The sequence below is a fragment of the Populus nigra genome, chromosome 11 (genome assembly GCF_951802175.1).
Source record: "Populus nigra chromosome 11, ddPopNigr1.1, whole genome shotgun sequence".
Lineage (NCBI taxonomy): Eukaryota > Viridiplantae > Streptophyta > Magnoliopsida > Malpighiales > Salicaceae > Populus > Populus nigra.
In genome coordinates this window covers 3,037,882-3,151,365 of record NC_084862.1, presented here as the reverse complement: position 1 = coordinate 3,151,365, position 113,484 = coordinate 3,037,882, and the positions used below count along the sequence as shown (strand labels likewise).

The 113,484-nt window shown below is 32.8% G+C and overlaps 11 protein-coding genes, 3 long non-coding RNA genes and 1 pseudogene across 16 annotated transcripts; 7 read left to right on the top strand and 8 right to left on the bottom strand.

The window, feature by feature from the left end:
• Window positions 1-3,191: 3,191 nt before the first annotated feature.
• LOC133668423 (protein PSK SIMULATOR 1-like) lies at window positions 3,192-13,426 on the bottom strand. Its single transcript, XM_062088263.1, has 13 exons — window positions 13,131-13,426; window positions 12,182-12,790; window positions 7,935-8,263; window positions 7,712-7,804; window positions 7,540-7,630; window positions 6,647-6,740; window positions 5,723-5,820; window positions 5,381-5,450; window positions 5,112-5,212; window positions 4,876-4,992; window positions 4,635-4,711; window positions 4,086-4,130; window positions 3,192-4,013 (listed from the first exon to the last, which is right to left on the bottom strand). Exons 2-13 carry the CDS (start codon window positions 12,503-12,505, stop codon window positions 3,497-3,499), a joined length of 1,956 nt encoding a protein of 651 aa, XP_061944247.1. The 5' UTR covers window positions 12,506-12,790; window positions 13,131-13,426; the 3' UTR covers window positions 3,192-3,496.
• Window positions 13,427-23,745: 10,319 nt separating this feature from the next.
• LOC133667930 (uncharacterized) lies at window positions 23,746-25,109 on the top strand. Of its 2 annotated transcripts, none has more exons than XR_009833594.1 (3): window positions 23,746-24,378; window positions 24,671-24,750; window positions 24,981-25,109. It is a non-coding gene; the product is annotated as an uncharacterized LOC133667930 (long non-coding RNA). The 2 variants fall into 2 exon arrangements; XR_009833593.1 differs by having other exon boundaries at window positions 24,629-24,750.
• On the bottom strand, window positions 25,038-28,401 carry LOC133667929 (protein DETOXIFICATION 54-like). Its single transcript, XM_062087639.1, has 3 exons — window positions 27,660-28,401; window positions 26,696-27,571; window positions 25,038-25,869 (listed from the first exon to the last, which is right to left on the bottom strand). The coding sequence occupies exons 1-3, from the start codon at window positions 27,711-27,713 to the stop codon at window positions 25,294-25,296; spliced, it is 1,506 nt and encodes a 501-aa protein (XP_061943623.1). The 5' UTR covers window positions 27,714-28,401; the 3' UTR covers window positions 25,038-25,293.
• A 6,952-nt stretch (window positions 28,402-35,353) lies between these two features.
• Window positions 35,354-38,239, bottom strand: LOC133668327 (G-type lectin S-receptor-like serine/threonine-protein kinase At1g34300; annotated as a pseudogene).
• Window positions 38,240-45,607: 7,368 nt separating this feature from the next.
• On the top strand, window positions 45,608-48,674 carry LOC133667966 (G-type lectin S-receptor-like serine/threonine-protein kinase At1g34300). The gene has a single exon (XM_062087685.1). It carries the CDS (start codon window positions 45,861-45,863, stop codon window positions 48,381-48,383), a length of 2,523 nt encoding a protein of 840 aa, XP_061943669.1. The 5' UTR covers window positions 45,608-45,860; the 3' UTR covers window positions 48,384-48,674.
• Window positions 48,675-55,366: 6,692 nt separating this feature from the next.
• Window positions 55,367-58,201, bottom strand: LOC133706373 (G-type lectin S-receptor-like serine/threonine-protein kinase At1g34300). Its single transcript, XM_062131897.1, has one exon. The coding sequence runs from the start codon at window positions 58,159-58,161 to the stop codon at window positions 55,675-55,677; it is 2,487 nt and encodes an 828-aa protein (XP_061987881.1). The 5' UTR covers window positions 58,162-58,201; the 3' UTR covers window positions 55,367-55,674.
• A 2,454-nt stretch (window positions 58,202-60,655) lies between these two features.
• On the bottom strand, window positions 60,656-61,324 carry LOC133668656 (uncharacterized). The gene has a single exon (XM_062088609.1). It carries the CDS (start codon window positions 61,322-61,324, stop codon window positions 60,656-60,658), a length of 669 nt encoding a protein of 222 aa, XP_061944593.1.
• Window positions 61,325-62,014: 690 nt separating this feature from the next.
• Window positions 62,015-62,683, top strand: LOC133668655 (uncharacterized). The gene has a single exon (XM_062088608.1). The coding sequence runs from the start codon at window positions 62,015-62,017 to the stop codon at window positions 62,681-62,683; it is 669 nt and encodes a 222-aa protein (XP_061944592.1).
• Window positions 62,684-66,078: 3,395 nt separating this feature from the next.
• On the top strand, window positions 66,079-68,791 carry LOC133668074 (uncharacterized). The gene is made up of 2 exons (XM_062087820.1): window positions 66,079-66,282; window positions 68,266-68,791. The coding sequence occupies exon 2, from the start codon at window positions 68,303-68,305 to the stop codon at window positions 68,609-68,611; it is 309 nt and encodes a 102-aa protein (XP_061943804.1). The 5' UTR covers window positions 66,079-66,282; window positions 68,266-68,302; the 3' UTR covers window positions 68,612-68,791.
• A 1,135-nt stretch (window positions 68,792-69,926) lies between these two features.
• Window positions 69,927-70,840, top strand: LOC133706312 (uncharacterized). The gene is made up of 2 exons (XR_009844489.1): window positions 69,927-70,513; window positions 70,603-70,840. It is a non-coding gene; the product is annotated as an uncharacterized LOC133706312 (long non-coding RNA).
• Window positions 70,841-76,556: 5,716 nt separating this feature from the next.
• Window positions 76,557-79,645, top strand: LOC133706274 (probable arabinosyltransferase ARAD1). The gene is made up of 3 exons (XM_062131771.1): window positions 76,557-77,384; window positions 77,842-78,095; window positions 78,923-79,645. Exons 1-3 carry the CDS (start codon window positions 76,760-76,762, stop codon window positions 79,472-79,474), a joined length of 1,431 nt encoding a protein of 476 aa, XP_061987755.1. The 5' UTR covers window positions 76,557-76,759; the 3' UTR covers window positions 79,475-79,645.
• Window positions 79,646-80,142: 497 nt separating this feature from the next.
• Window positions 80,143-83,823, top strand: LOC133668341 (uncharacterized). Its single transcript, XR_009833681.1, has 3 exons — window positions 80,143-80,519; window positions 82,046-82,166; window positions 82,329-83,823. It is a non-coding gene; the product is annotated as an uncharacterized LOC133668341 (long non-coding RNA).
• On the bottom strand, window positions 81,283-90,595 carry LOC133668340 (putative 1-phosphatidylinositol-3-phosphate 5-kinase FAB1D). Of its 2 annotated transcripts, XM_062088119.1 has the most exons (13): window positions 90,369-90,595; window positions 88,982-89,214; window positions 88,841-88,874; window positions 88,043-88,753; window positions 87,717-87,861; window positions 87,292-87,633; window positions 85,762-86,577; window positions 85,154-85,482; window positions 84,681-84,807; window positions 84,372-84,527; window positions 82,648-84,144; window positions 82,300-82,566; window positions 81,283-81,908 (listed from the first exon to the last, which is right to left on the bottom strand). In XM_062088119.1, the coding sequence occupies exons 2-13, from the start codon at window positions 89,211-89,213 to the stop codon at window positions 81,564-81,566; spliced, it is 5,001 nt and encodes a 1,666-aa protein (XP_061944103.1). In that variant the 5' UTR covers window position 89,214; window positions 90,369-90,595; the 3' UTR covers window positions 81,283-81,563. The 2 variants fall into 2 exon arrangements, with proteins under 2 accessions (XP_061944103.1, XP_061944102.1); XM_062088118.1 differs by lacking the exon at window positions 90,369-90,595 and having other exon boundaries at window positions 88,982-90,316.
• Window positions 90,596-103,811: 13,216 nt separating this feature from the next.
• On the bottom strand, window positions 103,812-105,945 carry LOC133667938 (uncharacterized). The gene is made up of 5 exons (XM_062087654.1): window positions 105,799-105,945; window positions 105,586-105,706; window positions 105,397-105,500; window positions 104,153-104,284; window positions 103,812-104,060 (listed from the first exon to the last, which is right to left on the bottom strand). Exons 1-5 carry the CDS (start codon window positions 105,799-105,801, stop codon window positions 104,034-104,036), a joined length of 387 nt encoding a protein of 128 aa, XP_061943638.1. The 5' UTR covers window positions 105,802-105,945; the 3' UTR covers window positions 103,812-104,033.
• A 1,802-nt stretch (window positions 105,946-107,747) lies between these two features.
• On the bottom strand, window positions 107,748-113,072 carry LOC133706211 (uncharacterized). The gene is made up of 10 exons (XM_062131691.1): window positions 112,774-113,072; window positions 112,608-112,682; window positions 112,265-112,384; window positions 111,813-111,958; window positions 111,581-111,728; window positions 111,377-111,460; window positions 110,920-111,035; window positions 109,538-109,596; window positions 108,423-108,513; window positions 107,748-108,136 (listed from the first exon to the last, which is right to left on the bottom strand). The coding sequence occupies exons 1-10, from the start codon at window positions 112,877-112,879 to the stop codon at window positions 107,909-107,911; spliced, it is 1,173 nt and encodes a 390-aa protein (XP_061987675.1). The 5' UTR covers window positions 112,880-113,072; the 3' UTR covers window positions 107,748-107,908.
• Window positions 113,073-113,484: the final 412 nt, after the last annotated feature.

Sequence of the window (113,484 nt, the reverse complement as noted above, 5' to 3'; positions counted from 1 at the left end):
TGCCTCTCTTTTTTCTTTTCTTTTTTCCTTTTCTTCGTGTACATATAGGAGGGGAACATATTTGTGCTGCTTTTGACAGCAATTAATTATTATAATATATGATTAGAATTCCCAATTAAACTAACGATTAATTTCTTGAACTATGTCATGTATTGATTAGAGCCTAAGAAACTTGAATTTCAACACTATTAATGTATTGCTGATTGTGCAATGAGATGGAGTTTGATTTGATGCAGCATAGTGTGGAATCTGAATCTAAGTCTATATGTCAATGCACTCATCAACTGACGGGGATAGGGACCCTGCTGTCTCCTATCCTTTGCTTCTTGCAATGAATAAAAAAAAAATCCAGAAAATGAAGTATAATTAACTATGCATGTAGCGTATGTTTTGTGCATGTTTTTGGATTAAAATAAGTTGAAAAATAAAGTTTTGAAATTTAAACTCTAATCTTCCATTCCACTTGTAAAAAAAAATAAAAAAAAACTAAATGGATTGATCTAATTCGTCACGCCCAGCAACACCTGGTCTTTGCTTCTCTCTTAAAAAGTAATGAAGAAAATGGGTATTGCAAGTATTTAATATGTATTTTTATTATTTTTTATTTTTTTAAAAAAATAATCATTTGATATATCTAATCCATGCGAATATATATTTAAATGTCCTATATCTAATCCGCTCAATGCACACCCCTACTTTTAAATAGGATAAGAATAGCATTGAAAGGTCTTAAATTACTATTTATGGGTGCCGAATATATAGATGTGAAAGTGCAATTCACCAAAGCCCTACTTCCCCTCATCATGTAATCCAAAACTTAGAAAAGCAAGACCAATATAACAATCAAATTAAAAGCCACAACTTCAGCAAATCAACTTCTAAATTACAGTTATTAAACCTAATCTAAGTAAGAATTCAGATTTCACGTCACGTGAATTAGTTCAAGTCAACTCGAAAAAATAAAAAAGAAATTCTACTACAAATTACTATAATATTCCCTCATGTATAAGTCCAAAAAAGAAAAAGATAATGCAAATCCCTTTTACTCACCCACTTTGATAAAAAGTTTATAACAAAAATAAAAATAGAAGAATAATATACTAACAAAAGCAATTAATTGACAAATACTTTAGCACAATTTGATAAAAAAAAAAACAACTAGACAAGCTACAGTTTCAAATTCTATATTTTAATAGATATATTCCATTAATCATAAATAACATTCTTATTACTAAAAAGTCTAAGATTTCATAATATTATAATTTAAATTTGATGAAAAAACATATTAAAAATCAATACAACATAAATAGATGTATTATTATTGTCAACACCTTCACTTTAATACAAGGAACGTATTGAGCTATTTTGTGTCCAAAGTATGGAAAACTACAATATTAAGATTTTATGATCCCCTCCCCCATCCTCTTTTCGAAATTAGAAAATGATGCAGGAGGAAATTTGAGCTCACAAGGTAAGTGAATTTGTCAAAATAAAATCTACGTGGTGATTCATCATAGAAATTCAGATTCTAGTAGAAGTTATATATATATATTCCTCACTAAGACCACTAGGTCAAACCCTCAAGTGCTGAGGTTGATGTATCTAGTGCTAGTGTGATGTAGAAGTTTGATGTATCTGGTGCTCGTGTGGGGAGAGGGGGGCGTATAAAACTAGGAAAATGATGTAAAATTTGTCACCACATAATCTTAAGCATCCTTCTTTTCTTTTTTTGTTTTTTTTATTAATGTTGGTATTTAGGTTAATTTACGTATATCTCAACTAATCTCACGGACTCTAAAATTAACGATCATATAAGTTTTCAATAACCATCATATTAATAATAATAGGATTCAAACTTAAAACTATTAAACCTCTAAGCATCTTTTAAATAGGAAGTTAGATTGATACAACTAAAATGAAGAAGAAGAAATAACATGTAATGAAGAACAGAGGGAGCAAAATTGGACTAGTTTTTCAAAAAAAACTTCTCACAAATATTAATGGCTTAAGAACTAAGGAAAGAACAAAGGAAGAATAGGAGAGGAAAAGGAAAGGTCGGGATTTCTATTCCTAAAAGAAAACAGCAGCACTTTATTAATTACGTCATGTCATTGAGTTCCAGATTGATTTGACGAATATAACTTCGATTTTTACTTATATAAAAGTCGGTCAAGATCTTAAATCAACCTGCTGGATTTTATTACTATATTTTAAATCACTCTTAACAATATTTTATTCCTTTTTTGATCTCTCGAGATCTATTAAGATGTCACGAGTTCATTCCTAGCTATATATGAACATTGGTAAGAAAAAGTTTTGTAGATGGAAAATTTACAGCAGCAGTGTATAGCAGAAAGGTATCGTAGAGAGCAAGAGTGGGCGGACGGGGCCTGTCAAGGTCAGTGGTTATGGATATATTTGCGGGTTTTGGACCGCCCTAGTTGACTTGGCGAGAAATGATTGGGCCATGACGGTAGTTACCACAACCGAATTTGTTTGACTTTGACCTGCGCCTCCCACGTTGGATCATGTAGTAAGGAGTGATGATGATGAAATAGAAGGCCGACCTTTCTGATCATGAATACATCATCTCTTCAAGAACTGCCAGCTTCGTAGGAAATCAACGGATACTGTACTTTCAAAGTTTAAAAGAATGACCTCTCTAGCTTCCTGCTTTTGTTGCATGGCGATCATACAGTATGTCGGGGGAATAAAACCTGAACTCGATGCCAAAACCATGACAATAAAAGCAGTTCATCCAGCTCACGCCTTATGCCCTAATGCTTGTATTCCTCGTTCACAATCAAGACAAATTGTGGCACTCCATCAAAGGATACCAAACGTGAATTTGATGTTTTTTAAAATAAAAAAACAAACATTTGAAAAGCAACCACGCAGCCACTCTCAAATACACCACGCAGCCACTCACAAATACACTATTAATGGATTTTAGCATCTTTCACAGGTGCTTTAGCAAAGTTTCATGTCATAGTAGTCAGATGAATACCACAGAAGTGTTAATGACAGCCTATTCAGGTAGAGACCAAATAATCACACGTCTTGAAGATTGTGTTGCCGTGTTAGTATGTTAAAAGAAACCTTCTTTCCATGTCCTCTGATGGCTATGGCCAAAAGAAAGAATGGCTGGCTAATAGAAAAACAAGGTAAGAGAATCATGGGCAAGAGAATCATGGAAAGGAACATGAACTTCAATTATTATGAACTCAATTTGTACATGTACAACTAACAAAAACTATAGCCTGATATCCTCTAAAACAATTAAATCCTCCCCCTGAACAATTAACTTACCAACTTAAATTCTCACATGCAAAAACAGAAATGACTTTTCACTCTTCATCTGCCTACTGACATGAAATCTTCCCCGCCACAAACCAAGACACAATCCCCAACATGGTGAATTTGCATCTGATTGGACCTTTTCAATTTTCACAAGCACTGACCCTTGTCTCTGCATCCTGATCTTCATGATGATATACTACAAGCTTCGAATTGTGTCCACTCGATCAATAACATCCAAGGCCTTCATGCGGTCTATATCAAAGTCAATGACAGGAACTGACGATGGCCTTCTGATGGGAAACGGATCTTTTCTAGTTTCACCCATCGGCGAGTGGCTACTACTTTTACTCAGTCGATGATGCTTGCTTAACCTGTTTTTTGCAGTATCAAATTCCTGGCTCTTACTTATCCCAGGCGTCTTTTTCCTCTTACTCACATCCCGAAGCATCTCTTGGTCTTCAATTGTCAACATAGGGGATGGAGAGCTTGGCCTTTGTGTACACAACTGAATTGTCTTCTGATTTGGCGACCGAATCGGAGATTTAACTGGAGATCTGAGACCGCCATTGGCAGCTCTTACTTGGCTGACAAGATGTTGAAGCCAAACCACCAATTCAAGAATATAAATTTCAGTCTTCTCCTTGTCTGCATGGTGTAGTGTCTCTATTCTGAGCAAGTCAGTCTGTCCAGCAGGTTTACGATTCACCTCAGACCTGAAGAACCTTTCGTAAGAACTCAACACATACGAGATAAAAAGAAAGGGCACAAACAGATTTGGAACTCACCCTGTATTCGCCCATTCTCCAACCCAGCCAAATCCATGATGAGCTCTAGTTAAGTGCATGCAAAAAATGTTAACACAAAGATGAATAATTGCAAACAAGCCAACAAGAGAAGAAACATTGTGAATATTAAAATCTCTAAATAACTTTTAGCTCCTGCTTTAAAACTGTTCACAAGGACCAAGGACCATACAGTTAGGGTGCTTTGATGAGCAGATGGGATGAGAATGGATAAGAAAAGGTACAACACAGGAGGAGGTGGGACAGAAGTTTGGGTATGGTACAAGACAAAAGCTGCCCTTCATCCTGTCCCATGTGCACATCAAACTCCAATACAAGTGAAGTTATCCTGCAATGTCTTGTCCAGTCCCATGTACAAAAAACTATCTAACTTCACCTAAAGTAATAATTTGTTAGATTGTTATTACTATTAGTGCTTGTGGATAACATGATTTGTGAACTTGAATGAAATTGAGCAGATGATAAGATGAGGTATCATGGCGTACAGACTAGCCGAGGTCAAGAAATCTAGACTGGGGGCTGGAATCTTACTTGTTTGTGTTAGTAGCAATAGGAACAAGCCAATGCAAAGTTTTCTCCATTTCAGCTTTGATTTGTGAAACTGTAAGCTGCAAGAACAGCATTTGAAAAACTAATTATAAACAATGCATTAACAAGAAAATGACTAGAAGTGTAATTTTAAGAGAAGATTGTTGACCTAGCAGCCCATTGAAAACAAACAAAGATAACATATCAATGAACAAGTCAGTCCCATGACAAGATCAAATGATACCTCTTCCTTAACTTGAAATGACAGTAATTTTGAGCGCAAAGCAGATTTTATATTTGGTGGCAATCCCTGGTATAAAGCATCCCTTGTATTTGGAGGCACAGAGCTTGATCGGGACACCTGGTCACATTCAGGTATTAGATCAGAAAACCTCAGAAGCTGTGGTTTGAGATACAGAAACAAAATCCTTAATAGGAAAGATAAAAGGATATCAAGTCTGGGTGAAATCATAAACTCACAAGAGTATCAATTTGGGTGATAATATTTGCATAATGCAATGCAAGACCAGCAGGCCCCAACTTTTTATGGTTCAAAGAACTTTTTACTGGTCTATCGCCATCTGCAAGTGAAAACATCAGTTAATGAACCCAGCAAATAGTGAGATAAATTTCATACTATTTCATTGTTCCAAGCAAGGAAACATAGAGAAGTGGGGGTGTGGGGGTGTGTGTCATGCATTAAACATTTTCATTAACAAGAAATTTAAAACTCTGTTTGGATTGCTCACCAGCACTACCAAAGGCTTCATGAATCTCCAAATGCAAGAAATGGACAATATCTACCAATTTCTCCATCACCTACACAAACATGTTAGATTTATGTTGCAATATCACTATGAATAATTTCAAAAAAAAATAACAAAAGGATTTATTGTGTGGCTATCACTTGACAGATATGGAATATGCCTAGTCCATCCAACATTAGGAGTGCATCACTGCATCATTGTGGTAGGATCAGAAAACACAATGATCAATGACGGTTCATAAATATAAGAACCACCATAATAAGAACGTATTTCTCTCCAATGACCCCGTAGAACAAGGCACCTAAATGCCTTACTACCTCATACCTCTTCCAAAATCTTCGACCAGAGTGATTTCTTCTTCAAACTTTTCACATGCTTCCTTTGACTCTTTAACTCGGCCCTTAAAATTGAAAGGCTATCCCCTACAAGTGAATTAGACACAATGAAAAAAAATTACTTGCAGATGTTAATATTGATCACGATGAGGAAAACATGGAATAGAAATAAACATCTCTCAGATAGTCTAGCATATTTAGGACAGGATCTCAGATTCTCAGCAGTTAGTATTCAGTGGTATTGAAAATTATAAGTTCAAGTTTTTGAAGGCTAGGCTCGGGGCAGCCCAAGGAAAGGAATTAGAGATTACATGCAAACTAAACCCCAGCCATTAAAAATGAAAACTTGAGTTTGGAGGCTCCAGATCAAGTCAAAGTGCAAAGATCACATAAAAGTTAGGTGGGCACTGTTAACTGCTCATGAATCACATCACTTGATTGCAACATGATGCATATAAAACAGATGCAGTCTACCATATATTAATGTAATTCTGTGCACAAACAAGGCCAAAAAGGACCATGAATAATTTTTCGAAAAAAGGGTCCAGACATTCAAAACAGTCCCATGCTATGAATTTAAGGATAATCTTTCAAGATAATGGAATTTGTCACACCAATACTATGTAGCTTAAATATATTTCAGCATCAACCAAGGAAGTACTGCACAGCATAAAGATTAGCGGATTTCAACTAGAACACCAAACTATGTTACTATGGTTTTGGGTTTTATTAGGTTCTGAGTAAAATACTTCTCCTGTTCCCATGTTTTTTGGCTTAACCGGCCCAGGAGGAAAGAGGAGCAAGATCAAGCATAGAATACTTCAACTCCTTTCCCTAAAATATTTTCCAGATCAATAGTATGGACCAATCAAACAAGAAACACAAGCAAAATGAAACTTAAACTGCAATTCACCTCTTTGAGCAACATTTGCTTTGTCATCTTCCTGAAGCTTACGGCGGTAATCTTGTTCAAATCTGTCCAAGGCATGCATTTCATGATACAGTTCCTACAACCCAAAGGAAATATTTCTTCTTTGAGGAAATCCAAAGGATAACATTGAGAAAATACTAAGCATGAAATTGTCAGGATGGATGTGACAACAGGCTGATATTAAACTATGTGGCATAACATTTTCAACAATGCTGGATAAAGATGGATGGACCACAGCTCATGCAAAATTAAAAAAAAGGAAACATATTAATGAGAAAAAAAAATAATAGAATAAAACCAAATAAAGCATTAGCAGCACATAAAGCAGACTCTAGATGCCCATATATGATTTCAGTACAGTCATCAGTACAACATATCTGGATCATTGATACAATCAACGTAGTCATGTTCCAGTCATAGCATTGAAAAGAGATTGTATTTTGGTCTGAAATGTATGTCATTAGGTGAGCAAGGGGAAGAATTCTAAGATTAAGTTTATGACATTCTTCATTTTTCACGAGCATTTTGCTCAATGGCCATGTTAAGAGTGACACAAGTACATAAATTTTATTTGAAGTCCAACATCCTGGAATGTAGGAGTTTCCTTCTTGGTGTTTCTCTTCCTCCCACATATTAAAGTCAATGCCAAAAGGAAAGGGAAAAACGCAATTGAGCTGAAAAAACTGAAAAGTCACACTCCCTTTCAAATTAGAATTTATCCAGACTTTTTTTTTTTTTTTTTTGCAGATAAAAATTTCCACAGAACAAAGAAAAAAAGAACATTGTTAAATGCTTTTCAAATCACCACGCCTAGATATGCAATGCATGATGCAACTTGGGGGTAGTTATATACTACAGTATTGTTAAATACTCACTGCTGTATACTGAACCAAATTCATCAATTGATGCATAACTGTCTCAGCTTCGTCCTTCAATTGCATTTCAGGTGTCAATTCAGAACCCAACCTAAAAATCATATGGAATGATGTGAGAAAATTTGAGAAGCTTACTTCAGATATTCTGAAGGACAATCAACAACAAAATTACTTTTCAAGATATCGGTCCAAGTTGTGCCACTGAGGATCTTTACAACGATTTCCAAAACGCACCACTTCTCCGGAAAAAACTTTCAGTTCTTCTCTGTCACAATTGTATAGTGAATTGATTAATATTTTCTGTACATGTTTCCTAGACATTGCTATAAGATCACTGTAATAAAATGGATGAAAATTTGTTTTCGAATTAAAATCACAATTTATGCAATATTAACCTCTTATCAGTTGCTGCTAGCCTCAAGAGTTCATCCATGTCTCTTGATATTAAATTTTGCACCCCCTCTGAGGGAAGCACAACCTCTTTTAAATGTCTAATGTTCTCTTTTGAAAGAGATTGCATTAGATTGGCACCCTTAACAATTGTGTTTGCAACTTCAAAAGCCAAAATTGAGATCTTATTCCCTTTTGTTGTCACTCCAGAGGTAAAACCACCACTGCTAAGATTTAAATTGGTCATGCTACTACCGAGTGTGTCCAATACATCATATGCCTTTCCGAGCCCAACAGTACCAGCTCTTCCCAGCAGTGAGCTCACTTCTGAGACCTGCAACACCAAAATAACCAGCTTTCTCATTGAGGAAAATCCTTATTCACACTTCCTCAGAGCAACTTCAACATCTATATCTATTATCAATGTGTGTGCATGAAAGAAGATCCTATATCCATGCATTGCATTGTGGACACAAGAATTCACTCCATGTGCATTGCCAAGTATATAATCATTCCATGCATGGATCTGATAATTATATCATAAGATGCAATGTATTTGGGGATGGAGGATTATTAAGCATTTGATTATAAATGACAAAAAAAGTAATCTACTAGAACAAGAAAATTCAACCAACTCCACTTACAAATAGCACAAATAGACTCTTGCAATGAAATAAATTGGTTTTACATTAGATGCACATCAAAAGTTTTGTTTTTTAAGGAATGATTTTTCAATGTTAAGAATGTATAATATCATTCGTGAAAATTAAATATTTTAGTTGGCATACTCCATTTGGTTAATAGGACCATGATTTCTTTTCTTTTCTTTTGGTTTTTATTTTTATTTTTATTGCTCTGTACTCCAAAATGGCTTCAATGCATCCTGACTTTCACCTTCTTTTTTCACCTTTCAGAAGTATCAAACCACACACATGCTTTATTTTTATTTATTTTTTTAACCTTCATTTTTTTATCTCCTCTATGTTTATATAAGAGTGATATGTTGAAACCATAACGTTATGGAAACTTTTACTACATTATTATTTTATTTACTAGCGTGAAAATATGTGGAAGGTTGTTATGTTATTCAATTAATCAAAGAAGCAAAGATTTAATAATTGTTACTTACTATGTATAGATAGATGTTACCTGTCAAGGTAACAAATATTTTCAATTAAAATTTAAAATATTCACAGTTGTGCTTTACAGAATATTACACATCATAATATGGTAGAGATAATGTCTTCATTATTAACAGGAATGATCCACATCGAAGTTAAGAGGCATTTCGTGAAGTAGCATTTGTCTTGATTATTCAATCAAAACCAAGAAATATATGTAAAGAATCACTTTTGATAATTTTCACCACAATCCAAACTTGTACCGAGCAAATGCATGGGTAACTAAATAGAGCAAAACAAATTGCAAGCAACTACATGAAATGTGCACTTGTCTAACTTAAAAATCTAGTCTAGAGCACTAATAAGTCTTTTAGATGACATCAGCAAATCACTTTTTCTTTCTTCTCTTCCATTCTGTATCCTCCACCTCCTACTTGAGTTATTTAAACATGTCCAAGTTTAGTTGTGTGTACACAAAGTTCTCCAATCCAAGAAAACCTAAATGTCCAAATAATCATAATAATGTGATATAGAGGCAGTCAACTAATCAATTAAAAAACATGTCCTCTCCAACTTAAGAATGAATTGATGAAAACTTGAAATATTTAATAAAACTACAGATGATGAAGATGTCACTCTTTTTTTTCTTTAATTCTTGATCGAATAGACTTTAAGAACACAGCAAAGAAAACAGACTTTATGTGAGAATTGCATTTAAAAAAAAAAAAGCATCTAAGGGGAAAGAAAAGAACATTAGTGTTTAAGCAGACAGAATTGGATAACTAGAACTAGAGAAGTGAGATAAGAGACTCGATAATAAACTAGACATGATCCCAATAAGTATGTGTGCCACTAACAATTCATCTCCTCCTTCAAGCTCCAGATAGAAGCGATATTATAATCCTCTGAATACTACTACTTCAGTGCTTAAAATTCCTCTCCAACTGCTCCACGAATCTGGCAGCATATTAGGAAGTTTTGCCACTATAAGAGAACAAAAATACATGCAAGTCAATACATGGAAATCTTGCCTTCGAATCAATGAGGCAAAGGATAGTCCATTATTCCACCTCTCTTGCACAAATGAAACCAGCTAAGAATCAATTTCTTCCACTTCCACTTCCACTTTGTCACAATTCTCTCGAGAAATATGCACTATTCTGTAAGAATGCTCTATTCAGTCACCTCATACCTTGTAAACTTCTCATTATGATGCTTCTTCCTAGTAGATCTCTAACACACTATATCCACCCTCAACACATGCAGACAATTAAAAGCACCTTTGCCGACTCCAATTTCACATGTCAAGAAAAATTGAACTCTCATCGCAGTAAAGAAAAGGGTTTATAGGTTACAACAACTCGTTAAAATTTTGGCCCTAAATAGAACACATTAATATAGACAAAGGATCCAAATAGCCAAAACTACTAATTTGAGGCAAAACATTGGTATTCACCCATCCCTGACAAAATATAATTGTTTCTACCACGAGCTCCATTGTAATACACCAAAAAATGACCCTGCCTTTAAAGGCTCCACCAGCATGATGCACCAAGGTCAAATAGAAGCTTCTGTCCTTTTCCTTAAAAATGGCATGTTTAGCAAACTTATTTTACCCACTCCTGATGCTTCTACAGAAGTGAAACCCAACATTATTTCCAAAGCAGGGGACCCAACCCTGCCTGTCTCCTGGCTCAACACTGCATAGCTTTAAACGACTTTCAATTGCTTTCCCTGTGCAACAATTTTGATAAGGCTCTGTCAAAAATGTGCAACCTTCTCAAACCCTACCACTCAGCTTGAGTCAAGAGATGTACCCTTTTCCCCAAGTTACGATTGATCACCCATGACATTCCATTCTGCGCAAATCCACTCCACAATTTCTCAAGTCCTTTTCATAGACAAAGTTGGTAAACAGAGAGTACTCTTAATCAAATAGCAATGCCCTTCCACCCTTTAACCCCCCCCCCCCAACCACCCCCAATGAAATTTTGATTACTGCCCAGCCTTTCCTTTTCTTTGCATGAAGGAATCCCATGCGACCTCCTCAAGGGAGGACCACAGGTTCTCAGATAAAGATGCAAGATATGATCTTACTTGATATCCGAAGTAGAAGATAAGGGAGGACCACGGGTTCTCAAATAAAGATGCAAAATATGATCTTACTTGATATCCGAAGTAGAAGATAATATCTTCATTATGAAACTTAAAACTCATCCAGTGGAAGAACACACTCTTCCTTAAATTAACCCTATATCATACAAATGCCCCAAGGCTAGGAAACATCATCACATATATCAACTTAGTGCAATTGTTCACGAATAATAAATGTGAAATCAGCATAACTTCAGACTGAAGTCTTAACCCTGTGACAGGTTCCCCCTATATCTGAAACATTCTACTTGATTTTTTCATCAACAAAAAGAAAAATAAAAAGGAGGTAGCAGATCCCCTTGACTCAAGTCTCTCAGCTAATAAAGAAGCCATATATAAATCAACTAGAAATTTTACTCTTCGAAGGTAAAACAGAAGATGCAAAATAATACAGATAGATGAGACCTGTGTAAAATATATATGCTAGAGAAAAAGGCTTTAGACTTCAATCTTTGTCTCTCACAGCCAATAATCACACATTAATACTCTTTCTAAAAACATCAAAACAATGTCCAAAAGTCCAATGGGATTTAAATTTCTAAACTAATCACGATAAAGGAGATTGATGGCCACGGAAAAAAAGTGAAATGCTTGTTCAATTTGCTGCCAGACCATTGCGTTCAAAATTTTAGACCAGAAGTAGTTATGAGAATTTACAGACAATTTTCAGCATTTCATGAATACTAGTTTTACATATTATGTGATGTGGTTGTAGCTTTCATTTATCTTTATTCTAATGAATCCCATCTTCAGAGACATGGCAATGGCCTCATTTCAGCAGTATAATCTGCTCTCCAAATGTCATAGGTAACAAGTTTAACTTCCAGGAACGCATGTCAAGTATACACTTTATATTGCGTCTTTAATTACATGCTACAATCAAAGTTTCAGCTGAAAATATAACAGAGGAAACAGCAAGCTGAAGAGAAGGAATTGGCAATAATTAGACAAGTAAACAACATACAAATTAAGCTAACCTTTGCAACAGCTACTGGCGTGGACTTGGTTGATCTGGATTTATTGGACAGAGCCCTTGACAAGCGAGGAATCCCATCATCGATGTCATCTGGATTCATCCCATATTGAACCACATCCACCTCCGGAAATGAAAAGGGTTCTCTTAGCTGCTTATTATCCACGTTGTTCTCCCCAACTAGAGATGGATTTGTATTGCCATCTATTTTCAATTCACGAGTCTGAAAAACCAGACCAGACCCATGACTAAAATGACCATTCAACTGCAGAAAGCCTCCACTGGGAGCATTATCTACAGTCGAGCTCCTCGAGCAAAGCCCCCCCATTGTGATGATCGCCAAATTTATTCAATTATCGTTCCAAAGTTCCATACAAAGGGTAAACGCTTGTTGTTAACAAGAATTAGGAAAACCCTTTTATCAAATTACACTAAGGAGGTCAAAAATGAAGTGATTGGTAGCAAATCAAGAGCCCCCTTTATAAGTTCACCACAGTATTGATCTAAATGACTTTGAAGCTGAAAATGTAGTCCCTTGTTACATCAAAATCACCACAATACCAGTTACTATCACCGCTGAAGTTCCAATCCATCAACACCAACCCCACCAAAACTGTAAATCAAGAAAACAAAACGCTCATGAAGTCCAACTTACAAATTCGGAAGAAAAAAAAAGCAACCTGATCAACATCAAATCAAAAGGGCTAATACTATCAAAATAAAAAAGAACAAAACAACCCAGTTCAAAAAAACTTAAAAAAAGATCAGTAAAAACTCAAGAACACCAAAAAAAATGATAACACAGTCAAATTAACTTATGCACTGATGAAAACAAAAGCAACCCAAAACCACAATCAAGAAAAAGCATCAATCTTTACTCGAGAAACACACAGACCTAAAAAGATGCATTAAATTTGCATCTAATTCAAAGCAAAACAAGAAGACAAACTTACCAGTTAGATAGGTAGAGATCTGTGAGAGACAATATAGAAAAAAAGTTATGACTTGTGCTTTGTTTCTTCAAGTAAATACAGATACAACAAGAAAGAGCCAAGGAGAAAGAAATGATGGTGAAATAAAGAGATCAGTAAGTCAAAGTGCATAAACAAAGGGTCCAAAGCCTGCTGTCTGCGGCTATGGAACTGTTGATAACCAAATCATAACAAAACTAGTACAACAACTAGCAAATAGCTGGGTAGAGAGAGGGAGGGCATAGTCAAAACCCAAACTAGACTCCACTGGCTGCTAGCAAGCACACACTCATAAATAGTTTAACCATGGTTTTATTATTACCTTTTTTGGTTTTTTCCAACACTCATTGCCCACTCTCCTTCTAGGCATGTTCTATTCACACACTTCGGGGGTTTTTTTTATGTTTTGATCTGGGTTTAATAACAGCGGTTAGCAGGACTGAGGCAACAATATTAAAGAGCCTTAAGAAATATTTCTAGATTATTATAAAATCTTAAGAGAAATAAGAAAATATTTTTTTAAGGTGTTTTCACAAGTATAATTTTTAGAGGAATTATCACAGTTAAATTGTGTAATAATGTCTTTTTTTATTGGATTAATTATAGATATTTAGTTATTTGGTGTGGATGCTGAGTTTATAATATATTTCATTAAATTTCTTTGGAGGTATAATTTGGAATTTTTTTTGTTAAAATACTTTGTGGATTAACTAGAATCTTAACTTATTTTTAGATTTCATGCTGTGATATTTAGTATATTACTATTCATAGTTTTCATACCCGGCCCGGTTCAAGGCCTGGGTCTCGGGTTTTGATCGGGTCACTGGGTCAATTTTTTCCCGGCCCAAGGCCCGGGTCACCGATTTTTGATTGGGTCACCAGGACCATTTTTTCAAAACGATGTCATTTTAGTAAAAAAAAAAACAAAACTCAACTGGTCACAACTGGGTTTTTTACCAAGTCTTGCCAGGTTTTTCCTTCCCTTATTTTTTCTTCAACCTGATCTGGTTCCAGCCCCGGATCGACTGGGTCCCCGGTCGACACGCCGGGCGAGGCCAAATTTCAAAACTATGTTACTATTGGTAAATTATTAATAGCTTTTGGTAAATAAGGACTGAAATTAAAATATTAAAAACAAAAAGGATTTGTTAATACTTTTCAGGTAAGAGAGAGAAAATAAAAAAAGGTTGACCAACGAGACCAATGTCAGCCGACATGCGTCGCACCGAGAGGAAGAGGACACAATAGTGCATCCAACAACACAACGCAATGGCATTTTATGCCACCGGGAGATACTACACTTGTCACTCAAAGTACATGAATGCCTCCTACGTTCCAGTGCATACACAACAACCAAAATATCTAAATCTATTATCTATTCCCTGTCTCTAATCCGGGTGGATCAGATTAGTTTGATGATTATATTCACTTTACAAATAACTACTAACTCATCTATTTTCTTAATTAATTAAAAAAATAAAATCTAAACTTAAAAAAAATTGTTTAAAAAATTAAAATCAGATCTAGCGATAGATCAAGTGAGCCATTACTTGTATATTTACTTGATAAGTAATATTATTATCCCTAATTCTTAGAAATACTTATTGAATCAGATATTATTATTATTCGTAAGAAATATACATATGAATTAATATGTCTAGCAAAGCTAAAAGCTCCAAACCAGGAATATATTTAAGAAGAAAAGAATTATAACATGGAAGAAGAACGAAAAAGGTTCATTAAAGGGAGAAAAACAAAAACAAAAGTCGAGAGTGTATCCACGCGCCGTGGTGAGAAACTGGGCAATAACTTTCCCTTTAACAATGTAACCCCGTGAAACACCTTTAAACGTTTTCACACCTCCTGATCAATCCCGTAACCGGCTGTGATCGATTTAACTAATTGACAAATAATCACACAATAAAATACTTAAATTGACAAAAAAAAATATTTAATAATGAGTTTTAATATTTTTATAATTTCTTTTAACTCAGTTTTTGTTTTCATAACAATTTATTTTTTCCCCAAAATATCCTCCATTTCAAAAAAAAAAAAGGGTAATTTGAAAACTCAAAAAAAATAAAATTTGATAGTCAACTTTGTTCAAGGGATTAATATACAATTTTTAGAACTAGTGGGACTAGTTTACAAAATCATAAAAAAGGACTAAAGTTTTATAATTTACTCTTCTTTGACTACACATTTCAAATCACTCAATCTAGGTTTTTTTTAATGGATTTTTTGCAATAAAATTAAATTTATTTATCCAATTTACTTGAAGGTAGATCATGAAATTTAGCTCTAAGGAAGTTATAAATCTCAATTTGTTGATAGAGTTTAAGCTCCTTGTCATTGTCACTTTGCAGGAGCTTGGTCATTTAAAGTGTTTGATATTATTACAATTATTATTTTTTAAAATATTTTTTATTTTAAAATATATCAAAACAATATATTTTAAAAAAATTATTTTTTATATTAGTGTATTAAAATAATCTAAAAAAATTTTAAAAAAAAAATTAATAAAAAAAATTAAATTTTTAAAAAACACGCAATTTATAAAGGGAGTGATGCAATTTAATAAGGACACCTGTTAATAATATGTTTGGGAAATCATATAATAATTTAGAGGTTATTTGTTTACGCGGCAGCTTTAGCTTTTAAAACAAATCACATAAACAACATGTTTAGTAATGTTAAAACTTAATTCACTGATTGTGTGGGACCCATATAATTTATGTTAAAAAAATGTTTGTCAAAAGCAGTTGAGAGCTGCTTCTCCCCTTCTCCTGCGTCTTGGAAAAGTAAATTAATTCATTTTTTATTGTTCATTTAAGTTAACAGTAGAGAGTGATTTCATTATTCACGTGAATAGTAGAGAGTGTCTCCACTGTTTCGCTTGAAGACCCGATCCAAGGCTAAATGCATTGAACCGGGTCCGACCCAGAACTAGTTTTTTGAATAAAACACAATTAAAAATAAAAATAAAAATAAAAATTGATTTTTTAACCAGGTCCGACCCAGTTAAAAAATCAATTTTTATTTTTATTTTTATTTTTAATTGTGTTTTATTCAAAAAACTAGTGTTTAACATTATTCAATGACATTACATAAATTAAACACTAGAGAGTGACTTCACTGTTCACGTAAATAGTGGAGAGTATCTCCACTGTTCCGCCCGAAGACCTGGTTCAAAGCTAAATGCATTGAACCGGGTCCGACCCAGTTAAAAAAATCAAATTTTATTTTTGTTTTTAATTTTGTTTTATTTGAAAAACTAATGTTTAATATTATTCAATGACACTATATAAATTAGAAGGATATCGCTTGATGACGAAGCATTTGCAGAATTTGATCGCAATCTCAATCTTGTTCCTGGTGATATTTTACCTGATGTTGTTGCGCGCTTAAGAAACCAAGGAAACTGTAGTCCTTGTTGGATGGATTTCATATGTAATGGAATTATAGATAGTTTAATGGAACAATAAAAAATATTTTATATAAGTATTATTTATTTCATGATGTAATAACAATAGTTAAATCTACAATATTTAAATTAAAAACCATCGATATTAATATATATATTTTTTAATTATTTTATAACCTTAATTTAAAAAATATTCTTAACCAAACACATTAAATTACTTTTTATTCAACCTCAATTTCAACCACAGTTTTAACCATATATATATAAATACCAAATCAACCTCAACTAAAAATATTTTTTTAAAATCACAACCACAAAAACTACTAAAATACCAAACACACATCTCAACAACAAAAGCTGATCTAAGAATCCCAAATGCCTTGATAATTAAAGCATGGTAAAGTTGGGATTACTTTTTTTTCTTGTTCTTCTTTATGCACAACCTTTCAATGCCAATTTCAAAAACATACAGCAATAAAAAATTATCTTGAATTTTGGATCAAACTGAACTTGACCATGGATTTTAATTTTTTTTTATTTGAGTATTTCAAACTATTTTAAGTAAAAAAATAGGGTTTTTTTGAATTAATTTTAACTACAAATAATAATTTAGAAACAACAACAACAACAACAACATAATAATAATAATAATAATAATAATAATAATAATAGGAGGATAGAAACCTAAATGAAATGGCCTATTTTTTTTAAAAAAAAAATATTATAGTGCTCAAATAAAAAAAAAATAAAGTTCAAGAGTTAAAGATCAATTTAACCCAAAATTCAGGATAATTTCAAGTAATCAAGCCTCCTAGAGAGTGCTTTAGACATAATCCTAGTGTTATACTAAATCATAGATAAAGGACGCAATCCACCATAATGAAGCTGCCCAAAATTTCACTATAGGAATGATTTCTAAACTTTAGTCATAACCTTCTTATGTTTGATGCTATCGTAATTACATTTAATGCGGATATGCATACAGCAATCTTAATCATATGCAGACATGCTACAAGTAAAAATTACTTAGCAGCCATCTCAAAGATATCAGGAACTGAAGTTGCAAGTTGCAATGGCTACGATTATCTTCATGCAGAGAGACAACCGCAGGTGCATGCTAGAACGTGGAAAGGATTCAGAGCTTCCTGGCAGCTTTTTACTTGCATGAAAACTGGCTGCTCAACAGTATTCAGAGCAAAATTAGCATCATAAGAAGTCAGAGTTAAACTATCTGTTATAGGGCACAAACATACCAAGAGCGGTGCATCTCATTACTTTCTGAGAAATGATTAGCAGTCGCAGCTCCCTTGGTTCAACTAAGTTATTTTTAATCATGAGCAAAGATCACTGATGTAGCTGCATGATGAAATAAGACACGTTCACTGGATCAAACAAATGGTTTTTTCCATATAATATCGAACAATGGAATGATTATACTGTGATTATATCAAGGAAAGAATTTTACCCAACAATTGAAATGCAAAAACAAGGAGGTAAGAAGGATAATCCTAGGGAAAAAGTAAATTGGAACGAAGTTTCGAGGTATGCTAACTGTTCATCTCCGAGATGAGATCTTCTAGTTCATCAATGATAGCTTCATAGCAGAAAATGTATTGTTCCCAGTGAACAAAGTTGAAGTTGAAGAGAGTCAGCAAAGATAATTGGGATGAATGCATAACTAGAAAAATTACTTCAAAACAAGTACCATTGCAAAACTCAATGCTCTTTCTTCTCTATGCAATGACAACAAAGAATAGACTAAATCTCACCCCTAACGAGGAGAAGAAAAAAGGAGACAAAGAACCATGAAGAGAATTTGAGAAATTATGACAGTAAGGCCATATGATATAAATAACCAGGTACATGCTTCATGTTCAGTAAATAAAGTCTGTACCAATTCCTGCACTGAACAAGAGAGAGGCTGTCTCAGATGTTATGGAGATCTAGCAAATTACCAGGGACAAGACTGGGTGGCATATGATATGCTCTTCTGAGAATTTCACGGACAGCATTTGTGTTCGTGGAAACTCCATGGTCAGGCCATTCGGGATACTGAATATGCAAAACACACAGGCGATTCCTCTGCCTGGAAGAAAAACAATCAGGAGAAGGGAATAACATGTTAATCCTTTTCCATCATAAAACAGGGCTGTCATCAAAAACACTCCAAGCAATAAAATTCTTAGAGCCAAACGTTCTTACTGTTCCAAGAACATTAATTCAGTCAGAAAGTTGTTTGAAAGTGGTATAGTGGACCTAGGTACTAAACTAAAGCATACCTCTGGGAAAAAAAACTTGGTTGTTATTTGGATGCCAGTTCTGGCCTTTTTGAGTTTTTCTATTTTTCAGGAAAATGGTGAATAGTATAGTTAAAACACCGAGTTGTAAAAAGGAAGTCTATGAACATACAAAAGTGCTTCCTGACCATTTATCCGAACACAAAAACAAAGGCTTTTGTCACCATCCTAACATTCTTCTATGTGAACACTGCAGAGCCATTACCATTCATTCCTTGAAACATATAGCAACCAAACATGAGTATATATGAGAAACACAATTTAGAAATAGGATAAACTATTTCAACAAATGGCCAGCCACCAGAACAAGGTTCGACTCCAAACTGAGAAACACATCAGCTATGAGGACAGCACCAAAATCATATCTGCCTTCATTGAAATCATTTCAATTCATGATATGTACTGCTAGGATGCAATTTGCATCACCTCAGAAATGATTTTCCTCCATCCAGGCAGATTGATGATATGCTCAGGTGGAAGATGTTTGTTCTCATAGGATCTCCATTGAGGTGATTGACCCATAAAAGTTTCAAAGAAGTGGGATGTAAACAAGATCCCAGCTGCCAGAAGGGTACAGTTTCAGTACCCTGATCCCTTGTTTTCCACCACAGATGCACGCCACTTAAAAGAGACAACTCCTGCATCTTTCAAAATATCAGTAACATGATCACTTGGTTTTTTAGAACCTAAAACTGCATTTCAATATTAGCATGTGACACTGGCCTACATATTCACAGCAATCGTGAACATAAATTCTGTGGTAGTGGGCCCTGTGTAGTAGCTATGAACCGAGAAATGTTTTCTGATGAAGAAGTCTGCAGAAAGGAGCAGTTCCTATAGGGTCAGAATCACATGCAGAAATATAGTTTCAAGTACCTCATATGAATTTTGATTGAGAAACAGAATAAACTGAAGCTTCAATGTACTCTACCGCGATGAGGCTTGCATTTATATATATATATATATCCTCTCGCAGATGGTCTATAATCCTTACATGGATTGAGAACAACCCTCTTTTGATCAACAGAAATCAATAACACGTGAAAAAAATCAACTAATAAAAAATGAAGAAGCATACAAGTGACCTGAACTTCTATAAATTTAAAAACATCAGCTTACATGGTACGACATCCAAGTACCGGTTCTTGTTCACATTCACTCTGTCAACAGCCACCTTGCAGCTTCTCGCCATCTGAGATGGTGTTATCTCACTAGCGTGCAATAACAAAGTCACGATAGAACAGTCAAAATATCATCTCTATCTAATAGCTTAAACTATTAAGTAAAATCTCAAGATATAATTTATAATATTCTTTAACACAGTATATTTTAACCATCATGTATGCAAATCTTCCAAACCAGGATTAAGTCCAAGCTCCTTCAATTAGAACTACATTTATTGATGCTAATTTTTGTGCAAAAACTCATCCTTAGAAAGAACCGAGCTTTCAGTTTCACTTTTATGGAGATCCTTTTCTGTTCCAAAACACAGCACCACTCTTTGATTGTGCTCAACAGGTTTTCTACAGAAGATAGACAGATTAAATGGGGAAGGATAATTAAACCAATCTATATTCTATGTAATCAAAGCAATGAAAGTCGGCACCACTTAGATTTTGCATGTCCATATGCCAGACTTGTATGAATCATCTTTTACACAAGTGCAAAATCAACAGGCCTATATTGGAGAGTGGCAGCAGGAATTCAGTTGAGCAAAAAAGACTTCCAGAATAAACCTTTCTTCCAACTTGTTAAGCATTGCTTGGTGTGCCTCTCTTTATTCTATTTGGAGGGAAAAACTAGATGTCACGAAGGCAAATGCTCCTCTGATTACAGTGTTTGATTCTATTCTTTTTGTTGTAAATGCAGGCTTCCTGGAACTCCCATCAGTAATTTTGCCATTACTCGGTCACTGTTTGTAGTAATTATCACTTACTTCAGATCTAGTTTGGATTGATTTTGGTATTACATTTTCTAAGCAAAGTGTTGCTCATGTATTTTCACTTTCTTTCCTAAAATCACTTTCTTTCCTTCCCCATTTTCTCAACAACCAAACAAAATGACCCCTCAAAATATCCTTAAAAACAGCAAATTACAAGAACCCAATTCATGTTTCCAATCTATAAACTTAATGCCTAACAGAAAGGAGAAAAAAAATATTTTGCATAACAAAACAGCCCAAAACAGTGTAGGAGCTCAAAATGAAGTAGAGAAGAAGATTTGATTTAAATAAGTTGACGGTTATCTTTAGACCGTTGCTCAAAACTCACCGTTTGGCTAAGAAGTAATGCAAACGTTTCATTTAGTTGAGGGGCTCATCACAGTTCCTTTTACGCACCGTTTCACTATAATAACTAATTCTCTGGTTTAGTCCTTTACGCTGCGTTTTGGTTAGAATGAATTAATCTCCCTGTTCTTGCATGTCCTGGGAAATCATTCTAGAAAAAACTAGTTAGGTGCCCGTAGAATGCTTTGAATTATTTTTTTTTACATGAAAAATATAAAAAAGTTAAGATTTAAAAGTATTATTTACTATAGCTACAACATTAAATTCAAGAGTTTTTTTTTTTTAAAGTGTAAAACCAGCCTACTTAGTTGCAATGCTAAATCCAATACAATAGGTTTGACTAATATTTATAATACAAATAATAATATTTTTAATATTAATAATAATATTAAACTTACATGACTTAAGTTCTTATAATTTTTTATCCCTTAAAATTAAATTTATGGTTTTTCTTCAATAATAATAATATTTTTTTAAAAAAATTACTAATGATAATAACAACAACAATAATAATAGAATAATACTAATGATTATAAACTTGGGTTAGGTATTCTTGCCTAAGTTACTAGAGCCCTGACTCCTCTAATAATAATAAAAATAATAATATTTATAATAATATTAAACTTGTATATTCAAGTTCTTATAATTTTTAATCCCTTCAAATTAAATTTATGATTTTTCTTTAATATTAATAATATTTTATTTTAAATTCATTAATGATGATAATAATAATTTTTAATTTTACACTTCAAATCAAATTTATAGTTATTTTTAATATTAATAATATATATTTTTAAATTTATTAATTATTATATTAATAATTTTAAGAGAATTTATCTACAACGTTAAGGTCAAAAGCTTTAGGTTACTCTCTTAAACACTAGATCAAACATGTTTAATTATTTAGCATGCTAAAATCTTGGGCTTTTTTTTTTTATTGAATATTTGGTTAAAACTAAGAAGTAAAACAAAAACATAACATCACAAAAGAAAAAATTAAGTAAAAAGAGAAATTTTTGATTTTTAATTGACACTTTCTCATTCACTTTTAATTAGGTTTCAAGATCGACACGTTAATATCCTAACAAAATATCAACATGAATTTAATTTCAAATATAAATATAAATGGACCTCAAATATAATTTGTTCTTTAAAATGTCTATTACATGTTTTATAAATTAACCAACTCCAACATTATTTTGGGTCCCTTCCAAGGCTCAGGGAAAAAAAAACCCTTGATTTTTAAGTCTCTATGCAAGATTCAAGACTCCAATTCTTTCTTTTATTCCTTCTGAGAATGATAATTCATAAAAGGTAAGAGGTTGAGAAACGAGCATGCTACATGCCGTTTAAGGTAATTGTCCCTTTTCTTATCCACAGGACTCTTTTTTGGGATTCTATAATAGTGAAAAGAAAATCGATAAAATAACATAATTGTTTTTTTAAAAAAAATACTTCAATAGAAAGTTGGCAAACAATTATATTGTATTTTAAAAATATATTTTTTAATATTTTCATATCATTTTAATACATTGATATCAAGAATAATTTATAAAAATTAAAAAATATATTATTTTAAAACACAACCATTCATTTCTAGTTTAACTTAAAGCAGTGAAGTTATTCTAGGATTAACTTATTTCATACCGATATTGATATCTAAATGATATGGTAGTATCAGTTTATTAAACTCTAAATTTTCAGTTGATTTTAAACCCTGAGCATGTTATACAATAGTTTTTTAAATTTGTTTTTTGAAAATCACCGGTTTCAGTATCACAAACCTCAATACTACTAAAATTTTATATAATTATTAAATTTAGGATAAGGAGGGATTAATCAATATACATAAGCTGTCCACCAACCATTAAAAAATAAAAGAAAAAACGAGCATGATATACACAGGCTTTTCTTCTCCAGGTGGTGTCTATGAGATTGAAAAGAATATGAACATTTTGATTTTTGCCATGGCAAACCTTGCCTGCTTAAGGGCTCTGTACGTGCAAAAAAGGCATAAAAGGGCAAAGTCCAAATTGCTTGATGTGTAAACGTTCCAGGCGCTGCAAAAAGATGGCCTCAGACGAACACAGTGATCATCCCCATCCACTACTTTTGCTGCTGCAAGGAAGGACCTTCTGCTGCCATATATAGTAGACAATTTACGGGCACCTGGATTTCTGTGTTTGCCGCAGCTGTACTGCACTGTAAAATACATAACATAACATATAAAGTTGCTGTCCATGGTTATTTTCACCTTTTCATTATGATTAGCACGGTCAAATTATAGCCATACCTTTAAAAAATAAAAAATAAAAAATTGCTGTCTAGGGATTATTTTGTCTTTCCATGCTGATTTTTTTTGTAATTCATATATTGGGGAAATTTTTATATTTTAATAAATATAAAATATTAAAAAAAAACGATAGACGCGTGCATAGCAAGTATCAGATGATCCGTTGCTTTTGAGCGGCACATCCAGAGGCTTTCAGTGGTCAATGTCATGCCTTCTCAGTATAGTTGGATTTGTCTCGGTCGCCCTTATCTTCCACGGCAACACGTGTGGAGTTATGAACTTTGGTTTGGCGTCAATAGGCATTTATTCTTTCTCTCTTTCCCTTCTTTTTTTTCTCTCCACCTCGGTTTCTACGCATTTAATTATGATCATTCTCCCACTACAGTTAGAGATAGTTGTGTTCCTGGCTTACAGGAGTCTGCAGCAATTTGCATCCATGATTTGCTCTCATGTGTCCCAGCACTTTCCCTTTTTCTTCATGTTGAATCACAATCTAAGACAAAATTCTTTGTTCCTGAAATTTCATAATCCTCCAACGTCTCTCCACATATTACGTTGTCCTGTTGCTTGCTGATATTCTGAGGAAAGTTTGTTGTTGCTGAAATTTTGTCTGTTGCTTCTGGGATTTTACAGGCTCCAACGTCTCTCTATAAACTACGTGCTGTTGTCGGTTGCTGAGCTGAGCAGGATTTGTTGCTCCTGGGATTTCGTTAGAATCCAACATCTTGCCATAAATAATGCTGTCTTGTTTGCTGGGCTGGATGCTGGACTCATGGTTTAGTGAAGAGGTCTGCGATTTGATCAGTGATGGAGATGTGTTTGCAGTGTATGTGTTTGCTGTGATGATCACCAAGCAAATTTAAAACAGTTTGGACCAAGATTCTTTGGGAAAAAATGATTAAGTCATCTGTTCGAAGGAGGAAGAAAAGGTAGTGATTGTAAGAGAAAATTACTCAAATTATACTTGTGTAATAACATAATTTCTAAATTCATAATTATATTTTTAATTATATCAATTTAATTCATAAGAGAATTATCATAAACTAGATATGGCCTATAATGATTATCTAAGTCGTCAAATATAAAATGCGAGAGCTGAGTGTGCAAGAATTTCCATACTCGATTTGAAAATTAAACTCAACATTGTAACTCAATTGATGTTTAAATCTTCCTTTCCAGAAAAAAAATCTTATATTCAAACATTTTCTTTCTGGTGCCAAGGAGTTGGGGGGTTAGGCCAATAAGGTGGAACGTTGTCTGGTGCCTCATCTATCCTTCTGTGCCACTCTCGTCTGATTCAGGTTCGTCTTGTTTTTGGTTTTTTGTTCTTTTCTGGCTACAAGTCCTGCAATCGATCATGTGGGAATTCCTCTATCAACTCTCTTTTAAGCTCCAATTGTTTTTTAATATCATCAGAAAGCTTTCACACTGCTCCAATGCACCCCCCTTGATTCTTTTTTATTTTTGGTTAATTCATCTGTTTAATCTTAAAATGTTGTTGATTAGTGGATTGTTCCTTGGCTATTTGTAGGGTCCAAGAGCAAATCAAGCAATCAGAGAAGGAGCAACACAACAAAAACAATGCAGCTTTCAAGAAGCATGGTGGAGGTCATTCCTCTTTAAAGTAACAGTGCTTTTACATGGCGAGTGACATTCTTTCTTGACACAAAAGAGCTCCATGGCAACCTTCACGAATAGGCTCTCCAGTACAACCCCAGCAAAACAACAAAGAAAGGCAGCACAAAACTCCAAGGATGCGTCAGATCCTCCCCAAAAAGCAGCGAAACAACGAAAAGAAATCTCATAAAGCTCAGCACCATCTATCACATTACACGTTCTGTCATTCAAACATGATCTACCATGTCACCATCACCATTCATTAACAACCCTTTACTCTCTTCGTCTCGCTCATGTTCTTTGTGACCAACGCCATTGCATGCGCTCATTTCCATGCTAGTTAGCTCCTTCGCCTTGAAAGCCTCATGTTCCCAGTCTGTACGGACCATGACAACATAGAGAATAGACAACGCACAAGCTATCTGGGCTGAGAGGAGCCCGAACCACAGCCCAGAAAACCCAATGTTTAGCCCAAAGGCCAGGCCTACTGCTACTGGGGTGCCCACAAAGTAGAATGAGCCTAAATTTATACGAGCTCCGACGGCGGGCCGTGCTGTGGCCCGTAGGATGCCACAGCCAGTTGTTTGAGGGCAGTTACCAAGCTCACAGAGCCCTATTATTGGTAAAACAGCTGCTACAAGACCTTTAACAAGAACATCCGTAGTGAACAGACCAGCCCATCGCTCTCTAAGGAATACTGTCCATGTCACATTGAGAATGCCGATCACAAAGGCACAACCCAATGCAACCATGGCTGCCAACTTGGCTTTGTATGGCTTACCAGCTCCAAGTTCGTTCCCTACCTGCACTATACCAATAGATGTATGTAGATATTTGTGAGCTTTAACCAGGACAAGGAAGAGGATTAAAAAGAAAAAAACAAATGATATTGTAGGGAGAGAGGCCGCTTGGTTCACTTTTGCTGGTCATGCAAGATCGCCACACTCCTACATGGAATTTGAGCTTTGAGAGAGAAGTAAACAGAAGCTTTCTTGTCGTGTTGTAATTATGTCCAATCACACAACGTGTGTGATCTAAGATGGGTCCTCTAAAACGATGCAATCACCTAACAAATCAATAGAATGCTTAGAAGCTTAAGCCTTTTTTTCATGAATTTGTTTGATGCCGGTCTTTTCACTTGCTTTTCATCTTGCACAAAAGAAAATCCTCGCCAATCAACACAAATTATCCAAAGCCATATCAGAAGAGTTAGTACGTATCTCATCAGACTATTCAGATAACAAACTTTAGACCAAAGCAACCTGTGAATCTAAGTTCTGGTCTGCACATTTTGTTCTGGTCTGGTCTGCACACCAGGCCAATGAATGCAGCTCTCATTCTGTGGATTCTCTCTTCCTAGGCCAGAATTATGTTTTAACAGGAAGCAATCACTCTCACAACTGCCCTAAGAACTTGGTCACACACTAAAAGATGTAGCTTGGGCTAGAAAAAGGGTGCCATGTTTGACTTCTTGAAGTGTAACATCATAGAGAAATTAACATGGTTACAGACTCTATATAGCAAGAATCTAAGTTACAGTGAGCCTTCGACGCATGAGCACATGAATATATGTACATGTGTAACAATCCTAGATTATTATGTGAAGAGGAAGTGAGTTCTTGGACCTACCCGAGCAGAGACACAGCCAGCAAGTGCCATGGGGACGGTATACATCATGCTTGTGGTCTGGATGAGAATCCCAGTGGCGGCCACCGCCAGTGTGGGATTCGGCAAGTACCCTGCCAAGACAGTCACTATCTCATACCACCACCACTCCAAGCAAATCCCTAAGCAGCTAGGGACTGCCACCTTCAAAAGCGGTCCCACCCCACCACACACCCCTCCAATCTCAACCCTCCATCTCATCTCCCATCGTCCACTAACCCACCACACATACCCCACCATCAGCACCACCATGTTCATGTTAGTCACAACTGATGCCAATGCCACCCCTGGGACCCCCCATCCCATCACCACAACAAGAGCATAGTTCAATGGCACGTGGAAAATAACGGCCAATAAGGAGCAATACATAATGGGTTTTGTCACCCGCTGTGACCTTAAGAAAACCCTCAAGGGCTGTAATAAAGTGTTCGTTAAGAGGTCTGGGAGAGAGTACATACAGTACGTTGCTGCCATTGCAGTAATATTAGGATCTTGGCCCATAAAATTCATGATTGATTCAAGATTAAGCCACAAAAGACTTATGGGTATGATTGCAATGCCGAGTATCACGATCATGCGTTGAAGAGAGAGTGAAAGGAGGTCCCAATTCTTGCTGCCATAAGCTTGGCTACAGACTGGCTCTAGTCCAGAAGCTAAACCCACGAGGACAGAGTAACCAGTTATGTTTGTAAACCCAATGGAAAGTGCACCACCAGCTAGTTCTAGACTGCCTAGCCTGCCCAAGAACATAACTGAGACCACTGCTCTAAAGAAAGCCATTAAGTGCGCAGCTGTTATTGGCAAAGCCATGCCCCATAACTCCTTTAGCTCTTCAAAAACCTGTTAAACCCAAGAAAACATTTATACCAATATCAATATTAACAAGAATATGTAGCAAAGCGAGAGAGAGAGAGAGTGAGTTAATCACCTGAGAAGCAGAGGGAAGTTTGTGAGAATAGAAATCTGGGTCTTTCTCTGCCATTGTTGTTGTTATTTCTAAAATAGCATGTAAACTAGAAGCAAAGATTTCAACTTGAGACCAAACCAAAAAGATAAACTCAAGCTGCTTCTTTTCTTAATCAACTTTCAATACTATATCAAGAAACTAAACTTAAACTGTATGAAATAAGCACAAGATTTTCTTTGAAAGTGGAATGGAATGGAAAACCAAGTTTCTATTTTCTTGATTGATCAGACCACGAAATGAAGAAGAAATCAAAGGTTGTAAACAAATCCACTTTACTCTGCCTCTTAATAGAAGAAAATACAAAGGGTTGAAGCATGAAGTAGAAGATGAATAGAGGCATTAAATAGGTGATCAGCAGTAACAGACAGATGGTTGACAGGCACAGGCATATATGCGTATGTTTGTGTGTCTTCAAGAGTCAAAGAAAACAAGCACAAAAACAACTTTTGCTTTGCTTTATAACATTGCAACAATATTTTCTTGGCGTGTATCCCTTCCTTCTATGTGTATAGCGGCAGTATTTATACCGTAGAAGGACAAGAAAAGACTAAAGAGTAGGAGTTGCTAATGGCGGCAAGATCAGCAGAGAGAAAAGGAGAAGTAAAGGAAAGAACAGGTCAGCATCATAGAGAGACAGGGAGGGAGGGTTTTTCTAAAAGACTTACTGCTGAAAAAGAAAATCTCTAAAGAATAAAGAGAGAAAGGTGAAGGGAGAGACTTGAGAGAGGGAGGGAGAGTGGACGTGGTCGGTTTTGGGCAACTTTCAAGGACTTAATTGAATATTTTAGTTGTATCCGAATTTAATTTGGAGAGGTTGTAAATTAATTTGTTTATTTTTGTATTTTAAAAGTGTTTTTAAAGAAATTTAAATTATTTTTTTATTTTTTTATTTACTTCAAATTAATATTATTTTGGTGTTTTTAGATCATTTTAATATGTTAATATCAAATATAATTTGTTAAAAATAAAAAGATATTATTTTGATACATTTTTTTAGTTAAAAGTACTTTGAAAAGCAATTATAATCACACTTATAAACATGTTATTATGTGATTAGAGAAGAAAAATCCAATCAAATTGAGAATATTTGAAGACACTCATTCTTGTTGGGAATTAGTTGACTAGCTATTAAATCAACTTCAAAGGTAAGTAAATCATATGGATATTATACTTTATTTTGTTAAAGATAATAATTAATTAATTGATGTAAGGTGGTGATGAGAAGGATTCTTATAAAGTAGTATGAGATTAAGAAAAGTAAGAAAAATATTTCATTGGGTTTTATAATTTGTTTGTTGGATTTTTTTTTAATAATTGTTTGTATAGATGGATGAAAATGAAAGAAAGTAAAAGAAAGGATATCTAATTTCTTTTACAATTTTAATTTCTTGTGAAAAACAAATTGCATTTCTAAGTTTTATTATGGATCATACAATCCTTTTATTTATGGAAGGAAGTCAAAGAAAATATAAATATTGTTTGAAAATTGATACCAATGATTAGGCTACAGCCTAACAGGTTAAGTCTAGAAAGAAATAAGAAAAGAGAAGAGGCATACCAAGAAGAAGAAGAAGAAGAAGAAGAAGAAGAAAAATAGAAGAAAGACCAAGTCATGTCTAGAACACGCGAGCAATTTTTTTTAATAATTTATATTTATATTTTTTAAAACACCAAATCATTCCTAAATTAAATTGTTAATAATTAAAAAATTAATTTAAAAATACAAAAACACTATGCAGGCTTGACAAATTTTTCTTTTAAAAATAATATAGTTTTTACACGATGTTTTTAAAATGTAAAAAAGATCAAATTATTTCCTTTTAATAAATATTGCCTGTACGGATAATATAATCTCTATAATAGGTATATAAAAAATAAAAATATTGAATTATCCCTAATCAACCTTTTAAAAAAAATTCTTCTATTTATAGTAAGTATTTGAAAGATAAAAAATAATTCTTTATTGATTTTTTTTATTATAATGATAAAATAATAATTATACTATTATAGTTAATAGTGATATGTTTCTGGGACAAAGTAAATTCTCCATGTAAATCAGTTTTATTTTTTTAAAAAATTAAATTATGATAAATCATGGATTTTCCAGGAGGGAGGAACCTCCCAATCGACAAGGAAAAATCATATAAAAATGATTAAAGGTGATAAAATATAGAAAGGAGTACAAGTAAATAAGCAATAACTTTTATGAAAAAGGTTTGATTTATGAGCAAAAAATAGATTCTTAAAGATATGGCCCATAATGATTTAAAACTTTTCAATAATATTTACTTTTAATCTGGAATCTATCTGCTAGCTACAACAAATTTTGGGTGGAGAGACAGATCGATTTCCAAAATGATGACAAATTGCAAGGACCCTTGAAAGCCATATATTTTACTGTTTCTAAGAAAATAAATTAAGGGAACAGGAATTTGAAGCTTTATTGATGTGTAAATGAATTAAAATCGTATTTAATTTAAAAAGCTTCCTTTATATATAGCTTATAATAAAATCGTAACATGGTGTGTGACTCAAATTTGGATCTGTACCAAATTGTTGTCTGTACATTGATTCTTTAACTGTTTATGGATGTAGTTTGTGTTTGATTTCTTTTTTATTTCTATAGTTTAAATTAAATTGTAATTTCAGATAAAAAAAAAGATAAAATAAAAAAATACACTATTCTTTAAAAAATCAGCAAATGGACAGTAATACACAAGTAAAGATCATATTCTTTAAATGTATTGGTGTCATATGATCTCAATAGTTCTATATATATTTAGCTAAGCATATGGAGACCCACATGAAGAAGAAGAAGAACAAAAAACAAAGAATGAAGAACAAAGATCATATTCTTTTAATTAATGTATTGGTGTCATATGATCTCAATGGTTCTATATTTAGCTAAGCATACAGAGACCGGCATGAAGAAGAAGAAGAACAAAGAACAAAGAACAAAGAACATATTCTTTTAATGTATTGATGTCATATAATCTCAATGGTTCTATATTTAATTAAGTGTATGGAGACCGACATGAAGAAGAAGAAGAACAAAGAACATATTCTTTTAATGTATTGGTGTCATATAATCTCAATGGTTCTATATTTAGCTAAGCGTATGGAGACCGGCATGAAGAAGAAGAAGAACAAAGAACATATTCTTTTAATGTATTGGTGTCATATAATCTCAATGGTTCTATATTTAGCTAAGCGTATGGAGACCGGCATGAAGAAGAAGAAGAACAAAGAACATATTCTTTTAATGTATTGGTGTCATATAATCTCAATGGTTCTATATTTAGCTAAGCGTATGGAGACCGGCATGAAGAAGAAGAAGAACAAAGAACAAAGAACATATTCTTTTAATGTATTGGTGTCATATAATTTCAATGGTTCTATATTTAGTTAAGCGTATGGAGACCGGCATGAAGAAGAAGAACAACAAAGAAAGACGACATCAATGGATTCTCTAATATGGAGTTTTCAAAAGAAAAGTTTCAACCTTATAAAGAGAGACAAACAAAAGCATCAATGTGTTATACCCACGTAATAGCCAACTTCAATTTAAGTGTACGGATATATATAGAAATAAAATATGAAAATAAAATATTTTTATCAAGTGATGATTATATCGTAAATAAAATTCTATATCATTCTAAAAATTAATTCAATCTAGTAATTTAAGTTGTTAGATAAAATTTTATAATATAATTTATATAATTTTTTAACACAAATTAAGTACTTTTTATTATTTATATAAAATAATATTATCCTAAAAATAAAGAATTGAATCTTGTTCAGGTATAACCGGTAAAGATTTTAAAGGGAATTTGACCCAATACAGGCTTCGAGTTAGTGGGTTAAAAGATGGAATAATTATTTGTACTGTTTTGAATTTATAATAATTATATCAAGATCATTTCAAAAAGTTTGTAATCATATATATTTCTTTTTGGAAAGGTCATGGTGGCTAGTTAGGTGGAATGGAACTTGTGCAAAACAATCCAAAAGGGGCATCTTATTATGAAAGATAAAGCAGATCAAAAGATTAGTGCATGAAAAGAACCAAAGAGACAAAGATTACAAAATATTAGTGCGTGAAAAGAACCAAAGGGACAAACTTTATCCTCATTGTCGAGATCTCACAGTAACAAAAATATCATAATCTGCTCGATAAATATTAATATTATAGTGCAATTAGATATAAATATAGAGAGAGCTAGGACCTAGCTAGCTAGCCATGTCTGCATGTGTTTTCCATTACAGTGGTGCTGTGTGTGTCTGTGTGTGTGTGTGTGTGTGTGTGTATATATATATATATATATATATCCTCGGCAGAATTCTTGTTTTGAAGATAACATTTGAAGTTTCATATTCAGGAAAAACAACCATTCCAGGCAAGAATGGTACTCTCTCGTTGGAAAAGATGCCTTATGTTCCTGTTGCCTTGTAAAGCTCGTGCATATAGTTTGTGGTGGGTTTAGCATATATAGGCTGCTAAGCTAACTATTCTCTTTTGGCACTACGCAGGAGTGTGATTGGATCCAGCATATAATTAAGAGGAAGATCTTACTGCTATGTTAGGCCATATAGTGCTTCTTATATCGTATTTTGATCTTGATGTAGCTTGATGCAATGTGATTTTGTCGTGTTTTAGAAGCATGCATGTACTATATATATATATATATATATATATATATATATATATATATATATATATATATATATATATATATATATATATGTAGAGGTTCTTAACAAAAGTATAGAGAAAACCTTCCATTAAAAAAAAAAAAGGGTAAGAAAAACCAATTAAAAGGTAATGAATAAATGCAGGAACTTTAAGTAATGATTTTGTTTGGATGCTGGGAATTTCATCATGCCTGACTTTTGCTCACTTCATGATGTCGTCCTCACTTCTTCGACGATACGTTCCTTTTGTTTTAGTGCCGTCTGGGAATGCAGGCGCAGTTGTGGTTGAACTTGTGTTCCCAAACTAACTGAAAGCATTAAATCTGTGGTTTCATTAGTGTTCCCAAACTTTTGGGAACTCTAACGCAATCGAAACGTCTGGATCTTTACATGGGTTTGGCGATATGGAATAAGAGTTGCTTTTTTACTCCTAAATATATTAAAATAATATATTTTTTTATTTTAAAAAAATAATTTTTAATACTAAAACATTAAAATGATCTGAAACACTAAAAAAATATTAATTTCAAGTAAAGAAAAAATATATTTTTTTCAAAAACAATTTTAAAATATAAAAACAAAACATGTCCACGTGTATATTTGGTAATGTGGTGTAAATTATTTTTGTAAAAGTGCTTTTCAATTGAAAATATATTAAAATAATATTTTTTTTCAATCGAAAATATATTAAAATAATATTTTTTTTCAATCTTTTTTTATTTTTAATATCATCACATTAAAACCATTAAAAAAACACATAAAACATCAATTTAATACTTTTTTAGATGAAAAATAATTTTAAAAACACTTTAAAAAATAAATAAAACAGAAAAAACAAACACAACCGGTCTAACTTTGTATCATAGGTCATTTTCTTAAAGGCTGTTATATACACATTTTTTTTAATTTAATTTCTTAATATTAATTCATTTCAGATCACTTTCAAAAAATTATATAAGATATAAAAAAGAAGACAGATCATGTTGGGTTAAACTATATCTCTTCGATATAAAAGCGATTTGATTATTACTTTTGGTCCCTCAAGAACTTAATTGGTGATCAAAATGTGTTCCAACTTTATCAAATATCTACTTTTGCAAAATTAATTGGGCTTCTGTCCATTTTCATTTGTTTTTTTTTTTTAATTCATTTGCACCCTTAATTAGTCATAATATATATATTTAGTTTGTTCATCTCAATTTGTAAGTTAGTTTCAGAATAGTTTTAGAAATTATGAAATTTTAAAATATAATAAAACAAAGTTTTTTTCTACAGTTTAAGATTACAATCTTAGGGTTTGAAATTTCTTTCTTTCTTTCGTTGTACATCAAATAAATACATGCTTTCAATCTTCATGTAGTGCTATTAATTATCCAATATTTGTTTGATAACCAAATTCATTTTCAAGATTTAGGTTAACATCATTATATATCTGTATTTCTTTTCTTGGGAACTACGTAATCCTTTTTACCCAAAGAACTAAAACCTCTCCCTTTCCCGTTGGAGCTAGTCAGTCTATCAGAGTCCAAAATTCTCAAAAAAAAAAAAAAAAGATTATGATCCTCAGAACATAAAGTTGGAATTATTTTATTTAACTGTTATGGCTTACCTAGCCTCAGTGGCAAACTACTAGTATTTTATAGGCACCAGAGCTAGCAAGTTCAGAGCTAGTAAGTGCCTAGCTATGTCATCCAAATAATTTGCACCGCGTGCAAGCATCAAGGCATCATTATCATGGAAATGAGCAAAACGAACAGCTTTTTCATAACGAAAGCTTTATGTCCAGTGCTTCACTCCTGTGTGAAGCACATGGCACAACTCTTTCATAGTTTTAATTTCTTCAATGAGAGCTTAAGCCAATGGCATAGAGCCAAATTAATTGCAGAAGCACAATATTAATGCCTTTCATTTTCAAGGGCATGACCTGACAATGATGGTAGTTAAGATCAATGGCAAAGCCCTTCACAGATGATCTCAAGCTCATAAGCATGACTGCCTTGAAACCAAGTGCATTGCTCCACATCAAGTTCAAAGTAGTTTGGCGGGCAATAATGCTTTTCCTTCTTATTGAAATGATTTTGATGGCAGCAGTACAACAGGAATTCATGGAACATTGATTAAGAACAAAACTCCCTAATTCTCTCTTCTTACTGACGTGAGAAGGAGGGATTGCTAGATTTTTTGGAGCGAGCTCTAAGCAAATATGAAACGCATTGATAAAATCTTGAAATGAATTACAATTCATGCAATATATTAAGAATCTCATAGAAAGTTCGGGCAAGTAATTAGATTTTTGCTGCTTCTGTCTAGTTCCTTTTACTTGGGATAAAATTGTTTCATGATGATATTCATATATAGTAAAATTCAATAATGTGAACAGATATAATCTTTTTCTTTCATAACTTTCCATAGCAGTACGTAATCCTGAATAATTTATCCCACCACTAAAAGTCTAAAAACCCTAAAGCAACAGTTCCCTTGGTATCTCTGCTATATAGTAATTGTACTAGGAATTGAGAATAAACAGATGCATTGTTTAATTTTTTTTATTCCAAGCGTAAACTTGTTATTTTGTGTATTTTAAAAACAATAAAAAACATTACTACCAATATTTTCCAATTTTATAAATTTTGATTCAAACAGCAATTAGTTTATTTTAATATCTAATGGGCATGCGTGTCTATTTCCAAAGAACAATTAGCTTTTGTTGATGTATTTGAGCCTGGGCCGGGGCGTATAGATATCGTGGACCGTTTCTATTCCCAGCTCTATTTACAGCCCAGGGTGAAGCCAATAGTTTTCCAGTCACGGCAGGAAGGATAGGAAAATGTGAAAGCATGAATACAATATTCAGTTCCTTCGACTTAAAATTATGCTTCTGTAGGGGATGGATTGTTGAACAATAGCAGTTGCAATCTTCCTTTCGCAATTTTTAACTCCATTGGAGGGTTGCTTTGTTGCAATTTGGCAAGAGACAACCTCAGAACAATGCATTAAATTAGTTATTATAAGAATAACTTGGCGTGCATGGATTTTTTAGTATCCACAACAAGTCTTGGGACATTATAAAACTAGCAAATCCTTGTACAGATCATTTGTGTCTGATATCTATTTTCAATCATTGAATGGGATACATCTAATGTATAGCAATATAGTTGGAAATAATTTCAACATGATTTTTTTGTCATGTCAATATAATGTAGTATCTCATCACAAATGTTTACTTCCTTCGAGTTCCTCGGTATTGTAGGCAAATGGTATGTATGGTGTGATTGGCTTCAGTTTGGGTCTGAAGGCAGCAGCGACGAAGATGCCCTCTCGATATTTCTCCCAGAAGCTAATGGTGAAACTCCTAGAGTCTGGCATGATGAGGAAGATGAGGGAGTGGGAGCTGAAGGTGCAAAAGTTGATAGAGCACTCACATTTCTGCTGCTCAATATGCTGGTTCCAGGAATAGAACCTTCTGTCATAGCCTTTGGTGCCGGTGGGTTCTCAATCTCAGAAATTCCCTCCAGCATCTGCACCACTTTTACCATCTTAGGCCTCTGAGATGGTTGGTCCTGGATGCACCAAAAGCTCACTTGAATTGCCCTTGTCACTTGCTGCATATCCACATCTTGGTCTGTAAGCCTTTGGTCCAAAATTGCAGTTACATTACTCTTCTCAAACTCTTCATAAGCCCAGGCAGAGAACTTTTTTCGGTCGGTTTCTGCTGAGACCTCAAAATTCCTTCTGCCACTCACTATCTCCAACAAAACCATCCCGTAACCGTAGATATCGGATTTGGAGGTGATTGGAAGGTTTGCAAGCCACTCAGGTGCCAAGTATCCTCTTGTCCCTCTAACACTTGTTAGTGTCCTATATCTGTGATCCCTGGGACTTGTGAGCTTTGCAAGACCAAAATCAGAAACCTTGGCATTGTAGTTCTCATCCAAGAGAATGTTTTCTGGCTTTATGTCACAGTGGACAATGCAGTCTCGACATTCCTCGTGAAGATATGTGATTCCTCTTGCAGTTCCAAGGGCAGTGTTAAACCTCTGCTCCCAATTTAACAATCTTCCTGGCTGCTCTTCTGTAATGAAAAGGAAATTATCAAGAGACCCATTTTTCATGAACTCGTAAACCAGAAGCCTATGACGACCCTCAGAGCAAAAACCAATCAATCTGACCAAATTCAAATGGTGAGTGCTACTAATAGTTGCAACCTCCATCATGAACTGTTTCTCACCCTGTTCAATTCCCTCAAGTTGCTTCACTGCAACAACTGTCCTATTAGCTAGAACCCCTTTATAAACAGCTCCAAACCCTCCTGCTCCAAGGTTCTCTTTAAACTCTTTTGTCGAACGCTGCAGCTCCTTATATGAGAACTGCACTGGAGCACCGGATGCATACTCCAGTAGGGCATACTGAGCTGACAAACTGCCAAACTTGGGACTGTTTCTACAACACCACCACCACAGACCACCCTCCACAGCAATCAAACCCAAAAGGGTAATCACAATAACAACAAGAACAACCCAAACACGCAATCTCGAACTTTTGCTCTTCCCTGCAATCTGCACACCAGGTGGAGGGTTTGGTCGTGCTGGCCCATAAATTTTCACATATGAAGTACTGGGAAGCGCTGGATTCTGATATCCACTAATAAAACCTTGATTTTTCAGGTAACACATGCCAGTTCCATCTGACAAAGACGTCGAAGCAATACAAGAACTTTGAGAAAGACAAATCAGCCTACAAGCTGATATCCCATTAGAGAAAACCTGAGTTAATGTCTCAGGCTGATATGTCAAGAATTTCGCATTATCTAACACCAACATAGTAGCATTCCCCACGCAACTCTCAATCTCAACTTTTCTTTTACACCCTTGTCTACTGTCATTCACATCAACAGGCTCAAAATTCTCAGATGGACAGCCACAATTCGGACTCGAACTCGACTCGTTATACCTACAAATCCCCATATTCCCACAATAACCAAAAACCTCACATTGATCAGTCAAAGCAGACCATACCATAGTTATAGTTCCGGTACCTATATCAGTGCTATACATCCTAAAGTTCCCATCTTTTCCTAACCTCAAAAACCTCAACCTTGTGCCCCCTTCATCATAATCATTACTAGATGCCACAGTATACGACCCACTTGGAAAAGCAACATCAAAAATTGTCAAAACCCCCGTTCGTTGCAACCCCAAAGTAGGTGAAGTCAAATTAACATCAAGAGAAGAGTTCAACCATTGATTCCAATACAATATAGTATCATTCCATCTCAAAGTGAGATTTCCGTTACTAAGAAACCTAAAATAATAAGACTCAGATCTTAAAACTTGATTCACACTAAAAGTCTGATTAGGTACTATCGTATCGGTTGGGTTATCAAATGAAGACCAAACAGTTGATCATGTTCCATTCTTTAACACTAAATTACCAAAATCATCAAGGGAAGCAGTGGTGACACCAAGTCTAGCAGTGTTAGAATCCCAAACAACGGCGCCAGACCCGTTGAGGAGGCGGAGGTTGCCATATGACAGGAATTGAAAGGACCCCTTTGAGTCAACTGTGGTGGTAGCATTACCTGCTGTCCAAATTGGGACACCACCGTTGTAGTTGATGGTTAAGGTGTAAGAAGAAGAGGAGCCCACTTGGGAAAATCCTACGTAGAAAGTGTTGTTCGGTGACGACCATGTTTGGTCTGGGTTTGCAGCTGAAAGGGTGGTGCCTGGTTGGATTGTTGTTTGTGCTGTTGTGACAGTGAAGAAGAGAAACAGAGAAAAGAGAAGATTTTGAGGTTTCATTTTCTTGTGTTTATGTCTTTGTTTACTGTTCTGAAGATTTGATCATTTGAGTGCCGTGTATACAAAGAGAGGGTTAAAGGAGAAGACTTTTGACTTTTGACTTTGTTTATGTCTTTGTTGGCTCTGGCTAATTGGCATATCATTGTCTGAAATTTTGATTGCTGAAAAGTTGCTCACTGGTTTATCTGGTCTCTTTCTTGTTTTGAAGCCGGCTGTGACCGACCGAGTCAGTTTGACTTTGAAGTGTGTGTTTTTATAACTTATTTTATAATTTAACATACTAAGCTAATTGGTTCTTGTTCTTTCAGAGATTATGTATTTAGTAAATATACGACCCTGAGTTATTTTTTACAGTGTTTTTTTAAAATGTATTAAAATAATATTTTTATTTATTTATTAATATTATTATATTAAAATAATTTAAAAACATGAAAAAATTAATAAATAAAAAATTAATAAAAATTTAAAAAATATAATTAGACTGTAATATCAAATATTAATTTAATTTTTATATTTTTAATTTGGATTATAACCTTGTCATCTTGTAAATATTTTATTTTGAGAAAGGAAAAGAGAAATAAATAAAATGAAGAAATTTAATTCAGTAAAGAAGGTATTTAAAAAAAATGAATTGGAGATGATCAATTTACCAATTTAACCAATTTACTTCAATAAACTAAGTTATAAGAAAATAAGTTATAATTAACGATTTTTATTTTAGATGATGGGTATAACTTAGAAGTACATGTTTGGAAGCTTCTAACGTGTGTGTGGGGTGGAGGACTGAGAGGTACATGTTTGGAAACTTCTGAGCTCCAGCGTGTGGACCCCGTGTTTCGAAAATGGACTTTCCAACTTCTAACGTGTGTAGTGGGTAAAATTTGAGAGTAGACGTGGTTATTATTGTTTTTTAAAATATTTTTTATTTAAAAATATATTAAAATAATATTTTTTTATTTTTTAAAAATTATTTTTAATATTAACACTTTAAAATAATTTAAAAATATAAAAAAATTAATTTCATACAAATAAATAAAAATATATATATATAGTTTACATCGTGTTCCAAACATTGTAAATTACATGTTTGGAAAATGAAAAATAGATTTTCCAACTTCTCGGTAAAACTTAGAAGTACATGTTTGGAAAATGAATTTTCCAACCCCGGCACGGCGGGAAGGTCGGTCTTGTATTTTTAAATTGTTTTGAATTAAAAATAAAATTTAAAAAATAAAAAATATATATTATTTTAATATATTTTTAAACAAAAATATATTAAATACAAAATTGAATATGCTGAGTGCATTACCTTCGCATAACAACATGACACAAATACGTAATGGTCCTACTCACTCAAGAGCTTCTTGGCAATTATATCCTAAGATCATAAATAAATAGATAGGTCATGCATGGTACCCTAAAATAAAATAATAATTTTACATTACCATGTATGTAAATCAAGTTGCTTCAAACTGTTAAAAAATTAATTAATTTAGATTTCAGAAAACCTTCCTTGAGATTTTATCTATTTTTTTTAACCAAAAACACCATATTTCAATCAATTTTACATGTTGTAGAGCATGGCAAAGGAAAGAAAGTGAGTGATAATAACAGTTATTTTTTAAAGTATTTTTTATTTAAAAATATATCAAATTAATTTTTTTATTTTTTAAATTTATTTTTGATATTAGCACATCAAAATAATTTAAAAATATTAATTTAAAAAAATAAAAAAAATATTTTTTTAAAAAATATTTTTAAAATATGAAAACAAACAATCATTTAATCAAAGCAAATCAACGGACACAATTTTATAAATAGAGTTGCATCTTAATTGTTTCTCGAATATCTTGGACAACGTCATGCTTTAATACGTGGGTCGCTTCCATAACGCTCCAACATATTAAAACCACGACAGAGTATCCTAAACACAGAAATTGTCAAGGCAACATATTATCCTTAACACAGAATTTGTTAAAAGCAACAGAGTTCATTAAGTGTGTTCGGTACTGATATAACTATTATGGTTGTGATTTTAAAAAAATTATTTTATAAAAAATAGTTTTAGTTGTGATTGATTTGAAAAAATAGATGTTTGGTTAAAACTATAGTTGAAATTGAGGTTAAAGAAAAAATAGTTTAATATGTTTGGTTAAAAATATTTTTGAAATTGAGGTTATAAAATAATTTTAAAAAATATAAATTAATATTGATGGTTTTTAATTTAAATATTGTGGATTTAACTATTGCGGTAACATCATGAAATAAATCATACTTTATATATAAAAAAATTTATTACTCTATTAAACTATCTACAATTCCATTACATATAAAATTTATCTGACAAGAACTACAGTTTCTATAATTTTTTAACGTGTAATAAAATTAAATAAAATATTATTATATATAAAATTTACTTTAAACTAGTTTTTTTAAAAAAAATTAACACACTAAAAAATAAAAAGAAAATCCATACAATGCAAGTGAACAGTGCAAGTGTGCAAGAGAATTGCACTGTTCACTATTTTTTTAACATGAACAGTGCATCACTTTGCACTGTTCATGTTAATTGCACTGTTCGGTGAACAATGCAATTAATGTGAACAGTGAAAAAAGTAAAAAGTAAGGAATTCTTACAAAAGCTTTGTAGATACTACATTTCCAATGCAAAAAAAAGTATAATCCAATAAATAATATGCTATATTTTTATTTAATCAAATATTTATAATTGTATTTTAAATAAAACACAGTCGCAGTGTAGAGCCAAACGGACTCAAGCTTTTTCTTACTCCTGACTCTTTGCGGTCCCATTCTGCATCTTCTGTGTAGACTCATCGTTTGAAATATTATTTCTATTAAGAAAATGCATGATCACAGCTCCACCGATACCAGTACCCACAGTACAACTGAGCCAGTCAATGCTTTCCTGACAGGGGAAAGTTATATTATTAATAAATAAATAAAGTAATAGACGAACAGTAGAAAAAAAACATGACCCATTAAATCAAAAAAATAAAATAAATGATCCAATAATAAATAATAAAAATTTATAACTAAAAATTTTATTTTTTAATAATTTTATATTCAAGTCCTATAATTACTAATATGATAATCACTAGAAATTTATATAGTTGTTAACTTCAAAACTCCTAAATTAATTGAGATACGCATAAGCTATCCTGATCCATGTTAATAAAACAAAAATCTAATCTAGTAATATTACATAATAATACATCATAGAAAAAAAGAAATATTAAAATTAAAAAAAAAAAACATCTACAGGGTCTGTTTTGAAGATTCAGGCAGAGTTAGAGAAAACAGGGAGAGGACCGCCGGTTGACTTGAGAAGATGCCTCAGATTTAGCAGATGGATACAAAACTGTGGCTCAATTAACCCAGTCAGTGCTGCACATGTTGCCGTGAATAACAGTGCTCTCCCCCCACATACGTGCCATGGAAGCATGCTTGCCCTTGTTTGTGTCCCAGCTTTTGGGGCTAAGTTGCATTGTTAAAAAATATAAGTACTTTATTGAACTTTTTTAAGAGTCCACTCCTTCATTGACTCTCCACCGTCCTAGCCACAAAATGACTTCCATGTTGTCCTGTTTGAAAATATACCATGCTAGCTGTAGCTACTGGGATTTCACTACAAATTAATAGGTATGAATTTATGCTTAGCACAGTGCTTCTTGGGTTATTATGTTTTGTGTCTATGCTGTCTATATATGATTTAGGAAATAAAAGAATGATATATTGCTGAAAATACATGGGTCCTGACACGCTGCGACGTAAACAATAGTGGGCGTCAGTTGTTCAGCAAGGACGCGTGCGCCAGTATGTAAGCCACCCCATCACATTAAGTTGCCTGTCCAGCGACTTATAGTGGTCAAAAATGGCATCCTTAGGTGTTTTTCAATTCGTCAATTGGCGGTGACTACCTGAATGGATGGTGTGTGTATTGTAATTCCAGCTGGTTCTGTGCCAATTGAATTCTAGTGCCTGAGTAAGTTTGCTAACTGACAACAAATTTGCTCGAAACTTTGAGACATGCAGAGAGCTCATCGAGAATCAAATCTGATGTAAGTTTGGTAGAACCAGTGAACACTATTTCAGCTTGGTCACTGTTAGGCAAGGCCACATAATCACGATGGGTGATCTCATTGTGTGTTGGTGATATGATCAGTCGCAGCACTGTCCACAATCCAGCATGTTTCAGAGGGTAATGTCTGTTGTACAAATTGACAGGAGTGTGCAATCAACTGTAAACGTGGCCTGTTCTGTGGCTGGTTCTTTTGGATGGCTGTGGTGTGCTAGCTTGTGTATTGTATGCAGCTGATTTCTTTCCCTTTGCCTTCACATTCTTCCCATGCAATTTGTGACCACCTGGGAAAAAAATGCAAGTAGAAACACTGATCAACTAAGTGACCATCGCAATGGCTGCATTTAAGGTGTTGCCTCAGAATTTCAGTGTCTCTTATGGAAGAATGCCTAGCACTGGTCTATATAGCCTGTCGTGACCGTTGAGAGTGGCTCAGCTGCATAGCATGGTACCCACTGCTTCTTTCACGACGAGAAGCAACATCGATCTGTTCTTCCTGTTGAAGAAACAAGGTGTGGACTTTTCGTGTGTCTCAGGGAGGGGGGCGTTCATCATCATAGAGCGTGTTTGGCAGTGTGGTTGCGGGTGCTTTTTAAATAACTTTTCGTGCCAAAATGCATGCCAACGATGTTTTTTCATTTTTTAAAAATTATTTTTAACATCAGCACATCAAAACGATCCAAAACGTACAAACCATATTAAATTTTAACAAAACAAAAAAATAAAAAATTTTCAAATTTTTTGGGAACGCGGCCGCTGCCGCGTTCCCAAACGTTCCTATCGATCCTCTGACAGCTGTGTATTTTGTTTTTAATTAATGCACGAGCCTGTATTTTGAATAAATAAATAAAATACCTATTCTGACAGAAATCTTGTTGTTGGTCACGTACAAGGACTGTGATTACTGATTAATGTCATTCATGCCTATGCAATGGCTTTCAGTTTAAAAACCAACATTTTCAATCACATTTTAATTTTCACTTTAAATTTTTTTAAAAAGAATTTTTTATATTTTTTTGATTATTTTGATGTGCTGATATTAAAAATAATTTTTTAAAAATAAAAAAAATATTATTTTGATACATTTCTAAATAAAAAACACTTTAAACTGTAATCATTAATACAATTCTAAACAAATTCCAATTTAACTTTAAGCAATTATAGGTAATTAAATTTAAAAATTTCACATATATTTTATTTTTATTTTGTTTGCTTTCTAATATTCTTCACTATTTTAGCGATTAACAATTTAAAATCTTATAAATGAGGTTTTGGAGAAAATTAAGTTTGTATTCTATACATGCATAAATAATAATAGCATGGTTAGATTTAATGTGTATTTTTACTATAAGTATAGGAAATACTAGAGTCATGAAAAATTATATAAGTATTCTTTTTAAACATCCACTGTTCTAGCAACATTTCTTTGACATAAAATGATAATGTGGTGTGGTGTTTTGTTATGAATATTCTCTTATTGGTGTTTACCTCTCACATAGTTTAATAGATGTGTAATGCTATTGCATCATCTCTAGTTTAATACTAGCTAGTTGGATCATGTTTCGTTGCAGGCTGAAAAAACAAATAACACGAAAAAAATAAATATATATGTGCTACCAATGCATTTTTTAAAATAAAAAAAGATAATTGTAAATAAAAAAGATAATCTCGCAATATAATTGATGAACTCTGTTGTGTTTGATAATTTTTTTAACCAATTTTTATCTAATTAAATGATAATAAAAATAGACACGCGTAGAAAAATGATCGAATAATTTTTTTAAAAAATATCATGCACAGGGGGTGCATAAAAAAACACCTACTAATATTAGAAAAATATTGTAGTGATCTTATTCAAAAACCAAATAAAAGCAAATTCAATTTATCTATGTCAATTAATTCAAATTAAAATTGAATACATATAGTTCAGGTATCTCATATATATATTTAATTAATATAAATTAAAAAAAAATTAAGTTAAAAAAGGCTAGGTGCCTAGGCCTGCTGGCCTAACATGGCTGGCTCATCAAAGAAAAGAAACGACATGTTGTTAGTTTTTTTTTTAAAAAAAGATAGGCGACGTAACAAAACAAAGCATTGTCTGTTGTTTGGCTTCCAACCACCAGAGAGGTGGTTGAAAAACCAGGTTAGGGTTTTTTTTACCCTAAACATCATTTTTCAACTAATTTTCAATTAATAACACATAAAAAATTCTTATAATGTCAATAAACCAATAAATTAATTCAAAACACCCTAAAATTCATCTAAAAACATAAAATTAAACCAAAAATAAAATCTTCTCTTAAGTCCGATCTCCCTTTTTTGGTAATATAAAAAAAAAAAAAAACATCTTAATAAAATTCTTCTCGTCATATAAAACCTTTTGATACTAAAAATAATTTTTTTTGTGATCACAATGTGATGATTTTCTCTATTTTTATGTGATTTTTTCTCTTCGCTCTCAAATCAAAGATTGAAAATGAGTAAAATAAAGTTTTAAACAAAAATAGAAGTTCAAAAAATTATAGAACTATCATATAAGAAGATTAAAAAATAAGGAATGAAATGAACTTTTTTGCACAAATTCTAGTCTGAACACGCTATTATTTGCCCGTGTTTGATACTTTAATTCTGTTTTTCTTAATTATTCCTTGCAACAATAAATTATAAGAAATTGATCATTAATTTGGTTTATAAAAGCAAAATTAAAAAAAGAATTGAGAATGGAAAAATAGTAGTATTGTTTCAATTAGGGGTGATAATTTTTGGTTTGGTTTGATTTTTATAAAAAAAGTAACTAAACTGATTTTAAAAAAAAACCGAAACTGAACAAAAACCGGTTCAAACCGACCAGTTCCGGTTTGGCTCGGTTTTTTCGATTTAACTCGGTTTTTTTCTGGTTTGGCTTGATTTTTCTGGTTTGAGTTTGATTTTTTTAGTTTCAGGCTTATAAAACTGAACCGGTAGATTTTTTTAAAATTCTAATCAGTTTAACCAGTTTTTTTATATAATTTAATTTTTTTAAATTATTATTTTTTAAATTTTCTTAATTTAATCAGTTTTTTAGTTTCTGTACCCGCCCTTGGTTTCAATCCACGGTATTCGATGCTTGGGTTTACTGGAAAAAGAAGAAAATGTACAAAAAGGTATTGTATAGAATACATGTGAACTCATAAATAAGCTTCAACGGCGGAGAGATCATTTCAATTCTCTTTCACTGGTTTATCCGCGTGAAAGGGACTTCATTCTAATTCTCCTTCACAACTTTTTAACGCCATGAATTTTCTCAAGGTTATAAACCAGAATCCCTTGGTTTTCACTTCTTCTTCTTCTTTAACTTTATGTGGAGCGAGCACATCTAGATTTTCCAGACCTGAGTTGATTAACCATTGACTAAACAATGAAAAGAAGCCCATCTTCAAGCACAAAAGTCAAATCCAATGGAGAAAAAAACAGTTGAATGCCACTAGTGAACATGAACAAATAAATATACTGAGAAAAGGCACTAACTTTAAAATCTTCTCGACATCAAGAAACCAGCAGACCACTCAGTCAAAAAAAGAAGAAGAAAAAATGAACCTCCTTCACTCTCTTCTCCTACTCCTTCCTCTCCTCCTCTTCGTCACTACTACGTCAACAGCAACCATACCACCAGGCTCCTCTCTTTATGCCTCTAACACAAGCCGAACCTGGTCATCTCCGAACAACACTTTCTTTCTGGGCTTTACTCAAGTGGGTCCCACTTCCTACACTGTTTCCATCTCCTACGCTGCGGGAGATGCCATCTGGACAACCTACAGTGTTGTTAGTGGCACTGCTTCTGCAGCTGTTGTTGACAGCGGTGGAGTATTCCAGTTCCTCCGCAACGGCAATCTCCGCCTCGTCAACGGTTCAGGTGCCACCGTGTGGACCTCCAACACTGCCAAACTTGGTGTAACTTCTGCTTCCCTTGATGACACGGGAAGTCTAGTACTGGCAGCCAACTCTTTTGCTGTATGGTCCAGTTTTGAAAACCCAACCGACACTCTTGTCCCTTCACAGAACTTAACAGTAAACCAAACTTTACGATCTGGGGTTTACTCTTTCCGTCTTCTAAGCAGTGGAAATATTACTTTGACATGGAATGACAGTGTTGTGTACTGGAATCAAGGCTTGAGCTCTCTTTCTGCTTTGAACGTGACTTCTCCAACCTTGCGATTGCAGCCAAATGGGATCCTAACTCTTTCAGATGCTAGTTTGAGGAGATCTGAGAATGTTGCTTTTGGCAATGATTATGGAGAAGGGGCTGATGTAATGAGATTTTTGAGGTTTAGTGATGGGAATTTGAGAATGTATAGTGGTGGAACTACAACTATGACATGGGCTCTTTTAGCGGATCAGTGTCAGGTTTATGGATACTGTGGAAACATGGGGATCTGTAGTTATAACGAATCAAGTTCGAGTCCGATCTGTAAATGCCCATCTCTGAATTTTGAGGCAGTAGATGTGAATGATAGGAGAAAGGGGTGTAAGAGAAAAGTGGAGGTTGAGGATTGTGTGGGGAATGTAACAATGCTGGAGTTGAAGCAGACCAAATTTTTTACTTTCCAGGCTCAGCAAATTGTTTCTATTGGGATAACAGCTTGTAGAGTGAATTGTTTATCAAGTACTTCTTGCTTTGCTTCCACTTCTTTCTCAGATACAAATGTATGGTGTTACTTGAAAAACTCACCTGATTTTGTTAGTGGATATCAGGGTCCTGTGCTTCTTAGTACATCTTATGTAAAGGTTTGTGGACCAGTACAGCCAAATCCTTCGCCTTTGCAGCAGAGTGGAGGGGACAAAAAGTGCTGGAAATTGCGGGTTTGGGTTGTCGGTTTTGTGGTTGTGGTCACTATTTTGGTTATGGCCGCTTTAGCGGGTTCATTTTGGTGGTTTTGTTGTAAAACTAGTCCCAAATTTGGAGGTGTGTGGGCTCAGTATACACTTCTTGAATATGCCTCTGGTGCTCCTGTTCAATTTTCATATAAGGATCTGCATCGCTGGACAAAGAGGTTCAAGGATAAGCTTGGAGCAGGAGGGTTTGGAGCTGTTTATAGAGGAGTTCTAGCTAACAGAACAGTGGTTGCAGTGAAGCAACTTGAGGGAATTGAACAAGGCGAGAAACAGTTTCGGATGGAAGTTGCAACTATAAGCAGTACTCACCATTTGAATTTGGTCAGATTGATTGGATTTTGCTCCGAAGGGCGTCACAGGCTTTTAGTATACGAGTTCATGAAAAATGGGTCCTTAGATCATTTCCTGTTTAGGACAGAAGATCAGTCAGAGAAATTGTTGAATTGGAAGAACAGGTTCAACATTGCTCTTGGGACTGCAAGAGGAATCACATATCTTCACGAGGAATGTCGAGATTGCATTGTTCATTGTGATATCAAGCCAGAAAACATTCTGTTGGATGAAAATTTCAATGCCAAGGTATCTGATTTTGGCCTTGCAAAGCTTATCAGCACGAAGGACCAAAGATACCGGTCCTTGACAAGCATTAGAGGCACTAGAGGGTATTTGGCACCAGAATGGCTAGCAAACCTCCCAATAACATCAAAATCTGATGTTTACAGTTACGGGATGGTTTTGCTGGAGATAGTGAGTGGGAGAAGGAACTTTGAGGTCTCAGCAGAAATCAATGAAAAGAAGTTCTCAGAGTGGGCTTATGGGGAGTTTGAGAAGGGTAATGTGGCGGCAATTGTTGACAAAAGACTTGCTGATCAGGGTGTGGACATGGAACAAGTGCTGAGGGCTGTTCAGGTTAGCTTTTGGTGCTTTCAGGAGCATCCTTCTCAAAGGCCAACAATGGGAAAAGTAGTGCAGATGCTTGAGGGAATTATAGAGATTGCAATGCCACCAGCACCCAAGGCCTTGACAGAAGGGTCTAGTAGTGGAACAAGTATGAGTTTGAGCAGTAAAGATGGTGCTCACTCTACTTATGAAGCCTCGGCTCCACCTCCCTCTTCATCTTCATCACTTCAAACTGCAGGCATATCGCCTTTCATCTCAGAGAGGATTATGGAGAAGCAATCTTCATCATTTTTAGGATCATTTCAAACTAAATCTCGTTAGCATTCATGGTTTATACCAGTCCAATTTTTGGTCAGCCAACTTGTAACTAAGCAAGCATTGAAATTTAAGAAATTGTATCTGTAGTTTGAGTTTGGACAACAAATCATATGTTTATATGATCTCATTGCTGCTATAAAAAGACGAAGATTGGAGCTCAGTGACGAGTTTGTCTTTCTAGGAAGAAAGAGCACACAGAATGCAATATTGCAGTAAATTCATCGAAGAGCTACTAGTTGTAAACTCTCGTGTTGCTTCGATTATTAAAATCTTCAAGTATTTTTATCGAGTAAATTTTTACATTTTAGATCATAAATATAATCTATTTTTTCATATTCCTTATGGAAACTTTTTTACATGAAGAAAATAATTTAATAGTGAAAAGGGATTGCTCTCTATATTGACAATTATTCATATAATAGAATAAAAAGCAAAAATTGTACATTCTTAATGTTCTTTATGTTATATTGTTAAATTATTTTGTTTTATTAACAAAAACTAAAAGAGATGATGTATTTATTGTGCATCACCTCACAAAACACAATTAATTATATTAATGTTTTTTTCATTTATTTTTAATTTGTGTGGTTTATTTATTGTGCACCACGTCACAAAACACTATTAATTATATTAGTGTTTTTTTCTTTTCTTTTTATTTTAAATCTATACTTTCCTTTTTATTTTATTCTTTAACATTTTACTTATTGAAGATTAGGTTTCAAGATTTTTACGGTTTGTTTTCTGTGTGGTTATTTTAGTTTCAAGACTCGTGTTGCTAGTTTGGTAGGTTAATCTAGTTGATTCAAGTTTTTTTTATATATATTTTTTCAAATTCACCCTTATTATTGGATTGATTAAGAGTTAAGTTTTATGATTTATTTTAGTTTGTTTTCTATAAATTCATTTTGATCTTATAATCTAAGTCAAGGGTTTGGCAAGTTACCCGAATTGACTTTATTTTTTTATTGTTTTTTTTAAATTGTTTTTTTATTGTTTTTTCTAATTTTATCTTTTAACAATTGATTGATTAAGAATTGAGATTCATAATTTGTTTCGATTTACTTTTTATTAGATTATTTTAGTCTCATGACCTAAGTCACGGGTTTCGCATGTTGACTCGAGTTGTTTTTTTATTTATTTTCTATAAGGTTGTCATAGTCTCATTACCCGAGTCATAGGTTTAGCATGTTAACTCATGTTGACTCAGATTACTTTTTTTTTTATTTTTTTTAATTGATTTTTTTAAATTTCATCCTTTAACTTTGGATTAATTCGGGACTGGACTTCATAATTTATTTTGATTTATTTTTTTATAGGGTTATCATTGTCTCATGACTCAGGCCGTGGCGTTGACAGGTTAATTAGAGTAGTTTTTTTATCCTTTATATTTTAATTGTTTTTTTTTAATTTCATCATTGATTGATTGAGAATTTACCTTCATAACTTGTTTTGATTTACTTTATATAAAGTTATCAGGGTCTTATAATTAATGTCATAAATTAGAAAGGTCAACCTGAGTTAATCTAATATATTATTGTCTCAATATATATAAAAAAAGATATCATCTTTAAATTTTTTTATTTAAATTATACTTTTACAAGTCATCTTTATTGTTTTTGGACCCGCATAATTATTAGGTTGGTTGGGTCAACTTCACACAATTAATATTAATAATTTAATTCTTTCCAACCAAAATCTCAAACCCTTTGATTTATGGGCCATGTATCAAGTAACCATAAATCTAACTCTACCATATTATAATACCGCATTTAATTATACAGAGTTTATTTGTTTTTATAGTTAAAATTAAGGTTTGTGTATGAGATTTATATATATATATATATATATATATATATATATATATATATATATATATATATAAAACTAGTTTTTTTATGGGTAATTAAGTTATATTCAACTTCAATCTTAACTACAAATACAAAAACAAATACACTAATAATCATATTCAATCAATCAATCTTAAAATTATAATATTTACCTAAAAGCTTCTCATCCTTTTTTTTATGTCAAGTATATAATTTTTTATTCTTTTTCTTTGTCTCATATACAATTTCTTCAAATAATATAATTCACTTGGTTATAATATATGAATTATTTATATAAAAATATATTTAAATTATAACAATAAAATTGCAACATCTATTAAAAGAATTAAACATACAGGTCCATCTTTGAAAAAAAGAAAATATGAGAAAAAAAGTTTTTAATTAAATACTTTGAATCACAATTTCTTGACATAGAGTTTTTGTAAATCCTTCATTTCTAAATAAATAGAAAGCTTGTATAATAAACTTTAATTTAAAATATATATTGAATGTTTTTCACAAAGATATAAAACTAAAAATAAATCAAGAAACTCATCACTTATGCTACATCGATCCGTATCAAGGTTCTTCAAGTTGCTCGATGATATAATGTTAGTTAATTCCTCGTTATTTTTCAATTAAGCCTTTTTTTCTTAATAAAATAATGAAAGAAAATGATATAATAATATTTCTTTTAAAAATCGAGAATAATTAAAACTTAAAAATTAATATCCATTAAAAAGATAAAATGTATTATATATTTTTTTTAAAAAAAATATTACTTTTTGGTTTTATTTTTAGTATATAAATTTCTTAAATTCAATTTCAATTGATAAAAAAAATCGATTTCCAAGTTAAAAAAAAACTTATATGAATATTAAAATATTAGTTTAAATATTTTTATAGGTACAATATATGTTAATATTTTTGTTCAAATACAAATAATTAAAATGAATCTGATAAAACACAAATAAAATTATAATAATTATAACTAATTATATATATAAATAATCAAATAACCAAAATTATATAATTCCCACAACACGGAGCATACGACTAGTGTATGCAATAAATAACAATATAAAATCATCTAATAGATGGTTTAGTGGTAAGAATTTGGGACTAAAAGGTTTGCTTCCCTGTAATTTCAGGTTCAAGCCCTGTAGTTGCTAATATTGATAGCTATTGGAGGCTTACTTGGTTGTTAATTTCAGGACCCATGAGGATTAGTCGAGGTACGCACAAGTTAACCCAGACACCCCACATGAATTAAAAAATAATAATAATAACAATATAAATATTTAAAATACTGACTTGAATGATAAGTGAGATTTACTACACATGTTATCATTGGATATTAAATTGATGTAAATGAGATTATAAATAAAAAAATATTTTTTTTATCAATGCATTAAATTATTACAGAATCGTAAAAAAAAAAACCTATATATGAAAATCCAAGAATAAATTAACATTAAAAAGAAAGTTGCTGCAACAACTTTCCAACCTCATGTGGGACAACAAATTTCAGAAGGATACTTCTTTCCTTTTCACCCATCTCGAAAAGCAGATGTGCAATTTGGGAGAGATTTTCAAAAGGCAAGGCATGTGATTAACCTAATCTCATTTTTTTATCTAATTAAATATTCATTTATTTTCTATCATATATTATTTTTTCAAAATACATTTATATCACCTGAACATTGTTTTTACTAATAAAATGTAATCTATGGCCTATGGTGACATCAAATATTAATTGGGGTTGGCAGAAAGGTTAGCTTATTTTGACATGTATTGGGATGCCATGTTGAGGACTCTTTTACGCTACTCATGGTATGGAGACCTTGGCCATTTCAAGGAGCCAAAGGCTCTCACCCAACCACCAACATTCATGCATATGTCATCAGAGATCGTAATTATAATTGTTTTTTAAAATAATTTGTATTTATAAATATATAAAAATAATATTTTTTATTTTTAAAATTATTTTTAATATTAATATGTTAAAATAATTAAAAAACATTAATTTAAAATAAATAAATAAATTAAATTTTTAAAAAAATATTTTTAAAATACAAAAACAAACCAGCGATCAACCACCTTCAAGTGCACCAATCACTAGTATCAGTGGTTGTTAAAAGCCTTCCTAATTAACTTTCATGTCTCTTTGGCCACTTAAAAGAAAGTTAGTTGAAGATTGTAAGTTCAGATGACTGGCCCTATAATTTGGAGGCAAGGCGTCGAATGATAATCATTCTTATTTTAGAATTTTTGAAAAGGACATTTGGTATACAAATTTGAATGAATGGAGATAATCTGAGTTAATTTAAAATAATATTATTTTAATAATTAAATTAGGTTTTTATTAGTTCGGTTGATTTTTTTAAAAAAAAATAGTTCCAATAAATAACTCCAAAAGAATACCAAGAAATACTTCAAAATCAACTAAAATTAAATAAAATTAAAATACACAAATATTCATAGAGTGTATCGTGTTGTCATGGCTATAGGTAATTTTTCTTAATTTAAACAGGAAGAAATTATTGTTTATTAAATATAACTTGGAAATCACAAAATTAAATACCAAGAAATTGTTCTAAAAGTTCTAATCCCAAAGATCTTAAGTTATTAGCTTTAGAAATCCAAAGCCGTAGATTAGTCTAATAGTTTTTGTAATTTAAGCTTAACTTGGTTCATTCAAAACCCTACAAGGAACCCTAAGTTATATATTTAATTTAATCAGTTTAATCAAAGTGGGTGCTTAACTAGGTTATTAGCTAGTGTGAATTTTGTTAAAATATTTTTATTTTAATATGATTAATATCAATGGAAGCATTGTTGAAGGAATCTCACATTGTGTCCATATATAAAACCTCAGCTACCACGAGCTAGGAGTTTGGATCATAGAATTCCATTAATTCTAGGAGCAAAGCAGATTAACATCAAACCTTTCGAGAGTTCTTTCAATTCTTTCATGCAAAAATAACAAATTGAAAAACTTAGTGAAAGAAATGCAGAAAATATGATCATTCAACACAAGTACAGTAGCCCATTTGCACCTCCAGTCTTCTTGGTCAAGAAAAAAGACAGTACCTGGAGATAACCTTATGCACAACACTAATTCTAACACTCCCTGATTTTAACAAGGTATTCGTGTTAGAGAGCGATGCTTGTGATGTTTGTAATGGCGGAAAAGTTTGTCAACAAATGTAATGTTTGTAAACATGCTAAGTTGGAAAGGGTCCCTCCCTATCTAGGACTTTTGCAACATTTAGCAACACTAGAAAGGGATCTGAAAGTAGGGGTGATTATTTTTGGTTTGATTTGTTTTTTATTAAAAAAAATAATTAAATTGAATTTTTTTAAAAAAAATGGAAATCGAGTCAAATCGACCAGTTTCGGTTTGGTTTTTTCAGTTTGGCTCGGTTTTTTTCGGTTTTGGTTCGGTTTGGTTTTTTCAGTTTTTTGCTTATAAAACTGAAACCGAACTGGTTGGTTTTTTCAAAATTTTTATCATTTTTTTTTTTCGATCCGATTTTTTCAGTTATTTTTTTTTTAGTTTTCTCAGTTTAATTGTTTTTTTAATTTTTTTACTCTATCTCTATCTGAATGGATATCTTTATAGATTTTTTTGAAGGGATTCCTAAATTAGAGGGCAAGGATACTGTAATGGTAATTCTTGTTAGATTCACTAAATTTGGACACTTTATTGCCAAGTCTCGCCCTTTTACAGCTCAAGAAGTAGAACTACTGTTCATGGATCATCTTTACTAACTCCATGGACTTCCAGCGACTATTTTGAATGATAGGGACAAAGTTTTTATTAGCTTGTTTTGGAGGGAACTACTCAAGAAATGAGGAGTCGGGTTGTGTATGAGCTACTCATATCATCCACGATCAGATGGACAAACCGAAAGGGTGAACCAATGTTTGGAGGTTTACTTAAGATACATGACCATGCATAATCCCAAAAGATGGTTGAAATGGTTGTCCTTAGCTTAGTGGTGGTTTAATACAAGTTTCAACACTGCCATTAATGACTCCTTTTCAAGCTCTCTCTGGATTTCCACCATCTAACATGGAATTGTCACCACAAGAAGCTAGTTTGGTGGTTGCAGTGGAAAAAGGTCTAGAAAGGTTATATGGATTTGTAGTTACAAGGACAAATGAATATAGCCGAGAATAGAATGAGACATGTGGTAGACAAACACAAGACTCAGAGAAAATTTGTAGCAGAAGATTATGTGTATTTAAAGTTTCAACCACATAAGCAATAAAGCATGGCATTAAGAAAAAATATTTTTGATATCAATATATATAATTTAAAAATATATAAAAAATAATTTTAAACAATTTTTTTTTTAATTTAAATCAACATTGTTTAAAATTCAATTCCAAACAACTCTGAAAAAGATAGCAAGGCAGCAGTAATAGGCTTTCTTCAATGTTAGAATGTTTGTGGAAGATGTCATCTAGCAGAATCTAAAAGAATTAAGCCAATAATTTCCAGAGTTTTGTTGAGATTTTTAGAGCTCGCATTATAACAGCATTGTTTTTTAAAATATTTTTCACTTAAAAATATATTAAAATAATATTTTTTTATTTTTAAATAATTTATTTTTAACATCAGCACAGCACAGCAAAATGATTAAAAATATATAAAAAAATAAAAAAATTTAATTCTTTTTAAAAAAACTTTTAAAATGAAAAAAAAAATGGTATCTTAAGTTCAAGAATCTCCATGGAAGGGGTAATCATGGAAAGGAAGGAAAAAGTTGCAGCAGGGAAAAAGAACTCGCGACTAAAGTAATAGCACAGTAGATATGGATGGCATGTTTTGCATGTTCAGTTATTAAAATTAACATAATGGATGAAAAACTCTACAGAATTGATGAACTCCATTTAGAGTAACCACTATTAGCTCTACTGATGACTCCAAGACCTCTTCAATATTGTTGGGAATTTCAAAGCATAATGAAGGAGAAAGGCCTGACAATTTTACATGATTCAGCTTAAAGCCTATTCCACGGTCAAAGACAGATCAAAGACTTTCACTAATCAAAGAGGTGGAACACATCTCTCTAAGCCCGAAACTCAAAAACACCACAGGTAGAAGTCCAGCAGTCACCTTCCCATTCAAGGCAAGAAGGAAAAGGAAAATGCAAAAGCATAATAACATCCAGTTTATTGGACCTTGATATACCATTTACATGTGAGGATAGTAATTAGACCTTTCTTGAATGAACTGGTTTATATAAACATCTCCTAATGCATGATGGCAAAAGGTCATTCTTGATAAATCTATATACTGCAGTTAAAAATAATTTTTACAAGGTTCTATGTCTATCATAACATTGTATAGTATTTTGTCAAAAACATGTGCATACAAGTTCCTCAGTATTTTAGGCAAAAGGACCATGTGAAGATGAGCTTCAGTTTGAGTCTGAATGCAGCAGTGATGAAGTCCTCTATATATTTCTTACTGAAGCTAAAGGTGAAATTCCTATAGTCTGATATGATGAGGAAGATGAGAGAGCGGGTGCTAAAACCTCAAAAGTCGAGAGAGTACTGACATTGCTACTCACACTTACATTACTTCCACCAAAAGAACCTCCTGTTATTGTCTTTGGAGCTGGTGGTCTCTCAATCTCAGAAATTCCTTCCAGCATCTGCACCACTTTCCCCATCGTTGGCCTTTGAGATGGTTGCTCCTGGATGCACCAAAAGCTCACTTGAATAGCCCTTGTCACTTGATCCAGATCCAAATCTTGGTGTGTAAGCCTTTGGTCCAAAATTGCATTAACATCACCCTTCTCAAACTCTTCGCAAGCCCAGACAGAGAACTTTTTACGGTTTGTCTCTGATGAGACTTCATAGTTCCTTCTGCCACTCACTATCTCCAACAAAACCATCCCATAACTGTAGATATCAGATTTGGAAGTTATTGGAAGATTTGCAATCCACTCTGGTGCCAAATATCCTCTTGTCCCTCTAACACTGACCAGTGTCCTATATCTGTGATCCTCAGGATTTATAAGCTTTGCAAGACCAAAGTCAGACACCTTGGCATTGTAGTTCTCATCCAAGAGAATGTTCTCTGGCTTGATGTCACAGTGAACAATGCAGTCTCGACATTCCTCGTGAAGATATGTGATTCCTCTTGCAGTCCCGAGGGCAATGTTAAACCTCTGCTCCCAACTCAACAATCTTCCTGACTGCTCTTCTGAAGTGAATAGGAAATTATCAAGAGACCCGTTTTTCATAAAATCATAAACCAACAGCCTATGACGACCCTCAGAGCAAAAACCAATCAATCTGATCAAATTCAAATGGTGAGTGCTGCTAATAGTTGCAACCTCCATCCTGAACTGTTTCTCACCCTGTTCAATTCCCTCAAGTTGCTTAACTGCAACAACTGTTCTATTATCTAGAACCCCTTTGTAAACAGCTCCAAACCCTCCTGCTCCAAGCTTCTCTTTAAACTCTTTTGTCGAATGCTGCAGCTCCTTATATGAGAACTGCACTGGAGCACCAGATGCATACTCCAGTAGTGCATACTGCGCTGACAAACTGCCAAATTTGGGACTGTTTCTACAACACCACCACCACAGACCACCCTCCACAGCAATCAAACCCAAAAGGGTAATCACAACAACAACAAGAACAGCCCAGACATGCAATCTCGAACTTTTGCTCTTCCCTGCAATCTGCACACCAGGTGGAGGGTTTGGTCGTGCTGGCCCACAAACTTTCACATATGAAGTACTGGGAAGCGCTGGATTCTGATATCCACTAATAAAACCTTGATTTTTCAGGTAACACAAGCCAGTTCCATCCGACAAAGATGTTGAAGCAATACAAGAACTTTGAGAAAGACAATTCAACCTACAAGCTGATATCCCCACGAAGAAAACCTGAGATACTGTCTCAGGCAGATAAGTCAAGAATTTCACATTATCTAACACCAACATGGTAGCACTCCCCACACACCTCTCAATCTCAACTTTTCTTTTACACCCTTGTCTACTATCATTCACATCAACAGGCTCAAAATTCTCAGATGGACAACCACAAGTCGGACTCAAACTCGAACTCAACTCATTATAACTACAAATCCCCATATTCCCACAATAACCAAAAATCTCACATTGATCAGTCAGAGCAGACCATACCATAGTTGCAGTTCCGCTACCTATATCAGTGCTATACATCCTAAAGTTCCCATCTTTTTCTAACCTCAGAAACCTCAACCTTGTGCTCCCTTCAGCATAATCATTACTATATGCCACAATATATGATCCACTTGTAAAAGCAACATCAAAAATTGTCAAAATCCCATTTGGTTGCAACCCCAAAGCAGGTGAAGTCAAATTAGCATCGGCAGAAGAGTTCAACCCTTTATTCCAATATACTATATTATCATTCCATCTCAAAGTGAGATTTCCAGTACTAAGAAACCTAAAAGAATAAGACCCAGATCTTAAAACTTGATTCGCAGTAAAAGTCTGATTAGGCACTATCGTATCAGTTGGGTTATCAAATGAAGACCAAACAAAAAAAGTTCCATTCTTTAGCACTAAATTACCAAAATCATCAAGTGAAGCAATGGTGACACCAAGGCGAGCAGTGTTAGAGTCCCAAACGATGGCGCCAGAGCCGTTAAGGAGGCGGAGGCTGCCGGAGGACAGGAACTGAAAGGAACCCTTTGAGTCAACTGTGGTGGCGGCGTTGCCTGCTGTCCAAATTGGGACACCACCATTGTAGTTGATGGTTAAGGTGTAAGAAGAAGAGAAGCCCACTTGGGAAAATCCAATGTAGAATGAGTTGTTTGGTGATGACCAGGTTTTGTTTGGGTTTGAAGCTGATAGAGTGGCGCCTAGTTGGATCGTTGTTTGTGATGTTGCTGTAGTGCAGAAGAAGAGAAGTAGATAGAAGAGGAGATTTTGAGTTTTCATTTTCTCTTCTTTTTTGCTTTGTTTTAGGTTTTGAAATTTATAAGTGGGATTTGTGCAACCAATGGTTTGTTTTAAGAAAAGTGTTTTTTTTTTATTTGTCCAAAATTTTAGAAAAGATAGAAATTTATAATAATATAAAATAAATCTATTTGTAGAATAATTTTAAAATAAAAATAAAAAAATATGATTTTTCCTCTCAAAACAGTAACAGTACACTAAATAAATAATTGTAATTTTCACTGTCCATGAACCATAGATAGCAATTCCCAATGGGATTTTCTCAATTTTATTATCAGAGCAATTGAGGGCAAGGAGCAGGAGAAACTGTTTTTGGTGGTATTTATAATATGTCAAAAAATATTTCATGGAGATAGTATTTTTCAAACAAATACTAAAATGAGGTATAAAACCTATTTTTAGTAAACAAAAATTAATCATTATATTACCAAGAAAACTTATAATATATTATCAATTGCTGAATGTTTGTTAAAAATTTAAAATTTATTTTTTTATGTTTTAGGTTTGTTTTGATATATTAATATCAAAATTAAATTTTAAAAAATAAAAAATATTATATTTTAATAAAATTTTAAATAAATAATACTTTAAAAAAACAAAATAATACCAGAGAGAAATTAAACTAAAGCGAAGACAGTTGTTTAATATGAATGCTCCTGTCTTCACAGGCTTGCCCTTCTTTTTTGCATGGGATGCCATTTCCTCCATTCAAGGACATAGCAAGCACTGCTTATGTCTTTGAATCCTGTTTACACAGAGATCCTAAAACTAGTCAAATCATTCCAGCTAACGAAGCAGATACTTCCCTGTCATCCATTAAAGAATCATCTAGTAGGTTAATCTGTTTGGTTATGGATGATTATGAAAAGGAAATATGTACCTCTCGAGACAGGATTTTCTATAATACCTCTGATCATCTTGTATGAATTGACAGACAAGGTTAGAGCCAGGCATTTCTTGCTTGCCGACATCTACTAAAGAATTCAGGTGAGCATTGAAGTGGCGAGCTGCCTTGTTCAAACCTTGAATGCCGCCATTACTGGTCGGTCCGTTGGCCATGACCGGCGGCACCCAATTGGATTAAAGTATAGTTTCTGTAGCAACACAAACTTGCCATCAACACAAATTTGCTACCTTCTAAACTGTATAGTTTCTGTAGCAACGATCTATTGACTAAAGTTTAAACATGATCCTGCGCATCATAATTTTAAGCAGTGTTGATCAAATTTGTTGAAAGTTCAAATTCAGCTTGTACTTACATGGAGACCAAGGCTTTGATGACCCAAAAAAAGCATGGCCAAATTTCTTAACTAATGCCATACAATATCCGTCCATCTAAGAAAACAATATTTTTTAATTTTGAGAGGCAGCTTAATTAGTAAGTTTTGAGTTTATTTTTTAATGATTATAAGTTTAAATTTTTTTAAAATTATTAAAAATTTATATGATCGTTAACTTCATGATAAAATTCTTGATAAAATCATGGTAACTGAGGTACAAAAACCCTCAGCATTGATGTCTGTCTCCAAAAATCAGGGGAAGAGTGGCCTTTTGTGTTACAAGTCTTCACCAATGAGGCAAAAATAGTTAATGAGAAGGACTAAAGTAGAAAATTAGATCTTTACTAGTCCTTAGTCAATTTATTGAAAACAGAACATGGTTTCAGTTCAATTAAAATAAAAGGGTGAAATTTCCAGAAAAAACTGGAAAGTATAGAGAAAAGAAAAACTATTTAATTAGGGTTCTTTACAAAGTTTGGCTTCAGCTAATTAGGATTCTTTACAAAGTTTAATGATGTTTGTCTACCACACCTGGCTAAAACTCCTTGTCTGCTTTACAAAGTTTGGCTTCAGCTAATTAGGATTCCACGCACCATACACATCCTCTGGCAATTCCTGATGAGATATTTCCTTCATAATTATGAATGATTGTTGGATAATCAACATGAGAAATTGGTTTTACTACATATTATATGTCAACAATAGTTCTTTTGGTTTTCGTAACTGTACTGCATATAACATATGATCCACAAGGCATGTTCTGATAATCTCAGCCACTAATGCATAATTAAGCTTCATTATTTCAATTCAGTAATGAATGATTCAATTTCATCTGATGTCATTAGGAGAGAAAGTGTAAATTTCACCTATATATTGCCATTATCCACTTAGCAGAAATAAGAGGGATTAAGATTAAGAACAAGGAAGGTGGTGACCCATCTTGGTTTAACTCAAGATCCAGTATACTTCCATGAACACACACACATACATATATATATACCCAGAAGAGTATTGCTAATAACGCATGCCATTGCTTAAATGAACAAAATTTTGAGTACTAGATTCAAATTAATTACAACAAATTTTCAGATTAACAGAGAAGGAACAAACTGATCCTCTAAACGAAAACAAGAGAACCGGCTAAATTTAACTAAGTAATTGCATGGACTGTGCAATGTCGATTTTGAGCTGTTGACCTATTCCACTTCTGTTCTGCAAATTGGGCAGGATTTAGAGTATAGCAGCCAACGAAAGATGCATTTGTCATGAAACACGTGAGAGCAAGGTAACTTTGTGAGCTTAACTGAACTAGAAAAGTCCTCCAAGCAAACCACACAAGTACTACATGAAGAAGAATCAGCATCCCCCTGCTTCTTATAAAACCTCTTCTTCAACACTGTCTCCGATGCACCCCTTGGTAGAGTGAAACCTTCGCTATCTAATATTGGCCTAATCTCCGAGGCCGCAACTTCGTTTACATCTACATCAACAAGGTCTACATGAGCTGACACATAGAATCCTCTACAATGTCCCTCTATATGGTAAGCATGGGAAGCAATCAATGAGGCTAAATCCACACAGAGGGAAGCATCAAGGTTGAAACCAGAAATCCTTTGGGCAAGGTAATGGATGAATGAAGCAGGCACGGCAACTTCTTGAATAGGAACTTCGAACACACAGCCTGACTCTGAATCAATCTGGTGTTGACCGGCCATTAGTAATTCTTCTTGGTCTATGACACTCAACCACATTTCAAGCCTTCTTTGTAACGTAATTTGAACAAGGAACATAGGATCATAATTCCCCGGATCGAACACATCTGTGTTCACTGTATGTAGGTTAACATCAACTCTTGTAACTTCCATTGAAGCTACTTGCAATACACAAACAAGAAGACGTACGCACGCACGCACGAACTGAAAGAGCAATCAAGAGAGTAAACTTAATAAGAGATTAGTGGAAACAGCCCATGTATATTTTCCTTGCATTTATAGAGATACAAAGAGAACTGCTTTCATCCGTATCATATCAGGAAACAAATTTTGGTCTCTGCTGTCCAGTCCTTTTGAAATAAGGAACATGAAAGAACACGTGGGAGAAAGGTGGGACACTTTTCCATAGCCGTGACGGTAAAATTAATCAAGGAGCAGATTTTATCATTCTTGTTTCAACTGGGCTAGCGGGCCTCTCTCTGCATGATTTTGATCACAGTTAAGAAAAAAAAGCCCTGATTTCTTCCTAGTCTTTGAAATCATGCCACTAATCATCCCTAATCTTTTCTTTTCACACATGGCAGCCATAATTAGCCTGAATTCTGCCGACATATAAAGTATTACATCTCCTATAGGAATAAGGATTCCAATACCCAAACCCTATATAGTTCCATCACTCATTCTATGTAAAAATACAGATTAAAAGGAAGAAGAACTTTCTTGTATCTATACGTATTCAATCGATCTGTTTCTATCAACATGCCTCTCCTCTTGTCCCTTTCATTAGATCCAGTGGGTAGAAGATTTTATTTTGGTTCACCCCTAAATATATCAAGAACCACTATGCATGATTCGTGTAACGCTAAACCCTTGTTCCAAGTCTCAATACTCTTACAACGAAAGTACAAAGTGACATGGAAAGACTCTAGATCAGGAGAGTTGCTGCTAGAAAATGAACACCCATCTTGCCCGGACTCACACAGGTCATGCCTAGTTCCTCCTCAACTTGTTTCGTTACCTGATTCTTGCACTAGTTATATGTGCGGCATTGTCTCCGATATGCTTAATCTTGATGATGTTTCTTTATGCCATGATGTTGCCTCGAACATTGGTTCTTTTGTTAGTGATTTTGCTAAGGAACGAGCTGGTCGTCAAGGGTTTTGCGTGTCGGCTCATGTAGTGATTGTCGAGGATTATGTTGAGGAAGTGAACTTGGACGGGATAAACGTGCCAATATTTGATTTTGATGAAGAAGATCATGCGGTTGTGTCAAGAGGTGCATCAATATCAACGTTGAACAAGTTGAAGAAAGAGAGGTTTTACATGAAGGAGACGCAGGACGTCGATGGTGATGAATCTTGTTGTGATTCTTGTGTGGTTTGCTTGGAAAGATTTTCTGCTAGGGTTGGACTTACAAGTTTACCTTGCAAACACATATTTCATGAACAATGCATCTTCGACTGGTTGAAGAAGTCCACATCATGCCCCCTTTGTCGATACGAGGTAGCATAGCTTGAAACAATTAAATTAGATTCAAAAATCTATTATAAATTAAGAGACTTCCAATAGGGTTTTGAAAATACATAAATTAAGCATTATGAGGATTTAATTTGTACTCATTTGCGTAAATTTCTTCCTCCATTTGTTTGAATTGAGATGAGCATGAAGAGATTTTTGTCTCTAAAGAGATTTATTCAAGTATGAGATGGATAAAGTATATATTTGAGTTTAAAATATTAACAACAAACTAAAACTGCTTAGTATTTTATTGTATAAGTCTACATTGAAACACTAAGTAGTATTTTTTTTGTTTTTTTTTTTAATTTTTTTTAAGTATAAAAATAGATAAAAATATATATTTGAGTTAAAAATATGTTGTACTATTCTTGATGAAGACAACAAACATCTATATTAGTTTCCAATTTTGTTTTGTATTTATGTTTTAGTTTTTATATTTCTTTAATTAAACACATTCTTAGTTAATTTTTTAATAGATATGCTATAAGAATTATATATAAAGGTTAGTGCAATTTGAGTAAAATATTTTTATTCAATATTTTATTAGAGAAAATGATATGCTAATTGACTGGACTTTTTACATTAAATGTCTCAACATTAATTATTTTTTTAACAATTGAGTTGCTTATTTATTAGGAATTTGTTGCGAATCCATCAAATGATGACATGCATATATCAAAATCTTACTAGAAAATTCATTAATGTTATGAGCATGAGAATAAAATATGAGTTCTTTTTCACTAAGTTTTTTTCTTAATTTTGAAAAAAAAGTTCTTCTTTTAAGATATTTTGTAAGCTTAGTTATAAAATTTCGACCGGACTCAATCAACTAAGGATTTGGACTAGTTTGGTTAAAGAAATAAGTAGAAGAAGGAGTAACCTAACTTAAGCAAGTCAAAAACCTGAGTCGACCCGTGATCCTGGTAAACTTTTTTTTTATCAAAACAACATCGTTTTGATTTAAAAAAAAAAATCAATCCAGTTGACTCTTCCAATCCATAACTTAGATTTTGATTTTTTTTTTATTCATGTCATCATTTAATATAATTTAATAACTATATCAGCAAATTTATAATAGAAATTCATCTAGAAACTTTATTGCATGGTTATTATTGATAGATGAATAACTCAGCTAATGAAATTAAAATTATAACACCTAATTATAATATTTATATTATCTAACCCAACTTAGCTAACTTATTAAAATTAGATAATATAAATATTACAAATAGATAAAAACAAAAAACCTAATAAATAGATATTATAAGTTAAGTGCAGGTTTAGATGTTTAAAACTAGTTGAACCTAACCAAACCATAACAACACACTAAGTAAGTGTAAATGCGTGTAACCCTAGAGTATAAATATCTTCAAAATGCTTATGGATTTACAAGTAAGTGTAAATTTATTCCCTTGTATGGATTTACAGTCTCTATGTAACTTTTCTTGTGAATATCTTCAAAATGCTTATGGGTTACTGAGCTCACATCTTGGCAAAGAGTCTGCCTTGAGAGCTTACATATCTCAAACCTTCCTCTGGTTAAAAAGATTACACTCAACAGTAAAAGAGTTCCACCATGAGGTTTGTACTAATCTAATGCCTTCTTGATTTTGTACAATAATCTATTAATTACCTTGTTTTCTCTGTGATAAATCTCTAGTTAATTATTATTTTGCTAGATGCTGTGCTATTTAAAAGTTTTTACTGGTCAAAATTTGTTGTTAATGATAGATTAGAGAGCTTACCAAATTGAGATTAACACAAAACAATTCAGCCACCAGCCACTAAGGGAGTATCATATACAACTTGCTTTGGAGTTGAGTGCAAGAGAGGATCCTGAGGCAGTCCAGATTGAGGCTGGTAAGTCAACTCTTCTATAATTCATCATTAAGATGGATACAATAGTTTGAGGAAAATGTAAATGGATGGAACTTATTCATTAGATTGCTCTCCTGAAAAAATTGAAATTGCCAATAAATTTTTAAAAATTTTATTCCATGAATTATATTGCAAGATGATTGCAAATTCAAATGAAATTAGCAATTTAACTATAAAAGTTGTGTTAGTACTATAAAAATAAAAATAAGTAGATCAATATTTTAAAGTAATGTTCTCGAACCAAATAATTTTCCTTGAATATTTTTATTAGACCGGTTACAAATTAATTTAAAATACAAACTTTATCTATCAATTTTATATCATTCTAAACTATTTACTTGATTAGTTCATTTACTTATTTTAATTTCATTTGTAGTAATTAAATGTTTAATTGTAAATAATTAAAAAGCATATAATTCATCATTGTATTTATAAAAAGCATTAGTAACATTGACAATAAAAGCACAAAAATATTGACAATAAAAGTCAAATTCTAAATAATCATATACTTCTTGACCATAAAAATCAAATTCTAAAAAACTGTTAAAATAGCTTTTTTTACTTTGCTCGGTCCAACTGAAACGTTAAAAGAGAAGGTAAAATAGCTTTTTTCTTGGCCAAAAGCTATTCCTACATGTTTTTTCTTTTAAGCAAAAAATAAAAAAATAATATATATATATATACACACACACAGTTGGCCTCGTATTGTACTTGAGTTTTGGGTTTTCAATGCACAAGTTTTTTTAATTTCTGAGCTTTGTGTTATCACAATTTTGGATTAAAATACCTAATTAACAATTTAGTCTTTTAAATAATATGATTTTAAAACCCGCTCCAACTAGATAGGTCAATTCAAGATCTGACCAACCCGAAGCTGAAATTAGACTAAATTAAAGAAAAAATAAAAAAAAACTTGATTAATTCAATAATATCCAGTTAAAAATTCAAATTGCACTCTGATAACTTTTATTTTTTTAACTTAATAATTTAATAACACCTGATACTTACCCCCCTAACCCCATTAATAACTTAATAATTTTCTACTCCTGCCAGTTGACTGCAAGTCCACCACCTGGGCCCACTTACTCTACGTACGACCCATATTAGTCCAATCCAGCCCTGTGGGAAACGTTCATGTTTTGTTTTTTCTTGTTTTTTTTTTCCAGGACACTATAATAAGTAAATAATAAATTTTGATAAAAATAAATTAAATTAAATTAAAAACATGTTTGATAAAAATTGATCCCAATTAATTTTTTTTTGAAAAATAAAAGTGGAATAAGTTGTAATTAATAAAATTTTAATTTTTGTTTGAAGTAAGATTTTGACTCATTTTTGTAGTAATTGTTTATTTAAGTTAAAAGTTATTCCTAATCGATCTTCTTAATTTAATTTTAAAAAAACATTAAATGAAACTGTTAATTGATGGAACGCATAAACTACTTAAAAAAAACATCTAATTAATAAAAAACAAAATTTAATATCTAAAGATTTCTTGAAATAATTTTATACATCAAAAGTAAAGACTTTCTTCAACGAGGACTCGGACCTCCACATCCAAACTAATCAGTAAATTTTATTTTTTTTCCAATTCAGAGTCTTTCTTTAAGATATAAAGACAGCTGAACTCTAATCTTTCGGATCATCTTCCACCCAGGAATCTTCTCAACAAAGCAAGGTACCACTACAAGAGTGACACCGGTTTCTTTTCTAAGGTTTGTTTCTCTTGGATCTCATTCACTTAAACGTAATTGTCTTTTCTTTGGATCTCTTCCATTTTTATTACCGTGTGCTTGCATGTGTTTCTGTTTGGTGGGTTTAATCTCTTTTGTGTTTCAATTGCCTGTCTAATATGGGGATAAATTTATGATTTTGGAGATGGGTTTTCTTGGTTTTGTTTGGAGAGGTTAGTTTTAGTGATTAAGTGTTTAATTGACAGAGCTGAAGTGGGAGTTTCTTTTGGCTGGTGGGTTTATAAGATTAGCATGGTGCTGACGAGTTTCTTTCTCTTTTGCTTCTCTGTTTACATGTTTTGTGAACCATAGACAATCTTTGTGTCGAACTGTAGTGTCTATAGGTTCTGGTGTTTTGGGCTATTCTACCCCAAGCATGATTGGAAATTGTATAGGAAATTAGCCCCCTTTTTTTCTTTATCAATGCTAACTTCTGTGACACATGCTCTTTGGTGTACATGTTGCTGCCGATTTTTCCCAAGTTGTAAATTTGTGTAACCGCTAAATTTCAATGGATTGTGCCACGTGAGAATATGGGGGGAAATTGGAATGTGTCAAAGGGATTTGTTTGTGAACTTGAATTGTCTGTGATTGTTGGATCCTTTCTTGTGTGTGTGGGAAACATTAGAAGCAGGTTGTTCCCAGCAAAGATCCTGTATAAATTGCTTGATCTTCTTTATGTTCCTTGAACAGCCCGTTGTATGGTATTATGTTGGTGTCTTGAGGCTTGTATGGCTGCAAATAAAAGATAACCTTTTGAAATATTGAGTGATAGAAAAAAGGTGGCATTTGGAGATGCTGATTAGTTGTTACTGGTTTTGGAGGTATGTATTGCAAATGCAAGGAAAGATGATTAGCTTGTGGATGTGAAATTTGGAGAATCCTGTTGTTGAAAGTACATTGAAAACTGTATTCAGGAACGGGAGGACATTGAAGGCACATTTGGATTGCAATGCAAAGACTGCAATAGGGGTCATCACCCTAAAATGCAAAGGATGCACCATTGTCCCTGCATACAATTAATTCATGATCAAGTGCAATTATCTGGAATGCCATTGTGATGGCACCATTAGTATCAAGTCCAGGGGTTCAACACTATTCTGACTCGGGTCTAATATGACTAATTATAAAGGTGTATTATTTCCTTTGGCGTTATTGTATTGTGATAGAAGTAGGTGTGTCAAGTGATTAAGGAACTTAGTCATTTTTATTGGGCTGGAATTTTCTGACTTTGTGCTGCAGTTTCATGCCTTGAGCAATACAAGATCTACTTCAGGATTCGAGTTGCAGTGTCCTTGAGATGGGATGTTCATTTTTCAAGTAGCTTCTCATTGGGGAATAAAGTATCATGTCATTAATAATTTACTTCCTTCCATGGTTAACTGTAGTCACATATAAATAGATCATTGGTGTCAGTTTCGCTACCTAACTAGAAAACCTTAATAGTTACCGGAGACAATATTTTATACTCTATTCAGGCTAGCTGTAATAATCTGTTCAGTTGTTATAAGCAAGGATTGACTCTTTGCATTCCCAGCCAATCTCTGTTGTTGTTAGTGTTCTTACCTACCTTGTATTGTCCCCACTATATACCCCCAATCAGTATCCATGAATGCCCACTGATCAATGTCTGGAAGTCAAATTACTTTTGCTTCTGTTAGTTTATTGCAAGTTATTTGAATGCGTTGTCATCGTCCACTTAATAAAGAATAGTTAGAATATGTAATTGGAGAGCTAGAGGATTTGCGTTGTCAGCTTTCACTTCATAATTAAAAGTTATAATCAAAATCCAACTATACATTGAATTTTGTTCTTGAGGGATGGGAACTGCATCTGTACCAGGCAAGAATATGTGAATGTACATTTTGGTTGTAGCAAATTCATGGATTTTTAATTTTACATGCCGCATTTTATTTATCAAAATACTGATTTGTTCTTTTTTCTGTGTTGGCATATACCTTGCAGCAAGACGTATCCTTGGTCTGAAAATAGTGGACAAAATATGAGTCTAGCATGTCTTGCATGCCACAGCGTAGAAAGTCCATCACGCTCCTTTAGAAGCTACTCAGTCTCGAGCTCAGACAATGAAGGAAGATGTACAGCCATTGCCAACTGCATAACCAGGAAGCTATCTCATCCTCCTCCCAGAGCAAACTCTTCTTTTGCATCATCATCATCCAAAGTGAGCCCACAACCACTTAATCCAAGTAATGACAGCATGACAGGACCCCCACGATTAGTACGCAGTCGTGCTGTGAGAAGAGACCTTGTAAGAGATTGGAATTTTGATGGGGTTGTGATGGAGCGTTAACTACTTCAAGAAGGAAGACTACCGTAATCTGTGCTCGTATGATAGCATTAGAGATTTATCTTGCTGTCTTTCCTTGGACTTTGTTTGTTATGGATGCAGTTAAGCTCACTTTTCCACTTGACGAGTTTGCGTTTGTGATCATCTTAGGAAAATCAAATGCGAAATCTTGTTCATATTTCATTTCTTTTGATCTGCCGTTGCTGATCTTAAATTTTGTAGCTAGGTGGGTTTTTTTTTTTTTTTTTGCCAATGAAGCTTGAGTTTGGGTAGATAATGGTCCAGTGTACGTAGAATTTTCTCTGGCTTATAGCCTTGCCGCTGCTGCTTCTTTCTTTTTTTCTTCTGTTCATCTGGTCACTGCCAATGGCTGTTCACGGTGCAAAAGTTTTTTAAAAAAATAAACAAATAAATAAATAACCTTTGGGCTTAGCCCAAATAAAGTGGTCAGTCTACTGTCATAGTCATTATAGTTTAATATTTTTTATTTAAAAATATATTTTTAAAAAAATATTTTAAATCCCAAAACGATTTAAAGATATTAATTTAAAATTAAAAAATTAAAAAAAATATTTTTGAAACATAAAAATAAACAATTATATTTTTTATAAAAATAAACATTCACAGTCACATTTAGACTCTTAAAATCATAAAATTCCTAACTCTAGATTTTTGATACATACTTCAGTGTATTTTTCTCAATTACGAGAAGAATCTGTGTATCATCTAAGTATAAATTATTATTTTTATAGTGGATAACATCACATTTCTAGCAAATAATTATGTAGATGTGATTGCTTTAACTTTTTAAAATTAATTTAAAAACATTAAAAAAAAAGGATTAAGTAGGGTATCTCGCCAAGTTTCAGGCAAAGGTAGATGATGTATCCCGACATCTTGGATATCGGAGGCGAATGAGATAAAATACAGCTCCGACGCATTTTATCGCCATACATGTTAGTGATAGTTTGGTAAAGTATAGTTGAAATGTCTCTTGTTCCAATATAACTTTAAAAATATTTAATTAATTAATTAATACAGTTATAGTTTTATCGCCATACACGTAGGTGTGTTTGTTTATGCGGGGGTGGCGTGTGTTTTAAAGAATTTGACCCGTTTTCTTATTTTTTTTAATATATTTTTAAATAAAAAAATATTTTAAAAATTATCCATAAACCTTAACATGTTGTGTCAGGTTGGGTCTTTCATGTCCTTGTAGTTTTTTGGGTGCTGTGCTGCTGGGCCAGCCGAACAGCTCTTTCACTTTGTGTTTCACTTCACTTTTAAGTTTTTTCGGCCTCCAATGTTCTTACCTCTGTCGATTTCGTCATTGTATACTGTTATTTATCTTTTCCACCCTTTTAAGCTTGGTTGTTGGATTTGTAAGCTTCTGGGATTTCTCTCTTCAAATTCCGCTACCATGTTGGATCGTTGTCGTCGTTGATATGCAGTTGATTTGGCCAATGCTGATTTGTGATAACAGCTCTGAGCACGCTATAAACAAAAGCAGAGAATATGGGGACCAGTTTTGAGTTGTGGTTTTTTTCAGGGAGCACCTTCGTCTCTTCTTCACAGCACGGTTCTGGAAAAGCCTGAACTTGCTGACACAATTAATGCTCTGTGTACTGCTTTGTCGAGTTCTTTTCTCAAGTCCGCCCTCCTCCTTTCATCCCTCCATTATTTTTCAGCGTGGGTTAATGCCCTTCCTTTGGCTGAACATCATCATGTTCTTCCGCTGGTTGTGGACCCATCACCTGTACGTTTGGACTAGACATTCTGGTCTGCGTAATTGGCTTGGCTTTGGCCATGGGAGCTTCATGTAGACTTCTTGACCCGCGCCTTCTATCTCAAGGACAGCAGCTTCCCCTCTATTATTCTTTCGTCCCGATCTCACTGTACAAACCAGTTAAGTTTAAGCCACACTGTTCCTGGTTTCTCTTCTTCCAATTCCCCTGTCTCATCATATTTTGCATTCCCCCCCTCCCCTTTTGCAGAAACGACTTCATGGGTTCCTTCTCCACATGCTTGCATTTTCCCACTTATTTGGTCTCCACTGATTGCTCGCAGCTGTTATCTATTTTCTGTGGTGTGGTCTCTTCACAGGTATTTTTTAGCATCAAATTCAGTGTTTCTGTTTGTATTGTTTCCTATCGCCTGCTAGCACAGATTCCCCGCATCCTGTCTTGCTTCTTCAAGACAATCAGTTCATTGATTATCATGTTTTATCTGTTATATCTTCGTCTGTTTCGTTTTCTGATCTGGTAGTTGCTGCTGTGATCGGAGGGGTTCCCAGGTTATTTCTCTGCATGCTTTATTTTTTTAATATAAATTAGAAAAGTGAAATTATTAGTTTTTAACAAATATGATATAGCTTTTTGGTAACCTATATTTTAAAAATGAAACTAAAAATGAATACAATATGTTATATAATAAAAATATGGAAAAACGTTTTTTCCCAGAAAAGTTGAAGCTTCTCCAATATTCATTAACATTAAATATTTATAAGATTATAAAGAAAATAAAACTAAATTAAAATATTGTTCCATTGTTTTCTATCGTGGATAAAGAGAAATTGCTACAAGGCAATTGTCTCTATATCTACAATAGAAGAAATAGTGAGATCATGTTTTGATTTAGTTTTTTTTACTAGATTAGATTGGAGGCCGCCTTACACTGCAGTTCAACCCAGATTTCTTCCCATGTAAAAAATAAATGCTTAGGCAACATCTATAAACTTGTATGTTTTTGTGATTGTTTCTGCTTTCAAGTAAATTATATAAATAAAACATTTGGTAAAATAGTAATTGTTATTTACTGTGTGTGGGACCTATCATAATTTATGTTTCAAACTGAAAGCAACATCCCTTCTTGCCGCGTTTATGCACAGTTGATTAACTCACTCTGTACTGTTCACTTCAAGAAGTGAATAGTGCTAGGTGAATTTCACGTGGCGATGTTCACATCAACAGTGTCTTCGCTGTTCATTGGACTGTGTCCGACCCGGTAAAAAAAATTTATTTTTTTAATTATGTTTTACTCGAAAAACTAGTATTTAATATTATTTAATAACACTACATAAATTAAAAGGAGATCACATGATGACGTAATATTTGCAGAATTTGATTGTAATTCCAATTTTGTTTCTGATGATAATTTACCTGATTTTGTTGCACACTAAAAAATCCATGGAAATTGGAGTCCTTATCGAATAAATTTCATACGTGATGAAATTATAGATAAGTTAATGGAATAATAAAAAATATTTGATATAAAATATTATTTATTTAATGATGTAATGATGGTAGTTAAATCTAAAATATTTAAATTAAAAACCATCAATTTTAATGTATATTTTTTTTAGTTATTCTATAACCTTAATTTGAAAAGCATGTTTAACCAAACATATTAAATTATTTTTTATTCAACCTCAATTCCAACCACAGTTTTAACCAAACATATATAGTAGCCATTTGATATTGTGATTGCGGGTGAGGTTCACCCACAACCACAGATATTGTTGTTTGGTTAAGCAAAAAATACAATTTTTTACTGGTAGGACCCACCATAAACTATGGTTGTGTCGTAGGTTTACCAAAAGCACAAGAAAGCAACTCTTTGCTGCTTCTTCCGCGAAGCAATCACATGAACAGTGGCGGCATGCTCCACTGTTCACGTAAACAGTGGAGCACGCCTCTACTGTTCATGTGATTCCTCCGTGCAAGAAACAGCAAATAGTTGTGCTCCAATGTTCCAGCCGGATCGGGTCCGGTCCAAAACTAAAAATGCATTGAACTGAGTCCGACCTAGTAAAATAAAAAAAAATATTTTTAATTGTGTTTTATTCGAAAAACTAGTGTTAAAAATTATTTAATGACAAAGATCGCTTAATGACATAGTATTTGCAGAATTTGATCGCAATTCAATTTTGTTCCTGATTATATTTTACCTAATGTTGTTGCGCTCTTAAGAAATCAAGAAAACAGTAGTCCTTGTCAGATGTAGATAGTTTAATGGAATAATAAAAAATATTTTATATAAATTATTATTTATTTCATGATGTAATAGCAATAGTTAAATCTACAATATTTAAATTAAAAATCATCAATATATATATATATATATATATATATATATATATATATATATATATATATTATAACCTCAATTTCAAAAGCATTCTTAATCAAACATATTAAATTACTTTTTGTTCAACTTCAATTTCAACCACAGATTTAATCAAACATATATAAATACCAAACCAAAAATACTTTTCATAAAATAATTTTTTTTTCAAACCACAGCCACAAAAGCTACCACAATACCAAACACACTAGCAGTTTCTTAAAAAGCAGGTCATTAACTTGAATATATTTAATAAACTCAATTAATTTAAATAATATGAACAAAAAAAAATATAAAAACAATAAATAAATTAAAAATATTGGCAATGTAAAAAGACCTAAAAAATGACTCAGTCCCACGGGTTAGCGTGTCAAATATGTGATTTGGTTATAATACCAGGGTAATTCTATCAAAAACAAACTAAATAAAACTATAAAGCTCAATTAACAAATAATCCAATACTAAAGTGCGAAACTAGAAAAAAAATTAATTAAAAAAAAAGCTATGGAAAAAAAGAGAAACCAACCCGAGTTAACTCATTAACCTCACAATCGTAGACACAAAATTGAGATGATTTCATAGGAAGATGATAAAAAAAAAATAAAGACTAATTCTCAATAAATCAAATGTTAAAGAATGAAATTATTTTTTTTAACAAAAAAAATAACCTCACCTCAAAGAAGGTATATCCTAAAAAATAATGAAGCAACACTTCAAATCTTCAAGAGATAAAATAGATAAAATTGAAAAAAAATATATAAGAAAAAAATCCAAAACTAAAGAAATAACAATTATAAAAATGAGAATTAAATTTGATATAAAAATAATTTGAAATCAAATACTGAAAAAGTAATGGAAAACAAAATTTAATTAAAAAAATGATTAAGAATAAACAAGCAGTAATCAAAAGAATGATAATTAAATTTGATATAATAATTAAATTAAATTAAATGATGAGGTGTGAAATTGAAAAAAAAACCACTGAAAAAAACAAAAAAAAAACAAATAGCAGTAAAAAAAATAAAGACTAAATTAAAAATTAAGAACAAATTAAATTATACTTTTATATTTTGATAAGGGAATGAGAGGAAAAAGAAAAAGGAGAAAAAAAAAAACACCAGAATTCAATCATTGTGTTTTCATGCACACGCGCGGCACCAATAAAAAGAAGATAGTAAAACACTTCTAACATCATCTCGAAAGACGATTCTTAGAGGTGGGCCAACACCGCACTTGCCACCTGTAGGGTATGGGTGTGGATCATGCACAACTCCTAAAAAAATATATTTATATTATTTAAAAGAACAAATCACCCATCTATCAATTGTTTATTGCAAAAAAAAAAAAACTAATATGAAAAAAAAAACTCTACATTATACCTTAAAAACGTAAAAAGTATTGCTCACGTGCAACATTTTGAAATATTTTGCTTTTTAAGACAATTCAATCATGACATTGTGTATAAGAAGTCCATTCTATCCCCAACTCTAAGGCTACATTTTATTTTATTTTTCGACAAGGAAAAATGATAATTATATTGTTGTAAATAATAATCTATATCTAAGTGCATAGTGAATTATCTATTCATTTTAAGTTATTTTGTAATAATGCATTTTCAACTTTTCTGTTTTTTAGTTCTTTAAAAATTATATAGTTATGATCACTATTTTTTTCTTTTCAATTTTAAAATTTTTAAGTTATGTTGATATTGTTTTAAATTTTATAATTTATATTGATTTGTATACTCTTAACATTCATGATGGTGAGAAATATCATGATATTAAACTAAAAGTTGACATTATAAAATAGAGTTTAATTTATAATTAAAATAAATGAAACAACATGTATAAAAGTTATCACTTAAAGAAAGTATTTTTTTGTTATAATCATAATTTCATTGGAGTTTATTTAAATATATCTCTGTAATATAAAAAAAATATTGTGAAATAAGATATTGCATTGTTTTTAAATTTAAAATGCTATTATAACTATTTCAGTCCTTCTCTAGTTCTTGAAAAATGACACGTTCACGATTCCTAATTTTTTTTTCCTTTTTCAATTTTATTTTTCTATAGTATGTTAACATGGTTTTAAATTTTATAATTTCTGTTTAATTTTCATGTTATAGTATAATCGAGGTGGCAAGGAATGTTTTTATATTAAATTAAAGATCAATTTTATAAATTAGATTGTAAATTTATATGTTGTTTTTTTAAGAAAAGTGAGACAACATGTATTGAAGTTAACACTAGAAAAAAAATCATATAAATATACTAGAACGTGCCATAAAAAATAGATAAGGGCTATAAATTTATTTTTTTAATTAATTGGATTTCGAGTTTTAGAGTAATTAGAGGGTTTTGGAGGATTGAAAACGAGTTATTGAGATTTTTAGGGTGTTTTTATATAAAACAGGTTGAAAATTGAATTTTTATTGTTCAAAAACTCTAAACGCTGACTTTGCAGGCATCTTTAGTGGCGGGAATACCAACCAGAAAACAACACGTCATTTGCCTAAATAGAAAATGCATCATCTACTATATTAAAAGAAAAACCATGGAATCCCCCTTTGAAAAAAAAAAAACACAAGGCGCATGGGCGTAGTCTTCAGGTCTATCCGAGTCTTGATTATTTTTTTTTGGGCTAGATATCCTTTTAATTTGTTTTTAATTTTTAAATATTTTTTAAAATTACTTTATTAAAATAATATTTAAGATATTATATAATTATGCTGTTATTTTTAAGAAGATTAAAACTATAATGATATTAACAATTGTTTCATGAATAATTATGTATTAATCTAATATAAAATATCTTTTAAATAATTTGTTCATGAGAATAAAATATTTATTTTTTATTATAAAATCTTTATATTATTTTCTTAGATATATTGTCTTATATATTTCTATATAAGTGCATTAAAATATTGATTCATGATATTTTTATTTTTAATTGAAATTTTTTTTCATAGTCATAATAATTTTTTATTTATTTTTCATAAAATAATATTTCAAAAAAAAAGAAATACATAAATAAATAAAATAACTTGTTGGTTAAAAAATGTATTTTCTTAATTCAAATCATTTATGAACCATAGTGTTAATAAAAAAATTATTTTATTGTCAAAACAAAAAAAAAATTTCATGAATAAGAAAATATAATTTTGACCAAAAAAAATATTTTTTCTTAATATATTTCCTATCCTAATCTAATTTTATAGTCATATAATTAAATATAAAAAGTTTCTCATTTCATTGTATATGGATAATATTGCCAGTAAAAACTACTATCACACAAAAATATTCTTGTCATTTTATTTTTCATCTTGTATAATTTTTTATGCCATTTTGTTGCTCTTTCGAATAATTAAAAAATAATAATTTTCATGATGTATAGAACACTCTAGAAATTTATATAACAACCATAGGTTTTTGGTGGCTCGTCCGGTTCAAGGTTCAGGTTTCTAGTTTTGATCGAGTCAAAAAAAAATTAAATCAAAACAATATCGTTTTAGAAAAAAAAAAAAAAACTAAAGTTAATGGGTTACAATCGGGTCTTGCTAGGTCAACCTGTCGGGTTACATCGGGTTTTTTCTTCTTCTATTTTTTCTTCAATCCGATCCAGTTCCAGCTTCGGGTTCCACATCAAATTTTAACAATAATATGTAAATGTATTGTGATTATTATTATTATTATGATTGTTTTATTGTTTTATAGAATATATTATAATTTAAATCTATTTTCCAATTTTCTCAATTGATTTATAAATAAATTATTTAAATTATCATGTTTTCTAATTTTCTTACATTAAATAACAACCGTAAATGAGGTCGAAAATTAGAGTTATAAAATGCAAAGCATTTTTCATTTAGCAAACAGACCCATATCATAAGAAAATTGAATTAAAGAAAGAAAAAAATATTGAAATTCAAATGACCACAGTACCCTTCTTCCCCAAATCTGGAAAACTCCACCACCCCTGCAAAAACCAACTCTGTCAAAGCAGAAAGCAAAATTGCCAGACAAAAAAATGCCGCCACCAAAGACCACCACCACCACACTTCCATGCTCAATCCCAACTCTCTTCCTCGCTTTCACTACCCTCTCTTTCCTCTGCTTCTCCCTCTTCTTCCTCTACAACAAAAACCCATCTTTCCCTAATCCCCAAGCCACCCTCCAAACCTCTCAAAATTCCATCAAAGTCTATGTAGCTGACCTCCCTAGATCTCTCAACTACGGCCTCCTTGACCAATACTGGTCCTCCTCTATACCTGATACCCGTATTAGCTCCGACCCAGATCATCAGATCCGACCCAAACCCACCAAGAACCAAAAATTTCTTGATTACCCTGAGAATCCTTTGATTAAGCAGTACAGTGCTGAGTACTGGATCACTGGTGACTTAATGACACCACAGAAGTTAAAGATTCGATCTTTTGCTAAAAGGGTGTTTGATTGTAATGAAGCCGATGTTGTTTTCGTGCCCTTTTTTGCTACGCTGAGTGCTGAAATGGAGCTTGCAAAAGGAAAGGGAAGTTTTAGGAGAAAAGAAGGGAATGAGGATTATAGAAGGCAGAAGCAAGTGGTGGATATTGTAAGAAATTCGGATGCGTGGAAGCGATCTGGCGGGAAAGATCATGTCTTTGTTCTTACAGGTAGTGTTTCTTGTTTATTTGAGAAAACGGGCTTTTGTTGTTTCTGGCTTTAGAGTTTTTTTTATGTTCTCTATGTTGTTGAGTTTTATTCACTGGTATTTCATGTTGGTTTTAGTTGTTGAGTATGATCTGATTGCTTTAGTCAGTGGTTATATGCATTCGGAAAATGCAACTTCATATCTGGGTTTTTTGTGGGGTTTGCTGGTTTGGTTTGCGGTTTGGGTTGTTTGGCAGCGGGCTACTTTGCTAGTGAGTTTGAAGTGGTTGTTTATGTTGGTTTCAGTTGATCTCATATGTATGACATTATTGTCATTGCGATAAGGTTGATAAAGATAATGATGCTTTTGCCATAACAAATAATGAAGAAAGAAGTAGAAGTGCTATGCATACTTTAGCAGCTTATGATTTAGTCTCTGGATTGTCAGGTTATGTTAAAACTTGAAGCATTCTTTGGCAGACCCAGTTGCGATGTGGCATTTAAGAGCTGAGATAGCCCCAGCTATTCTACTGGTGGTGGACTTTGGTGGGTGGTATAGGCTTGACTCGAAGTCATCGAATGGTAGTTCGTCAGATATGATACAGCATACCCAAGTCTCACTGCTGAAAGATGTGATTGTTCCATACACACATCTGCTTCCTAGATTGCAGTTATCAGAGAACAAGAAACGCAGCACCCTTCTTTATTTTAAAGGAGCCAAACATAGGCACCGGGTCAGTATTCAATTGAAAAACTATTACATTGTTTTTTTTCAAGCATCAAACATAATATGGTCATTTGGCTTGGCATTTATTTTGACCTGCCGAAACTTTTTATTTGTATTGGATGAAGAGCCAATTTCTGTGTTTGCAATAACTTGCTTAAGTTCTTGTGTCATACTTTTTACACCCTACTGAATGTTTCTATTGCATTATTTGTATTTGTTTCAGTTTCCTGTTTTTCTCATAGATGTGCTTAAAACAAAAAAAAAATGGAACAAATTAACTTATAGTAATCCTATTTTTCATGTTTTCCCCCTATTTAATTTGTCAAAAAAAAAAAGTAATCAAGCTTTGTTTTGGCGCCACATACACCAAAAGACCATTTTTTGTGTGATAACTCAGCAGCTAATCATCATTTCTTTTTATCTTTTCTCAAGTTTGGGTTTTTTATTTTTTTTAACTTGTGCAATGGAAATTAAATTTGGACTTTTCCCTTGAGTGAGCACCCTTTTTGTGTGATAAATAGGCAGCTCTTCATTGGGGACCCCTGTTCATTTTTCTCTCTTTTAACTTTGTAGATTGTGCAATCCTTTGGGAGAAATTAACATGGACTTCTAACCTTGTGTATGAGAATGGTGTCTTTGGAGGGCCCTGGGGGCAGGTCTCTCTGGTTTGTTTTCTATTTGATTAGTGATCGTTAGGAGCTGTATTATTTTATACAAGGTTGTTCAGAAGAGTTTCTTGGGGCTAACTTCAATCTCATGTCAATCAAGTATATCTGAATGCATTACAGTACTGCCTGATCATGTTTTTGATGTTGCTAATATTATCATTGACAGGGAGGCATAGTACGAGAAAAATTGTGGGACTTGCTGGTTAATGAGCCAGGAGTTATCATTGAAGAAGGATTCCCTAATGCTACTGGGAGGGAGCAGTCCATTAGAGGGATGAGATCATCAGAATTCTGTTTGCACCCAGCTGGGGACACCCCCTCTTCTTGCCGGCTATTCGATGCCATCCAAAGCCTGTGTATACCTGTTGTTGTAAGTGACAACATTGAGCTGCCATTTGAAGGCATGGTAGATTATACAGAATTCGCAGTTTTTGTTGCAGTTGATGATGCCTTGAAGCCCAGATGGCTGGTGGATCGTCTCAGAAGCATTTCTGTGAAGCAGAGGAATGAATTCCGTAGAAATATGGCTAAGGTTCAACCGATATTTCAGTATGATAATGGTCATCCAGGTGGTATTGGTCCTATTTCTCCAGATGGTGCAGTGAATCACATATGGAAAAAGGTACTTCAAAAATTGCCTGCCATTAAAGAAGCAGTTGTTCGAGAGAGAAGAAAACCACCTGGTGTATCAGTTCCTAAGCGTTGTCATTGTACCTGAACCAAATCAAGTAATTCTAATAGCTTTTGACACTATGCATTATTCTATAAAGTCAATTTAATTTCATCTCTCGGGAGAGAAAAAAAGAGTTGCTCATTACTTTCCCCATGATTCGATATTTGTAAATTTCAGGCTTGTTAAAATATCCATAAACAGCGCCCTTTACTGAAATTTGCCATTTTGTCTGGTCTTTCTTTCTTTTTTATCCTGGTTAAACATTACAGTTCAATTGTCTGTTCATTACATGTGTGAATTCCAGTATTTGCGATTTAGTTTAAGAATCCCTTTAAAAATTTGAACTCGGTGGGACATGAAATCGTGAATCGGCTTACATGCATGGTGGTATGGGAGGGTTTTTTTTTTTTTTTGTGAACATATAGAGTACTTTCAGGTTTGTGAAAAGAAAAGAGAATGCCTAGCATCTAGAATATAACGCATTTTCTGTTTAAAAATTTTTTTTAAAAAAAAAATTATATGTTTAGTTAAAATTATCGGAAGATAAAATTTTATAAATAAATAAAAAAGATTATTTTTACTTTTATAAAATTAAAATTTAAAATGTAATTATATGCAGGGTTTGATATAAAAAAATAGAATCTATTTATCTAGCAAAATTGTTTTTTTCCAACACCCCACAACACAAACAAAACACTAACCACAAAAAGGAACGGTAGTGATCACTTTCCTGAGCATTGATAGTAACACTCCGCAACATCTAGTTAAAGAGATCAGCCCATCTCAGCCTACAATCAGACTGCACACTTGGTTTCTTCCTGCCTCCATTGAACGTCCATATCTCTCAGAATGTTGCCATCCCGTACTACAGCCTACCGGTTGATGTACGAAAGCTATCTGTGAACGTGAAAACGACACAGGAGGCGGCCGAAAGGGCCCACAAGACACTCATCAGCCGGCGATTTAAGGTTGTGCATATGCCATCGGTGGTTGGAAGAGGAGCCAAAATGGTAAAGGCAAGGATTGTAGCAGTGGGCGAGAGGATGTTGAGCCTAGCAATGCCACTGGGGACTGCGTTGATTAGATGCAGGTAACGAGATTCATCAGGAAGTTTTGTTCTTTTAAGTTAACATAATTGGAGATTATTTATTATTTTTAAAATTACTCACTATTATTATTAACAAAACTAACTATTTATCATGATGTAAGCTTAAACATTCACCAATATGAAAAGTTTTTTTTTAAAAAATGAAAGATTATTAGTAATTAAACATGATTATTAAACTAAACTATGATGTACGGAACATTAAGGGAAGAAAAAGATAAGGAAAAATAAGAGGTATCTACCACTTCCGAAGCCATTGCACTTGGCGAGTGTTCCGCCAAGAGGTTTAAACCATGGCCAAATCTTACTGATTTTTTGAGTGGTAACAGAGCTTGCTGATATCTGTTTATATAGAACTCTAAACCTCACTCGAACAGGAAACAGACAAACACTATATAGGAAACTAGGTACCTTCACTAAATAAATAGGAAAACACAAGTCCTGAATTAGCATAGTTTAACGTAATGTAAAAGAGACAAGGAAAAAAATCCCAATCCTTCTCTCGGAGGGAAGCAACAGAGACAAAACACTTGCTGCAAGCGTTAATCATCTTCCTAAGCACCACTGCTTCGTAGTAGTTAATATACCACATGATATGTGAGGAGCAAGGGAAAGCGATTCGTCTTGGTATGCCAGCTTCGATTTATTCCTGCCTCGGTTGAAGGGGCCAAGAGCATTTCTTGCGTCGTATGGAAACAGGAATTAGAAAGCTATATATTCAAATAAACATACAACGAACATCAGCAGATGCAAGAAAGCTACTAACAATAGCTGCATTTTGTTTTCTTTTTTGGATTCATTTGAAATAACCAGTTCATGGCTCTCTACAATTTTCTCAATACATTCACAGAATTACAAGCATTTTGCTATAGGGTGACATTGGCAGACCTGTAGAAACAAAACTATCCCCATAAATTTGCTAAAAATGGGCTGATATTATAGGGTTGGCGATATAGCTGTGACATCTATGTACAGTAAAATGAACTGGCCAAAAACAAATTTCAAAGAATCATGAACCAGATGTTGAAACTAATGAGTAAGCCCATTCTGCCCTCCTTGTTTTCGGGACGTGGATTGGGATGGATCATCATCTCTGGTGCCACAAAGTTCACAAGGGTTAGAGGAACTCTGTGAGCACCAGTTATCCGGGACACTCAAGAAGTGCGCAGTCATGAACTTTCTGAACCTCTTTTTGTACTCTATAGGAGATATAACAGTTGGCAACAGATTTTTAGGAACAAGGGAAGACTTCACCCATGTTTCCAGCTGCTTGTCCCAGGTATACTGCCTGAGATAATCAATAATCCCACACACAAGCACTCGTTGCTGGGTGTCTACTCCGACCAGTAAAGAATAATCCATTACATTGATTGACTGCAAAAACAAACAAGAAATGTGTCAGACAGCATATCCTATAGAGCATTTTGAAAAATTAACATGAAAAATAACATTAAGATTTGTAATTATCAGCACAAATAGTAATTATGAATTGTAATTAAAAAAAAAAACAGAGAATCAAGAGCTAGCTAAAAACGTTTAGCATATTGATCAAAGCGAAGAGAAAGGGTGCACTGCAGGCCAAGCAATACAAAGAGGGCAGGAGGGACCACAAGCAGCGCTGCTTCTATATTAGTAAGTATCTAGCTTGTACATCAACTTCCTATTATCTAGAAAATTTAAATAATGATCCAGAAATTAAATCAGATTCAAGATATCTGGTTATGGCTCTGTTTAATTAGTAGAGAGAATTGATGTCAAGACTCACGTTAAGAAAAGTTGTGTCATTCCAAACAGCCCGTTCCAGGAGACGCTTTGCTGTATTACTGACATACAGTGGAGAGGAATTCATGTCATCAACAAAGTTTTGATCCAAAAGAACATCTCCTGAACCATCAGCTGCGGAATTGTATCTAGCATGTAAAGCTCCCTTAAGATCATACTGGCGAGTAATGTTTCGACCAAAGGTAAGATTCTCCATGACCATTAGATCATGCTTGATCTCTTTCCCGCTTTTTGTCTGTCTAAGGATCACCTGAAAAATTGCATGGAAATAATTAAGTTTTTGAAGAACAAAGCTAAAAGGATAAAAAGTTATGAAATCAAGAAACCAAACCTGATAAATCCCCAGAACTTTTGCAAGGCAAGTTTGGTTTCCCGACTCAAATGACTCGTTCATGTATTTGAAATAATGTGGAGCAAACTTCACAAATGACTCAAATTCTGTCTTCTTGATTTCCTTTATAATAAATCTGTCATCAAGTGTCTTTGCAAAAAAGGATTTGCTCTTTCCACCTTTTGCATCCCAATTCTTACAACGACTTAAGGAAGCGATATAATCAAGTTCAGATGGACAGCATCGATTCCGAAGATCATGGAACTGCTTAGCATATAGACAAATTACTGAGTATTTACCCTTTCCAAGTGATTTTGACCGCCCAAAAGCGACTTCAGGGCTAAGATTTTCTAGACGAACAAGTGATTCCAACAAATTCAGCCCATCAAAGCTGGACAAGCGCGACTCGTCCGAAGAAATGTTTAGCATAGAATGGACAGAATCTGTATCAGAACCATTAGAGGACCAATGTGGGGAGATCATTGTAGGAATTCGAGTAAGTATGTCTAAACTATCAGTTGATTTCAAAGACATGTTACCCTCTTTCCTATCATCTTCATTGTAAAGCTCTGTTGAAATAGGTTGACCTTTCAAAAATGCCAGTGCACAGGCAATTATGCTAGAGAGTTCATCATCATAATCTTTCACCATATAATTATCAGTTCCAAGAGGGATGTGCAGCCTCCGGCATTCCTCAGTGATTAGCTGATGGGCTGCAGACATGTGTTCCTGAATATTGCTACTGATAGGCTGAAATTTTGGCATGAAACCTCTCTGAAGATCCTTCATGTAGATCTGTCGGATTTCTGGAAATGGCATCCAGAACCATCCATTTGAGTTCTCTAAGCTGGATGCCAAAGAACGTGCAGACGTACCCTTTTTAATTGAATCAGAATCAACAAAAGAATCACTGCTCCCTATACCTGTAGTAATTGGAATGGTTCTTTCAACTTGTACATCAGATAAATAATCTGCTTGGCAATTTCCATCATCAGAATGCTGGTGGGCAGAGCCACTAGGTTTCACAGATAGTTCTTGGTTGATAAATCTGTTCTGGCTCAGACCACTCACTCTTGACCTCTCAATATCCTCAGCCACAGCAGATGAGGTGTAAAGATTATCCTGCTTCCTAAATTCATGAACATGATCATCAACTGGAATTTCTTTGATTGAAAATTCACTTGCCTCGACAGTTGTACTGAGCATGTCCCTTAAATTGCCACTGTTGTCAGAAACTTCATCACTGCTTCCCAAAGTACTATCATTCCACTGGATTTTTCCATCAGCAGTGTCAGTCATCTGCGACTCAAACTGTTCCTGCAATTCTTTCTTACTGGCACCGGTTACTAACATCAAAGTATCAGGCAAGAGCAATGAATGCAGGCGTCTTTCCCAAATGCATGATTCAAGAAGAAGCTCCCACGATAACTGATTCAAACTAAGAAGCTTGTAAACAGCCTCATCACCATTCTTAGCAACTGCATTCTGAATGTTTAACTGATTTTGTTTACAACAGTGCAACCATGGGAAAAAGGAAACACTTAGCAACCATGAACTGAAACAAAGCACTTAATGAAATACACAAGTATAGGTATAACATGAAATTGTGGAAACCGCCATGTCATGTCATTGCAATAAGAGTTCCTTGTAAAATTGCAACTAATATACACGCGCGTCCATGAACCTAGGAAGAGGTAAATGACAAAAAACGTACAAAAACTAACCTCAAACTCAGAACTCTCCTGCTTCAACATATCTTCAATATCAGAGAATTCTTTCAATGAACCTTGAAGGTTCAGAACTGACCCTGCAAATCGAGATCTTAAATTCTTCAATGCCTCGCCAACCCCATTGAAGATCAGCATCCCTTTTGAATAAACCTTGAAAAAACAACAGAAAAATCAATTCCACTTCACAGTAATTCAAGATATCCTAAAAGAGAGTGTGGAAGACAAATATCTTCCAACATTTGTAGAGAAACATCAACGCATCATCAAACATCAAAAAGAAGATAGGATCAGAGGGACACATACAGCATGGAATTCTTTCTTGAGGCCATCAAGTCTGATTGAATGATAGAACTCCAGCTTCTGGGGTGGGAGAGACACATTATAGGTTGTCACTGGAGAGTGTTTAAACATTGCTGCCATTGGACCAAATCTGCAAAATACATGTATACCATGAATGATAAAGCACAAAAAGTAAATATAAGATTTCGCACGTATGTAGAGAACAGAAATGCAGAAACCAGTTAATTAACTTAATCTACATCGAAGTTCCTCAAAAAGTAAACATGGTCCCTTACAGCAAAAATCTGACCAAAATATTCCAGAAAAATCCTAGAGCATCCATCCTCTGGCTAGGTAAGAAATGTGAGCTCAAGGCCAGGGAATTCCTCTCTGGACACATTTTATCACTTTTTCATGAAAATAGAGATTATTTGCACAATCTTACTAAATACAACAAATTCAATAATTTAAAGAGGACCAGATTTTATATCCCATACCCAAAGAAGTAGAGGAAGTCTCTCTCAAGCGAATGGCCACAGCTGAACAAGCTACCAGATGAAAATTGGTGAGAAAAGCTTATCTCCAAGAATTTTCCAAAAGACAGACTACGCGCAGAAGTTGAAATCAAGACTCGTTTAGTAGATTTTGGTAATCTGCTTTCATGTTTACATTTACCACAGCGAATCCACATCCAAAGTTTTCCTTCACCTTCTCCAGGCAAAGTCTTGAAAAGCCTTTTAACTCTTATTGTCAACTGCTTATTATGATGAGCATAATAGTAAAAGTGAGCCTCAGGCAACTCACCACAAGTGTTGCACTGGCTTCTCTGCAAAATGCAGCAGTTTTTCTATCAATGCAAACTTCTAAACATTGCAATCTAAATCTAGAAAACAGTTGAGGACCAATTACATTGTACCATGCTGTAGACATGATGGATACTTAGGTCAGTGAAGCAAAAGGATAAACCTAATTCTAAAAAGATAACAAAAGTCCTTCAATAAGAAATATTTTTTAATTCCCATAAGGTATGGCCAATCTAGAACTACATCCAGATGATAACAACATAAAATATAATATTCCCTGATAAATGGAGATTTGAAATAACCTGATTGAGTAAATTATCCCGAAGAAACTTTCCAAGGGGAACATCAAAATTCCTGTAGAACATTATATGAGAAAAATGGCTTTGCTCACATATAATCCCTCTCAAGGCATTCCGTCTAGACATCAAAACCAAAATACTCTGAGAATCCAACACTGCATTGGCATCACCCTTACTTTGGATTTGATCTTCTTTATTTCCAACATCATTTCCGCTGTCCAGAGTGGCTACAGAGTAAGGTGACAAAGATTGAGGTTGTCCATCATTGGCAGACTTCTCTTCATCAGAATCCTTTTTACCTTCCATATCATGAGGGTCAGAAGCTTCCAAAGTTTTTAAAACTGGAACCTCTTCCATGATTTGACCATTAGTTTCTTGTCCATTGAAGCCAAAGTAATCAGACAAGGACTGATAAGGAGAAGAGGAGACAAGAGGAAAGCTGTCCCCCATAACTTTCTTCAGAGAGGCTGAAAGAGAGGAAAATCCAGAAAAAAATGCAGGATCATATCCCTCTAATCCTATGTTTAAATTGTGGGAACCTTCTTCATGAAATCCATTAGAAATGGGAATATCAATGATAGATGAACCAGTTTCAGTTGTAGACTCCTCAACACGAGGAATCCTAGTTTCTAAAGCAGAAGAATGTTGATCTATTGATGAGGTATTAACTACTCCACCAAATATTTCTGAAGAGAACATTGCCTTCCAATCAACAAGAAACGATGTCTCAAGAATCAAGTGATATGCCATGATTACAGCAAATTGGACCACATATTTAACCCTCTTCAACTCGTCACTATGACTTCCTTTCAACAAAATCTGCAAAATTATATTGTACAGGTAATTATGGTTGCTTTACATTGAAAGGAAGAACAGAAAATATTCTGAGTGGTAATGATCAAATTTTCAGCAGCCTCTTAAATACAGAAGAGAAACATATATCATCCAGGATAGAAAGCAATAAAGGACTTGATTAGCTGCATAAAATATAGCATACACGTGTAAAGAGAAACTTCTCTTTCCGCAGCAAAGAATGCAATGTTGCACTAGAAAAATGTGATTATATTTAAAGTAGTATGCAGCTATTGACTTCCAAGTTTTACTGATGCATCACCAGTTTACCACATAAAATTTCGTGTACAAAACTAAACACAAATAACTTTATTAACTTATGCTTAACTTAGATAGCTTCCATGATTAGGTCGAACTCTTAAGACTTGAGAATAGACAGCGTTCAGAGTTGATCAGAGAAAACCATTATATAATGGTTGCAAGATAATATATAACTTCAAGGCCAACATTCACATATCATTATGACCATGTCAGAAAGGTCAGGTGAAAGATTTCAATTGACCAGCCAGGTCTACAAGAGCACATACATGTTCATGTATCTGAGAAAGAAGGAGAAAGCAACCGAGGGTTCGTTTACGTGCAGACACTCCTGGTGCTAAAAAAGTGATGCATGTGTGTGCACACTCCACAACAGAGAATTAGGGGGGAAAGTAAATAAGAAGCGAAGGATTATAGACTCACTGTACATCCCAGACATGTTGGACAGCCCTCGATGAACATCAATGTCTTCCTTGGCTTCTTTCCTCCTTCGCATACCACAACATGTTCCTCAACAAATCTCTCAATATGAAAGGAATCACATTGCTTTAACTTCTGATTCATTAAAGCATCAGATAATAAAATTGGCGAACCAGTACAGCGAGCAATTCTTTCTAGACGATGGAGCTTCATGTCATAGACCAGTGTCATTCCTTTTGCTAGGATGCACTCTTGGACATCACGAGAAACAGATTTTTCTACTAAAACTACATTTGGACGGCACATTTCTATGGTCTCAATGAGAGCCCTCAGATTATCCTTTTCCTGTTTATGAGAAAATGATCAAAACAAATAGGAGCATATATATGTGATCAAAACAAATAGGAGTATAGATATGGACCACATACCTGCTCCATTGATTTAAACGATGACAATCCACTTGAAGAATGACCAAGCACACCTTGGATCAGCAACAACCTTGGGTTCTTATACTTAGTAGGCATGTGCTTGTGAGCAGCACGCTTTTTAAAGACCAAGCCTTTCACTACTTCACTGCAAGAAAATACAAACAAAAATGAAAAAACTTACTCAAGGATTGGAAGGTGTATAAAAGTTAACGCTACTCTGCTGACTGGCATGAATTAGGTACCTCATTATTGTAGAAGAGACTATGAGGCTGAGGCATTAAAAATGCACAACAATAATAAACTTAAATATATCAAAGAGATATCACCTTTCACTACGAGAACCAGTTGCAATGCATTTCACTTTCACATAGCCATCTGGATCCATTGCTTTCCGATCTATTGCTTCAGGCTTCAAAAACGAAGCAGCTTCCCATGATAAACATGTAACAATATCCACCCAACTTTCACCATCTCTCATCAGAGAGGCAACACCTGCAGTTTTAAGAAGTTGACTCACGACAGCCTTGAATTTCACGTTAACTACTTCGTCCATTGCCTTTTGTTTTTCTTCTTTGAACTTGAAGCTCCGACTGCCTTCATCCCTCGAGTAACTCAAAGAACTAGGTTTACCCCATTCTGTGCCGTCACCACACTCGTCGTCGTCGTCATCATCGATAAAAGCCACACTACCATCCAAATCATCCTCTGGATCTTCTGCTTCAGGAGGCTCCCAAACCTGCGCATCTACTTCATCATCACTGATTTGAGAAACATCATTTCCTTCGTTTGAAGATCCAACACATTTCTCAAAAGCATTATCTTTTGCTTCTTGACCGTGAAGAAGTTCCACAATTTCTACATCTCTCACTGTCTCTCTATCAGTTCCGTTATGGCTATCCTTCAAGTTGTTTTCTGTCGCTTTAAGTAATCCATCCACTCTATTTAAAGGAGCTTCCAATCTTGAGTTGTGCAGTTGGTCATTCATCCCATAACTGAGATCTTTCTGAGCACTGCGTGCTGCTTCCTCTTTATGAGCCCTAATAAAAGTCAGAAGATAAATCGTTTTTAATAACAACCATCTAGTAGTATGTAACTGCACTACATTTCAAAGATGTGATCCATACCAGTCATGCGAGTTTACATCGACATTAAGATCGCCTAAACAAACAGATAACAAAAGGAAAAAAGCATAAGAATCATAGAACAAGATGCTAGTGTGTTACAAAAATAAATAGGATGAATGACAATGAGAGGCAGAAATTTACTGCAGCTAGACATAAATCTATCACTGCTAGGCAACGTAGTAGTTGGACTGATCAGTGGTAATATAGAATGACTCGAACCATCACGGTTCATCAAATCTGGTTCCTGCTTTTCCTGACAAAGTCGGCAAGACCAAATGGGCTCTTCACCATTTAGTTTTAAACAACCTCCATTCTCTAGTTTCTTCTTTTCATCCTTCAACTTAGTCCGATCAGCACCACAATAATGACACATGCTACACATCCAAATCCAAAAGGAGTAAAACGGCTTAGTCCATTTCAAATAGTGTACACCCTCGATCACCTTATAGGTTCAATAACAAAATTAACTAATTCAAAATAAGTAATTATTTTCCTGGGATAGAAGACACTTTAAAATATTAAAGCAGTAGTTCAAAGTTCAAACAAAAACGTGAATTGAAAAAAGAAAAGAAAGGAAAGGAAAAACAAGAAAGAAACACATAAATGATGTTTCCTCGTCTTTAACTAAATACCAACGAATTTCAGATCTCTTCTACTCAAGAAAAAAAAATACAAACTCTCGTAGAAAACCTAAAAAATAATGATTTACTCCACCAAATCTCAAATTTATGAGAAAAACTTCTCATCTAACATGAACCAAAAGGCTGCGTACAACAGGGTGTACAGACTCAAAATCTTCATCAGGGGCCTTGGAGGGGAAAATTAGAAGGGAAAAGGAAAACACATTGTTAGGGTGAACCCAAATTCTATACCAAATGAAAAGGCAGAAATATCCTTTAAATCAAGCTGTCCCAGGTGAAGTTCTTACTACATGATGTTTTCTTTACAATTGCCAGAAACTGTAGAGGAAACATTTGAAAATATTTTAAAAAAATAATTCAAAGTTCTGCACTAACAGTATAATAAAACCAAGATTCAAAAGAGGTTCCTCAGAAACTGAAGTATAATCCAAAACCAGAAACTTGATCAGAAACAAGTTCAAGATTGAAATGAGAAAATAAAGGATCCAATTAGTACTCGTTAAAATACCAATCCTGGAAAACTAAACAAAATCAGCAAAAAGACAGAAAACATTACTCATATCTTGAAATCCACCAACACTACCAAGAAAACTGATCAAAAAGGTCTGAAGAAAACACACCAAGTTTGAATGCCAAATTTTAAAAAAGCAATTCCCCACAATACTTACAAAGTAAGAAAATTGATCTACGAATTGGATATAATCTCCAAATCAGTACTCAAAACCGGAAATGGCAACTAAATAATACCTTTAAAAGACCATTATCCATTACAGAATCGAGATTTCAGAGGCAAGTAACCGTTTTTTAGTCTTGTAAACCAGTCAAAACAAAACCAAATAAGAAATACCATCAAGAATGAATTAAAAAAAGCAAAGAACATGACTTACTGTTAAAGAAACCAAAAGGGTACAGTGATATGGTTATTGTTTCTTGTTTCAATGATCAAGTTTCAATCTTTATAAGCAAAAACACTAAACTAAACTAAAAACTTCCACAACGTTTGAAGGCAAAATCTGTAAGTTCTTTTTCAGTAAAGAAGAAAGAAAAGAATTGTTGTGAAGTCCACATCCAAAATAGAGAGGGGTCTCAAGAGGGGAGAGTGGAGGAGGAGAAATAAGGGCAGCAGAGAAGAAAATGGAAGGAAGGTATTTAAAGTGGGTCCCCCGTGGTGGTATGAACAGAGTCAGTTTTTTCTTTTCTTTTCTTTTCTTTTCTTTTTTGGATATTTTTATTTTTATTTATTTTATTACAGTATTGTTTTTGAGGTAGATTTGTCTGAAGAATTAAGGCTTTGGACAAGGCTAGATATTCTGAATCTTGTAAGAAACATGAAGATAGTTAATATTTTTTAATATATTTTGCTTTTAGGCCCCTATGGTTTTAATATTTCTTGTCCTTTGGCATCTCATTTTGTCTTAATTACTTTTGATAATTAAATAGGTGCCTTCTGCATCTTCCAAATTATAAAAGAACCAAATGATGAACCACCGGCTGCATTCCTTGAATTCATGAGCGGTTATTGGTTGAAGTAGTTTTTATTTAAAAATATATTAAAATAATATTTTTTATTATTTTTTATATTAATACATAAAAATATTCAAAAATTAAAAAAAATCCAGATTTTTAAAAATTATGGTTTCAACGTGTTCCAAACAATAACTTGTTAGAAATAATAAGAAAATTAATTAAGAAAATAACATGTTCTTTAGTAAGATTCTCAATAGTAATTTTAATGCATTGACAAATAAAATTTATTTTCCAAAAAAATAAAAATTATACTGTTGATCATAAGCTTGCGAAGCCTGCAAGAAAAAATAGTAATTTAACTTAACAGCTTGCAGTCAAATTGAGTATCCACTTATGTGACATTTTCCTTTTGGTCAAACCTTGCAAAACCCCCCAACCAGATTTTTGTCTCAATTGGGTCCTTCTTGTGTTGATTTATTTTTAATCAGATCCTTTTATCTGTTTAAATTAACAAAATTGATGGGTAGTAACGTGGAACTTATTTGATATCGTTTTGATATGCTGATGTCAAAAATAAATTTTAAAAAATAAATATATATATATTATTTCAATGTATTTTCAAATAAAAAATACTTTAAAAAACAATAACTATTACAATACATAACGGGCTCCTGGTCTTTGTGTTTTTTATATGGTCTATTATCAATGCTGGGGGAATTTTAGCAAATTCATGGGTTTTTTTATTCAGAAAGGATTTAAAAAATGGGTTTTACATGACTGCATGACAGCTTTAATGAAAGGACTTAATTGAGAATCCATAGAAGATTGGGAACCTTAATGTGGTTTTCCCTATAGGTTAGGGATTTTTTTATATTTTTTATATAAAAGAGAGAAATAAGTAAGGGAAGGTGAAATATTCGGACCATTGAATTGGATAAATGCAGTCACGGAATCACCCAGAGAGAGAGAGAGAGAGAGAGAGAGAGAGTTGTGCATTAAATAATAAGGCATTAACAATATCTAGGTACAAGGTCGGATTAATATTTAGACATTAAAATTTACGGGGCATTCATGTATGCAATGTAACTAATAAAAGAGAGATTGCCCAGCTTTAAAGATTATGAAAATTTTCATCAGGGCGAGGATGTTGAATGGAATTGCGTTTCAAATGGGATTTGTAAAAGAATTGATTTTAAAAAAAAATTAACATTTTTATATTTTTTATTATTATTTTGATGAGCTGACATTAACAGTATTTTTTTGATGTATTTTAAAGTAAAAAATACTTTGAAAAATAATATTCAACACACTCTTAAACACCTTTTAATAACAAATCGAAAGTTTTCTATTTGATTACTAATAGGTAATGATATCAAAAATACTTTTTAAAATATTTTTTGCTTGAAAAAATATCAAATTAATATTTTCAAGTTTTTTTTATAGTTTTGATGTGATTATATTAAAAATAAAAATAAAATTTAAAAATATATTATCTTGATATATTTTCAGTTGAAAAATATTTTTTATAAAAATATTTTACACCGCATTACTAAACATATACAAGATACTGTTTAGCATTGCAATTCAATGGGTACTTTTCAAAAAATTTGAAGTTTTTTTTAAACTTTAAATTAGTATATTTTTTAGTATTTTTTTATAATTTTGATGTATTAATATTAAAAATAAAAATAAAATTAAAAAATAATATTTGGCGCACTGTAAAAAGAAGCTAGAAATCTCGACTGGGACCTGAATATTCAATAATTAATTTTTCTATAAATGGCATGGCTTCCTTTGTCTCCTTTATACAAACCACACACTAAAACTCTTCCGAGTAAAATATCTTACATTTATGAGATTCCACGCAGGATGCTTTAAAAAAAACTTTATTATTTTTCATTGTATTTTATATGATAGTATTAATCAGCAAGGTCAGATGATTATTAACATATGATTTAAAAGCATATATTAGCTACACTAGTCGAACAAAATGACTTTTTATTTACTAAATTTAAAAAAGAATTGCGTGTCTTTTAGTAGACAAGTTTTTTTTTACTCTTTATTCTATTATATTATGAAAATACTGATTTTTTTGTGCAGCTTTCACTCCTAGACTCAACAATATTCTATCTTCGATGGACTTGGCAATATATTTTATTTTATGAAAGGCACGTCAAAATATAACAAGCTTTTAAATTCGATGTGATTGAGTTTTAATATGTTTTTTATTAAAAAAATATTTTAAATTATTATTTTTTAATATTTTTTATAGTTAAAAAAATTAAAAAATATTCAAATAAAAAATATTGTAAAAAATAAACGTTATCATATTTCTAAACTCAAACTAAAAAATTAAAAATTTATTTAATGTTTTTAATGGAAAAATTTAAAGTTATTGTTGGATGAAATGGACAGATGCTACCAGATAGCTATAGCTTATTTCAAAGTTTAGGTCATGGATTTGTATGATTAAAATTTTAAAATGTTAACTATTTAAGTGGCGGTCCAATGGTAAGAGTTTGGAACTAAAATGTTTACTCCCTCTGTGGTCTCAGGTTCGAACCCTGTGGTTACTCATATGATGACTATTGGAGGCTTGCATGGTAGTTAACTTCAGGGTTCGTGAGATTAGTCGAGGTGCGTGCAAGTTGACCCGGACACCCACATTAATCTAAAAAAAAAAATTACAATGTTTTTATCATGGGAAGTCCTTTCCCTTGTTTGGTAATTGGATGCATATTTAAAAATTATTTGGTATTGTAATAATTGTTGTTTTTTTATATAAAAAAATCATTCAAAAATACTTCTAAACAATATATTTTTTATTTTTAAAATTTTATTTTTAATATAAGCATATTAAAACAATTAATATATATATATATATATTAAAATTTTTAAAAAATCAAAATTTTAAAAAATACATGACTAATCACATTTCCTAACACATTTTTAAACCGAGGTGCTTATGGAACTTCTTAAATCCCATGGATATGGAGGTAAAAGGGAAAAAAATTCTTATTATAGCAGAGTATGGAGTTGAGGATGGCATCCTCCATTCAACATAACTCTGAACCCGATGAGCGGGGTTAAAATTATCTTTGCCATAATTTAAAAAATATTTGATTAATTAATATATATTGTAATGTTATATAGATTCTATTTAAAACTCCTTTTTAAAACTTTAATTACAGTAAAAAATGATTTATAGTTTTTCATAGGTATATTTTTTCTAAATTGGGACAACTAAAGTTATTTAACTAGCAATCCAATGCATATAATTTTTAATTAAAAATATATTTAAATAATATTTTTTAATAAAAAAAATAAATCGTTGAAGATTTAAGTCTTTTTAGGAGTATGGTTGCTATTGCTTTAGAAAATATTTCACTTACAAATAATTAAAGTATTTTTTTATTTAAAAAAATTATTTTTAATATCAGCGCATCAAAATAATTTGAAAATACTAAAAAAATATTAATTTAAAATAAAAAATAAAATTTTTAATATTTTTAAAATATTTTTGAAATTAAAAAAACAAACATGTAGTTACATGGCATGTTAACAAACTTCCCTCTTAAACACGGTAAAAAATGAAGGATGCAAAGGTGGCGTGCAGGCTCGTTTCAAAAAACAAAAAGAACAAGGGCAGGAATGCAAAATGGATCAATGAATTTAAAAAACTATAAATCCAGTTGTCTTAGACAAAAAAAAGAAAAGAAAAAAGACAGCTTTGTCGTTCAGGACATGGACATAAATCTAGAGCATTTTACGAGGTTTTTATCACCACCTGGTTTTTTTTTTTTTTCAAAATTGAAAATTCCGTTTGACTCCTTTCCCCTACATGGATTTGACAAAAAAAGAAAAGAAAAAAAAATCTCGGTGCAAAAACTAGATTTCGTTTTTTATATATATATATATAAAAACTCAACTGAAAAAACGGTACTGTAGAGCCACCACTAACAATATGCCACGTATAAAATATCTCCCTGGAAATCTCTAGCTGCAGAAACGGCACTGTAGAACCACCACTAACAATATGCCACGTATAAAATATCTCCCTGGAAATCTCTAGTGCCACATGTAAGGATCCTGGTGCTTAAGGCGGCCACAACCCAAGATCAGCAATTTTGTTCGGACTTTCCAATGATTGAACTATTGCTTTGCATGCTCGCCGCGTGGCGGAAGGAGGGCATGAGAGTAATTATAGATGCAGCTAATCACTAAATTGCCCCTTATTCCGTGGTGTAAGGGGAACCTTTTGTGACTGGTGATTGGGCGTGCTGTGATTGGTGGAGAGTATAGATTATCGAAGGCGGGTCCGTGTATTGAACGTAAAGCAATGATTGTCTCTCAATAGTGAATTTCACTTAAATTTCAAACTTTCAAAAACAACCTAACCAGAAAAAAAAGAAAAAAGAAAAAAAGAGAATAGTGAATTTTGCTTCTGCCTTCCTGCTCGACTTTCAATGTTTTAATAATTTTTTTAATCCGTGGTTGATTTTTTATTTTAATTTTTTATGTCAATGTTCATATATACTTAGATTATCTAGCAAAAATAAAAAATATAATATTTATCATGTGATCTCAGTTTCGAACCCTGTAGTTATTAATATTGATGGTTAATAAAGACTTACCTGATCGTTAACTTTAGAACCCGTGGAAATTAATTGAGATGCGCGGAAACTCATCCGAATACCTCCACATGAATCAAAATAAATAATTAAATAATGTAAATTCTACTAAAATTGAGGAATTATTAGGTATTTTAAAAGCAATCATTCTCCATTCACGTTTTTTTTAAAAAAAAATTAACTGATAGTTATCAAAACAAGCAGTGCTATTGGAAAGCCTAATGATTTCTTAATTATCAAAATTAGGTTTTTAATGAATTTTTTTTCTTGCTTTTATGGTGTATTAGCTATATACAATCCAATTCACCACCGATTGGAAAATTAATTTCATAAATTCAATACGATAAAAAAAAATTGCATTATTATATCTGAAATAGCACTTCGTGCCACGTGTAACAGGGTTTTTTTTTTTTTAGCAAATGATCACATCATTTTGTGTTTGAACTTTGAATTGCATAACAATGACATTGAAAATGGCACCTCGTATCAAAATTGGCTCCTCCTCTCAACGACATGTGTGGTGGTAAACTGGTAATAATGAATAAATTATGGTTTTGTAGTTCAAATTCATAATGTCTTTTTATTTTCCTTAATTTTACGCGGCTTGTGTCCCATGGAAGACCCACAAATTATCTCAAAATTTGACCAACGTCCAAGAAAGAGGGGGGACTTTATTTTCTTGGTCTATTTTCTTTTGTTTTACATCTATTCGGTTTTCTTACCTTGTTGATTTGACATTTTCAGGGGTGGGGGTGGTGGATTTATCCAATATGATATAAACTTTATATTAACCGGTTACACATGGACTCTATCAAAGCTTAATATTCAAACAAGTGGGTTTGTTTAGATTAATTCAATTTTTTAAAAAAATTAAAATGATATGTTCTTAAAAAAATCAAATTAAAACAATATTATTATAAGAAAAAATTGAGTATTTTTTTTTATTAACGTGGATGTTCGGGTCCGCGCATCTTAACCAATCCCATGAGCCATGAAATTAATGATAAAGTAAATTTTCAGTTGTCTTATGGTTTATAAGATTAAATTGATAATTTTTAAAAAACAAACTCAAAATTTAACTAATTAAACTATAATTTTTAAATTTAAAATTAAATATTTTTACTAGGCCGGCTCGAACTAGATCCTAAATTAGTAAATTATTGGAATGGCACGCTAGATTGAGCAGGGTCTTATAATAACTATAGAACAAACCGTACATTTATTATTTTTTTTACCGATTGTAAATTCTTCATGTCCAGCTGTACTTGTAAACTTGCATTATATCGTAAGATGAAGACAAGAACTGTGTTGTAGGCGCGGTTTCCACTTCGATCATTCAAGCCGTATATTTTAATTTTACTTGAAAAGGATTTGGGTGGGTTTTTTTTTAGCAACCTAAGCCGAGGCAGCAGGCACAATCAATAAAAATTAAATATACTTAAACTAATGATTGGGAAGTAAATACTGAGCTTAATCCCCCTAATCTTGCTAAGTGGAGCCCTCAAATTTTCTTTGAAGTTTCTATCGAGATGCGCAGGAAAATCTTTTAAACCCCAAGTGTCTTTCTGGGCAAGTTTCGTCCCATTAAAATTATAATGGTATATTTAAGTTTTATATTTATTTTTTATAAATTATTAGATTAAACATTATAAATTTTAGGATTATTGAAAATTTACATGGTCATTAATTTTAAAATTTATAAAATTAATCGAGGTACGCGCAAACTGATCTGAATACCCATATTAATATAAAAAAAAGTTTCATCACATCAATAGCACTTTTAATTTTCTGTATTAAAAATGGTTTTGAAATAAAAATAAATTTTATTGATTTATTTATTTACTTTAATTTTTTTTGTATTTTCTGATTATTTTAATTTATTGATATCAATAATAATTTTTAATATTTAAAATAATTATTGAAAAACAAAAACATATTTAAGAAACACGCTAGACAATCACTACTTGATAATATTGTGCCACATTTGGAAAGGCCAACGCAAATGATTGTTTCATGATATAAGTACATGAAGTCTTCTACATCAATAACATGATCTCGACAATCTTTTTTCACGTTGAATATAACATTTGCTTGATTGAATTGTCGTTTTCTAGGCTAAATAATTCATGTCATCGATTTGCTTTTTATTTTTATAATTTGAAAAATATTTTAATATGCTCACAAGTAACCTAGCTAGCCGTGGATTGCCAGCATGGGAACACGTCCGTTTGGTGCCATGCACAGTAATTATCTCTCATGGAACAGCCAAGAGCATTATCCAAATTATTTTAATATACCAAGAAATTAGAAATTGAATTTTGGACCTTCAAACAAGCTTAGCTTGGTCAATTGGATATCAAATTGTTTGTTTTCGAGTGCCATAAAGTCATAGGAATAAAAATATCATTGAAATTTGAGGGTGTGTGTGTCTATATATATATATATCTTATATTCCTGTAACTAGCACAAAAGCAAATAAAAATCTAATTCTGAGAGATATAACTTAACTAACTAGGTTTTAGGTTTGTTTTCTAGAGGTTACAAGTTTAAGTCTCACAAGCTTTAGAGCTACTGGAAATTTACATGGTTATTAACTTCAGGATCTATGAAATTAATCAAGGTATGCACAACCTGATCTAGACATCCATGTTAATAAAAAAAAATCTTAATATAAAGGGTGAAAAAATATATATATAAAGAAGGGACCCATAATAATTTGCTTGCAAACTCAAAGATCCAAGGCTTGAAGCCACGCAAATATAATTCTGCGAGCAGAAATTAATGTTTTACGTTTGGTCATGCTTTCTTGGTGGTGGAATTTACTTGTAGAGAAGTTTTTGTTACTGTTTTCTGGTATAACGTGACAAAACTCATTAGTTTGTACTGTCCATCACCAAGGACTTTTCTCATTATCCATCTTTTTTTTCATTCCTTCTAATTTAATTGGAGGAGTATTAATAATATAATATTTGATATTATGATAGTAGTTATTTTTTATTTAAAATTATATAAAATAATAATATTTTTTAAAATTTCTTTTTAACACAGCAAGTTAAAATGATAAAAAAACACTAAATAATTTAATTTAAAACAAATTAATTAATTAATTAATTAAAAAAACAACCTGGCCCAGTAAACACACAGCATAAAAGACAGTATTTGATTTTTTTTATTTTTTAAAATTATTTTTTAGATTAACACTCAAAATGATTGAAAATATATAAAAAAATTAAAATTTTAAAAACACACCAATTTAAATACATTTCCAAACGGTATGTAAGAATAGGAACGTGGTCGTTTCATGAGCATGTCAGGTCCTCGTTTCCTAACCTGACTTTTAGTACAGCGTAGAGAAGAGTTCTTGGTGGGTTATGAGCAGCCAATGACGAAGAGACAAGGAAAAAGGAAAATCTCCCTGTCTTTATCATTCTGTTGGCACAGACCGCTAATTCAAGTTGATAATTAGAACCCTACAAGCTCCCCAAGACCAAGCCCAGCTTTTCTGTTTGGTACCGCCAGCCTTGAAAATTAGGTAGCCTCTCTCTGAATCTCCTGTAAAATAGCGTATAAAACCATCAAAAGGACACGTCAACATCCTCCCAACAAAAATTCAAGGCCAGGAAAAAGCACGATAATTTAATTTATTAAATGATATTTTAATAATAATTTTATATTATTTTATAATAATTTATTTCGAGTAAAAATTATTTAGATTTGAAACTTGTAAATTTATATAGATTTATACTATTTTATATTTTTATGATTGTTTAGCCATTAAAATTATGATATCATGTTAAAAAAGTCATCTCAATATAATATTTTAAATTATTAAATGGGGTGTTAAAAATAATTTTATATTATTAGCAAGATATAAGATATAGTTAATACATGTCACTTTCAATTCATCTAGTTTCGTGAGGTTTTGCATTTGATTTAATTTAATATGTTGGCTTATCAGCTAACAGCTTTAATTAATCACTAGTTGTGCTCTAAACAATATTAAAGGTGTTTAATGGCGTTATAAATTGTGGTTAAATACACATTGACTTTTTTCGATGTGGTTGAAAATTATAGAGTGGTACTAATTAATTTATTAAGTGCTGAATAAAAAAAATTATATGCCAGCCAGTTATTTTTTATTTCTAATTTAAAATTAAACTATATAAAAATTATTTTAATGTGACTCAATCAATTTAATATATATATATATATAATACCATCTTGTAGCTAGGTAATGTTTTCATAAAGGAAGAGGCATCTAACATAGTTTTACTATATTGTTATGTTTAATCTTTCTTAGGTTATTTTCCTGTAAAAAAAAAAAAACCTCTCCTATCCTTCTTTTATATCACTAAAGTATAATTATCATTCTTTTTTTACTTTACTCCTCATTTAAAATTTAATTAATTCAAATACTTTTATTAATTTCAACTATTTTCAATTGAAAAAAAAAATTGTAGCTTAAAAAATTAAAATAATGAGCTGGCACATTAGCCTTATAATTATAACATGGGTTAATAATCACAGAGATCACTCTTTATGATATATAGCCACGTTTAAAAAAAACATAATTCATTATCTAATTTCTAATATAATATGCGAGTTTATTATTAACCTTTTAATTTTTATTTAAAGGTTCAATTTGAGTCCCATCCATGTTGGTAGATGTTTTTCATTTTTTTTATCTAATAAAATGATATTTTTTAAAGAATTTGACGTTTGAGTTATAAAAAAAAGTGATTATCTAGGACCGGTCTCATTTGAGATTTTGATATATTGGGTCAAATTGATGAAATTAATTAATTAATTTGAGACATGATTGAGAATTAATTAAGCAATAAATTAGGGATGGAAATGAAAATTGTAAGGGGGGGAGGGGGTATGAATGCAATGCAGTCATACATCAAGGAAGTGAGAGTCACGACACGAATCAAGACCACTGCAATGCATCAAAAATGGATTTTGGTCTCAACATAATAAAGTAGTATGCAATTTCCATGCCTCCATCATTTCCGCCTTTTATTCTCATTTCTTTGTTCTAAAGAAAATGTTTCATTTCCTTCGTTATGTTTTTTTTGCTTTTAAAAAGAGCTTAATTTCTACTTTATATAACATGGAACCAATAATTTCTCCAAAACCTTGAACACAAGCATTCTCTACCCGTATTTAATTTATTTTAAAATTATCTTAATATATTTATAAATAAAATAATATTTTAAAAAATAATCACAAACGATGCAGTCCTCATCTGGCATCTCTCTCCCTCCGAGTCCTGAATAGAACTCCAGGAAGAAAAGGCAAACATGCATGTCGTTAGTGTTTTTCTATAGTCAACTTGCGATTAAGTAATAATAGTAATGTCCACTGAAGTCGTGTTTATACCATACGCATGCTCTGTGGATAGAAATCTACACAAGCTATGACGTTTCACCATGGCCATTGTCTCTGCTGCCGCACCTGTCACTTTCATCTCACCGCAGAATTGTTTGAAGAGAGACTGGAGAAAAACGAAACCAGAGAGAAACAGCAGCCGAATGAGCTTTAAACCTAACGCAGCTCTCCCCCATGTCAACCATGCATGTTCTTTACGCTATACTTGCCTAATGGACAATACTTTGACATTGTAATTAATTAAAATTCTAGTGATGTATAATTTCAGTTAATTATGGTTAGCTAGTCTTCATGATCTGGATACGGTCTTCTTTCCCCTGTTTAGTGTGATTTTTGTGCTTTAAACCCCGATTTCAACCTCAAAAAATAATAGTTTTCTACTTTTGATAATGAAAATTAGTGTAAATTATATAAATATATACAATAAAAGGATATTATGTCTTTCACACACTTACACAAGTATAATATGTCTCTTCATGTCTATATCAAATTGGATCAAATTTCAGAATAAGTTTTTAATCAAATTTTGAAAGTTAAAAAACAAAACCAATTATTTGTTTGAGAACGTGATTGTGGTTGTTTTTTAAAATACTTTTCACTTGAAAATATATTAAAATAATATTTTTTATTTTTTAAAAATTATTTTTAACATCAATGTATCAAAATGATCTAAAAATATTAAAAAATATATTAATTTGAAATAAAAATAATAATAAAAAAAAATTTTAATTGTTTTTTAAACATATAAATAAATAAAAACTTAATTCAATTCGAAAAGTCTTGGGATAGAATGGAATCATGAGTAAAACGATGTGGAAATTCTCGAACACGTTACGTGCACTTTACGCCAGCCTCCAGGCACTGAGAATTCTAACAAGGCCAACTGCTCAGCTACCATGGTAGCAGGGAGCTTCATTCTTTCAAAAGAAATGCACAAAACAAGATTAAGTTAGTTTATTTGATTTTATTTTATTTGATGTGTTAATATTAAAAATAAATTTTTAAAAATATAAAAAATATTATTTTAATACATTTTTAAATTAAAAATATTTTAAAAAATTATTATTATCTCAGTACCAAATAAAATCTTGATAGTTTAACGTTTTCAACATGCCAAGAGAAATAGGACTGGGGATATCTCCATTCTTTCAAGAGAAATGGAATAATTTAACAAAATTAATTAATTAATTGTATATTTATTTTAAAACTTGTTTACAATTTAGTTATTTCATGAAAATCTCCTTTAAAATTTGTTTTTTCTCTTTCGTAAAAGCAAGAATAAAGAAAAGAGAAACAGCTATAATGGGGAAATTATAATATGATTTTGTTTATAAATAAATAAAATTAATAATTAAATTGATGATGAAGATGATCATGAACATGAATCAAGTGAGTATTCAATTATTTCTAATATTAAAAGGACTAATTAATTATTATTTTTCACAGGGTATTCACCAGGGCAGGCTCAACGGGAACAGCTTCAGTCGACGTCGTCGTCCTCATGGAGAGATGAAGGCAAGCAGGCGGCCTGTCTTATTGCAGCGAAACTAATCCAAATTTCTTGAGGAAAAAGAAAGGATAATGTTTTCTTTACCAAGCTTTAAAGTCAATGGCAGGCAATATTAACATCTTGAAGAACTCCATGCCTTCGAACACCTCGGGGCCTGCTCATTGGATTGGCATCCCATCATTCTTTGAATTTCAACTTACTTCTTATTACTTTTTAACACATTTAAAGTGAAGAAAAAACAAAATAAAATCAATTTTTTCGAAATAATTTTAAAAAATAAAAAAAAACCAGTTTTTAGATAAAAGATTTCCTCAAGAAGGTCGTTTTGTTTTTGTTTTAAAGGTGTGTTTAAGAATGCGGTGCAAATTATATTTCTTTAAATTTTAAATATTTTTTATTTAAAATGAGTTTTTTATATTTTCAAATCGTTTTGAACCGTCTATGTCAGAAATCATTTTTAAAAAATAAATGCTTTTATTTTGATGTATTTCTAAACGAAAAACACTTTAAACCACTATTACAATCTTAAACACATGAACATTTAACTTAAAAATATATGGAATTGATATTTTTAAATATTTTTTAATAATCTTAATATATAATATGAAAAATAAAACAAATTATTTTTAAAAAATCATGCACCGTCAGCATTAAACTCAATCTATTCCATGAAAAAAGTGGACCGTTCTCGAATGCCAAAAGTAGTTGTACCAAACAAACAAGAAGAAACTAGCAGGTGGAGTCCATGTTACTATTCATGGGCTGGGCTTCTGGGATCTCTAGATTTTATTGTTGGCCCAGAGCTTCCAAAGGAGTTCTGATCTATAAACTCTACGTACTAGCTAAAATGGGTTGATTGAAGTTCAAAAAACAAAGGCGTATGAATTTTGATTTGAATATATTGGTGTATCTTTAAAATTACGTAAATAAATAAATTATATTTGATCCCATTAAAAATTCTAAGCATTCTTTTTACTATCTTAGAATAAAAGGGGCAAAAATGAGTACATGAGAGAAACATGCACAGAGAGCAGAGACAAAATAATATTTAATCCCCTTGAAAAATTATAAAAATCCTCTCTTTTATTAATTTTTTGGGACGGTTCGATCGTTTTTTTTATAAAAAACACTCTTGCTTGCAGTTATCCAAAAGGAGCCCTAATCTTCCATCTGAATTTACCTTTCAATTAGAACATTTTTTGCACCATAAGATGCCACATTTTCATGTTTAAACTGGAGAACCTCACATGCAACAAAGACCAAAATTTGTAATTTGAGCTCGAGCTTACATTGCACAAACCATCCAGTGTAAAGAAACCTTCATGACAATATTTAAACAAACAAAACACTCATACTGATTACTGAACTTTATATGATTCATCTCAAGTTTTAGCAGTTATTGAGTGAAAAAAAGACGAAGACAAAATCTTAAACAAGGTAAGAAACAAAAAAGCATGCTGGCGGTAGGGTACAACTTCATCAGTCAAAGCCTCCAAAGGAGCAACCACCAATGATCCAAGAGGCCCATCACGCCGAAATTGCATCCATACAAATCAGATCAGAAGTTTCTCAATGGCATCCTGAATTTCAAAAGGGGCAAAAGAGAATAATGAGCTGAATTTAACAAGCTTAACACTACATGAATTCCAGAAACATGACAGAGAGCAAATACCTTGAGTTGTTGAATTTGTGTTTTCAATTGACTCCCCTCATTTGTTGTCACTGAACAAGCAATGACAGGTCTTGTGACACCACATGCTCGGCCAAGTGCTTGCTTTGAAGAGACAAATACATAGGGGACATTCTGCCAATTCAATAAAAAAAATGATATTGATCCGTGCCTTCAGAAAGTCATTGACGAAAAGAGGAGCACAAGCACAAAACATAATAAATCATCATTGCTCTGTGATTAAATTTGCTTCTCCTGGATTCAATCTCATGTCCTCTGAATAAAGAGTGGTCCAGGGAACATTCTCAATTATTCTTTCAAGATTGAAAAAGAAAAACTAGTTGAATCCAACCTGTCCTGTCACAAGTCAATGGACCAAGTTCTGTGAAGTCAGCTTCTCCATCAATCATATGACAAAGAACTAAGTTGTGTGCGTGCACTTTTTTCAGGGAAAATTGTGGGGTACTTAAGAAGGATTACAAGTAGCTTGGAACTTGGGTTCACAAAGAACTTAAGTTGTGTGATACTCTTCACTTTACTTCCAATTATACTTCAAACTCAAGATGCTACTCCTCATGATGGTCTTAGCTTTCTGCAGGGGATATAAGGGGGTTTATGTTCCCTCTCCAGTGTCCTAGATTTTTTTTTTAATCTATCTATCCATCCTTTGTTACCAAAGATTGTGACAACCTCTAGATATACATGACCTAAATTTGTCAATCATCCCACAGAGACCCACCACTTCCAGAATGAATAAGAGGTCGCATTGCATGTCTGCAGTAGAATGGGAGAATCAAGTCTTCATAAATATTTCAAAAGCAAATAGCTTGGCCTAGAAAAAGGTCACAAAAGCATAATCTAACCCATTGAAATTTATTCATCTTTAATCACATTTATTCAGATTATACAATTGAAGTCGTTATAACTAAAGACGAGCATATGTGTGAAAATGTAATACATAACCAAAAACAGGCGTCCAAAACTAAATTAATCACAAAGCTAGTTGTATAGTAATAACCAGGGAAAAAAAGAAGAAAACCAATTAAATAAGCTTAATGGCATAAAAACCCTAAAATAATGTAATACATAACCAAAAACAGGCGTCCAAAACTAAATTAATCACAAAGCTAGTTGACAAACCAATTTACCAGACAACAGAAATTGCATCCAAAACAACAACAACTCAAACATAAAAAAGAAACAACCAGAACCCATAAACAAAAAGTAGAAGTAAATAAATAAATAACCTTGTCTTCAGCAAGCAAAGGAAGATGGAGAAGAATCTCAAGTGGTTCAGTATCAGCAGCCATCACAACAAACTCAGAGATACCTCTGTTAAGTGTCTTGGTAGCTGAAAAATCAAGAATTTATCAAAACCCCGGATTTTATATTAGCAAAAAACCATACAAATAACTACTAGTTTTGACAAAGCTAACCTTCATTGGCTCCTTTCTTGAGTTGCTTGTAGTTAGCAGCTTGCTGAACAAGGTCAAGTATTGTTATGGTCAACTGGGCATCTGCAAGTGGGTATGCTTTTGGATTCACTGCTTCTACTGTCTGCAAAACCAAACAAAACTTAACAAGATGAGATATTTTCTAGTCATCAAAACGAATTCTTTCACGAACAATGAGAGAGAGGGACTAAGTACCATTCTTGGTTTTAGGGTTTTTCAATCAAGGATGGAGACTGCCTCGGGTGAAGGTAGGAGGCTAGGGTTTTTGGATTGAGGTTTTCGCAGCTCTATTTATGAGAATTAGAGGCAGGTACAGAGTACTGTATTTACATGGAGAAACCACTTGTTTAGTCCTTAATGTATACACTTATTGTCAATTAAGTCCTACAATAAAGATTTTATCAACTGAGCTCATTCGATTCAAACTGTCTCAGTATATCTTTTAGTATTTTCCTTAAGGTTTGCATATTTTATGCCGGCTTATTAAACCATGACAAGTTTGATAGGTTGATTTTGGATTTAATCGACTCAAAGTTTAGCTCAACTCGAGTGAGTTTTATTATAAATAAAAGAAGAGTTGATTTGGTATGTTCCGATCAAAAACCCAGGTTAACTTGCAAACCGATTGATTTAGTCAAAATATCATTGATTTTTTTTAAAAAAACCAAAACATATATTTTGATCTCTTAAAAAAATTGGGTTAACCTACTTGAACCCATGATCTTGCTCTTGTTGATAATTGATGGAAAGACTTACGGAAGTTAACATAAAGATCCAATTGAGAAATATCTAAAGCATTTGGGACCTAATTGATAATCTTATTTGTTTATGGAGCTCAATTGAGATTTAAGTAATACTTGGGTGACTGATTTAAGGTTCCGTATGTTTAGAATTATAATGTCTTTGTTGATGTGGCTAAACCTAAGCCATTAATTTTGTAGAACAGAATCTTGTGCGATGGATTTTTAAGTTAATTCAACAGCGACAAGTAATCTTACAATTTGACCCTCATTTTTATTTTTTATTTTTTTAAAAAAGATTACCTTATTCTATTTCCAGGTGTTATCTGAAGCTTTCGAGTTTTGAGTAAGATCTTTGCCAATGGTTGATGTATGCACAAATAAGCCAACAATGTATATAATTTTTTTTGAGTTAATAACATCCTTTTGTATAAACTTGAACTTTTTTATTTTTATTTTTATTTTTATGGTATTATTATGATACATATTATTTTTTAAAAGTATTTTTTATTTAATAAATAAATTTTAATTTTTTAATATCATCACTTTAAAATCATTAGAAAAAAACTAAACAAAAATATTAATTTAATATTTTTTCGATACAAATTCACTTTTAAAACATATTTAATAAAACACAATACCACCAAGTATTTGCAAAAATTAGTCAAAATAAAATATTTTATTTTAACCTGTAAACTTAAAATTGTCTAATAGTCATCATTGTCTAAAAGTCATCGTTATCGACCACCTCATCACTGATCATCATTTTTTGCTACTATCATATGTTTCATGAATTATTCACCAAATATTGTTAAATATTTTTTAAAAAACACCTTAACTCTTTTTTAATGTTCAAGACCATTTCTAGATGTTCAGTAAATTGCGACCATACAGATCAGTGTTAGAATGAAATCCATAAATTCCCAAAGAAATGATTTTTTCCAGCTAAACTACAATTCATAATTCAAAAACATTTGCCTTGTATTCTGCCATGGCCTCTCCATCGAAGGGCAAACATTCTTCACAAATATTTGTTCTCAACCGATCTCGATCGTAAGTAGAACTTGTGTTAGTTTTATAGCTTATTTAGGAGTATAGTTATAATTGTTTTTTAAAGTGTTTTTTTATTTAGAAATATATTAAAATAATATTTTTTTAATTTTTTAAAAATCATATTTGATATTAACGCATCAAAATGATCTAAAAACACAAAAAAAAATTAATTTAAAGCAAAGAAAAAAATAAAATTTTTTATATTTTTTAAAAACACAAATAAATAGATGCGAACCAGTGTTCCGGCAGAGGTTCTTCACTAGAGCAAATCCTTTAGTTACTCTCTCCAGTAAAGTTTCTTTCCTGTTTTCCATAAATTCAATCCCTAAAAAGCAAATGCTGACTCACCTCTTTAACTGTTTCAACTACATATATTAATCAAATTATAATTGCAAATAAGCACAGAAGTGGTCATATAGACCTAGTGGATAATTTTTCTGTTTCATTCAAAATTGAGTTGCCTTTTCGACCATGAAAATTTGAACACCTTATATTGATACTCTACTATTAGCTTACTTGAACTCTGCAATCTCAAACACTCTTGCGGTTCCATCGCTTGAACCCGAGACAAGGTAATCTTGATTAGCAGATATTGATACAGATTGAATGGCATCAGCATGGCCACTGAATGTTCTTATGCAATCACCAGAGAGACTATCCCATAGTCTCACTTTCCCGTCCACGCACCCTGTAGCTACGTATCTAGATGCACCAAGCCATGCCACGCATGTAACTCCATCCTGCCCATCAGTTCAATTTGTGAGACATGGGATTTTGATGCCCTTGTAACAAGCCAAAACATTATTGGATGATAGTTAATTAATACAAGTGTTGTATATATGAAGTGCTAACTTCAATAAATATGGCTTTAGTTAATTCATCTTATTGTTTCAGCTTTATGATTCTTGGGCTAGTTGCAATTCTGATTAGGAAATTCTGATTGTTCAGAGGGCTTCTGCATTAAACTGGTCATCATTTGAGATGTGCAAAGTACTAAAATGAAACAAAAACAAAATTCCAACGGACCTGGTGTTCACATGTAGCACGGGGCAATGAATGCTGCAGATCCCAGATGATAAGTTTTTGATCCAAGCCTCCCGTAGCAGCCCAAGGGGAGCTGCCATGCACATGGTAGGAAGCAAGAGTGTTAAACTAGGTCACATGAATCCAAAGTTAGATTGATTACACAAAATTTGCTTGTCTTCTTTGTTCACCCCACCCGCTCTTTTCCTTGGAGAAGGGAATAGGACATTGTCTTATTGATCTATTGAGATTTTACAGCTTTCCCTTTTTACACTTATCCCAAATGACTATATTTAGGGAAACTGAACCATTCATGTCTTACAACAAAGCAAATAAAAATGATTCATGGGAATGAATTTATTGAATTGAGTGAGAGAAAAGGAGACTATTTGATGGGGGAGTCAAGCTCAACAGACAGGGTTTAATTGCTTTCATGCAGCCTCAAACCAACAGTAAATGGTATGGTTGAGATTTATCAGTATGGGAATAGTTTAAGGCTACTTGGCACAAATGTTTTTATGTTGCACTCCTCTTTGCCAAGCGCTCCTCTAAAATGGAGCCAATATTTCATGAAATGGAATCTGATCTTGCACAAATTAATTACATCATCACATGTCTGTAGATCTTCACTCAAAATTCTGTATAATTCATATCATTGTCAAAATAAAGAAATACATAGAATCTTCATTTGTTTACCAATATGGCAATCTGACTACATGATGAAGTCAGATACTCTTATATATGCAGAACACAATTTCTAAACAATGGCTATATCCATTCCAAATCTAGAAACCTTTTTTTTAAGTAGACCCATCTCAATTGAAGATAATGTTCAGATAAAAGCAGTCTTATAAGTTTTGCAACAGAGTAAAGGTTATTGGCTTGTTGAAAACCTGCAACATTCAATCAACTTTTTTTCGCAACCACACCAAAGTGTAGCTAATGTCCACATTTGTGTTCCTAGTTTCACTAAATAATTGTTTCTGTTAACTGCCAACCTTTTAAAATTTATTAATCATTAGAGCACGTCCAATTTCTCCCAGTTACTACCATGTAACCTGTTGTCTCACAGCCATGCATGCGCACAGAGAGAGAGAGAGAGAGATTGTAAATTCTACCTTGGTGCAAGCTCAACACATTCAACAGAATCAGAGTGAGAAGCAAGAGAACTAACCACCTGTTGCAGGGAAATGTGTTTATTAAACATGCTACCAATCTGATCAAATCGTACAAGCAAACATTTGAAAAGCAATTGCATTGACAAGTATACCCATAATGATAACAGCATATCCAAACATTCCAAGAAAACAAAAAAAATGTAGCAGAAAATTTTCAAGAATATGACAAGTAACATAAAAGAAGGCTAGAAATTTAAAATCCACTCAAATGCTGATAGAAACATGAGAACCAACATATCCCTCATTATAAAATTTCAGAGCTACAAGTTAGCGAAAGGTATGCCAGGCAGGCCACATGAAAGAGTAAGCATAGCCCACAATTAAATAGTGCCCTTAGCAGGATGAAGATTTAAACCAAAAACTAGCTCAATTCAACCACACACCTTAGCTGAATTCCAGACCAATCAAATAACTCTTAAAGAAGAACAGAACTTGAGCACATGTTAACCATATAACTAACTTAATTGTTTCAGAATCGAAAGAATCTCAATAAAAGGACCAAAGGGAAGATCTTAAAACAGATGAATTTCCAGGAATTTGCACTGGCATTAAACTTCCAGGCATTAATCTCTCCAGTGACATAGACCACATTCAAGAATGTCAGCCCTATTGTCAAAGATTGGGTAATGATTGCTTGTTCATTCATTCAGCAACTACACTTCAATCCAACTTGCTGAATTTCATATGACAATGTGATGCAGGAGTTTTGGATTATTAAATCTTTTTCTTAAGTTATTTTTCTAATGCTAGTTGGATTCTATACTAGCTATTTAACTTTCAATAAGGAGGAACTAGTATAAATAGGACTGTCTAGCTTATTTTTCAGACATCTTTTATGTTATTATCAATCATTATATGTTTTGGATGTTCTCTACAGAGTACAGACCCTAAACCTATTTTCCAAGTTCCAACTTCAATTTTCTTCTAGTTTTAGCCAACAATTTTCTGTTTTTTGCTGTATTGAGTTGATTTTTCTTCCCACTCTACGTCAAAATGCAAAGAATCCTTAAATGCTAAAACATAAAACCCAGCATGCTAAAGCTTGCTGGCATTTCAGAAGTTGTTGAAGTAACATTTGAATAGTAATCCATCTTTACTAACCATCATGCTTTCTATCATGACTTTCACTATAATGAATATGGCTGTCCAGATACCTCAATAACCAGAAAGGCCTAAAAAGGAGCACGCCAATGCACATCATGTCAAAGAAACCAAAGACACTGATGCCAAAGGTGCGACAGTTAAATAGGCACAACTCAATAGTATATCCAAAATTGCAAACATAATTATAAGAATATCATGGAATGCAAGAAGAAACAAACCCTGCCCGAAGTTATGTTCACAATGTGGACAGAATTATCCTTTGAACCAGTAATAGCAAGAGTTGAATCTGAGCTCAATGCCAAGCATGTCAGTCCATCAGTGTGGTATGGATGACCTGAAGAGCAGAGTTGTCAGAGATGCCAAACAAAGCAAGCTCCTTTGATTTTTATGGTAGCTATTTTCAAGGTAAGATAATTTGAATATGTAGCCTGGGAGAAATTGAATATGGCCTTTATTGATCGCTTCAATACCAAGTATATTTAAAATTCACTTTGTCATTATCTGAAGGTAAGCTAGAATTTGAATATGTAGCCTGGGAGAATTTAAATATGGCCTTTATTGATGGCTTCAATACCAAGTATATTTATCAAATATCCAAATAAATAGCCTTTTCACAGGATGAAATGGAGCAGGATATAACTTCAGATAATGACAAACTGAATTTTAAATGAATACCTCTCACAACATGTATGTTTTCGCCACTTTTTGGATTCCATATCCTCAGGGATGCATCATCAGAACCAGTACAGATTGTTTTACCTGAAGCAAGCAGCAGATAGATTTGAAAAAAGAAAAATGAAAAAGAAAGAGATAGATGAAAAGCAAGCTAAAAGAAAGTTCTTCAAAAAAAAAGTTCCAAGACAAAGAGTAGTTTGATACCATCAGGGGTAAAATCACCACAGGTAACACTTGCTTCATGTCCTGTAAATGAATTAAGATAGGCACCTCTGTCAGCATTCCACATCCAGACACTTTTGTCCTCAGAACCTGCCAACACCAAATGCCCTTTTGGATGCCATCTGACCCACTGAGAAACCACATGGTTGATAATCAGGTTTAAAAACATAAAACAAAATAAATTAATTCCACTAAATTCAGTCAGCAAGTTCACCTCAATGCCCTCATCAGGACCTTCAAGTACACATTTATGGTTTCCCGATGAAGCATCCCAAATTTGAACAAGTCCATCAAACCCTCCAGATGCAAGCAACTGTCCATCACTACTAAAGGATAAACAAGACACGGAATCCTTATGACCTGTAAATATTTCCAGAAGGTTAAGTAATAAGGACCCAAGATCAAAATTATGCACATATACAAGCACATATATAGGTGCAGAAAAAGACCTCAGCTTCATTGACAGGCATTATAGCAAGTATCAGGACACGCAGAAAGTTTCAATGAATGAGGGATTATATCACTAATCAAAAGAAGAAACATAGCAGGTTGCTCAATCATGCTACAAAGCAAACTATGAACAATTTCTAACAACAAAGATTCCGACGACTAACAGAGATCCCCATGATATCTGGGATCATTTTAGCTCTCATAACTCAACTATACCTTTGAGCTCAGATGCCCAATCTCCAAGACCAATCTTCCAAAGAAACCCTTTGTCGTCTCCTCCACCGGTCGCCACTAATAAAGGATCCGTTGGACTGCAGGATACTGTATAGAGCTCACCTATATGCAAATAATAATAATAATAATAATAAATACTCCATTACTTCTCTTCCTGAGCAAATGCAAATGCTCCATTTCATTAGTCCAACAAATTAAAACAAAATAAAGTTTTATAAATACGTTTTTTCGCCAGTAATTCACAACTATTGATTTAATTATAAAATTAATTAATTAACTAAGTGCATAATAAAAAGATGGAGAATTCCAAAAAGAAAAAATTTACCGGTATGGCCGGTAAATATGTGCATAGAATCATCCGTGTCGTCGTCGTCATCATCGTTGTCCGCATCCGGAAGATCTACGAATTAGTGAATTATATATCAATTTAATATCAAATCACAGCTTGATTAATAAATAAATTAATAGAGCATGCATGGTTTTAGTTATACCTTCTTCATCGACGGCGACTTCGTCGATGATATCGGAATCGTCAAGGAAAACTTCGCCTTGATCGTCTTCTTCTTCGTCGTGTAATGATCGATTTGGACTGTTCATTTTTGTGTTTTTTATTTCGATTTCTGTGTTTGCCGATTCCTTGGTGTCGTCTGCTGGAGAAGAATGAGAGGTTTTAGCTAGGGTTTTATTCCTATTATCGTTATTGCAGTTGCTGATTGGAGTGGCGCGTGAAAGTACCGCTAGTAATTTTTTTTTCTTCCAGTTGATTGTTACACGTGGTTCTTTTGAGCGAAGTCGAGAAAGCTGGGCTGCAACATTTTTAGTTAAATATAATAAAATATTAATTTGATAAAATTATTTGAACAAATAAACTCGATTTAAACTTAGCTAGGTAATTGGCGGGTTTTTACGACGATTCAGTAATTAAATTCTTTTTAAGTTGATTTTCAAATCAAATTTAATAACTATACTTTGTTAATTTTTTTTATTTTCAAATTACATGATTTTTCTAGGATTATATATATTTCAAAGGGTATTAATTTTACTTTTTTACTTTTTTAATATTTTTATATGTATTATAAATCGAGTTTAAAAACTATAGCTAAATATATATTTTGAGTATATGTGAAGATTTAATTTCAAGATTTGCATAAAATAAATATTTAATTAAATTAAATAATTAAATTTAAGCATTGTTTAGAACA

Coding starts and splice junctions, on each gene's coding strand:
- LOC133668656 (XM_062088609.1), bottom strand. CDS start 61,324: ATGGAAGTTACAAGAGTTGATGTTAACCTACATACAGTGAACACAGAT.
- LOC133706373 (XM_062131897.1), bottom strand. CDS start 58,161: ATGAAAACTCAAAATCTCCTCTTCTATCTACTTCTCTTCTTCTGCACT.
- LOC133668655 (XM_062088608.1), top strand. CDS start 62,015: ATGCATGATTCGTGTAACGCTAAACCCTTGTTCCAAGTCTCAATACTC.
- LOC133667966 (XM_062087685.1), top strand. CDS start 45,861: ATGAACCTCCTTCACTCTCTTCTCCTACTCCTTCCTCTCCTCCTCTTC.
- LOC133667938 (XM_062087654.1), bottom strand. Junction 104,285..105,396: donor CTTTGCTTGCTGAAGACAAG/GTTATTTATTTA, acceptor TTGAATTGGCAG/AATGTCCCCTATGTATTTGT. Junction 104,061..104,152: donor CACAAATTCAACAACTCAAG/GTATTTGCTCTC, acceptor TTTGAAATTCAG/GATGCCATTGAGAAACTTCT.
- LOC133668074 (XM_062087820.1), top strand. CDS start 68,303: ATGAGTCTAGCATGTCTTGCATGCCACAGCGTAGAAAGTCCATCACGC.
- LOC133667929 (XM_062087639.1), bottom strand. CDS start 27,713: ATGGCAGAGAAAGACCCAGATTTCTATTCTCACAAACTTCCCTCTGCT. Junction 27,572..27,659: donor AACTTCCCTCTGCTTCTCAG/GTGATTAACTCA, acceptor TGGGTTTAACAG/GTTTTTGAAGAGCTAAAGGA. Junction 25,870..26,695: donor CTGGCTGTGTCTCTGCTCGG/GTAGGTCCAAGA, acceptor GGTATAGTGCAG/GTAGGGAACGAACTTGGAGC.
- LOC133706211 (XM_062131691.1), bottom strand. CDS start 112,879: ATGAACAGTCCAAATCGATCATTACACGACGAAGAAGAAGACGATCAA. Junction 111,461..111,580: donor TGGTGATTTTACCCCTGATG/GTATCAAACTAC, acceptor TGCTTGCTTCAG/GTAAAACAATCTGTACTGGT. Junction 109,597..110,919: donor TGAACATAACTTCGGGCAGG/GTTTGTTTCTTC, acceptor TCCCTGCAACAG/GTGGTTAGTTCTCTTGCTTC.
- LOC133706274 (XM_062131771.1), top strand. CDS start 76,760: ATGCCGCCACCAAAGACCACCACCACCACACTTCCATGCTCAATCCCA. Junction 77,385..77,841: donor TCATGTCTTTGTTCTTACAG/GTAGTGTTTCTT, acceptor ATTCTTTGGCAG/ACCCAGTTGCGATGTGGCAT. Junction 78,096..78,922: donor GAGCCAAACATAGGCACCGG/GTCAGTATTCAA, acceptor TATCATTGACAG/GGAGGCATAGTACGAGAAAA.
- LOC133668423 (XM_062088263.1), bottom strand. CDS start 12,505: ATGGGGGGGCTTTGCTCGAGGAGCTCGACTGTAGATAATGCTCCCAGT. Junction 7,631..7,711: donor TTGGACCGATATCTTGAAAA/GTAATTTTGTTG, acceptor TATGATTTTTAG/GTTGGGTTCTGAATTGACAC. Junction 4,993..5,111: donor TCACCCAAATTGATACTCTT/GTGAGTTTATGA, acceptor GAATGTGACCAG/GTGTCCCGATCAAGCTCTGT.
- LOC133668340 (XM_062088118.1), bottom strand. CDS start 89,222: ATGTGTAGCATGTGTCATTATTGTGGTGCTGATCGGACTAAGTTGAAG. Junction 88,754..88,840: donor GATGTAAACTCGCATGACTG/GTATGGATCACA, acceptor GACTTTTATTAG/GGCTCATAAAGAGGAAGCAG. Junction 82,567..82,647: donor AAGTTCTGGGGATTTATCAG/GTTTGGTTTCTT, acceptor GCAATTTTTCAG/GTGATCCTTAGACAGACAAA.